At 52.7% G+C, this 123628-nt stretch overlaps 6 protein-coding genes across 17 annotated transcripts; 3 read left to right on the top strand and 3 right to left on the bottom strand.

The window, feature by feature from the left end:
• Positions 1-2963: 2963 nt before the first annotated feature.
• LOC141576263 (uncharacterized) lies at positions 2964-20214 on the bottom strand. Its single transcript, XM_074359017.1, has 11 exons — positions 19972-20214; positions 12249-12386; positions 10597-10825; positions 8932-9405; positions 8251-8535; positions 7902-8017; positions 7357-7489; positions 6988-7145; positions 6362-6501; positions 3921-4247; positions 2964-3395 (listed from the first exon to the last, which is right to left on the bottom strand). Exons 1-11 carry the CDS (start codon positions 20212-20214, stop codon positions 3203-3205), a joined length of 2436 nt encoding a protein of 811 aa, XP_074215118.1. The 3' UTR covers positions 2964-3202.
• Positions 20157-42540, top strand: HAUS7 (HAUS augmin like complex subunit 7). 5 transcript variants are annotated; one of them, XR_012504865.1, is made up of 12 exons: positions 20157-20311; positions 21113-21228; positions 24856-24923; positions 25043-25111; positions 27567-27628; positions 34661-34752; positions 35155-35313; positions 35427-35523; positions 35949-36173; positions 37243-37357; positions 40827-41246; positions 42272-42407. XR_012504865.1 is itself a non-coding variant. In XM_074359922.1 (12 exons), exons 1-11 carry the CDS (start codon positions 20213-20215, stop codon positions 37565-37567), a joined length of 1155 nt encoding a protein of 384 aa, XP_074216023.1. In that variant the 5' UTR covers positions 20157-20212; the 3' UTR covers positions 37568-37604; positions 42272-42329. The 5 variants fall into 5 exon arrangements, 4 of the variants coding, with proteins under 4 accessions (XP_074216023.1, XP_074216020.1, XP_074216022.1 ...); XM_074359922.1 differs by lacking the exon at positions 40827-41246 and adding an exon at positions 37515-37604 and having other exon boundaries at positions 42272-42329; XM_074359919.1 differs by having other exon boundaries at positions 40827-42540.
• A 150-nt stretch (positions 42541-42690) lies between these two features.
• On the top strand, positions 42691-46028 carry TREX2 (three prime repair exonuclease 2). The gene is made up of 2 exons (XM_010964109.3): positions 42691-44283; positions 44964-46028. The coding sequence occupies exon 2, from the start codon at positions 44998-45000 to the stop codon at positions 45706-45708; it is 711 nt and encodes a 236-aa protein (XP_010962411.1). The 5' UTR covers positions 42691-44283; positions 44964-44997; the 3' UTR covers positions 45709-46028.
• Positions 46029-53908: 7880 nt separating this feature from the next.
• ZFP92 (ZFP92 zinc finger protein) lies at positions 53909-66542 on the bottom strand. 3 transcript variants are annotated; one of them, XM_010964110.3, is made up of 5 exons: positions 66071-66542; positions 61750-61800; positions 61456-61582; positions 60267-60371; positions 53909-59931 (listed from the first exon to the last, which is right to left on the bottom strand). In XM_010964110.3, the coding sequence occupies exons 2-5, from the start codon at positions 61780-61782 to the stop codon at positions 58679-58681; spliced, it is 1518 nt and encodes a 505-aa protein (XP_010962412.2). In that variant the 5' UTR covers positions 61783-61800; positions 66071-66542; the 3' UTR covers positions 53909-58678. The 3 variants fall into 3 exon arrangements, with proteins under 3 accessions (XP_010962412.2, XP_074216074.1, XP_045379403.2); XM_074359973.1 differs by lacking the exon at positions 66071-66542 and adding an exon at positions 65664-66037; XM_045523447.2 differs by lacking the exons at positions 61750-61800; positions 66071-66542 and adding an exon at positions 60899-61144.
• Positions 66543-71582: 5040 nt separating this feature from the next.
• LOC123619474 (paraneoplastic antigen Ma6E) lies at positions 71583-77103 on the top strand. Its single transcript, XM_074359972.1, has 3 exons — positions 71583-71760; positions 72853-72911; positions 73712-77103. The coding sequence occupies exon 3, from the start codon at positions 73762-73764 to the stop codon at positions 75772-75774; it is 2013 nt and encodes a 670-aa protein (XP_074216073.1). The 5' UTR covers positions 71583-71760; positions 72853-72911; positions 73712-73761; the 3' UTR covers positions 75775-77103.
• A 25902-nt stretch (positions 77104-103005) lies between these two features.
• On the bottom strand, positions 103006-119801 carry ZNF275 (zinc finger protein 275). Of its 6 annotated transcripts, none has more exons than XM_074359978.1 (5): positions 119631-119801; positions 110438-110529; positions 109884-109975; positions 109020-109151; positions 103006-108777 (listed from the first exon to the last, which is right to left on the bottom strand). In XM_074359978.1, exon 5 carries the CDS (start codon positions 108746-108748, stop codon positions 107621-107623), a length of 1128 nt encoding a protein of 375 aa, XP_074216079.1. In that variant the 5' UTR covers positions 108749-108777; positions 109020-109151; positions 109884-109975; positions 110438-110529; positions 119631-119801; the 3' UTR covers positions 103006-107620. The 6 variants fall into 6 exon arrangements, with proteins under 6 accessions (XP_074216079.1, XP_074216077.1, XP_074216078.1 ...); XM_074359976.1 differs by having other exon boundaries at positions 109020-109148; XM_074359977.1 differs by lacking the exon at positions 110438-110529.
• Between the last annotated feature and the right edge of the window lie 3827 nt (positions 119802-123628).

The following is a 123628-nucleotide window of genomic DNA, read 5'->3' as shown; positions in this document are numbered from 1 at the left end:
GGCCTCTTTCTCCTGGAGGCCACGACATGGGGTATGAAGCAGTAGGAAGGTTTGGAACCGGATGTACATTAGACAGAAAGCCTGGCGAAGGAGTGGGTGGCGGGCCCTTGGGTAGGGGCACTGTGGACAGAGAGGAGTAGGCGGGTTGGAGAGGAATTTGGAGGCCAATAGGCAAGAGTCTGGGACTGTGGCTGGGAGGGGGCCGAAGTCCCTGGAAGGAGTGCACCACTGCTTCCTGCCCCTGTTCTCGGCTCCTCACACTTGCCAGCCTATGTGATCTGCTCCTTGTCTCCACTGTCCCCGCTGTCCTTACCCTCACCTGGATCCAGCGACTGATGAGTGCCTCGCTTTTTGCCACCTGAGCCTACTGTGTTGTCACCACCAACACAACAGTCACTACAGTGAACCATCAGATGCCCAGTGTTTCCGGGTTCCTGACTGGGCCACGCCTACCGCTATACCCTCCTGCCGAGCCAGCCCCCGCCTTGGAGAGCACAGTGACCACCTCCAGGCAGGCACGAGTGAGTAGAGGATACACGGTTGGGGCGTGGGTGAAGGAGGGACAGGCACAGGACAACAGGTGGCCTTGGTCCTGCCACCAGGCATTGACTGCATTGCGCATGCTCCCCTGGCCGGGGGTCTGTCTGGGGATGTCCCTGGGTGGGCTGCTGACCCGCCTCTCCCCCTGGGGGCACGTCATGCTGCCACAGCCACCTCCCTGCTAGGACTGAAGCCCCTGGTCTCCAGCTGCTGGCACCCCAGCCCTGAGCTCCCGGCCCTCTTGGGGAGTTGCCTGGGCTGAAGAGAGTGCCCTTGCCCTAGTGACAGCCCCTTTGCTGGGCAGCCCTACCCAACTATGACAGGGGGATGGAAAGGTCCAGTCCCCTTGTCCTAACTCAGGACCAGCTCAGCTCCAGAGCACCTGGAGGCCTTGGCTGGGCCTGTGTCGTCGGTCACAAGCCAGCTTCTCCCTGGGCCCACTCCTGCTCTTGTCCTCTCCTCCCCTAGGAGACTCCCAGAAAACTTCCTGCACACTCATCCTTGCCTCTGGTGGGTCAGCTTCCAGGGAGCTCACTGGCAGACACCTACTAGGGTCTCAGGAAGATCACAGAAGGATTGGCCCGCTTGCCTGGATTCAGGCCACCTGACAGCAGCCCCCAGAGCCCAGCGACTCCCTGTCTGCAGTGGAATTCACCCGGGGAACTGCCTAGGCTGCCTGCCTCCTCCATCCCCTGCCCTCCTCCACTCCTCTGCCCCAACCCCGCGGCCAGGTTGCCCTGACAAGCGGCCCTGACAAGTGGCGATGGGTCCTTAGGTGTGGCCCTTCTCCTCTGAGGCCTTCCGGCCCCATCTGCTCAATAGAGAGGTGCGAGCGGCTCTGGGGGGAGGTGGCCCAGCCTGAACTTCCTGTGCCTCCTAGGGCCTGACCTCTGCGACTGCGGGGAAGGAGGGGGCTGGTGGCTGACCAGAGTGGAGTGGGAGGGCTGGGGCCAGGCAGCCAGGCGGGGGAAGAGGGGTCGTGAGAGCTGGGAAAGCAAGGGGCCCTCCCCATCAGGGCCAGTGCCTCCAAGGCTGCTGACCTCTGACCCAGTCCAAACAGGAAGTGCCATATCTGTGGGCCCCGGGACGGGCCGGGAGGAGAAGGAATGCAGGGATGAGTCCAAAGCAAACAGGCCGCCAGCTTCCCAGGCCTCTCCCCTCCCCCTGCCAGAGTCTGGCCTGGTCTCTGCTGAGAACTCAAGGGTAGGGGGCGGGGGGCTGGCTGCAGAGTGTGACAGACGGGAAACTCACAGTTCCCAGGCCCAGACCCCAGCCCGAGGCCCTGGCAGGGCAAGGTCTCTGCAGTGGCACTTGCTGCCTTTTCTCCTTCACTCCACCCACATCCAGCAGCACTGAAGGCTGGGTGAAGGCTGGGGCCTGTTCTGCTCCACGGCATTCTCTACCCAGTCACTTGGCTGTCTCCCTGCCCCCCCCCCCCCATAAGCTCCCCACTCCCCAGGGCAGGGGCTGAGCCCGCAGTGCTTCCTGCTGGTTTCGGCCCCTGCCCCCATCCCTCTCCCTCCGCAGCACTAGGCACGGGGCACTGTCAGCTGCCAAGGCTGACCTAGTAACCCACCCTGTTCCTGGTGGTCCCTGTCACACAGGCAAGGCAATTGTTGCAGTGACCTCAGGGTGCTCTGCAGATCCTGGGTCCCCACCATGCAGAGTTGTGGGGCCTCTCTCCAGGCTCATAGCTGGCTGGTGTCTGTGGCTGCCTCCCCCACCAGGTGGACAATCAGCAACTCCAGTCAGGGGTTGGTCACCCCTGGGTCCCCAGGGCTAGGCCTGGCCTCCCGCAGATCAAGAACTTGCTCCCCAGGAGTTGTTGAGAGGATGCTGCTCCTCACCCTCCCCTGGCACCAGGCTGCACGTGGGTACATCCAGGTCCCAAATCCTTGGACCCCTGTGCCTGTCTCCGAGGAATGTGTGTAGGGCCCTGGGGACCTGTGGGCTGGTACGGGAGACTGAGGTGTGGAACCGGGATGAGAGCCCTGGGACCTGGGATAGGGGAGAGGGAGGAGCAAGGTGCCTCTGGTGTTGGTGCAGGTGTGGGAGGCTCCAGGACAAAGGGCAAGCACCAGGGGTGCTCACATCAACTTCTCTGACAGCCAAGCCCCACTCTATGCATCCACTCCATGGACAGGGTCACTTCCTGGACGAGAGAGTACTGATGCTGCCCTGAACAATGAGGGCAAGCCTGGCCTCCAGATGGCTTGGGGCTGAGCTGCAGGAGACTTCAGGACCCTGGCCAGGGCAGGTGGGGCTGTGGAGACTCTTGGAGAAGCTTCTAGAAGCAGGCCCTCTTAAACTCCTGCTGATGAAGCAGTATCCAGGATGTGGGCTCTGGGGGCTCCATGCACAAGAGAATGCCAGCGTGTACAGGCAGTTTAGATCCAGGAGGGAGGGCAGGAGGCTAGAGGAAGTGAGTGGACTTGAATGAGATGCATTTATTATGCTCAAGTCCAAACCAGCACCACATCCGGCTGGGTCATTTACTAAGTGAAGGGACCTCAGCAGTCAGTGGGATGTGGGCGCATCTGAAGCAGCAGGGTCTTCTAGATCTTTCTCCCAGTGATGCAAAGATCAAATGGAGCTGGGCTTGGGCCCTCCTCCCCTTACCAGTCCCCAAGGAACAGGGGGTGGGGAAGGTTGGATCTGGGGGCTAAGCACCCTCCGCCTCCCCCTCCTCCTCCCCCTGCTGGGGCTGGAGGACCACACTGTGGTAGGCCCGGATGCAGGAGAAGGCAGTGGGGGGGATGCGGCGCCGGTCGATAAGGTTGTTCTCCAGGTGCGTGGAGATGAGGTTGGAGTCCTGGGCCACGCGTGTGTCACAGATGGAATTCAGGGGCACGTGTCTGTGGAGTGGGGGTGGCAGGGCGGAGCAAAGGAGCCAAGACTCCAGAAAGAGGAATCAAGCATCAGGTAAGAGGAGAGAAAGAGAGGGCCTGACAGTGAGTGGGTGGTGAGACCAAGGTGCAGAGACCAGACCCAGGGTGGAGGGTCTGGAGGGTTGCTGCCACCACCTGCCACCTCTGCACTCAGGGCTCAGCCCTTGTTGCTCTGGGCCAGAGCCCTCCCATCTCCCCCCTGCCCACCCCCTGCCCAGATTCTGCTGTCTGCAGCCCTCCACCTTGGCTGCCCAGGCCTGCCAGCCACTGGGCACAGCCTCCCAACATGGCCACCAGGATGGGTAGGTGCGGGCGGTGAAGGGGTACCCCCACAGCCCCGCCCTCAGCCTCTGAGGCCCTTGGGTGACGAGCCCACCGGCTAGCCCACCTGGCCCACCTACCAGGCCAGGCCTCTGGGCCTTGGCTGCGTTTCCTCCCCGGCCAGTGGTGGGGATGGGGCTGGGGTTGGGGGAGGCAGGTGGGTGACCCTACCTGATCTTGTTGTGACTCAGGCGCAACACCTGCAGCGCCCTGAGGCCCAGGAGGCCTCGAGGGATGGCCTGCAGCTGGTTATGGTCCAGCAGCAGCTCGGCCAGGGAGGCTCGCAGGCCCAGGAAGGACACGTCGTGGATGCCATCGGCGCGCAGGCTGTTGTGAGACAGGTGTAGGCGCTCCAGGCCCGGCTTCATGTGCGCAAACACATAGCCGGGGATGCGCTCGATGCGGTTGTGGTGCAGCGTCAGGTGGCGGAGGCCCCGGGGCAGGAAGGAGGGCACGTGCACCAGTTGGTTGTGGGACAGGTCGAGGGCCTCCAGCTTCCTATGGGCCGGGGCGCATGAGCACAGGGTGAGCTCATGGCGTCTGACAGGGACCACAGCCACAGCTGGAGCCCTAAATTGGAGTCCCTGGTCCACGTCGGAGAAGAGAGTGGCCACCAGGGCTCCCAAGAGCTGACAAGGGTCAGGCCCCGTCTGGCTTCTGTGTCCTCCTCTGTCTGCTGAGGCCGGGAAGAGGGGATCTGGGGGGGGCCTCTCTTTCTCACCGCAAGGCTAATGAGGCCGGCCCTCGGTGTGGATGTGGCAGACCCGCTCCCACTCCTTTCTCTCCCTCCTAAACTCACGGCTGACAAAAGAAGCACGAGGAAAGAAGCTGTGGTCCGGGGAGAGAGCTGTCCCTGGCTGCCCCACCCAGGCTTGCCTCCGCTCTGCCCTTCCTGGCCTGCCCCACAATCTTCTGCTCTTGCCCCTACTCCCTCGTCCTCTTCCTGCCTCGCCCAGGCCGAAGACAAGCAGAAACCAGATGAGGAGGGAGAAGAAAATGAAGCTCCCGGGGATCAGGGCCGGGGGACCCTGAGGGAGGCCGGCCGTGAACCCAGGTTGCTGCATGGTGGGCGTGGGCAGGGGCTGGGCAGAGGGAACTGGGAGCAGATGGTGGTGGTGCTTCCAGAACAAGTCAGAGCCGGGAAAGTGGCTTCTCTCATTAACATCCCTACCCCTGCGAGTGGGTCAGCCCGTTGGCCTTGGGGTTCACACCGTCCTTAGTCCACAGGAGTGGGGGCTCTGGTGCCTCCCAAGCCTGCCGAGTCAGCAGCCCCCTCCCCATCCACCAGCCAGAGAAAAGTGAGGCGCCGCCCGGCTAGGCCTTGACTGGCCGCCAGCCCCCTGCCCAGGCCCCGCGGCGGGAGTGGAACGGCGGCTGGGCGGGCCCCTCCCTAGGCTGCCGTCTGCTTTCCTTTGCCCCCTTGGCAAGAGGGGGAGAGGAAAAAAGAATAATTAAACCCAAACGTCCTGGTAACTTTTTCCTGGAACACTAGGATGCAGGGCGGGAGACTCTGGTCCCTGGAATGGCAGGTCAGACTGTCAACCCCTGACTCCCCCTGCAGCCCCACCCCTACCCTGCCTCAGTGATCTTGAGACCCCATGGATTGTACCTCCCCAGCCCTCCCGCTGCTCCCAGGATCACATCCTGACTCCTTAGGCAGTGCCTGCAAGGGCCCTGTTTCCTCCTGGACCCCATCTGTCAGTGCCCCGACTCAGCTGTCCAAACCAGATCATGGGGACTCATCCTGGACCCTTCCTGTAGTGGGCTGAATAGCGGCCCCCCAAGGATATGTCTACCCAGAACCTGTGAATGTGACCTCATTTGGCAAAAAGGTCTTTGTAGACGTAAGTAAGTGAAGGATCTTGAAATGATATCATCCTGGTTTGGGGTGGGCAGTAATGCAATGACAAGAGTCTTTATAAGAGACAGAAGAGGAGAGACACAGACACAGAGGGGCAGCCACATGAAGACAAGGGCAGAGACAGGAGGGATGCAGCCACAAGCCCGGGGACACTTGGAGCCACCAGAAGCTGGAAGAGGCAGGAAGGACTCTCCCCTAGAGCCTGCAGAGGGACCATGGCCCTGGGACACCTTGATTTTGGACCTCTGGCCACCAGAACTGAGAGAAAATAAATCTCTGTTGTTTTAAGCTGCCCTCTTCATGGTGCTTTGTTACCTCTGCCCCAGGAAACTCACATATGTCTTTCCCACGGCCGCCATCTCCCCCATGTCCATTCCTGCCCCTGTTGCTTCCTAGCTAAACCTAGCACGGGGCCAGTTCTCACCACTCAGGCTGCCCCTCCATCTAAGCAATCCAAGAGGAGCTTCCTGGCCGCCTGCAGGGCAAATCCAGGCATGGCAGGGGAGGGGGTTTCTGTGGCCTTGGAGATTCTGTCTGGCGGGAGGGACAGAGGGAAACCTTGAAGGAACAAGTGGTGTCTGAGGGCCCAGGCCACCAGAAGCCAGGCCTGGGCAGCAGAGCCCCCTCTCCCAGCCCTCTCTGCCCTTGCTCCTGACTCTCTAGCTTCCCTGAGGAGCATCCTCCCTTTCTGGACTCCAAGTGCCCGAGTGGGTGAAGCTCGGGCCAGGCCAGGGTGGATGGCGGCACTCACGGAAGATCGATCCAAGCGCGGGGTGCCAGCCGGTCCTCCTGGAGCCGGTTGTTACTGAGTACAAGCACGCTGAGGCTGTGGCTACGGTTCAGTGCGCCCTCTGTCACCTCCTCGATGATGTTGGTGCCCAAGTGCAGCTCCTAGGGCCAGGGCTTGGGGTGAGGGGCCCACCCTCTACTCACTGGTGGCCTGGCTGGGTTCCTGCTCTGCCTAGTCCCGCTCCCTGCCCCCTTCTACTAGGTCTCACCCGTGGGACTTCAGATGCCACCGTCTCTGCCCCTCTCAGGGCCCTGGCCGACTGTGCAAAGGATCCCAGTGGCACAAGACAGCCTCAGGGAGCACCGCCAAGCACAGGGAGATCATGCGGCCCAGAGAGGGCACGGGCCTAGCTCAGGGACATCCAGCGGGTCCAGGACAGTCCTTGAGGCTTAATTTTGGGCTTCCAGAAGGTTAGGTCAGGTAGAGGAAAGGCTCTTTGGCGTTAAGGCCTTGTGGGTTTATCATCAACCCCCACCCCCACCTCAACCGCATGGGTAGCTCTACCTGCCTGCTGGGCCGGTGGTGGCAGATTCTCAGGTCTTTCGGCCACAGCATTGCCTCTCGTGGCCTTGGGGTTCCCAGCTCACCTGCAGGGAGGCTGGCAGGCCAGGAGGGATGGTCCGCAGCTGGTTCCGTCCCAGCCTCAGGTAGAGCAGGCTGCGCAGGGGCTGGAAGGCCCGCGGGGAGATGTCCCCTTCATGCAGCTGGTTCCCTTCCACCTCCAGCGTCAGCAGCTGGCCGAGTCCTGCAGGGCCAGATGGCAGAGGGGCGCGTGAGCTGCCTGCTGAGCTCCAGAGACCCCCTGGCTCTAGAGGCCGGTGCCACTTCCCAGAGCAGATGCTCCTTCCTCTGCCCTCCAGCCTGGCAGCCCTGGGCAGACCTTCCCCTCGCCCGCACCTTTCCTTGGCTTCCCTGGCCAGCCCCTTCAGCCCCTGCCCCCCGGAGCCTGCCCGCACCCTGAAAACTGCTGCTCTGTAGGCCCTGCAGAAGGTTGTCATTGAGTTTGAGCTCCTGCAAGGAGGCGGGCAAGGCCGGCACCGTGGACAGCGAGTTCCCATCCAGGTTCAGCCGCTTCAGCCTGGTCAGAGTCTGGAGTGGGGGGTGGGGGTGGGGGGTGGAAAGGGGGCTGGGGGCTGGGGTTTTGCTGGCTGGGGCTAGGCTCATCCTGCCCAGGGTCACCCCCATTTAGTAGCATCGTGGTTTCCTAGTTCCCTCTTGGACCAGGCCTGTCTGGGGGTTTCTGGAACTCTGCTCGGTTTCTCCTAAGAGTGCTGATCCCTTGTGGGGCTCAAGGATCTGTGTTGTTCCTTGTGTTCCCAGCTGTAGACCATGTCACTCCAAACCGTTGAAGCCCCCAGCCCCCCGGCCCCGTGCTGGGTTTCTGCACAGCGCCCAGGCAGAGTGGGGAGAGGAGTAGTGGTTGCCCGGAGCCATGGGACCTGCTGGCCCCGCTCCTGGCCCAGCCCCCTGGGAGGGGGGGGGTGGAGGGCCTGGGGCGCACCTTGAAGGCATGAGGGTGCAGGCCGCGGGCATCCAGCTTGTTCTTGCTCAAGTCCAGCCACTCCAGGTTGGGCAGTCCCAGGAACGTGTGGGCCGGGATCTTGGCAATTTCATTCTCTGTGCACACATGGGGAAGCCATTTTCCGTGCCCCTCCATCCCCCTCCCCTCTGCCACTCTGTGCTTCCCCACATGGGCCAGGGGCAGCAGGTCAGGGCCTCTTCTTACTGCCAACCTGGACCCCATGGGAGGTGAGCCATCCCCAGGCACGGTGGGGTGGCCGAGGACCCACTCAAGGGGGGCCTTTTCACCTCTGCTGCAGGAATGGCTGCAGGGAAGAGGGGCCACCCACCTGCCAAGTAGAGCGTGGTCAGGCCGGGGTCGGACAGGGCAGGGACATGCTTCATCTTGACGTTGCCACAGGCAATGGCCGCCTGGGCCCGGAGGCAGGAGGCTGGCAGGGACGGCGTGGGCTGTTCCGCAGTGCCCAGGTCTGCAAAACCATGGCTGTGTCCTCGCTTGCTTCCAGGCCTTTTCCGCCCATGACCTGTAGTCTCTGAGGTGTGGCTGCCACCTTGGCCTTGGCTTTGAACCTTCTTTTGATGCCAGCTGCCCAGGCCAGGTTGGTGGGAGGCCCCTGGGGGACGAGAGCCGAGACCCCAGCCTGGTCACGTAGCAGCAGGAGCCCACCGAGGGGCAGGGGCTTGCCTGGTCTCCCTGGACCTGCTGGTGACCCGGCCAGCTGAGCTGGAACAACAGGCCACTGGGTTTGACCCCTTTCCTTTGGCACCAAGAGCAAAGGCTAGGTCCAAATTGGGACCCTAAGCAGGGGGAAGGGGATCTACCCTTGAAGATTCCCCTCGTGCCAGGCACATGGGGGTGTTCAGCCTGGGCACGTGGAGAGCAGGGTGGGGTCTCAGTGGCTGCTGACTGGTGGAGGTTGGCACACGCCTTGGCCCCTTCAGACTTGAGTATGGCCCCATTACCCATTGCAGGCCCTATCTGGGGGCCGCCTGCCCCAGCCAGTCCTCACCTTTGGGGGGCCTCCCAGGCTTTGGGCCCCTTTCCCTGGCTTCCCAGCCTCCTGCCTTCCTGTCATGGCCCTCCTCGGTGGCCACTGCCCCTTCCTGTGCTCGGGGAGCCCTGCTGGTCTGCAAGGGCCTGAGCTTGGCAGCTTTGGGCCTCGCTGCCCCAGCCCCAGTTGCTGCTGTGGCCTGGGGATCGACCTGCACGGTGCCTGCCCTGTTGTTGGGACCCCTCTCCTGCTCCCAGGCAGCTGATGGTGTCGCCTTCCTCTGGGCCAGCCTTGGCCTGGCAGGGGCCTTCCAGCTGGGGGCTGGGAACCAGGTGGGGGCTCTGTGGGCTCCCTCCTTGGAGGTGAGCTGCGACTGTGATCCGTCCAGCTGCCTGTCCTCAGGCTTGTCCAGGCCGTCGCTCTCGGGGATGGGCCGAACTTGACCTGCAGAAGGAGCCAATGTGGGCTGGGGTGACTGGGATCCCCGCACGGCTGAAAGACAGCACCTCCATCCTGAGTGGGGGGATCAGCCGTAGGCTGGCCCACCTCCCTCCTTGCCTCTTTGCCCAGACCTCACTTCTGCCTCTTTCTTCTCTGCTCAGGAGCCTTCTGTTACTGACCAAGTGTCAGAGAGTCCCTGGTCTCTGCCCTGCTTTTTCATGGCTCCAGAGTGGGAGACGCCGAGCACCAGAAAGGGAGAACAGGGGGCTGCTCAAAGCCAGAAGCACGTGGAGTCACCCTGCTTGCCTCTCAGAACTTCTGGGGACCTTCTAGGCTCATTGTGACAGGGCACAGGCAGGTTCCTGGCTCACAAGGGTGGGTCCAGGAGCGCTTCAGTGGCCCTAGATGGAGGGGGCTGGGCCTGCTCCTGTGCCTCCCAGTCCCCGGTGCATTCTTCCTGGGCAGGAAGGGGTTGGGGAAGCCTCTGGGGAGACGAAGGGGTCCCTGCCACCTGGCACAGTTTGCTTTTGGAGGTGGAAGCCCCAGTGCCTGCAGGGAGAGGAGGCTATTGGGGTCGAGTTGAGCCCAGGGGCCACCTTGAGGGGCTGTCAGCAACGGCCAAGGAGGGGTGATAGCTCCAGGGCCTGGCCTCCTCTGCATGGTACCCTTCCTCAATCAGCACTAACTGTGGGCCTTCCCTGCAGGTCCTGCTGTCTGCAGGGGTTGGGGGATCGGCTCACCCAGGCCCACCCACTGGCCCCTCCCACTCCAACCCTGGGCCTGGGGCAGGGCCACCACGCATGCTGTTAACCGAAGGCATCTGAGACCAGGGTGACCCTGTAGCCATTCACCTGGAGGCCCTTGTGCCACCTCACCCCACCGCAGCCCCAGGCCCCGACTTCCGCTCTCCCACGCATCTCTGGGTCCCCTCAGTAGGCCTTAGGGCAGCCAGCAAACCTGGATCCGTTCTTGCAGCCCCAGCTGAGGCAGCCCCTCCTAGGGGAGCTTCTCCCCTCCCCTGCTCCCACCCTAGGCAATGAGCACGAAGCCTCTGAGTCTGCAATACCCCCTCACCCTCTGGAAAGGGTTCCCTGAGGCCTGTGGATCCCTCCCAGCCCTGACCTGAGCAACCGACGTGGGTATCGGTGGGCAACCTCAGGATGACCAGCTTTCTCTCCCTCTGGCCCAGCCCCAGGCTGTTCCCCTCCCACTAGCCTCTTCCTGCTGGTGCCACCTACTCACCATCGGGGGGCCCCGGCGGGCTGGGCGGCAGCGGCTGCAGGGTGGGCAAACCCGAGGAGGATGGCCGGGCCCTGGGCTCTCTCAGGCTCAGCCCCTGCTTGGCCAGGGCCCCTCCAGGGCAGCACCCCACCCAGAGAGCCAGGATGGGGAGCAGCACACTCTTCATGGCTGCCGCGTGCAGACCGTGCAGCCCGAGCAGGCTGCCTGGGCTGGCGGAGGGGGTGAATAGCTGGGAGAGGTGGGAGCCACGGCGGCAGGATGGAACACCAGCGGGCTGAGGGAGCGACAGCCCTGCTCCCTGAGCTGCAGTGCTGGGAGCCTCCGCCACCCACCCAGCCCTCCCTCAGGAAGGCTCCCCTCCAACAAATACCTCCCCAGGCCTTGCCCCTGACTCCGCTCAAAGTCCCCTGCTCCCACCTGAGGAGAAAGAGAGATTGATTTTTTTCTTGGACCCAAGCGCTCTCGTTTTTTTCTGTGAGGCCTGCGTTTATTCTCCACTGGCCCTGGCCCAGTGGCCCCCATGAATGGGGCTTCTGTCTCCACATACAGTGGACCTGTGAGGCCCACCACAGAGCAGGCTGCCCACCGCAAGGCTGCCAGGTCCCACCTCCATGGCCGGGAGAGGAGAGGGGCCAGGCCTTGCCAGCAGCAGGCCCCAGAGCCTCCTGGGTCCTGGGGAGAAGGGACAGGTGACAGGGCCACCCGGACAATGGCGGCGCTGGCTCCTCTGGAACCTGCCAAGCCTGTGGGCTTCCTCTGTGGGCGCCAGTTCCGAGGCCTCCCTACTCCAGAAGAAACAGAACATGTGTCAAGCAGAGACCCTAGCCCTTGGGGCCCCAGTGCCACCTGGGTATGGACCTCCTGCCTCAGATGGGGCTGGAGTAGGCAGTTCAGCTCTGGATCCTTCTACTGGCTCCCTACCTTCCCTCTAGGCCTCCACTTTCCCCTCTAAAATGGTGAGCGGGTATACATCCTGCTGACTCCCACCCCTGCTATGTCCCCACCTCACACTGGAGTGTATGTGCACCGGGACTGCTGGGTTCTTCAGGGACCACTGGCCCGGCAGTAGTAGCCTGGCGGAGGCCATCTCACAGTTCCCTCCAGGCTTCTCGGCCGAGAGTTCCAGGTCTTGGACTGACCAGTGTCATCGCTTCCCTACACCTCACGCGCGCCCTCTCTGGCCGAGGGGCACCTGTGGGTCAGGAGAGGGCTCAAGAGCAGGGCCGTGGGGTGGAGCAAGAGGCAAAGAAGGGGTGTCTGACCACAGGCCCCTGGGCCCGCCCTCAGATGGCCCCAGCCCCAGACCCAGCTGTGGGAGCCGAGGGCAGGCGGGGACTGGCAAGGAGGCCGGGTCTCACCACATGGCTCTTTGGGGCCAGCCTTGAGGAAGCTTTTCCTACAGCTCTGTCCAGCATTGACTTATGTTTGGAAGCGATCTTAAAAAATGAGTTAATTGTGGGCAAGGCTTGGGTGGACGGGAAAGGGGGAGGGGGGGAGGCGCAGGGCCAGGAAGGACTGTGGAGGAGTTTCCCATAGCCACCTGGGGTTCAAGGTCTCTGTTCGGGGCCACAGAGGAGTGTGCAAGGGCGTGGGGGTAGGGCACAGAGTCCCCCTCAAGCAGGTCTTTGTTGGAGTCCTCAGCATTGACCCACTTGGGCCCGGGGAGCAGCCTTAGTCCCGAGTATCCCGTACTGCGCCCGGGGTACAGCAGGGACAAAGGAGTCACCACCTTCCCGGAGCCTCCGTGCCAGCTCACAGTCCCACGTGAGCCACACACAGACAGCGATGGTCTGCAAAGTGAGCGTGAGCAAGTACCCTGGGAGCCAAGGATGAATCCGCCACGTGCCCGTGTGCCCGTGGGTGACACAGGATGGCCTGGGCTAATGGTTTGCCAAGCTGGGCGCGGGGGAGCGCTTAGGCACGGGAGGCTGGGCTTTGCCCAGGGATTCTGGAAGACTGAGCACAAACCCCCGCCCCCAAGACAGGGAAGGAACTGAGAGGGGGTAGGGCTGGCCTGAGGCAGATGCCAGAGGCCAGGCCTCCTGTCTCCTGCCTCCTGGTCCAGGCATCCCTGGAGGAGGGGGTAGGACCCCGCCTGAAGTGGGTCCCTAGAGACAACTGTGGTGGGACCCCCAGCTCTAACCCTCCCCCTGCCTGGGGATGGCTTCTGGAATTCTGGCCCCCAACCCATTTCCCCTGTTCGCGCCGCTCCCCAGGCGCTGACTAAACATCCTGCCATCTGGTTCCCATTAGCTGAGCTGGGGGTGAGGGGAAGCCTGCTCCCAGGTTTCTTTGGCACAGTGGCCTGGAGGAGGGAGGGACCCTCGCTCCGACCCACCTAAGCAGGAAGGGGCGAGGCCTGGCGCACTCTCAGTTCCCCAGGTCCTGTGGAGTCCAGTCATCACTGCCCTTCCCCCACTGGGGGCCAGCGGCCACCTGGCCACCTACTGTGTCCAGTTTCAGAGTGCTCGGCCATCGTGGGGACCTTGAAAGAACCCCCACAGAGCAGAGCCAGCTTGTCGTGGGCTCAGCAGAACCAGAGGTGCCCTCCCACACCCGCCCCTCTTGCACACGGAGCTTACTCGTGGACTTGGGCTGAGACAGGCAGGGCCCCTGGCCAACACTAACCCTGAGCCTGGTGTCTGGAGCACAGGGTGGGAGGGGTGTCGGGATTTTCCAGGAACCAGAGATGTAGCCTGGGGGTTGCTGGAAGGCTTTTGGGCTCCCAGCTCTGCCCTGGACAGATGGACCATTTGATGTCAGTAGCAAGCCTCCCCGCTCAGGGCCTCGGTCTCCCCATCACAATGTGGTGGATAAGGGCTCCTTAGAAAGTTCTAGAACCTGAGAACTGGAAGGGGCCTAGATAAGCGCCATTAGACGATCATGGTTGCTTCCAGCTGCACAATCCCAGGATTCTGAGGGCAAGGAAGGGACTCCTGCCCCTTCTCCTTCTGTCCTCCCCTTCCACATGGGCCACTGTCCATGCATCTTGCCCCCAAGAACACACAGCCCCTCACGAGTCAGGACTCAAACTGGCAGCCTGGAGGATGCCAAAGCCATGCCCTTCATCCCTCAAAGCGCCTTAGAACTGCATAGCTGAGAGCCCTCCTCCCATCAAGGGAGGATTGGAGAATAGATTCTTCATTCACTGAACATCCCTGAGCGCTTGCTGTGGGCTAGGCACTGTGCCCGGTGCTGTGAGCAGTACAGCAGTGAGCCATGTGGCCAGCTGCCTTGTGCTCACAGACTGGGGGGCGTGAGGAAAGGGGCTGGCCATGGCGGCTGGAGAGAGAGACACTTTTGACAGGGGATGGGATGAGGACTGTGAGAAAGTGACATTTGGGTGGAGGCGTGAGTGAAAAGGAGATAGCTACACCAAAAGAGTTCTGGTAAAGAGCCCTCCCAAAAGGAGGGATGGCCAGTGCAAAGGCCCTGAGGCAGGAAGGGTTTGGCCCAATTTGAGAACCAGCAAGGAGACCAGTGCTGTGGAGCAGGCTGAATGAGGGGTGAGGCTGGGGAAGAGTGGAAGGCCCAGCTTGATAGGGCATTGAAGGGTGGCAGGTGGACTTTGACTTTGAACTTAAAAGAAGCTGGGGACCACTGTGGACTTCTGAGCAGAGGAGTCACACATGATCTGACTTATAAAAGGACCCTTCAGGCTGCGGGGTGGAGCACAGACGTGTTGGGGGCACAAGGGCAGAAGGAGAAAGCCAGTGCGGAGGCAGCTGCACTCTCCTGGGGAGAGGTTATCTGGCTGGCCCAGGGTGGAGGCCGCAGGTGGGGGAAGTGGGCGGAGTGAGCCTGGGACAGAAGCTGGGGACTCCAGCTCCTGACCTGTCAGGTGTGAGGTTGGTGATTAGACAGCCAAGCAGTAATGTCTATAAGGCAGTTCTCTGCATGAATCTGGAGCTCAGGGCCAAGGTCTGGGTTGCCAGTTCTACCCTCCCACTGTCTGTCATTTGACAAGTACCTTGAGCCCTTACTGTGTACCAGACTTTCCATCAGGGCCCAGGGCAGAATAGTGGCTCTACAGCCAAAGACATACCCTTGGGGTGACCCCTCAAGAGCAAGGGAACAGGCCTGTTCTTACGCCTTCCACATTGTATCCGAGTAACATCACAACCAGCGTGTGTGTGTGCACCCGGGCAACTTGTGCACACGTGTGCACACAGATGCCAGTCTACCTATGGGTGGGGGCATGTGGGAGGGTCTCTCTGGCACATGTTTGGGCATCTATTGTAAATAAATAAAGGTACAGTGGCCTTTTTCCTCTTCAAATTTTGAGAAGAAAAGAGCCATACTTTCCATGCCCTCTTCCCATTGCCAGCCGTCTCTTCCCTAGAGAAAACCTATCTTGTTTTAATGCCATTAAAGCCTCAGAGGATCTGGTCCCAATTAAACAGCTTTTCTTGCCGATGCTTTTGTGAGAACTAAATACATCAAGCGATCCAGACTCATGCGTAGTGCTTCCTTGCTTGAGACCTGGTGTTCCTGAGCAAGCAAGCCACAGAGGCAGACAGACGGACACAGGCAGAGATTGAGGCAGAGACAGAGAAAGAAGGACAGAAAGGGAACACAGAACAGAACCCCCAAATGGGACAATGACGGTTGGGGATGGGGTGGGTAGTAAGGAGCACTGAGGTCAGGGGAGCAGAGCCGAGGCCTTCGGCTGCTGGGCTGTGGGCGTCCCAGGGGAGGTTGCCAACAGAAGGTGGGTTGGAGTGGGTGGAAAGCAACAAGGGTGGTTTGGGGGCTAAAAGGTCCCAGGTGGCTGATGTGGCTGGGTTGAGGGAGCAGGGCCATGGTGGGCATAGGGGCACATGGAGGCCACTTTCCCATCCTCCTTCTCTGTCTGAAATCCCAGATGGTTCCTGCCAATAACGTGGGCCCCGCTGGACGCTCTGTGGAAGCTGCCCTTGCCCCTCCAGGTGGGCATCGAGGGGCCTCAGACAGGGGACAGGCTGGGCAGAAACGGGCTCCTGTTGGGCTGGGGGCGAGGGAGCGGAAAGGCGAGGTTGGGCGCCCCCTCCCCTGCCTGGCCCTCCCGAGTGGGCACGTTCATGTTCCAGTCCTGGCGCCCGCGTCTCCAGCTCCAGACGCATGTGACTCAGCCCCGTCAGCCTTGCCAAGCCGTCTAGACCGGAGTGTCTCCCGGTGGAGGGGGCCATCCCGCCCGCCATTTCCTCTCCTGCCGCCGGGGGTGCGGCTGAGCCCTCGCGCACATGAAGCTGCGAGCGTCCCCACCTCCCCCGAGCCGCGTGCACACGCCCCGCTCGCTCGTCTACCCTTGGGCGCGCGTGCCTGGACCGCTGCAAACCCCCAGCGCGGGGGCGCCAGCGGGGAGCCCCAAAGCCCCCACGGGTCCAGCCCACCCCCATCTGTGACCATCCCTCTCCCCCGTGTCTGTTCCCACCCCAGGCCCCATCGGGGCCAGGAGTGCACTTGTGGGTACAGCCCTGTCCACGCAGCCTGGCTCCGTCAACACCCCCCCCCACCCCCAAACGCCTGGGCTTCCAAGCGACATTCGCCCTGGGAGGAGGCGACCCGCAGACCCTCGCAGATCCTAGGAGTGGGTCTGGGGCGTGACATGTTTTGTAGGAGCTTGTGGCCTGGGGGTGGGTTGTGTCCCCTTGGCTCTGAGGGCCCCTCAGCGGCAGGAGGCCGTGGAACAATAAAGGTCCCGGGTTTGACAGGGTGTGAGGGTGCCATTGCCTAGGTGTCCCATGGGCAGGGAGCCACCTGTCCCTCTCAAGGGCTGGCTCTCCAGCTGCCCCTGCCTTGGGCTGCCACGGTCCCTGCCCCAGAATAGGGATCAGAAGGGATAGGAGGAGGAGGCCAAAGTCCCAGGGCAGCTTCTCCATCCTTACGTGCCAGTAGACTCCCAATGTGGACAGACATAGGCCTAGAATGAGAGCATTCCAGAACTGGCAGTCATCAGTCAGCTCCTAGGTTGACAGTCTCCTCCATCCAGTGCTAGGACCAGAGACCACTAGATTCCCCCCAGCCTACCTATGGGGCAGGCTCACATCTGTCAGACCCACTGTGGCAGCTCTGGGGTCCTTCAGACTTATGCCACCCCAGTAGCTTGTGCTTGGCCAGGCCAGTCCCCAGGGCCTCAGGGTGGGTGAATGACAGCTACCCGAGGGAAAGTCAGTGTCATTCTCATTTCCAGAACTCTTCTGGTCTCTCTGTTCAGGTCAAAGTTTGGAGTCCCTGCAGCCTTGAGGGTCTTTCCCATTTCATTTGCAAGGGCCTCCCACTTTCATGTTCCCCACCCCTCCTCTCATCTGCGTGAAGATGGTGTGCTTTTGAGTGGGCTTCTGGCTGGCACAGATGGCATGGGCTGGCTGTAAGCCCTGGGCACCTGGGTGGGCGGGTGATCAACAGCCCATCATGGCAGCTTAGTCTGGAGCAGATGAGAGAGGTCGGAGAAGGAGAGGGGAGGGAGAGGCAGAGAGAGGGAGGGAGGAGAGGAAGGAGACAGCCCTCTCACTTGGTCTCTCCTGGAGAGCCTTGAACTCAGATCATCCTCATCCTGACCTCATGACCTTGTCTCATTTCTCCCCCAAATCCAAGGCCAAGCACTGCCATTTACTTCTCCCATGGAGCGGATAAGCTTCTCATCCCATAACTGAATCCTTCCCCTGAGATGTCCACCCACGTCCCACACGTGCGCCTGTGTGCTTGCCCTCTTCACTTGCCTTTTCTTCAGGAGTCTGCATTTGGTGCTCACCAGAGGATGTGGTGAGGAGTCCTTTGATCTCCTTTTCTTACTGGGGAATCTCAGGGTGGGGAGAGTCGGGGCTGGAGGTATCCTCTATCCCTCAAAAGCTCCCCCTTTTTGGAAAAAGGCCTTCAACCCCTGTTGGATGCAGCAGAAGCCAATCTGCCTTTTCTTCTTTGCTGGAGAGGTAAACCCTTGAACTTCAGCTTCCTTTGATTGGCTGTTGGGGGGCCGTGGTTAAGATCCCCCCTGCATCCTGGGGTCTGCTGCTAAAGGCAGCTAGAACATGCTCTTGTGGCCCTTCCTCTGACCCGATGCCCCACACAGCTCCTGCCAACAGCCCTGCTGCCCCAGGGCAGGGAGGCCATTGGGTGAAGCCACCTGGTTGGCTATATATTTCCGTGCCTGGGGCACAAAGTGAGGTGCCTCACATGGCTGGCTGCCTCAGCCACCACTGCTGCCAGCCCATCCCTGCACAGTGGGGCCAATACCTGTCAACTGTTCTCATTTTCCAACCTATTTTCCAAGCACTGACACATGGCCAAGTTTCCCCCACGATCAGGAGGTTGGCTCTTGCTACGTGCCGCGCCTGGGGTCTGCCCAGGGCCCCCCAGTCTCCACTGACATCCACCCTGCCAGCCGCATCCCCTCCTAGGCGGACCTGTCCTTCAGCCCCATATTTGGCCCCTGATGGCGCAGGCCTCCCTTACAGAACCCAGGTGCTCTGGGCAGGAATGCCCTTTAGGGAACTGGCCACTCCTTCCTCACGGGTAGCAATCCAGTGCTCCACATGCCTACCTGCCTTCCTGAGCTTGCACACATCCCAGGACAGGGGGCCCCCTCCTTTTCCAGGCAGCTGGCTACTGTTTGGACAGTGCCCTCTGAGAGAGGTACTTCCTTGTATTGAGCCTGAGTCTGCTTTTCCAGAAGCTTCTACCACTCGGCAGCCCTTTCCTCCCTCTCCCTGAGAGGCCCAGGAGTCTCTGTTCCCATCCCAGACTCTGGTCTTTCCAGCAGAGGATGCCTGGGAGGCGCCATGATTCAGGGGTGGTGTGGGCAACCATTTCTACTAGCTGAGGGCTGGCCGGCAGGTTCTTCAGGAAGGGGGACCGATCCCAGGACCCCTTGAGATGGTCTTCCCCTCTCAAGGCCCTGGCAGTCCCTCCATGCCCCACCCCATTCCACAGACAGAGCTGCTGGGTTGGGGAAGGGCCGGTTAGAGCGCTGGCTCTGCCGAGCTGGGTGGAGAAGAGGGCTTTTCTTCCAGAATACACAGGGGCTGGTTTCTTCCCGATCCTCAGGAGCAGAGGATATGGGGAGGGTGGGGGAGGCCACCTCACCGCCATGGTTTCTCCCGCCAAATTCCCCAGTCCTAGGAAAGATCCACAGAAAAACCCACAAGAATTTGAATGTCTGAGCTGGGGCTGTGATGGAAATGAAATTTTTTAAAAAAGAAAGAAAAACAAAAACAGAAAAAGAAAAAAAGATGAAAAAAAAAAAAAAAAACAACCACCACCCAAAGCCCCCTAAGAGTCCTCAGCCACTGGAAGGGCCCAAAGCAGCAGCCTCCTTGGAGCGGGAGGGGGAAGGGACCTTAAGGTGCTCTGCGAGTCTCTAGATCCCCGGGCTCTGGGGCCCAGGCTGTCCCTTCAGCTCAAATTTCGAGGCTTTGTGTCCTCAGAATAGCTTGGAATTCCAAGCCATTCAGTAGGGAATCAGGCCCTGCCCCACAAGGCCAGGCTGGGGTCCATTCCTGTTAGCTCAGTCTCCTGCCCTTCCCCTCTTCCCAAAACTGAGCTGAGTCCTCTCCTGTCACTCAGATGACCGCAGTTGCCTCCTGTCAGCTCCCTAGGTCTGCCTGCCTCTCTCTAGACACGCCTGCCCCCTCCATCCCACCCTTCAGGAGATGGCAGGGTGGGGCACAGAGGAGGGATAGACTCAAGAGCATCAAGGAGGACTGGTAGAAACTGCCTGGCGCGGCTTTCCCACTCCCTGGGCCCCAGCCACCCTCCTTCCCTGGGACGTTGGTGGGGGGGGCGCAGGCGTTCACTGAGTTTGGGAGGTGTGGGGGAGGACAGGCTGACAAATTTCATTGCTGACTCATTGAATTTGAGGGCCCTGAGAGATGCAAAGACATTTGTAAGTGGACAGGGCAGGAAGGAGAACTTTCCAGAAGTTCAAAGACAGACTAGAGGAGGAAGTAGAAGGAGCAGGGTGCAGCATAATAATAGTGAACGTTTACGTAGTTCTATTTATATACCAGGTATTGTCCTAGGTATCTCATAGGAATTGGCACCTCATTTCATCCTCATAGCAACCCAGTGAGGTAAGTGCTTCATATTAGGTGAGGACAAGGAGGCATAGAGAGGTTAGGTCACCCGCCCAAAGTCACACAGCTGGGGCCGGGTTCAAACCCACGAAGCTCCACTGTAACTACAGCTGGGAGTGGGGGAAACCAAAGACGAAGCCCCGCGCTGGGAGACCGGACGCTCAAGTCCCAGTTTCGTCCTGTCCCCAAGGCTCCCCTTTATCGTCCCGCAGAGAAACCGACCAAGTCAGGAGCGCCCTCTTCTGGAGGACGCTCCTCTTGACGCGTCCTCCGCCCGGGTCAGCGGGGGAGACGTGAGCCCGCGAGGGACCCAGCAGCCAACCTCGGCTCCGCCCCCTTCCTTGAGCTCGGCCTCCCGGGCGGGGCCGAGGCGCGGGCGGAGTCGCGGCCCAATAGGAAGGCGCAGTGGGGGAGGGGGGTTGGTCGCAGCTGTGCGCGCGCTGGTTCTGGATCCCGCTCCCGCCCCGGCGCAGGTGGGAGGAGCGCGGGGCTTGCGCTTGATTGGCAGCCGGGCCGGCCAGTCAGCACGGGGCGTGGGCGGGGTGCGACTGTGAGCGCGAAACATGGCGGGGCTAGGTGCTGGCTGCGGCGGCGGAGGCAACGAGGGTCAGGACGACGACAGCGTGTTCAAGGCGGCCGTGGAGGTGTTCACGAAGCTGAAGGTGCCGAGGGGCCGAGGAGCCACCCTAGGGCGGCGGGGGCCGGGCGGCGGGGGCGGGCAGGGCCTGATGCGGAAGTCGGCGGCGCCAGGCGCGCGGCCTCTGTGGCGGCTGCAAGGGGGAGGCTGTGGGGCTTCCATCTCTGCTCCTTGGGCGGCCCCGGGCCTTCACTCTTGCTGTCTCCACGGCCCTGGACTGGTAGTTCGGGCCCGCACCTTAGCCTCTGTGGCACGGAACTCGGCTGGACCCGGCCGGGCGCGCAAAGCGGGTGTGGAGACAGGAGGGCACAGGCCCTCGCCTCGGCGAGCTCGCGGGGTTCCGGGGGAGAGACACGCGCGGGGTCCATGGCAGATGCCGGTGGGGGCCGGAGTGAGGAGACCCGCCCCTGCTCGTCGGGTATCTGTCCCAGGTCCCTGATCCCGCCCGCCCTGTCCCGCCCTTCCCCCTTGTCCCCCTCACCCGCGCCTCCTCCCTCCGCGATCGGCCCTCTCCCTCTCCTTTCCCCGAGCATGGATCGGAACGTCACTAAAGCCCCTAGTTGCTACGAGGTCAGACTGCTGTGTGAGCCCAGAGGGGGCGTACTTAGAGGAGGCGGAGCTGAGGGGAATGGAACTCTGGGTGGGATGGAGAGCGCCGCCCGGGTGCACACGCTGCGGGAGGGGAGCATGTGTCACAAGCTTGGCGGCGGCGTGGCAGCAGTAAACGCGTGAGAGGGGCACTAAGAGCATGATGGCAGAAGTGTGTTTTTACCTTTCTCTGATGTTGGCTTTCTAAAGCTCCCTGGCTTTCCCTTTCCTTGCTTAGGAGCTCAACTGCCCCTTCCTCGAGGGTCTGTATATCACAGAACCCAAGACCATTCAGGAACTGCTGTGCAGCCCCTCGAAGTACCGCTTGGAAATCCTGGAGTGGATATATATACGGTAACATCATTGTTTCTTCCTTCCCCGAGCCCGGATGCACATGGGCACCACTCAATCGGCCTGGGGATGAAGAGGTTTGTTATTTTGATGAGGGGCTGTCCTCTATCCCAGGTCACTGTGACAGCACCTGCTTGGCTGAGAAGTGCCAGCTGTGGAGCGATGCTCGAAGTGGGGGAGAAAGTGCTCCCAGACAGTGCTTCAGCTCGTCTACTTGTTGTCTTGCTGAAGTGGAGCTTGGCTCCTGAGCTTTTTTCTTGCTGTAACTATTAGTTTCAATGCTGGCAGCGACCTGGGAAATAATGTACTTCAGTCCTTTCATTTTCCGACTGGGCAGCTGAGGGTCAGGCTGGAGTCGTGAACTGTCTCAGGTCTTACCACTGAGGAGTGCCAAGCAGGGCTGAGACCCCCTTTCCCAGTCCTTCAGGCCAAGGTGCACCTTGGTGTGTGTGCCTGGCACTGTGCAAGGGAAGCAAAGCCTGTCCAGACGGCAAGGGGAAAGGTCTATAAAGTCCCTTCGAATATCTGCTCCTTGGAAGCAGCAGCCCCTGAGCTGAGCGGTTGTCTTAAGGTCATGACTCCCAGGCCGGTCTCTGGCATGACTGTGGTTGGTCGGTCCAGAGTCTTTCATGATGCCAAGCCTCTGCCCATTCTCAGCCTGGCCTGTCTGCCCTCGCAGCTGAGGAAGGGGCCTGGGCAGGAACCTGGCCGGGGCAGCGAGGATTCAACTTGCACCCAGCTGGAGTGCCTGCTGGGCCATGGGAAGTCGGTAGGCCTGGCCCTGGGCTGGGTGTCCTGGGGATGGCTGGGAGGAAGGAGGAGGTGTTTTCACATTTGAGCCTCTGCCTTTCAGCAGCCTCTCCTGCTGCCATGTGAAGGCCTTTGACCTTTATGCTCTGGGCAGGATGAGCCTGGGACCAGGGGCGTGGCATACCGAAATTGGCATTTTTGGCAGGGTGACATGGGAGTTCTGTGGTGGATGGATTTGGAGGGAAGAGGCTGGAGGCAGGGAGACCAATGCAGAGGCTATTGCAACAACCCCGGGAAAGGATGACAGGAGCCTGTCTTAGAATGGTGGGTGGCTCAAGTGATAGGCACTGTCGGCCCTGGAGGCACCAGCCACTGGTCCAGGAACCTGGGAAGAGAGACAGTAGTGGGGATGGCTGGGGCTAGTTCAGTGATCTTGAACAGGCTCCCAGGAGGAGAGAGGCCAAAGTCATGTCTTGGAGAGGCTCTCGTTGGGAGGGAACCCAGACTTGCCTGGCCCATGTGGAAACTGGGGACCGGGTCACTCTGCTGCCAGAAGGGAGGGGGTGAGAGTCCACGGCTGCAGTCCTCAGATACTTTTAGTGCTTTTTAAAATACAAGAAACAGAATCCTTTTAAGAAGCAGCCAGGGAACGTTCAATTGCTTTTCATGATCCCAAGCTGGCAAAAGTGCCATAGGCCTTTCAAGGACCTGAAGAGGATTGAATAGAGTTCAGTTTCTCCCAATTTCATGTTGGCTTCTTTGCTTGTGGTTATTTTGGCCCTTGTTTAGGGCCACCTGTTCACCCCTCTCTGGGCAGAACCTGGAAGCCATACCCAACATTGGCCAGGTGGCCTGGTGTGGCAGCTCTTGGTGGCCCATATACCCAGCTGGCCCTCAGCATGGGCAGGGCAGGGCCACTGGGCCCCTGCATTGCTGAGTTCAAGGCACGTGGGTTTCCTTGGCTCCTGAAGAGCTGTACTTTGCTTGCAAGGCCTTGAGCACCATTAGTTTCTGCCCTGCTCCCTGCTGCTTCAGGAAAATCAACTTTAATGAAAGCCCTTTCCGAGTGAGGTCACTTAGGCTTTTGGGGATTTGTCCTTTAGTGTGTTGAAGTGGTTTGCTGCGGTCTAGCCTGATGGATCGTGGAGTGCTCTCTGCTCCCTGGTGCTTTGTGAGTGGGAGCATTGCCCAGCAACCAGCCCAGGGCCAGCCTCCTACCCCCGCTCCTTGTGCCCCAGCACTCTTTGGCTGAATGGGTGGTTGCCTTAATGAATAATGCAGACAGGCAGTGCAGCTGAGGCTGCTGGATCCCACTTCCTCTCTGCTGTAGTCCTGCAGTGTGGGGCCTGGTACCTCAGGTCCCGGGTAGCCCCAGCTCCCAGGGGTCCAGCATGGTGCTGTAAGTGTGGCCTGGGATGCAGGCGTTTGATAGCATAACCCCAGGGAAGCAGTGAGCCCTCTCCACTGAACACCTTCCATGCCCTTTCCCACCATGATGAGTCAGTCAGCCGGTCCCTAGGCCTGAGGCCTGGGTCCCCACACCACTCTAGAAAGCAGTGGAAAGAGTCTCTTTATCTTTACGTAGGAAGGCCCTGCTGTGGCTCCCTGGCAAGCAGGTGCGGCCTCAGCAGCTGGGGTGCAGTTCCCATGGCTGCGGTGCTGTGCCAGCTGGGCTCCGGGCTGAGAGTGCGGGGCTCAGACCGTGCCTCCTGGGGAAGACCTATTGGGAGGCGTGTGCCTTGTGTCACTTGTGATGCCTGCTGGTGTGTGGCAGCCCTTACTGCCTTTGGGTGTGGTCTGTGTCTGCTCCTCAGCTCAGCATCTTAAGGCAAGCTGCTTACGAGCGGCCACCATCCCATTTACCTGTGTGGGTACCGTCAAGGCTGGGGCTCCACCAGACCCAAGGGGGCGGCTGGGACTGCTGTCTCCCCACCCAGGGGACTAGAGCTATGGCCCCAGAGCCCATCATCTAGGAACCCTCAAATGGCTCAAAGCTGTGACCTGGAGTAGCATCATCTCCTGTTGACTTCTGTTTGTTTAAAAACAGAAAATGTCTCTCTGTTGAAAGAGCTCAGCATGGGCACTTATTAATGGCATATTATTCTGTGGCAAGAGGCCACGGTCGTCCATTTGTTAAGGCACACTGGCCACCTTTTTGGTGCTGGCTGCCGTGTTAGACCCCAGAAATGCAGAACAGAAAGCTGGCTCCTGGCCTCTGTGAGCCCAAAGCCTGAAAGGTAAAGCCTGGTGGAAGGGCGGTACCCAGGCCCAGCAGTGATGGAGGGGTGCCAAGGTGGCTGCAGGCACGTCCAGCCCTTCCCTGCCTCCCTAGGGAGGCGATGTCAGCCATGGGCTTTGTGGGATGTGTTGGAGCTGACTTGGTGGGCTTGGGTTGTATGGGAAGAGAACACTCCAGGCCGAGAAGGGCAAACACACAGGTGCACACGGAGGTGCGAGAGAGCGCCCCAGGAGGGCCTGCAAGGACACCGGAGCAGGAAGGGCCTTTTGGGACATCCTCCCTGACTTAAAGAAAAGACAGCCCCTAGGTTCCTTCGGAGACAGAGCTTGGAGCTCTGAGTAATTCAGATTTTTCCTCTTGGGCAGTCCTTTCATCTTTTTATTGTGAGAATTGTAATTTCAGTATTTAAATTCACATTTCTGAGGTAAACTTTCCAAGATATTTTGTTTTTTCTGTTTCTCTGATAATGTATGGAGTTAATCCACATCACATAAAGTTACTCATTTTAAAGTGAACGTTTCAGTGGCATTTAGCACTTTGCACAAATGAGTAATTCACTTTTGAGAGCATGTGTAAGGAGAGGTGGTGAGGGGGCCTTTGCGGCCCACTCAGGCCTGACTAGCTTTGCTCTTTCCTTGCAGGGTCTGCCCCTCCTGGCAGGACAAGTTCAGCTCACTGAAGGGGGCTCCAGCCGAGGTGAAGGTCCAAGGTGGGTGTTCGTCCTCGGAGTTTGGTGTCAAGTGGTGGATTTTGGGCCGTTTTGACCTGGTGCACAGTCTCCTCGCAGGTTGTGAACATCCCATGAGACGGGTTTTTTTCTCCTGGAAGGTGCGCACTCTGTGGACGTTAGTAGAGACTTCGAGAATCGGCCCTGCCCCGCACCCCCCACTGGGCGTGGTGAGTGGGAGTGCTCCTCTGCTAGGGGCACATGAAGGCCAAGGCCGCGTCGCCCTGCCAGCCCATCCACTGAGGTGCTGGCGGCACAGACAGCAGTTCTCACTGATGCCACCAGTGGCTCTCTTCACATGTCGCTGGTGTGTGCACGTGCATGCTACGTGTGGCGCTCCTGTGAGCACGCTGAGCAGGTCTCCACGGCACTTGTCTTGGAACTGCTTCTTTTTGATCCTTTCTTGGCACAAACTGTGCTTTACCTGGTCATGAACATTCGGTAAAGGGGAGCCAATTGTTGTCCTCAAGGTGGTGGCTGACCCTTCACCTTGTGTGCACACGGAGTGTTTCCAAAGGTCAAATTTTCCATGGGTCTCATTTGGCCCCGCCACTTCAGGGTGGGTGAACTGGACCCTGGAATCCTGATCCATGCCCCTGCTGGCGCTGCCAAAGTAGTTATCTGGGGACAGTTGTCCCCGAGGCTGAAATGGGCCACAACAAGGCGTCGGGCCTTGGAGCCTGTGGGCCAGCCTGGGCTGTGCAGCAGCGCTGCCCGTCTCCCCAGCACTGGTCCCCCTCCTCCTGAGGGGACCACAGCAGTCAAGGCTGGGTGAGCCTGTTCACCAGGCCGTAGCTGAGTTCTCTGACACACATGCACACACAGGTGCTAGCCCTGGCCCTCAGCCCAACCACGGCCTTGGCCTTGCCATTCCCAGCCTCAGTTTCCTCTTCTGTAAAGTTTGGAGTATCACCTAGCCCTGACCGCTTTGTGGCAGTGTGCTTAGTGGCAGAGCAGGTGGTAGACGTGAGTGCTCGTCGAAGAGTATTACTGGGAGAGACCAGGATAAGTTGGGAGATTAGAATTCAGCACTTTGCTTGACGGGTATTTCTGGAGCACCAGTACGCGCCCACTGCTGTTTCAGATGCTGGCGGTGATTGTGCTGTGCTCACGGAGCTTCCTCTGTAGCTGGGAGAGGCAGGTGCTAAACCAAGAAGGCAGCAAAATTTGTAGTGTAGCAGACAGTGAGAAGCACCATAAACAAAGCTAGGTGAAGGCAAAATTGTGCTTGGATGGCTGGGGAGAAGGGTGGTTCTGTTGACAGAAGATGGCTGGGGAGGGCCTCTCTTTAAAACAGAGACTTGCAGGAAGGGAGGAAGTGAGCCAAGCAGATATCAGAAAGAAAGAACAGTGTTCAGGGCCAGAAAACAGCAAGTGTGGGGGCCCTGAGGTAGTCTTGTGTGTGCCTAGCAGTTTTGAGGAGCAGCCAGGTGGCCAGGGTACCTGGCATGGAGTGTGGAGCAACAGGAGGAGGGGGGTGAGGTCAGAGGGGCAATGGGGCCAGACTGGCCCAGTCCTTGTGGGCCACGGAAGGACGTTGGCTTTTATTCCGAGGAGGGCTGCGGCCTGACTTAGGGTTTAACAGGGTACCTGGGGCTGCTGGGCTGAGAGCAGGAGGCTGGGCAGAGGGAGGGACACCACTGACAGGCTCCTGCAGCGATCCAGGCTTGAGATGTGGGGGCAGTGGGAGAGGGGAGCACTGACTGGATCCTGGATTTACAGCAAAGGCAGAGTTGGCGGGGCCAGCACGTACACAAGGATTTGGGGTTAAGGGATGCGGGCCGGGCAGGTGTGCCTGGGGGGTAACTGGCACTTGTGAGCCATCTCCAGGATTATTCATACTTTCACATAGACGCTCTGCTTGCTTCTAACACCAAACCTTCCAAAGCAGATGCCAGAGTTATGCCCGTTCTGCCTTTGAGGAATGTGAGGGTGGGAGATGGACCTGTGAGGGGGTAAGGACATTGCCACGGGGCTAGGTGGGGGGCATGGAGCTGGCATTGGCCCCAGGCTTTCTGGCTCCAAGGACTGGCCTTTCTCTGTGTGCCACATGGTTACTCAGAATGCTCAGGGCACCCTGGAAAACATGGCCAAGCAGACCCTATACCACAGAGGGACTCAGTTTCCTAATCTGTGAATGGAGCTAAGGCCCACCTCCTAGGCTTGTCAGCAAGATGAAAGGAGATGATGATGTGAAAGGCCTGTAGGAAACTGACGAACATGAGAGACGGTTCCTTTTGCTTTGGCCTGGCGAGGTCTCTGAAAGGGCAGCACACAGCATGTTTGGAAGATTCCCTGGGCTCTCTTGACTCCTCAGGCAGCTGACTGGCTTTTGCTAGAAGCCAGAGTTCTCTGTAAGGAAGAGCGTTGAATGCAGCGTCTTATTTCAGGTGAGGAAACTGGTGCCCAGAGAAGGGCAGTGACTAGATACAGGTCACAGAGCAAGAGGCAGTCCTGGCACCTGGGGGTGTCCTCCACCTGCTTACTTGTTTACCTGGGTCTTCCTGGCCCAGCCAGGAGCGGGAGCATCTTCACCATGGGAGCACTGGGCCCCTGCATGGGTGTGTGGTGTCCTCGCCTGTTTGGGTGGGTGTCTGCGGTAACTGGATCCTTGTGTTCTAACAGAGATGGTGAAACTAGGCCATGAGTTGATGCTGTGTGGGCCAGATGACCAGGAGCTCCTGAAGGTAAGAGAGGGCCCTCTCTGTCCCCATGGGGGTCTCAGTAAGGCTGCAGTGGGCACGCAGGGGCTTTCTTTCCCCAGGCCTTTGCTCCTCAGGTCCAGGAGGTAGCATCCCCAGTCTCTGCTTCTTAGCTCCCTGGGGCAGGAACCCATAGAATTCCCTTGGGTAGATCCCAGCCATCCCTAGGGACAAGAGGGGAGGGTGGCTGAGGAGGCCAAGGAGGACCTCTGGCTTATCATGACCAAAGGAACAGAGAACACATCCTGTCCTCGGTGGATGACATCATACACACCAACACTGTGGTAAGTACTTTACATGCCGGTAATTGTCACACCCACCCTTGGCAGTAGGTACTTGTCTTGGCTCCATTTCATGGGGAAGGTGACAGACAGCTCACTCAAGGTTACCCAGTGACAGAGCCTGGCCTCCATCGCAGGCCTCTGGCTCCTGATCCTATGCACTTTCCCCATCTGCTGCCCACTGTGGGTTTCTATACAGAGATGGCCCCAGTCCACCCCCACATCAGTCAAAGAAACCCTGCCACATACCCTTAAAATTAAAAAAAATTTGAAATAATTATTTCCACATTTTGGCTATTAGAAATAATGCTGCTGTGAATGTTCCTGTATACGTGTTTGACCAAAGACATGTTTTCAGTTCTCCAGGGTATATGGCTAGGAGTGGAATTGTTAAACTTTCTGAATTTTTTTGAATATGTTTAACTTTTTGAGGAACCACCAAACTGCTTTCCAAAGTGGCTGCACCATTTTACATTCTCACCAGCGGTGTGTGAGGAGAGTGCCAGGGTCTGACATCATGACCGACACTTGTTACTGTCCATCTTTTTGCTGCTAGCCATCGTTGTGGGTCTGAAGGGCTGTCTCACTGTGGTTTTGATTTGCATCTCCCTGATGACTAACGATGTTGAACGTCTTTTCCTGTGCTCATCGGCCATTTGTACGTCTTCTTTGGAGACATGTTTCTGTCCAATTCTTTTGCCCACTTTCTGATTGGGCTATTTGTCTTTTTATTATTGAGTTATAAGAATTCTTTATATATTCTGGATAGAAGTCACATCAGATATTTGATTTATAAATACTTTCTCCCATTTTGCAGATTGTGTTTTTACTTTCCTGATGTGTCCTTTGGAGCACAGAAGTTTTTAGTTTTGGTGAAATCCAATTTATCTGTTTTTCTTTTGTTGCTTGTGCTTTTGGTGTCATATTTAAGAATCTATCACCAAATCTAAAGTCATTAAGATTGGCACCTGTGTTTTCTTCTAAGAGTTTTATAGTTTTAGCTCTTGTAGTTAGATCTTTGATCCATTTTGAGTTAGGTTTTTTTATATGGTATAAGGGATGTACCCAACTTCATTCTTTTGCATGTGGCTGTCCAGTTTTCCCAGCACCGTTTACGAAAAGACCATTCTTCCCTCATTGGATTGTCTTGGCATCCTTGTTGAAAATCAGCTAGTGTAAATGCGAAGGTTTATTTCTGGATTCTCCATTCTGTTCCATTGATCTGTATGTCTGTCCTTAGGCCAGTACCACACTGCCTTGATTACTGTAGCTTTGTAGTAAATCATGGCATGTGAATCCTCCAACTTTGCTCTTTTTTGAAGATTGTTTTGGCTATTAGGGGTCCCTTGAATTTCCGTGTGAATTTTAGAATCAGCTTGTCAATTTCTGCAAAAAAGCCAACTGGGATTTTAATGGACATTGTGTCGAATCTGTAGATCACCTTGAGGAGTATTGTCATCAACTGTATTAAGTCTTTCTGTCCATGAACACGGGCAGTCTTTCCATTAATTTAGGTTTTCTTTAATTTCTTTCAAAGATACTTTGTAACTTTCTGTGTACAAGTCTTGTACTTCTTTTGTTAAATTTATTCCTAAGTATTTCACTCTTTATGATGCCATTGTAAATGGCAGTGTTTTCTTAATTTTATTTTTATATTGTTCATTGCTAGTGTATGGAAATACAGTTGATTTTTGCACATTGCTCTTGTATCCTGCCACCTCGTTTATTAGTTCTAGTAGTTTTTAATGCATTTCTTAGGATTTTCTGTATGCAAGATTGTGTCATCTGCAAATAGAGATAGTTTTACATCTGCCTTTCCAATTTAGATGCTTTTTATTTCTTTTTCTTGCCTAATTTCTGTGGCTAACACATCAGTACAGTGATGAATAGAAGTGGCAAGAATGGGCATCCTTATCTTGTCCCTGATCTTAGGGGGAAAGCATGGATCTTCACCACTGAGTATGATGTTAGCTGCGGGTTTTTTATAGATTCCCTTTATCAAGTTGAGGGTGCTCCTTTCTATTCCTGGATTAAGTGTTTTTATCATGAAAGAGTATTGAATTTTGTAAATGCTTTCTCTGCATCTGCTGCCATGATCATGTGGTTTTGTCTTTTTTTCTATTTTTCCTTCATTTGGTGTTCCAGGTTTCCTTCTGATATCATTTCACTTCTGTCTAAAGAACTGCCTTTAGCAATTCTTTTTTTGAAGTGGTCTGCTGTGTCCAAATTCTCTTAGATTTCATTTATTTGAGTATGTCTAGTTCTCCTTCATTCTTGATGGATATTTTCACTGGATATAGAATTCTGTGTTGGCAGTTCTTTCTTCACAGGTTCTGATGAGAAATCTGCAGTCATTTGAGTCATTTCCCTCCTGTGAGTCATGTATTATTTTTCTTCTGCTACTTAAATTTTTTTCTTTGTCATTAGTTTCCAGCAATTTAATTATGTATTTGTGCGACAGTTTCTTTGGTTTTGTCCTATTTGGATTTGCTCAGCTTCTCGAATCTGTAAGTTTGTGTCATTCGTCAAACTTTGGAGGTTTTCAGCTATTATTCCTTAAAATACTTTTTCAGTCTACGTACTTTTCTCCTCTCCATTTGGGCCTCCTATGACACACATATTAGGCCTTTTATTGTTGTACCACAGGTCCATGAGGCTCTTAATGTTTTTCAATTTTTTTTCCTCACTGTTGCTCATATTGGGTAGTTTCTGTTAATCTGTTTTCAAGTTCACTGACTCTTTCCTCTGTCTCCTCCATTCTGCTGTTGATTCGCTCCATCAGTGAGTTTTTATTTCAGTTACTCTATTTTTCTGTTTTAAGTGTCTATGTGGTTTAAAAAACACACACATTTCTGTCTCTTCGCTGCTGCTTTCTCTTCCAGCTTTGGTCTCAGTGGTGTCTATGACTGCTTAGTCAGCATTTTTCTAATGGCTGCTTTAAGTTTGTCATGTAGTTCCAGCATCTGTACCATCTTGTCATTGGTGTCTGTTGACTGTTTTCTCATTCAAGTTGGGATTTTTATGGTTTTCTTCATGTGCCAAGTAATTTTAGATTGTGTCCTAGACATTTTGACTATTACTTTGACTTCGAGTCTCGTTAGATTTTATGGAGAATGTTGCTATTTGTGTTTTAGCAGGCACTTAACCTGGTTAGGTTTAAGCTGTACATTCAGCCCACTTCTCTGGCCCGTGGTTCCAGTGTCTTCTCAGTTCCCACAGCCTTTGCGCTGCTGCATACGTGACCCAGCATTCAGCCTGGGGCCTGGGTGCTGGTCTCCCCACTGGCTTAGTGATCAGAGCCCCAGCATGCTCATCAAGGTCAGACCCAGCCCTACATGGAGGGGGGGGCGTTCTCAGACAGATTGATGAGTTTAGTTTCCCGAGTTATTCCCTCCTAGTCATCTCTAATATTATCTGGTTCTTGGGGAATGGGGCTCTCCTTTTCTGTCTTCCAGCCATGATTGCACCACAGCGGTGGGAGGACAGAGAGGAAGAAAGAGTAACAGCGTTTGGCCCATAGCTCCACTGAGTGGAGAGGACGCTTCCCTGCCCTCAGAGTGTTGGCTCCTGTAATTTTCTGTTGCCAGGCTGCCTATGTGCTGCTGCCACCCCCACATTGCCTGGGGTCTGGGGTCTGAGAGAACAGAGAAAAGAGAGAGAAAAAGGCCAGGGACTTTTCCAGTCTCTCTAAGTGCTAGGGTTTTCTCCTCCTGGAGCTCTCCGTGTGTGCCCCGTGCTCTCTCTGGGCCTGGGCTGGCCTGAGCACAGGCCTGGGGAGACCAGAGGAGAGAACGTGGTACGTCCCCACCAATCTGAATGGTGCCCTTGGATTCTGACCTCCCTGACACACCTGCTGACATTTACCTTTCAGAGGCTGCAGACACCAGCCACATGCTTTCTGTCCGCTCTGAGCAGTGGGTGTCAGTGGGTGTTCAGGAAGGTGACGTGTGCTCTCTCCATCTTACCCGGAACTGTAACCCTTCCCTTAGTTTTAATTAAAAATTTTTTTGTTGTGGTAAAATGCATGTAACATAAAATTTACCCTTTTAACCATTTTTTAAAAAAATTTCCCGCCCTGAGGGGCTCTATTCTTTGTTTTAATACTTTATTATTGTGGTAAAATAAACATAACAAAATTTACCATTGGAACCATTTTTGAGTGTATAGTCAGTGGCATTAGGTACATTCACAATATTAGGCAGCCATTACCACCATCTCCATAACGCTTTTCGTTTTCCAGAATTGAAACTACCCAATTTTTAAGCCATTTTCAAACATATAATTCAGTAGCATTTAATACATTCCTCATGTTGTGCAGCCTTCACCTCTGTCTAGTTCTGGAAGATGTTTGTCACCCTAAAAGAAGGTCCTGTGCCCATTAAGCAGTCACCTCCATTAGCTACAGGCCCTGGCGCCCACTGCTTTCCTGTTTCTATTTCATAGGAATGGAATCATACAGTATTTTCCAGGGTCATCCATGTTGAAGCATGAATCAGTACTTCAGTCTATCTCCTGGAATAAAACATAAAAGCAAAAGAACCATCATGTTGGCATTATTGAGAGCTGGGAGTCGGGATGTGGGAGAAAGCAGATTTGGGCATAAGACTGTTAGGTTCGGGAGTGTCAGTATGAGCCCCTAATGTGTTTGAACTTTCAGAACGTATGTGTGTCTACACACACACACGCACACACACACACACACACACACACACACACACACACACAATTTCCTTACTTTATCCCCTGAAAAGGCCAAGAGCAATGACACTGTAGTTGTGACACAGGCCCAGGGCAGGAAACCGCCTGCAGTTCCTTAGACGGTAAAGCTCAATTTCCCACCTGGCCCAGCACTTCCACTCATAGCTGTCTCCCCAAGAGGACCGAAAACCTGGGTCCCCACGGGAGCTTGTACATGAACAGGAAGTAGTATTCTTAGTAGCCCCAAAGTAGGAACAACTCAAATTTCCATCTGCTAGTGGATGGATAAACTAATTAGCAACAGGAAAGGAGAAAATACCGATCGGTGCGACTCTGTGAGTAGACCTGGAAAACAGGATGCGGCGTGAGAGCAGCCGGACACAGAAGGCCAGGAGCGTGTTCCCACTTGTAGTAAAGGCCCACAAGACACGAATCCAAAGCAGCAGAAGCAGATGAGTGGGCACCGGGGCTGCTGGGTGCAGGGATGGGGAGCAGCAGCTACTAATGGGGATATGGTTTCTTTTGGGGGTGATGACAGTGCTGGACTGACATAGTAGCAATGGCTGCACAGCTCTGTGACTGTCCTAACAGCCACTAATCTGAACACTTCAGAAGGGTGAATTCATGGTATGTGCATTCTATCTCAGTAAAAAGTACCAGCTCTCGGAATGAAAAAGCACACCTGGGAGGGGAGTGCTCCAGGCTAAAGAACAGTGAGGGCACAGCCCCGAAGCAGTGTGTCCTTGGCCTGTTCCCGAAACAGCCAGCAGGCTTCTTTCGCTGGAGCGGTGCTAGGGACCAAGCCTCGCAGGAGGCCTTAGGGTGTTTTCTCAGGGCAGTGGGCAGCCGCTAGACAGAGTCTGTTGAGCATCACAGAGACGGGTACTGGCTTGGGCAGCTGTGGTCGCAGAGGCCACAGTGGAGGGAAGCAGCCAGGTTAGGTGGGGCCCACCTGCTTTGCTGATGGAGGGATTGGGCTGGGGCCCAGGGGAGGGCATCCCACCCAGAGCACAGTGAGGTTTGGGGCTTCAAGGATTCACTCTGCAGGCCTTTCTGAGTGTCTTTGTTGGGTCTGGCCCTTTGCTGGGGAGAGCAGGGGACACAGATGGCATGAGATGAGGCCTTGGCCTAGTGCTGCCCCCAGGCCAGTAGAGGCCATGGATGGGCATCAGTGAGGTGGCTGTAGTCCAGACTGGCGACTCCTGAGTGTTAGAGGGGCTGAGCCCTGATGAACCACAGAGGACCTGGCCTGGAGGCTTGTAAGCAGACACAGGCCGGAACTGCCCAGTGGGGTCAGTGCCAGTCTGAGCCCTACCTCAGGTTGGCAGAGCCTCAAGCAGGGAAACCATCCTTTCCTGGGCATTGAGGGGGAGCTGGGTCTGTGCTGAGGAGGGGACAGCAGTCAGGGTGTCCCAGCCCTGGCCACTGGTCAAGGCCTTGTGACGTACTGCGTGGCACTTGCTCTCTTGATTCTGCCTGGGCTCTCCCCTGTCTAGTGTCACACCTGCCACCTCCCACTCCCGGCCTGCCCTTCAAGTGTGTCATTCGGGCTCAGTGTTGTATGGGCAGATGGGGAGAATGAGTCAACAGGAGGGCATGGAGATGTAGATGCCAGAAGCTTCCAGAGGCCAGGCCTCTCAGGTTGTATTTAGGTCCAGGGGATCAGCTGCAAGCCTCCTCCCCTTTCTGGAAGGAGGAAGGAGTGGTGCTTCCGAAGCCTTGAGCTCCTGGCCGGGCAGCTCCCTGCTGGGAATCCCAGCCGCTTCTGGGGGCGGGGGGCTAAGTCAGCTGCTACTCAGGGACCCTAACTAAAGCCTGGCCACTTGCTGCCTGTTGGGGATGAGCCCTTATTCTGTCACGAGGAGTAGGTTTGGTGCAGGCCAGCTCCACGACCCCGTCTTGCTGGGCCAAGGGCTCTGAGCCAGTCCATGATGCTGCTGGGTGGGGTCCCGGTTGCTGGGGGCCCAGTAGGGCTGAATGTGGGGCAGGGGCACCTGGCACATCTGGCTAGCGAGTGCATGTTGCTTTCCTTGCCCAGGGCCAGGCCTGCTCCCAGAAGCAGCTGTGCTTCTTGGACCAGCTGCTGGATGTGGCCCAGAGCCTGACCATTGGATGCTCCAGGGGCTCCAGGTAAAGGTTCGGGACACACCCTTTGCAGAACGGCTGGTGGGCACCCTTGGTCCTCCAGCTGGAGTTGGTAGGGCTAGGGGACCGCCACCGGGCACGTCTCCAGCTAGAGTTTCACTCCCTGCCCTGGGAGCAGCAGCTACACACTGGCCCAGGAGCTGCGGGGTGCTAGACTAGGCAGGACTCCCACCACCCTGGGGGTGCTGCCTAAGGTACCAGGCCATCGGTGTGAAGGCATGGGCCAGCCACTGGGGATGGGGAAAACAGGCACCCGGGGTGTCCCTGCCATGGGGGCGGACTCTCGGAGACTGGAGGAGATGCTGTCTCCTGGCCTCTCTGCCTGGTTTCGTTTTGCCACTTGGGTCTCTGACTGGTGATGAGCGTGGCCTGGGGCTGCCTTTGCAGTGTGAAGGAGCACTTTGAGGACACCAGGGAGAAGAATGAGGCGCTGCTGGGGGACCTCTTCTCGAGCTCCCACCTGCGGATGCTGCTGAGCCCCAAGTGTGACCCATGGCCTCTGGACATGCAGCCCCTTCTGGACAAGCAGAGCGATGACTGGCAGAGGTACATGCTCCCTTGCTTCTGTTACCTGGATGGGCGCTTCTGCATGTGGCCCACAGGTGCCCCGATGCCCGTGTTGGCACCGAGCAGAAGTGGCCCCCCTTCTCTCCCTGCAGGGCTAGCCCCACCAGTGAGTCAGAGGAAGAGAAGGTGGAGGAGCTGGCCAGGCAGCTGCAGGAGAGCGCCACCAGGCTGCAGTCGCTCAGGCTGGAGGTGAGGGCGCTGCCCCCAGCTTTGTCTCTGACAAGGTGCACCCAGCCTCAGATGCCCTGTTTTTATACTGGGTGTGTTGGGAGGTCTGAGCGAGGTGGCATGAGCGCAGAGCCAGCGCCTGCAAGGTGGAGGGTGCTCAGCCCACGTGAAGGCACAAGCAGGGAGGCTTTCCGAGGAGTCAAAAGGACTGGCCTCAGGCGGCTGTGAGCCAGGCCCCATGTGCTTTCTTGTGTGTAGCCTGGACCTGGCCTCGTTATGGGACTGAGGAGCACATTGAGGCCCACCCAGGTCTCTGGTCTTAATGTCTCCTGGTTTGTGGAAGTGAGGGGTGGCCAGTAGACCCTGCTTCCCGAAGGAGGTTAGGGACATGGTGCCCCATGACAGACAGGGTGGCCTCGAGGGACCCTCGACCTTTGGCTTTGCAGTGCTTTGCGCGGCAGAAGCCAGGGGCCGCTGTGAACAGGGCTGACAACAGTACCCTGGACCAGAAACTGCGCTTGGTCATCTCTGACTTCCATCAGCTCATCATGGCTTTCCTCCAAGTGTATGAGGATGAGCTGGGGGAGTGCTGCCAGTGCCCAGGCCCCTACCTCCACCCATGTGGCCCCATCATCCAGGCCGTGTACCAGACTCTGACTTCATGGAGCCAGGTAAGAATTGCCTCTTCTGTCCTCCTCCCTCCCACGGGCCACTGCAGCCCCCACGGAGGGACCCGAGGGCTGGGACGGGGCTGGGAGGGACTTGGCCTCAGCCTCCCTGCGAGTGAGTGGCACACTGGGCTCCAGGTTCTAGACCTCAGTATGGGACTTTGGGTGGGTTGGGGCAGGTGCCTCTCCTGGTGCCATGGAGGGGATGAGGGCTGATGGGGATGTCCCCCTGTGGGTTCCCTGCACTTCAAGAAGGTACTAACTCAGCCAAGACCCTTGGCCCAGAAGAGGTGTGTGCACTGCCTGCTCGGGGGCCTAGCAACTGTAGGAGACCCTCACCTCCAGCTTCTGTCCCTGTATTGGTCTCTGTCTTCACGGTATACCCAAATGTATCAGAATCTCTTCGTTCTTATGAATGTCCAAGAACTATGCCAGACAGATAGGTGCTTGCCTGTCTGTGCCCTTGGCCAGTTCAGACAGACAGGAAGAAGCGGTCCCACGCCACTGTGCTGACTACGTCAGTATTGACTCTCTGTGGTGTTCTATGTTTCAGATCCCCAGAGGCTGACCTAAGATGCTAGGCTGGGTTATGATTATGAGTACAGTTGCCATGCATGGAACTCTGACATTGGCTCAGGGCTTCCATGATGTTGGCCTTGGCTTTTTAACAAAAAACTCCTAGATTTCCAAACCTCTGACCAGCCTGTCCTTTGTGATTCTACCAACAGGACAAGTTAGAGCACAGTCTTCTCCCATTGGAAAGGCCCTTTTATCTTGGGACACTGATTTTCCCACCGTGCCACTGGCTTTGCTTGGCTACCAGTGTGGGATGGAGCACGTGATAGTGCCCCCTCTGGGCCAGGAGGAAGGGAGTTAGGTTGGGGAACGCTGATTGGTGACTCTCCAGCTGGGAGTCCTGCCCTCGCCCTGGGCTGTCCTTGGGGGTGAATGTCATATATTTGAGGGTCTAGGGCAGAGCACATATTCAGTGTGAGCCTGGATGTGAAGCAGGAGGTGCCTTCTGTAGGCCAGACCACCAGCATTAAGTGGCTGCATGTCCCCTCCTGCCTAGCTATTGAAAGCAGTCGTGGAGGTCACTGACACCTCGGTGAAAGCCGTGGAGATGGCAAAGCAGCAGCAGGGCGAGCCGGTCTGCTGGGGCAGGAGCAACTCTGTGATGAGTCTAGGTATGTGGTCACCACTTTCTGTGGCTGTGGCCACCCATTTGGTGGTCAGGGATGGGGCTGTCCCAGCACACCTCAGGTTAGCACCTGCCTCCTTCTGTGCTTGACCAGCACTTGGGGAGTGGTGCCTTACTTGTTTCTTCTTTTTCTAATGCATAAGGTTTTCCTTCCCTTGAAAAAATGCTTTTGACAGCCTATAAAAGAAAAACATGAATTATAGAAAATTGGAATAGTCAAAAGACGTGGAGAGGTAAGCTAAAAACATTGCATAACGGGGTGGCCCACGGATGGTCAGTGTTAATATTTTGGTCTGTTTCCCTCTATTCTTTTTCCTCTCATCTATTTTTTATTTGTTTGCATGAGTTGAGTATAATCACAGCATGTATACGCTCTTGTATTCTTCGCCTTGGACCTCATTGTAAGCATTCTCCCTTGCTGAAGTCACATTTTTAATTGTCAAACACTGTTCCTTTCAGGCATTTGCTATAATTTATTGAACATTTTCTATTACTGAGCCTGTAGGTCATTTTCAGTTGCAAGATTTACAACTATGACAAATGGAAACAACCCAGGGTCTTACCCTGGGGTAGCGTTGGGATAAATAACGGTGTAGGTAGGTGGTGGGACGGTATTTGTTGTTTGAGAACTTGGTTATGATGACCTGAGGAAATGCATATTGCGGAGTGTTAAAGCGAAATATATAGGTTAAAAATGAAATACACGGTATGATCTCACTCTTCTAAAGGGGAAAAAATGTAGACGAATCCCTTGTAGGAACTGAGCTAGAAAGTGGACCTTGGTTTTCTCCGTGTTAGAATCAGAGGTGGTTTAGTTCATTTACTGTTTCTTTATCCTGCTCTGTAGTCTTCAGCTGTTCCCCAGTGAACATGTATTACTCAGGTGGTCGCCCTTCAACTGTCACGAGCACGGTTAGACATTGTAGCCCCCATCCTTCAGTGGAGGAGGGGCTCCCGCCTTCGTGGTGGTGAGGCTGAGCAGTTTCCATCCTCCTGTATCCTCATCAGCCCTGGCCTTGCTCCTTCCAACCTTTCTGCTGTTGGATAGGGGCAAAATTGTATCTGAATTTAATTTTAAACTTTTCTTTCTGAGTAAGTTTATCTTTCCTATGGAAGTACACACTTGCACTCAGAAAAGGCTCCCCACCACCTTTTCTTCTGTGATAAGAAAAATAGCTTTTAGGGAGGAGTCTCAACTCACAGGGGTAGAATGGTGAAAAATAGGATGTTTTCCCTGTGCTGTTCAGTCCAGTTGCAATGATTTTAAAGCCAATAGTTGTGTAAACACAACCCAGTTCAGGAATTGGCAGAGGCCTCGCACCCTGGAGATGCCCACGGCCTCTTCCTGCCCACAGCTCACTGCCACTCTGACACCGTGAGACTTCTGTCCCTGTTCCACCTACCTCTCACGTGTGTTGCCATGGAGCCAGACCTTTGGCTTTTGACAGTCTGGTTGTAATGTGCCTTGGTGTGGGTCACTTGAAGTTTCTCCCATCTGGAGTGTTTTGAGCTCCTTGGATGTTTAGCTTCGTGTTTTTCATCCACACTCAGCCAGACAGTTGACTCTTCCTTCTCCTGTACCTCCCGGGGCTCCCAGTCTCGAGGTCCACCCGAGGCGATGGCTCAGGGCCTTCCCAGCTCTCCCCTGGGCATCTGCACGGCTCCAGCGAGCACGTGGCCTCTAGAGCCCCCGGACTGTGAGAGCTGTTCAGAGCCCTCTCGGACATCTCATTCTGCAGCCTCTCCTTCCGCGCCTTTTGGTTTGTCTGCTGTTCACTCTGACTCTCATCCCCCATCTTAGGCAGTGGCAATTATAGCATCTGCCTGCGAATGCTGCCCCGGTGCGCCCCCGAGGGGTGGCTTTAGCTCATGTAGCCCCTGAGCCCTCCCTTTGGGGGGCTGTCTGCATGAACTTACCAGCCTGCCCTCCCCTCACTAAGCCGGCCTTCTTGCTGCTCTTGGCTTGGCACACACACTTGGCACATGTACCCCTGACCGCCCAGGGGTCTCTCTTCTTTCTGACTGAACTGCAGCAGATTCCTCCATTTTGAAATTTCTCATAACGTTTATCCTTATCATCACTGTCACTCTGACTCTCACCCCCCTGCGTGTAATTGCGTAATTGCTGTTCAGACAATGCCTACAGCCTGTGCTGTCATTAGTATAATAATGAGCACGTCTTCACCCCTGCTCACAGGAGTGCTCACAGGACTGTGCAGGCTTCACCTTTTCCGTCACGCCCTAAGGGGGAGGGGGCGAGCCGCTGCCCCTTCCCCCTGTGCTTTGCGTGCAGAGAAGCATCCGCTTGCCCTGCAGCCTGGAGAGTCTTGAGGGCAAGTGCTGCACCCGAGCAGGGAGCTTCCTTCTGCCCCCGCACACCTCTGGCCCAGCTCTGGTCAGTGCAGCCTCCTCATTTGTTTGAGGTGTGTTCTTGTGCTATAGACACGACAGAGAAACGATCCGTGTCAGCCCCATGCCAGGGGCCAGTTAGAATGGCCTTTGCATTTCCCTGGTTCCTACCTGACAAACCAAGGTCCTTGGTTTCTATGACCTTGGGCCAACCATGTGCAAGCTGTGTGTGTCTGTGCTGCTCCATCTCTTGGTCTGAGAAGCTAGGCCACCGTTCTGGGTGCTGTAGCTGGGCTGTGTTGGTCCCATGTCCCCATGCTGGAAGTGAGGGGCTTGAGTGAGGGACCATTGTGCCTGCAGGGCCCGTACCTGGAGCCATGGCCTTGTGTGCGGGGCGGGGGGCTTTGGCGATGGAGAGCGGCTTATCCCATCATCAGCCACCAGTCACCCTCTCACCTGGGTGGACCTGAAGCCCCATTTGCCTCCCAGGCGATGAAAATATCCATTTATTTTGAAAGCAGGTTTCTGGAAGCTGGAAAGTGCATGGGAGTAATTTGATGGATGCAGTGGGTGGAGCAAGCTGCAGCTGGGAGGACGGCCCGAGGGGGCAGTAGGGGAGCCGGTCTGCCTGGTGGAACCACCATGGTCCCAGGGCTGTGTGGCCGGAAGTTCCAGGGAGGGGACAGTGGCCAGTGGGCCAGAAGTAGAGGGCATAGGCAAGGCAGGTCTGTACGGACTGGCACTCCCAGTGAGAAAATGACCGAATTGAATGGCAAATCCGGGCTCCCAACATGGCTGGAGGCCCGGTTGAAGCCCACTTCCTTCTGGCCTGCCAGGGTCCCTGGCGTGAAGGTTAGTCCCTACCTGCCCCTGCTGCCATGCCCTCCGCATGGTTCCCGGCTGGGGAGACCCTGCAGGAAACAGGCGGCTCCGCTGGAGTAGAGCAGGGCCAGTGCGCCAGCTGCCCTGGCCTCCTCTCTCCAACCTGGGCCAATACCATGGAAGAGAGAAAGACCTGGAAAAGCATGGTACTGGCTCATTCTGAGAAGAGAACTTTCCAACAAATTGAAATTAACGTACTCACTATCTTGTCCAAACGTACCTAGGAAACTATGAAGAACCAGCAAGGAGAAAAGCAAGCAAACACTCAGGAGTTAAAAATGGTTGTTAAAGAGTTCAAAAAACCCATGCAAAGAGTAGAAAACAAATGAGGCAACGAATCTTCAGAGTAGAGAAAAAAGGGACTGGTAAACAAAACGAGGACAAAGAAGAGCGAGGCCGAGGCCTGATGCAGACAAAGGAAGGACCATGAGGCAGAGGTTGCAGCTCAGTGGCAGGCCCAGGTTCCCAGGACAGAGCAGATGCCACCTACAAGCTGTGCCCCCAAGCCCAGCCTCCTGAGTCCGTAGTAGTGGGGACGTAGCACCGGGCCTGGCTTCCGGAGAGAGCGCATGGCCTCCAGATGATGATGTCCTGCGTGTTCAGAGGACCAGGGGCTTTCAGTCTGGGATCCACACCAAGAGAAGGCAAGGGAGCGCCGAGAGCACAGGACAGAGGGGAGATGGAGCTGATGAAGCAGCCGGGGTGGGGGTCCCCAGGAGCAGAGCGGGGCTGGGGGCAGCTTAGGGTTGGGAAAACCTGAGGATTTAGTGAAGGCAGAAGATACCCCCAAATCCCATCTGTGGAGAAATGTGGCCACGCCCCAGAGGGAGTGTTGATGGTGAGCGTGGAGGGTTGCTAGGGCTGGGACTGGGTGGGCCGAGTGCTGTCTCAGCTCTGTAAGGAGTCCGCCTGCTCAGGCTTTGCCCCGAGGCCCACCCCCTGATTCCTGAGCTTTGGAGTCACCCTTGGGATGGGCAGGACCACATGCCAGTTGACATCCTTGCCATGTGGGAGGGGAGAGGATGGGCCAGGAGGGAGGGAGGCAAGTTGGAGGAAGGATTAGGTGTCTGTTTAAGTTCCGTCACCACCAGCAGGAAAACCTGAAGGGAGAGCCCCAGTCCATAGGGAGGGTTCGGGGTGGGAGTGAGCGCCAGTGGCCCAGTGCTCACTATCTGAAGTTGGTACTCAGGAGGCAGGTGTGTTATGGTGGCATTTCCCTTCCCACCCGCCCCAGAGCCCAGCAGAATCCCAGCGCTGGCCTGCGGTGGGGTGCGCAGCTAGGGCCCGTGCTGATTGATCTGTGTGCATAGGTTGCCGGTCTGACTAAAATTGAAGACAGCATCAAAATCAGAACAAGCCCTGGCTCCTGGGCTCTGGGGAGAGGGCTGGGGGCGGGGACAGGCTAGTGGGCCCTGGCCTGGGGCTCGACCTGGCACCCACAGGTGCCTTCTGTTCGCGCAGGGCACCCAGTGCTCTCCAGCCCCTGCCCCCTCAGCAGCTCCTGGCTTAGCACTTTTGAGTCATAGCGGGAGTCGGGCCCCCCTGGAGGCCCCGCTGTGGAAAACCAGTGGAGGAGGAGGGCCAGGGAGGGGGCGGGTGGGGAGCTGCCTCTTCCAGGCTGGGAAGCGCTAGACTCACTTTGCCATTGGCCTTTTTCTTTTCTCTGCAGCCACCAAAATGGAAGAACTAACCCAGAAATATATGAGATTTTCAGCGACGGTCTGCACAAAGGCCCCGGGTAGCCTGGGAGCTGGCAGCTCTTTCCCCAGTTGTCAGGCAGCGGGGGCCGGGGGGTGCTGAGCCATCAGCAGTCACAGCCCTCGAGTTCTCCGGACACGGCCTCCGAGTACTCAGCGCCTGCAGCTCTTTGGGAAGGGGTAGAGGCAGGGTAGGGCAGTGTGATCTGGGAGAAAAGAAAACTCAGGTTCTAAGAAGTTACCTCCAGCCTGCTTTTTTGTTTCCATGTCTGCATGTGACCTCCTCCTTCCCTCTGCTGTCGCCCCAGTGCTCAGTCCTCCCTTCTCCACATCCCGCCTGTTCCATGTCCTGGGCCCCGCCTGGCTGGGAGCCTCCTGCCATCCTTCCCCTGCCCCTGCCTGGTCCTGAGTATGGTCAGAGCACCGCCCCCCCCGCTCCCTGGGGGCCCCCACATGAGGCCTCCTTGCAGCCCCTCAGCCAGGCACGCACCGCACCTGGATGCAGCGGGCGGCCGTGTGCTTCCTCCTCCTCCCTCCCCAGGACACTGCACCAGCCTGGGGAGCTTGTGCCGTGGCCTGACTGGTTGTCTAGGAAGCTGTTCTCTGGGCTTCCCGGAGTGACCCATCTCCCTGAGCGCTGTGCCTGTCACAGCCTCCTCCTTCCCTTCAAGCACGGGAACAGGCACAACTGGTGCGGCCCCGCCTCCCTCAGCCCAGCCGCAGGTGGAAGGGGGTGAGGGAGGGGCCTCCCTCTCTAGGCTGTGGCAGCTTTACCCGCTCTGGCCTGCTCCCTGTATCTGCACCGTCGTTTCCCCAAGTTCCCCTGTGGGTGCTCTAGACAAGGAGGCTCCCGGGAGCTGGACACCAGGTCCCCTCCCACCTGGGCTGCCAGAGCCCCTGGGCCTAGTCGCTTGCCTGGGACACTTCCCAGATGGCTGCTATGGGAAGACAGGCCAGCCCGTGGTCACCACAGTCCAGGTTCACCAACAGCTTTACAGACTAAGGTACTCTGGCGGACCTGCAGTGGGCAGGCTGCTGCCAGCACCTCAGTTGCCACCTTGTACCCCAGCAGGAGATCGGGCCTGTGAGCACCCACTGCCAAGGGCTGGCACGTCTTGTCCCGGCATGAGGTCCTGGGGATAATGCCACCTGCTTCCTGGACCAGGGAGGGCCTCCTCAGTCCCCTCCCATTTTGACTTCCTTTCACCCTTGACTGAACCCTTGGGGCTGGGGAGGCCCGAGAGCCTGGGGTCTGAGAGGCTGGGGCTGTGGGTGCCTCTGAGACCGTCCCTGTCCCCCCTACCCCCACCATGCTCCTGCCCACCTTGCCTCTTTCTCCTTGCCTGGTGATCTCTGCTAAAGGCTCCTTAGATATTATGGGTCATTATATGTGAGAAACAGACTCCATCTCCCTTTCCTGGTGGAAGATGAGCCCACAAGGTGGGTGAGGCATGGCCAGGCAACGTGTGGGCCGCACTGAGGCACCCCACCCCCTGTCACTGGGGCAACACCGAGGCCTGTGCTTGCAGCTCACTTTAGCTTCCCAAGGGGCAGCTCAGTCCCCTGTGACGGGGGAGCCGTGCCCTGGAGAAGGGGCCTCATTGCCTCCATGGGAGATGCCCCAGCCTGGGGCTGGGTGTTGAACGTATGTCAGCCAGGCCCAGCTGCGGTGCTGGGCCCAGTTAGACTCGGAGGCAAGGCTGGGTGGAGGGCTTGGGCTCCCTTCTCGTGCCTGTGATGACATGGAGCCTGTGTGCGGCCCGGGAGCCAGTTTCCAATCTATAAACACGGGGCGTGTGTCCCAGTGGCTGTGAGCGACCAAGGGGGCGGCGAGCTGGCCACACAAGTCCTGCGGCCTCAATCCTCCGTGTTGCCCAACAGGCGGCTGGGGGCGGGCCACGGCCGCAGATTAAAGGCCGCCTGGAGCAGACTGTGCAGAGACAGGTGCCCAGCAGCCCAGGAAGCCGGCCAACACCCGCCCCAGGTAAGCCGGCACGGTAGGGTTGGCAAGGACAGCTGCCAGGGGCCCGGAGGCAGGTGGAGGCTGGATTCAGGCCAGGACTTGTGTGCCAGGGAGGAAGCCAGACGAGGCCAAGCCAGGGAGGCTGGGGGTCACCGTGAGGGCTTTCTCGGGTGCCCATTTGCCTGCTTCCCAGCTGCTGACCCTGGGGTGCATTGCCAAAGGCTCCTGGCCATGGTGTGTTGGTGAGGACGCCATCCTGGGCTGCACCTCCCCTTGTCCCTGATGACATGGGCTTGGCACATTCTTCCTGTCCATGTCCATGTCCCTGGAGGCCAGAGGCAGAGGCCTCTGGGCTGGGGTCTGTGCACATCAGATCTTTTTGCTGTCAACTAGGTGGTAGTAGTGGGGATGGCCAGGGAGGGACAGAGAGTCAGAGTGGATGGGGTGACAATCCTCTAGGAGACCTCACCCTGGACAGAAAAGAAGTAACAGGCCCCGGTCACTGGGTTCCAGCTCTGGAGGCCCCTGAACAGTCTCCCTGCATATGGCTCTTAGAAGTGGCTCCTAGAGCCTGAAGTCCCATGAGGTGGCAGGGGGTGAACACAGGGGTGGGAACCTTGGCCACGAGCATGGCTGTGGGTGGCTGGGTCCAGGCACCCCCATCTCTTGGCCCTCAGGTTTTGCGCCTCTTGCCTTGGCAGCTATAGGCTTCACTGTCCCTGTGAGAACATCACTATGTCCAAGGCACCCCGGGCTGAGACCTTTGTCTTCCTGGACCTGGAAGCCACCGGGCTCCCCAGCGTGGACCCTGAGATTGCAGAGATCTCCCTGTTTGCCGTCCACCGCTCGTTGCTGGAGAATCCAGAGCTCGACGAGTCTGGCGCCCCTGTGCTGCCCCGGGTCCTGGATAAGCTCACACTGTGCATGAGCCCGGAGCGCCCCTTCACCACCAGGGCCAGCGAGATCACTGGCCTGAGCAATGAGGGCCTGGCGAGGTGCCGGAAGGCAGGCTTTGACGATGCCGTGGTGCGGACGCTGCAGGGATTCCTAAGCCGCCAGGAAGGCCCTGTCTGCCTTGTGGCCCACAACGGCTTCGATTATGACTTCCCCCTGCTGTGCATGGAGCTGCAGCGCCTGGGCGCCCACCTGCCCGGGGACACTGTCTGCCTGGATACACTGCCGGCACTGCGGGGCCTGGACCGTGCCCACAGCCACGGCACCCGGGCCCAGGGCAGCAAGGGTTACAGCCTGGGCAGCCTCTTCCGCCGCTACTTTCAGGCGGAACCGAGCGCGGCCCATTCGGCCGAGGGAGACGTGCACACCCTACTCATGGTCTTCTTGCACCGAGCCGCCGAGCTGCTTGCCTGGGCCGATGAGCAGGCCCTCAGCTGGGCCCATGTCGAGCCCATGTATGTGCCACCCGATGGCCCAAGTCTCAAGTCCTGAGCCAGGGCCTTGGTGACACTGTCACCCAGGGCAAAGAGGCCCACTCCCTGCACCACAGGCAGTGCCAGCCTCAACCGTTCAGCCAGGCCTGGAGTCCTGGAGCGGGCACCGGACCGCCACCTCGCTGCCCCTCCCCACAGCCTCTTGGCTGGGCAACCCTGGGCAGGGCATCCACCAGGCTTTCCCCAGTCTCTGGCCTAACTCTCCCCACAGCCCTGGAGCCTCCTCTCTGCCCTCCCCCAGCCTGTGTTCCCATGGACTTTGCTGCTGCTGGTTCCCACTCATCACCCTGTCTTTCAATAAATATTGACGACAGCTCACCAGCTGGCTTTCTGGTTGTCCCCTTCCGCACACCCTACCCGGAGTGGGTGAGCCAGGCCAGGGGCCAGAGCAGAGCCCCCAGGGCTACCCCCTGGTGGCCTATCTCTACGGTGAGCCTGGTGGGTGGGTGGGGGAGGTGTGGGCGCTCACAGCCTGGTCCAAGGGGCTGACAGGCTGAGGCTGTGGACCCCGAGCCACCGGCCTCCTCCCTGGCTGTTCCTGAGGGAACTCGGGCTTCTCAGCCCAGGGGGCTGAGTCCGCAGAGCTGCCCGGCTCCTTTGTCTCCCAGAGCTTCTTTCTCGCTGGTTGAGTGGCAGCAGGATGAAATGAGATGACAAGTACACAGAGCAGAATGGTGTGGGGCACACCCAGGGTGCTAGAGGAGGGCCTGGAATGTCTAGCGTGACAGGGCTGGGTACCGTGTGGGCTCCAGGCTGTGCTGCATAGCCAACTTGGAGCACTAGGACAGGCGGTGGGCTGGTGTATTGAGGGCGACACCTAGGAAGGAGTCTGTCTTGAGCTCTGTGTCCCTCGTGTTGTGGCCTGACAGGCCGGGAGGCTGCTCTGCGGAGGGCAGCTTCTCGGCAGCCGCTTCCCTCAGCTGGGCTTTGGGGAGCCAGCTCACCTGCCTCTGGGGCCCCACCTGTGTCACCAAAGGATGGGGCAAGGCAGGGGCAAGATGTCCAGGAGCCGGAGAGCGGGTGAGAAGGGGTGGGGTGGGTGGGGCCGCCATGCCCAATAGTGACTCATAGGAGCAAAGCCTTGAGCCTTGAGCCTTGAGCCAGCTGGGCCGTCCAGGAATGCTAAGTAGGTCAGAGTGACTAGAGCCACAGCGACGTGCAAGGGGGCAGAATGGTGAGGCCCAGCCACCTTGGGCCACCCTCATTGCCTGGGCCAGCGGTCTGGACCAACCTGAAGGCCATGGGGAGCAACAGAGTGTTGTAAGCAGGGTAGAGGAGAAATCAGATTTACGGTTTTACAATACTTCTCAAGCTGCGATGTGGAGAATGGACTAGAGCCCTTTTGGAGGGAGAACCGCTGGCCTGGCCCAGACAGGATGGCAGGGGTCGGGGTGGGGGTGCGCCACAGGGGCAGATCTGGGGGATGAGCTTGCAGGTGTGGTTGCATGTGGTCTGTGCACTGCTGAGCTTCCTGAGGGGGGTGGTCAGCTCGGCCCCCTGCCCCGGGAGAGCACCGCCGGGGAGAGGGCACAAGGCTGCGCCTCGGTCCAGCAGCTGGCGGCAGGCTGGAGCTGAAGGAGTGGGGACACCGTGAGAACTAAGGTGAGGCTGAGTCCCCTTTACCTGGTTGGCCAGGCTCTGGGCCACCAGCTCACTGAGCGGGAGATGCCAAGAGGGCCCCTCCAGGCCCAAACAAGCAGGTTGGTGGCTTGATCCGGGGCCACTGCCACCACTACAGCATGGTCTCGGGTTTTGTGCACTGTCACCTTTTGAGGGCCCAGGTGCTTCTCCGTCACCACTCCAGGCTGGCCTCGGGTGCCCTCCCCGAGCCTCTGCTTGGACTGGGCTGGCCAAGCTTTGTACCTTCTGTGCCAGGTAGACAGTCTGGGGCCTGCCCTGCTGCCCGAAAGCAGTGATATCCTGATAAACGGCGACGGTGGCTTTCCAGGAAAATAATAATGCAAACCTGTCTCTGTGTGTGTGTGTCTATTTCTCTCTCTCTCTCTTTGGATATATATGCACATACACAGAGACACATACAGACGTATGTAAGTTTATTATGAATTTTATTGATGTAAAGGATGTGAGCAGACAATTTGCCAGTAAAATCTGAAATATATACACAATATACATTAAAATATATGATACACTGTTTATAAATTCCATACAGCCAGTTGATTCTCACAAAATCCTTTCAGTTGACTTTTGCCAAACTCTCATATCGGTACCTGACCCAAAATTGCACCCTGTGACTGAGTGTGGTCGCTACATAAGCGCTGGTTGGCGTTTTCACTTACCTCACCGAGGAAGACGGACGTGAAACGACAAGGGCGCCTCACACGCTCATTGGTGGCATGAGCAAATTCTCTGCCGAATCAGATAATAGTTTTTGATGTTGGAAAAGTTTTTCCTTTTTTGTTTTTTGCTATTCACATTGTAATTACTAGACTCAAATCTATACAATCAAGTGAACAGTAACAGGTCAAGCTCTGGTTTTTAGGCTGTGCTGATTCCTGTGGGGCAAATACTTCCACCAGGCCAAGTTCATGTGGCACCACTGAAGAGATTCTGAGCAGCACACTGTCACATTGATTCCCAGCAAACTGATACAAGACATAAATAACCGTGAAATGTGGTGAAAGAAGACATAATTTAAGTGGAACTTTATATAATTTAATTTTTAATAATGCTGGTGTTTAACAACCCACTCTCAAAATTCCCAAACTTTCAGCATCTATCAGAATGTGAAAATACAAAAGATCGACCATACTAAATGCTGGTGAGGAAGGGGAAATCTCGAGGTCTCAGACTCTATCCCTTCACAGTGATATCTAGACTGATGTTTGACCCCAAACTGGGAAACTTGGCCTAGCCAAGTGCGCCCTGAGGGGATTCAGGATGGAGAAGAACAGGATACTGGCCCTAGAGAGCTAAGATTTGTATCAAAGGAATGATTTCAATGAGCCCAGGCTCTTGTGTCTTCCCATACATAGAGAAGCACTAAATTCATTAACTTGAGAGGTCTGGTTTTCATGATTAGCAGTAAGCTTTTGATGTGAGAGGCTGTATCCCGGAGTATAGTAACGTCCCCAAAGAAAACAATTCTAAACTTTTACGCTGTGCTTTGTTTTCAGTCGATGATCCATTTTAGCTATGGCTGGTTCCTTTTGTTCAGAATCTTCCAAGATGTTCTTGTCTTCCTGGGATCTCCAGAATGTTCATTAGGGCATGCCTGGGTCTTGAAGCTTGGTGAGCCCACCTACTGTGTAGATGGGTGGGGAGGGCCTTTGTTCTCTCAGAGGGTGTTCAATGACGTGTTATCTTGTTTCCATCCTGACCCTACTCCTTCTTTATTGTCTCCTGGTTAGCATCCCAAGGACCTCTCTTTTATTTAAAATTTATTTTCAAATTTACTTTTATTTTCCTCAACTTTATCGAGGTATATAATTGGTACACAAAAACCTGCACAGAATTAACCCAGCAGCTGGGGTCTCTTAAGTAGGACAGATCCATGACCTCCCTCTCCCCCTGGACCCTGCCACTCTGGAGTCCTCTCCGCAAAGTGGGCCAGAAAGCAAACAGCTTCACTATTGAATAAGCTCTGAACCCATCTGCCCTTCATGCCCATCTCAGGCCGTCGTCATGAGATTGCGAAGCCAGAAGGAAACCTTGGCCTGCTGGGAAGGCAGGACTTCCCAAGATCACCCACTTGAGCTCATGAACGAGCTCATGGCAAATTCACCGGCTAATCAGGGTGGCCATCTGTGTTTGTGAATTGCCTTTATCCTCAAGACAATGAAAGCTTTCTCTCTGCCTGCAGCGGGAGCTAGGGTCCCTTCCTGGAGGTTTGCATTTCAAAAAGTTGACTCTGGGGCCCTTAAAAAGAACCTTCCTGGGCTGTAAGTCTGGCAGGAGGCTTATTTAGGTTGACAAAGATTTACATACATCTCAAAGGGCCAGAGCAGGGATTCACAAAGGGGCAGTTTCTCACCCAAGTGCTCTAAAGAAAGGGATGGGAGAAAGGTCTCCTTCCAACAGCTGGGCTGCAGCTTTCCCACGGTCTCTCCACTGCCGGAAATGCTCCTGCATCGCTGAGCCGGTGCTCAGGTTCTTGGGCCAGTGAAGGGTGAGCTCCCACTGAAGGCTGCACAATGTCCCTGTGGATTCTCAGAGGCTGCCCTTTAGGACTCGGATGTCCTGTGAGTTGCCTGGACTCTCCATCACTCAGGCAACTCTCTGCTGGGCGAAGGGCTCAGTGTCCTGTGCACACCCCACACGTGGCCTCTCACAGGCCCCAGGTGGATTGTCCCCGCTCCAGACGGCTTCCCTGTCACCTATCCGCCTCTTTTCACTACCACCAAGCCAAGCAAAACTAGGATTCTTGGGAAGGGAAGTGCTCTTGGCGAGCCTGCAGGTAAGGCTTCCTGGGATGGGACCTTTTTAGGAAGGTCTAACGTGGCATTGTCACCCGAAGTGGTAAGTGGACCCCATCCACCTCGGCTGTGCTATGGGATGGGGGGCCGATGACGGTGGCTGGGAAGGAGGGCCAGCGGAACAGGCAGAAGGATGTGGGAGGAGGCAGGAAAGCTGGAGGTCCAGCAATCTGGGATCAGGCTGGCCAGTAGAAGGCTAGAAACCTCTGCTCACTCACTCACTCTGACCCTGGCGGCTCAAAGAAGTAGTGTATTTCACCTGCCCAGCAGGGCGCCTCAGGTGGAGAACCTGAACATCCCCTGGACATCCTGCTCGTGGACAAAAAGGAGAGAGAGCAAGGAATCGCTGCCCTTTCCCCTCTGTGTGCTCCTCTGGCCCTGGCCCCGTGGCAGAGGGGCGGGTGGGGAAGGGAGAGGGACCCAACTGTCGGGAGGGAAAGAGCCTCGGGTCTTGGTGACGTGCACAGACTTGGCTGTGGGGGAGCCTGGGCGCCGCCCCAACCCTCCCTGTTCCTCAGCTCTGTGATCAGCACGTTACCTCCCTGGGCCCTGGGAATGTGACCTTATTTGGAGAAAGGGTCTCTGCAGATATAATAACATTGAAAATCTGGAGATGAGGTCATCCTGGATGACCTGCATGGGCCCTAAATCCACTGACAGGTGTCCTTATAAGGGACAGACAAGGAGAGATACATACAGAGGAGGAGGCTCCTCACTCACTGCTGGGCCCAGAACCCAGCCCAGGGCCTGGCCCAGAGAACTCTCCCAGGGTGAGTCTGTTCACTGAACTGAAGAAGGCTTTTCTCACCTTTATTATAAGGAAGGAACTGAGGCACTCGGCATCTGACGGAGGAAAGTGCTGCTGGCACTACTCCCGGGCCCCAGTCCCCGGCTTGCAGGAGAGTCTGACCAGCTGAGACCCTGGACTGACTCGAAGGTTTGGTGGTTATTTTTTTTTAAGTCAAACTTTTTTTTTTAATTTCATAAAACAGGACTCAACAGTGTTTTTCTTTTGTAAAATACCTTTCAGAAAATCAAGTCTACTTTGATGTGATTTTATCTTCAGCTATGGCAAGTGTAAGGGATCATGCACCAGTGGGAAAGCCAGCTGAATTCCCTCTAGTTTGGGGGACACAGTTGGTGGAGCAGAAAGAGCTATGATGCTGGGGTCTCAGAATCTGGGCAAGAATCTGTCACTGTCCAGCAGTGAGACCTTGGACAGTTCCTTCCTGTCTCTCAGCCTCAGTTTCCTTGCTATAAACAGGGGTCAGGATGGTACCCATCTCAGTGGTGAGAGTGTGCACATGAAGGTGCAGAGCCTGGGCACCTGGGGAGGGGCCAGTTATACTGGATGAAGGCCTCCACCCCCTGCCAGTCCAGTGGAGTCCTCTTAACTAGTTACATCTTTCAAACAAGCTCACCTTCTGAGGTACTGTGAGTTAGGACTTCAACACGTCTTTTGGTGGGGGACACAATTCAATTGATAACACCGCACAATATCCATTCCAACATTTTCCCCTGGGGATAAGACTCCAATTTTTTCCAGGGCTTTAGTGGGCTCAGCCTCAGTTGACAAGTCATGACAATCCTGTGCCCTACTTTCTCAGCCTCTCTTCCAGCTATGAGTGCCCATGCAATCCACTACTGGTTGAGACCTATATAGAAGTCTCCTGGGCAAGTTTCTGGGCAAATTGTTGCTTTCTTCATAAAAGGGGAGAGACGCTGTTGTCCTTGGCCCTCCCGCCTCCTATTCCCGAATGCATATGTGATGGCTGGAACTTCAGCAGCCATCATCGTGATCATGAGGAAATGCTAAGCTAATTAGAGGGATGCTGTAAGAATCCTCAGGTGAGAAAATTAAACCTCTAATTATTTATCCACCACAGTCAGGTTTCCTATTACTTGTGGCCACTTTCCTGGTACACTATGTTTATTTGTTCCTCTGTGCCACTCCTGTAATCTGAGGTGATAACCAAGCTGTTTTCTCCTTAAGTGTTCAATCACTGCAGGGCTACTCTGCCTCTCAACTGTCCTTTCGTCTTCCCAGTTTTGTCCTTCTCTCCCCATCCCTTCTCTGCCCATCTGGCTTCCTCTCCCTCCTTTCACCTTGTCCCCACTTAATTAGCCAGACTAGGGAAGGAAAGTGTATTATGTATTAAGTGAGGAATACGTTCACTGGAAAAAGACCAAAAATTAATTGAAATCTGACTCGTTTTGGTTTGATTCTGTTTTTCTGTTAGAAGATTTTGCCAGAAAAAGTTTTAAAAAGTTTTAAAAAGTTTTTGGAATAGTGGTTAAGTTCTTATAGCCATGAACATGGGTGCTCTGCGTTGTATTGTGGTTTAGGCCATTACCAAATGTGGGCCGGGTAAACAAAGACGTCAAAGGAACAATCATATGCTCACTCCTGATCATGGATGCATCTCCCTCATCCTCACATCCCAACACATGGCCATATGTCCGATGTGTGTCTGTGGAAGGAAGGAGTGACTACCCAAGAATGCCAGGTTACCGAGGATGTTTCAACAAACAATAACCTTGAGATCAATAATTGCCTGTAGTGATAAATCTGACAAAACATGTGCCAGGTCTGGACACTGAATCCACAACCCATCACTGAGAGGAATTAGAGAAGGCCCCCCAAATGAAGAGCTATGTTCATGGACTGAAAGGCTCAATATTGTTCAGATGTCACTACTCCCCCCAAATGATTGATAGATTCAATGCGGTCCCAATCAAAAGTCCCAGCAGGCTTTTTTTTCCTCCATACAAACTGACAAAGAATTCTAAAACTCATATGGAAACGTGACACACTTAGGATAGACAAAATGATTTTGAAAAAGAACCACACCAGAGAACTCAGGCTCCCCGATTTCAAGACTTATTACAAAGTCACAGAGATCAAGTGTGACATTGGCAGAAAGGCGGACAAGCCGACTGGGGGAGAAGCAGCAGGAGCCTAGAAGCAGACTCACGTGCGTGGCCGACTGACGGGCAGCAAAGGTGCCGAGGGAAAGATTGTCTTGTCAACAGACGATTCTGGGAAAGCTGGATATGACTATAGGAAAAAAATGAACTCGGAATTCGCCTCACATCAGACACAAAAATTAACTCCAGTGGTTCATGTCAGGTAAACGTAGAAGCTAAGACTATGCAACTTTTATGAGAAGACAGAAAGGGAAATCTTAGTGACTCGAGTTTTGCAAAGATTTCTTAACTCTGAGATGAAGAGTTCAAAGTATAAAATTTAAAAATCCATCAATTGGACTTCATCGAGATAAAACCACTTGTGCTTATCAAAAAACAGATGTAAAAATGGACAGGCAAGCCAGACTCTGGAAGTAAATATTCTCAAAACATGTATCTGACAAAGGACTTGTATCTAGAACTCTCATAACTAAACAATAAGACAACCCAGTTAAAAAGTGGAAGATGTATGAACGGCTGACAAGGACATGAAAAGGTGCTCAACATCATTCATCCTCAGGGAAGTGCAAATCACAGCCATGATGAGATCCTGCTTCACGCCCACCAGGATGGCTGGAATCAAAACTATGGACAAGAACATGTGTTGGGGAGGATGTGGAAAATTGGACCCCCCTCATACCCTGCTGGGGGGAATGTAAAATGGTGCAAATGCTTCAGAAAACAGGTTTTCAGGTCCTCAAATAGTTCAACATAGAGTACATGACCTGGCCATCCCACTCTTAGCCAGAGACCCAGGAAAAAGGAAGACATCTATCCACACAAAAACCTGCACACGAATGTTCATAGCAGCTTTATTTGTCACAGCCCCCAACTGGAAACAACCCAAATGTCCACAAACAGGTCTTCAACAGGTATTGTGGTCCATCCAGACGATGGAATAGTCCTCAGCAAGAGAAAATGAAGGCTCGATATGCACACGACAACTTGGGTGAACATCAAAAGCATGCCACTGAGTGCGCGGCCGGGGAAAGAGTGCGCACTGCAGGACTCCATTTACACAGAGTTCTAGGGAACACAGACTCACTTACAGTCAGCAGTGGCTGTTGGGGTGTGGGGGAGGAGGGGGCAGGGAGGAGGGATCGCTGGCGGGACAAGGTAACTTCCGGGGGCGATGGATGTATGTTCACCATGTCCATTGCTGTGATGGTTTTAGAGGTGGATGCCCGTCAAAACTCATCCAATTGTACACTTTAAGTATGTGCAGTTTCTTGTGTGGAAATTATACCTTTATAAGGCTGTCAAGGAAGATGAAGAATCAGCAGTCTTCAAAAAGACTGAAGTCACAGACACACTGGTGGTAGCATAAGAGGAAACCAGATGGTTTAGGTAAGTACCAGGGTGAGTGGGAGTTCCCAAGAACGTCAGTTAAGGCTGCTCGTGTCAAAGTATCCTGGGTGGCGGACTGCTGTCACCCATTCCCACAGGTCAACACCCACAAGCATCAGAACGCTCTAGATGGCTACGGTGTGGAAACTTGGTGGCCATCTATGTGTAAATTCACACACTCCAACAGTTGTCATTTGCATCGACTTCTCTTCCTTGATCTTACAATATTTCTGTATTTTAAAAAATGCTCCTCTTCAGGAACCAGCTAGAGACCAAACGTCTTTGTCTGGCATCCCTGGCTCTCTGAACCCTGGTTCTAATGACTTTTTACCCCACGACTTCCCTACAGACAGTCCTCTGTCGTTCTCGGATTCCTCAATGCACCACATGCCCCCTGTTCTTCCTTCCACCCCCCAGGAGCCCCTTGACCTCTACTTCCTGTCTTGAGAGTTCACCCAGTCCTTACTCCTTCCCTGGCCTTGAGGCACTGCTTGTCACACTTTGCTACCTAACAAGGTGTAGACTTAGCATCTCTAACTGAAAGCTGGCCATGTAGTCCACCCACTTCCCCGCTGAGGAAGGGAGTGAAGGGTCCTGGCCCTTCCTGAATGGTTCACGAAGAGTTGCCTCTGTCTGGGGCATCCTTAGAAGCTAAGGATGTTCAGGGACGATGGTAACAGAATCCTCCAAGAGCCCCCTTCACAGGCCTGCTTTTTCCTTCCCTGGAAAGCACAGCCCTTACGTATTTCTTTGTTTAAGGCACGTGGCAGCTTCACAAAACAAAGCAAGTCTTGCAGGCATCTAAGCAAAGGTTCTAAGACGCCATCCAGACTGTGGTTTTCAGAGGTCCGATGTGGCACTCTGCCCTCCCAGGTCTCGGAGTCATGGTGTCCCAGCAGCCTTGGGTGGCTCGATCCCTGTGCAGCTCGACTCCCAAGTTCCCACCTCACCTTCGCAGGGGCCACAGGGCACCCAGACATACCCTCTTGGCGTGCCCCCACCATCTGGGTGTGCAACCTTCCCTGACACTTTCCACCCAGCTGCTGGCTGGTTACTTCAAACCATCAGGAGAGGCCGTCTCCGCCAGAAGGCTCATTCCAAGGTCAACACTCAGACCTTCCTTATTTGTTTGCATGCAAAGTAGATGAATTGGGTCAGGACAGTTTACTCATTACATGGAGATACTGTCATGGCATGTAAACAGCTTTAGAAAAGTGGCCAAAGTTTCAAACGGCAAATAAGGTGCTACATACGGGCTGATCCAGTCTCTTGCAGGATCGTCTCTGGGGCAGGAGGCCAGTCCAGCGGTGTGAAGGGGCTGACATCCAGGGAAGTTGCTGGGGGGAATGGAGCCTGGAAAGCAGGCAGGATGTCCCCCAGTAGTTTCAGCTTTTACACTCCAGCAGTCCATCAGAAAAGCCAGTGGTGGAGCCCGATTTCAAGGCACTGGGGAAGGAACTACACAAGCATTCTTCCGGACACTCTCTTGACTTGTATTTCATGCCATACCCATTCAGTTCCTGTTGCACACATGATCTAGAAGAAAATGACACTCAAAATTGCTTTAGAGCGAAAATCTAACAAAGAAGAGTGAAATTAGACCAAGAATCGACAAACAAAAGATACATTACTATTAGAAAAGTCACTTATCTAGGTGAGCACTGGGGGATTCCGGATCTTTTCAGGACACCCCAAAACCAGAGCACAAGTGCCAGACATCTCTCCGGCAAATGCCGTTTCTTCTGAAAACACCTGGACATTACTCCTCCCCTCCCCCATCTGGTCATCTTTGGGTGTGTGTCCCAAGGTGAAAAAAAGGAGCTCACGGTAAAGAATCAAGTTAGCTTATCCAGTAGAACCAATGGGATGACGTTATATTGGGAAGATACCACTCTTTATTAAAAGTTGGTTACTGACTAGCCTGCAGGAGCGAAGTCTTTCACTTACTAGAGCAATGGAAACAGACATCGGAGTCCACAGATCTGCGCTCTTCCCAGGTCCCATTGTGCACCAACTGCTGCCCAAACCCCCTGCAGGCCACGGCTGAGCAAAAATGAGACTGCAGCCCAAGTGCATGGCTCTGGCCACTGTCCCCTGCCCTGCGTGGGGCTGTCTCCTGCTGCCTTAGCAAAGAGTGTCTGTGCTTCAGTAAGCATGTGCTTCCCAGGGACCTCGCCATGGATCCCAAAGGCACTGTTCCTACTACTTCTCCTTCTACTGGAAAACGCAAAGTTGCAGATATTCAGGTAAGGCTGGAGCTGACTATGGCCTAGACCTGAGTGCAATGCGCTCGGGGGCAGTAGTGACTTCCCAAGTATTCATTAAGCACAGAGGACTGGGCTCAAAGACGCACGGGTCACACAGAGCAGAAGGAAGCTATAAAATAAGAGCGAGTTGCAACAACTCTAGAATTTCCCATGAGTCACAGGTGCGTAAAATCATTTCTCTCCCCCCACCTCTATATATAACTTCTATAACTATATCTAATCTCTATCTCTCTTTTGGAGTTATCCAAGCAGCTCGAGCTCCAAGCAGCAGGCGCAGAAGGAACCCTGTATTTCAGAGTCTTCCACCCTCTCTAGATGGTCTCTGACCCACCCTGTCTGTGCCCAGCAGGAGGCCTGCAGCACACCTGCCACCTGCCTGCCCGGGGGCTGTCCGGAAGACAGAGCCAGAGTCCTAGGCAGTGAGGAGGGCTCGAAGGAGCTGGAGAGCCAACCAGGACGCTGGACTGAGAACAGCAAGGGGCAAAACCCTTGGTCCCAGCTCTGGGGACGGCGTGGGTGGAGCAGGACGGAGCTTGCCAGACGTTGCCAGCCCGCACGCCCCACCCCCAGCATCAGCTGTCTGCTGGCGAGTCTCCCTTTGCTTACAGTGAAGTTTGTAAGGGCCCACGCTGTCTACCTGGGGCTCGGGGGTGGGGGGAGGCGTGAGAAGAGGGGCTGGCCTGCAGCCCGCTGCAGGGTGTTGGACCTGGAAAGGCCTCCCTTCTCCTGCCTGAGGCCTTCTCGGAGGGTTGGGGGACTCTCATTTCAGGAGTGGTTCCCTGACACTCTCATATGGCAAACATCTCTATCTTCAACTTGTATTATCCCTGCATGCAAAAACATTCGAAGCGACAGAACCTCTGATGGGTTCAGAAATGTCACATGACAGACAGAGCTGAGGCACAAAAACCACTGCGCCTCCGCTCTGGGCAAATTTCTAATGGGTCCTGCTTACCTCCTGAAGGCACCAGCCACAAGGGGCGGCTGCCAGAGGGGGAGCAGCTAAGTTTGAAGCTGGAGGCACTGAGGGTGGTGGGGACAGGCAGAGAGGGGCGTGGCCTCTGCAGACAGGGTCTGAAGGCAGCAGAGAGCCCCCAGCCCGGTGGGCATGGAGGGGACCAAAGGCAGCGGGGCAGCTGGAGGCAGGTGTTGCCAGGCTTCCACGTCTGGCCTGGAGCCCACTCCTGTGCGGGTCCAGAGCCAACGGGTTCCTCTTGGGAAGGAGAAGGCAAGAGTCCCCAGGCCTCATTCTCTCCTCAGGGCCCAGGCTAACCATCCCCTAGAACTTCCTAGAGCTCTGAGAAGATGGGGCCCAGGTGCTGCTCCTCCAAGAAGCAGCTGGGGACGCCCAAGGAAGGTGGAGGCTTTCAGGCACAAGGATGAATGGCCTGGAAAACGAATGGACCACTGCTGCACGCAATAGTAGGGGGTCACGTGCCCTCCTTCCAGGGAGACACCACTCCCTGCGGGCTGACAAGACCAGTGCAAGCAAGCAGTCCACGAGTGAGCACAGCTGCCCGAGTCCTTCTCCAGATCATTTCTTGATGAATTTTAGGTGATGTCACAGTCAAGTCACAGTCGAATTGTAGAGCCCTCAATTCTGAAGTCCCTCTGGTCTCTTCCATCTATAGGCTCTTAAAGAATTAAAGTGCTTTCAGTGTCTTCTACCTGGAAACACTCACAAATCTTGGGGTGAAGCGAACAACCCCACGAGAGGAGATGGACCACTCTTCCCCAAGTCAAGGCGCGCTCCCAGACTGGGCTCCCTCCCACCCCCAGCGGGCGGTCCCCACGCGCGTGGGGCAAGAGCACTTTCAGCAGCTCCCACGTGGAATACACGCGCAAGCGCGCGCACCAGGACCAGTCCCTGTGCCTCAATTGCATCACCAACTAGCCAATGGAAGGGGGCGGGAGGCCCCTCGGTTTGAACCTGGCCCTCCCGCGGAGCAGCCCATCAGTCTGCACTGGGGACAGCCGCGCCCTCGGAGTCTGACCAGTGTTTCTTGTCCTCGGGGCGGGGCTCTGCAGCGGGTCTTCCGAGGCCCAAGGAGGCCGGCGCCTTTTCCAAGCCGCTCCCCTCCGAGAGCTTTCTTCCACTGCGAGTTTTCGGCAACTTCCCCTTGAAGGCCTTGCTGCAGTCGCTGCCCGCGCGCGGCCCCTGGCCGCTGTGGGTGCTCCGATGCTCCTGGAGGACCGAGCTGTTGCGGAACATCTTCCCGCACTCTAGACATTCGTAGGGCCTCTCCTCACTGTGCACAGCCTGGTGCTTGAAGAGGTTGGATCGCCTGCTGAAGGTCTTCCCGCACTCACTGCACTCGTAGGGCTTCTCCCCGCTGTGCACCCGCCGGTGCTGGCTGAGGCCCGAGCGCCCCCGGAAGGTCTTCCCGCACTCCTTGCACTCAAACGGCTTCTCCCCGCTGTGGATGCGCTGGTGGTGAATGAGCTGGGAGATGCCCTTGAAGGCTTTTGGACACTGGCTGCACGTGTAGGGCTTCTCGCCACTGTGGGTGCGCTGGTGCTCGATAAGGTTGGAGCTCCTGCTGAAGGCCTTCCCGCACTCGCTGCACGCGTAGGGCCGCTCGCCACTGTGGATGCGCTGGTGCTCCAGGAGCGCGAAGCTACGCCGGAAGAGTTTCCCGCACTCGCCACACTCGTAGGGCTTCTCGCCGCTGTGGATGATTTGGTGCTTGATGAGGTTGGAGCTGCGCGTGAAGGTCTTCCCGCACTCGCCGCACGCGTAGGGCTTCTCGCCGCTGTGGATGCGCTGATGCTCCAGGAGCGCGAAGCTGCGCCGGAAGAGTTTCCCACACTCGCCACACTCGTAGGGCTTTTCACCGCTGTGGATGATCCGGTGCTTGATGAGGTTGGAGCTCCGGCTGAAGGATTTCCCGCACTGCTGACACAGGAACCGCTTGTCGGCGCCTTTGGAGCCCTGCTGCCTTAGAACGGAATCCTGCCTGCCACCATGGCTGCTTCTTGGTGTCTCTCTTCCGTCACCCCAGGAGCTGCCTTGGCCTTTCTCCCGGGGATGGTCACCCCTGCCAGAACCTGTCTCTGAACCACAAGCGTGTTTCCGTCTGTGATCAAGTGTCTCCTCTGACGGCCCAGCTACCTGGCCCTTGTTGCCACCCTGGAGACGGGCCCCTGCGAGTTCTTTTGGACAATCTTTCTGCTTTGACATCGACGTCTTGTTCTTTATCCTGTCACCTGTAAAGACAGGGAGCACCAACCAGTGTCACTGCCTGCCCCCCAACCCCAGCTCTCTCATTCCAAGGATGGAAAGAGATGCATCAGGAGTTGAGTATCATCGTCAGCAGACAGGAGGGCAGGAGGGGAAGAGGTGGGAATGTGCTGGAAATAGCAGAGCTGGTGTGAGATAGCAGCACATGCTCCCTTCACCTGGTACCTCAACACAGGACCCCCTGGGAGATTTCAATCTACCATGAGAGAGAATGTCCCACCCAAATTGGCCATGCCACCCTCCACTGGCCGCTGCTCTTTGCAAATGACTCAGGCAAGCCGGCAGAGCGCCCCTCACTCACCTGTCTGCATCCCTGTGACGGCCCCCATCCTGTGGACGTCTGCTACCCAGGGCCCCTCCCCTCGCTCTAGCTGGGAGACCAGGTGAGGCTTGGAGGATGAAAACCCTGTCCAAGGAAATGAAGCAGATGAGTCACTCCTGAACTCAGCCCAGCCTTAGTCTCTTCAGGAACAGAGAATGAAGAACTCTCTAGAGAGTGCCACTGGGAAAGTCCAGAAGGGCAGAGTCCCTCTAAGGAAGCAAGGGGCTCTGAGTGTACAGGGGCCAGGTGTGCGTGGCAAGTATTAAGTATGTGGTGGTTTGGCCCAAGAGGATAAAGGATGTTATTATTTGGCCTGAAGGAAGGGCGGCAGGCTGGTGGGAAGAGGGGGATCTGTGGGGAAACCCTAAAGGACAGAGGAAGGGCTGGAGCAGGTGCCCACAGGGTACAAGGCCCCAGGGAGCATCAGAAGCCACAGAGCTGAAGGGCTGCCTATGCCCTGAAAGCCACAACACGTGTCTCACCATCCAACAGAACAGGTGTCTCTGTTCCTTACACCAAACTCCGTGGAGGTTTCTAGACCTCCCCTGGGAACCCCAGATCTACCTGGTGAGGGTCAGAAAGAACCTAGAGGAAGGAGCCCACGCATTTACCTAAAACACTAGATGACTAGATGACTGCAGGTGAGATCTGCAGAGTCGAAAAGAAGAATTGGAGAGAATGGGTCCCCTCCAAGCCCGAAGGTGGCAGGGTGCAGTGGGGCAGCCGACTCCAGCTCATTCCCACTTCTGCAGACGGGGAAACCAAGTCCTGGGCCTCTGTGCTCTGGGCCCTTTGTGACTTGATGCAAGGGAAAATGCTGCTGGACTCTATACCGTGAGATGAATGGAACAGGCAGCCTTGGCAAAAATGAATTAAGTATAAATGAGTGCATATAAATATTCGAGGATAACTTGCATCTATCTTTCGAGTGGAAGAGGTTTAGTTTACCCGTGATTTTATATGCAAAATAAGTGTGACGGGGGCCTACACATTTTCCTAACACACCCACAGGCCCAGACCATGTAGCTCAAAACTGTGCTACTGAGGTGAAGGCAGGGCTACAACGGATTACGGGTCCCACGGACTCACAGTAACCAATGAGCAAAGAGACTCGGAAATAAACTGAGCTCAGAGACAGAGTGGGGGACTGGGTGTGGGGGGTCCTTACCCAGTGACACCAAGTGGCGGTAGTTCTCTAGCATCACCCGCTTGTAGAGCACCCTCTGTCGGAAATCCAGGAGCTTCCATTCTGTCTTGGTGAAGTACACGGACACGTCTTCAAAAGATACTGGCACCTAAAATGAGCCATTCCTGTGGCGTTCACCCCTGCGGGCCCCAGGGTGAGCTGGCGGCACTGACACGTGGATCAGGGGGTGCCCAGAGAGCTCGGCTGGGGCCAGAGGAGGTGGTAGGCGGGTCGGCTGCTGGGAGGGCATGCCCGCCATCAGGAAGCCCCACTCACCTTGGGTCTGGCCTTCAGGAGCACGGCTGCCATCACAGGGCCACGGAGACGCTAAGGGGGTGGGAAGAGCCAGGGGTGAGCTGAGTCCACCCGCTAAGTGTGACATCATCCAGATAAGGTCCCATTCCCAGATGTTGGGGGACAGGACTTTAGCTTATCTTTTGAGGGGGGGACGCAATGCAGCCCATAACACTCTGCCTAGCTGAGCTTCTGTCCCCTCTCCTTGCCATGCAGGGCCCACTGGACAAATATACACCCTCTCCCCGTGCTAGGCCCGCCGAGCCAGGCTCTCGAGAGGCTGTTTCTCATTTCCTTCTGCTCTCTCAGGCAGGAAGAGCACGTCACTGACAAAGTGGACAGAATCAGATTTCTCTGCATCCGTTCTTGATGCCAGAAGACAGGGCTGCAAAAAGAGAACTTGCTCCAAGGATGTTATCTCCGCCCACTGGAGACCACGACATGGGAGTGGGGGTGCTTCTGACACGTGGGCACCACAGCAGGAGAGGGGGTGAAGGGGTGAGGTCCCGGAGCAATTTACATATCCAGAAATTCCCTTGTCACCATGATGAGCTGTCACTTAACAGCTCCATTCAACACATGGGCAGCAGTGGCTCTGCTGTTGCCCCTCCACTCCCCTGCCAGTGCCTTAGCAGAATAAATAGACAAATGCATGTCTGGTGAAGAAGTTTATACTCATCAGAGAGAAAGAGTCCCTTAAGGCCAAATGGATGCTAAAGCCATTAGGTGAAAGGCCGAGGGAGAAAGACCATCCACGTGATGTCAAAACACCTTCTTGGCTTACTGCCGGCCACGAGAGGAAGAGGCAGACGTGGGGTGTCCCCACTGTGATGATGCCCAGGGGGGCTCTTGCCAGAGCCTGACCTGTCTCTACTACAGCCTTGGGACCCAACTTCCAGTTTATAGAGGACTTGGGGGACAGAGGGACCAGTTAAAGACACGACAAGGAAGCAACCAGCCTTATCCTGAAGGTAGGCTGTTCCCTGGTCTCCTCTGTAAATCAGTGTCACGGGGAAAAGAGGAGGCTGAGGAGGGAGACTGTTCCAGATAAAAAGAAATTTAAGGGGCCAACAGCCAAGTGGAAGGGGAATCCTCGGTGAGATGCTGGTGTGAACAAAAGAGGGGTCAAAGGCATTGGGGAGTGCTAGAAGGGTGGCAGCAGGGCCACTGCTGCCCATGTGTGGAACGGGTAGTGGCGCCGGGTCAGGGAAGAAGTGTCCTTCTCAAGAGACATGCGTTGAACTCTTTGCAGAGAAAATGGTGCCTGAAGTTACTTTAAAATATTTCAACAAAACAAAAGAAAGCGAGAAGGAGAGAGAGGGAGAGAGAGAGAAACAAGCAAATAAGGCAAACGGGAACAGGAGGCCACTGCGAACCCGGGCGGGAGGGCCCCTGGGCGTGGCTGGACTATTCTCTGCACCTGTCTGTCTGCTTGACAGTGTTCAGAGTGAGAAGGGTTTAAAATAGTCTGGTGGTTCCTTAGTCAGGAAACATAGTTATTCTATGACCCAGCAGTTTCACTCCTGGGTATATGCACTGAAAACAAGTGTTCTGGCAAAAACGTGTCCACCCGTGTTAATCAACTGCAGCACAATTCACAGTTGCCAAAAGGTGGAAACAACCTACATGTCCATCAACTGAAGAATGGATAACAAGCCACAGTCTAGACACATGACAGAATATCATTTGGCCACAAAGAGGAATGAAATACTGGTCTACGCTACCATGTGGATGAACCTGGGGACCGGATGCTAAGGGAAAAAAGCCAGGTACAGACATGAAAGGCCACATACTGTATGATTCTATTTACATGATGTAATATAATATTTCACAAGAGCTTTCTTGACCTGGTTTTGAAGTTATGATTAAAAACTCTTCTTTTTGGCCCTTCTAAGGCAGTTTGCTAAGCCCCCACCCCACCCATCTCCCTTATGAGGGCCCCTCCCTCTGGGGCCATTACCCCCATTCCCCTCTTATCGGGGTCTCCCAGTCCAGGTCCAGGTTCCAGACAACTAGGGACAGCCCCAGAGATTCAGAGAGCAGATTGGTGGGTGCCAGGGGCTGGAGTTGGGTCGAGTTGGGGCTTCATGAGGATGGGGTTTCTTTTCTGGGTGATAAAAATGTTTTGGAAATAGATCGTGGTGATGGTCGCACAACTTTGCAAATATACTTAATATTGCTGCCAAGTCATCGTTCTGATGTCCACAGGGCACCTAGGTTTCACTGGGACACACCGTCAGTCACTGGGAGACCTGCACAAGTTAAAGGTATGGGGAGCGCCGAGAATACTGTTAATAGCAAGGGTTTTCAGACAAACAGCAAATTGTTTGGAAACACATCACAAGCTTATTTTTTTCCTATCATGACTGTACTGCCAGGTCACCATCCATTTTGGACAACACAGAAAAGCTGAAAGGAAAAGGCGTTCTGTCTAATCCCCCACACCAAGACATGCTGGGGAGCAAGCCCTCAAGAGAGAAGACACTGTTGAGCGGTGACCGCCTGAGAGAAACATCACGGACAGTTTTCACCCGCAGACAGAGACCAACGTTGAAGTTCAAACCATAAGGCCCATTGGAGGCACCAGCCACGTGAATGGTCACACACAGCAGTGTCCATCCTTCAGACCTACTGCCCGACGTCAGCATAATTTCAAATCCTGGAATGACACATGACAAGCCCTCCCAAACCCTAATGCCAGGCAGCCCCCAGGTGGAAACAGGGCGACACTCCCGAGCAAGAATGCAAGGAAGACTATGGAAGGAGCCTGCAGAACTGGAGAGTGGCTTCTCCTAAGACCCCTTTGACCTCGGTGGGCCTCCAGAGCAGAGGAGAGGTTGCGGGATGATTCCAGGCCCCGAAGCTCAGGTTTCCCTGAAACAGGACACTGGGCACACAGGGCAGACAAGAGTCCATCAGATTGCCACACTTGGGGCAAGAACCTGGGGAGCCTCCTTCACCCTGGGGAACCGGGTGCCTACCCCTGGGCTGTTCCACCCCAGGGAAGGGAGCAGACTCCCATCCCGCTCGCTGAGCCTGGCCGAGGTGCGGCTGCGTCTGTGGGGAGGCCCCAGGGGGAGGTGGGGAGCAGCCTGGGGAGAGCAGTGTGGCCCCCACAAAGGGAGAAGCCTCCAGTGGGCTTCAGTGCTGATGTCTTCGGAAGACCACGAGATGGGGCTATTTCCCCAGAAAAAGAAAACAGAAAACAAACAAATAAACAACAGGGAAGGCATTTAGCCAGCCCACTCACGCTGGATCAGGAACTGGGGCTCTCTCGCCCACCAAGAGGGACACGCAGGACCACCAGAGTCGGGCTTCTCCCTTCCTGGTGGAACTTCCTCTGGGGTTTGGCAACTCAAATCCCCAGCTGCCTCCTCTCAGCTGCCACAGGCTTCCCTGTGTCACCTGTCACCTTCTGGAAAGGCCCAAGGACCCAGTGCCCAGGGAGTCCAGCCTCAGCTCAGAGCCGAGGTCTGCTCTGGGCGCTGTCACAGGTCATCCCAGGGCCCTCCGTGCTGTCTGGCCCAGCAAAACCCTCCAAGGAGCCACCCTGCCACTGGCGTCTCCAGGCCCTGCTCTGGGGCGGGAATGGAGGCTAACCTGGAGAGAAAGAGGCCACCTCCTAACGGGGTTCTCCCCCGCTCACAGCCCTTCCTGGGGTGCCCATCTCACCTCCTCCCTCTCCTCCGGCCACACTGGCCTTGGTGCTGGCCATTCCCTCTGCCAGGAAGGCTCTCTCACCTCCTTCAAGTTTTTGAGAAATGTCGCCTTCTAACCTCAGTTCTTAAACCTGCAGTCCAACCCCTCCACTCCCTTCTGCTCTGTTTTCCCCATGGCATTTACCACTGTTTACCATACAGGATAATTCTTAATTGAAAGCGCTTACTGTTTATTACCTGTGCTCTACCACTAGAATTGGACGCGGGAGCGGGGTTTGGCTGTTTTGTTCCCTAATAAATCTCCGATGCCCGTGGCGGCCTGGCCCACAGAGGTGCTTGGCAGCTATCTGTTGAATCGGAGGGCTGTCAGAACTGGCCCTGCGTGGCCATCCCGCACACTTTTCCGCTCAGCCCAGCTCACTCCCTCTCTTGCTCCTGGGGTCTTTCCATCTAACCCTTTTGGTGCCTTCTGGCGTGCTCGTCCCGCCAGCACCCCCGCACCCCCAAGGGGCCCAAATCCCCACCCCTGACAGCCGCAGGGTCTCGTACTGGGACCCTCAGGGCCCACGCCCGCGGACGCTTCGCCAGGTGCCCCTGGGCAGGAGTGCCGTGACCTCATGCAGAACCGCAAAACCCAAACTTACCAAGTGGCTGGGCGACGGGATGCTCTCTCGCCAGCCCCAGAGTCTGCAGCGAACCTCACTCGGAGGAGAGAAACTGGGAAATATGGGCTGCCTTTCCCCGGCGCCCAGGGAGGGGCAGCCCCGAGGGCCGGTTGGCAGCTCTCGTGCTCGCCACCTCCCAGGGCGTCCAGGCTGTTGCCGCCGCAGCTCCCTCACCCTCTCGCCACCTGCGGAGATGGGGCTCGCGGGCCTCGGGGCTGTCCTTCCCTCCTCCCCAACCCACCCCCCTGGCAGGCCCGAGGTCAAGGCCGCCGCCTCCGAGAAGCCTTCCAGGGCAGCGCCCCCGGAAGGCGGTGGGGCTCCCGGCTGGGTCTCGATCTCGTCCCCGGGCGCCGCTCCGGAGACGCGTTCTGCGCGGCCGTCTGTCTGTCCAGCGCCGACGAGCCGGGCCGGGGCGAGGGCGGGGCTGGGGCGGCGGTGGCGTGGGAACGGGGCGCGGGGAGGGGGGGGCACGGAGCATGCGCAGCGCGGCGGTACGGAGGCCCTGCCCGGTGCCCGCCCCGGCGCGCCCAACGGGGTTTCTGGCCTAGCTCCCTGCGTACCCCGAGGCACTTCCGCTCTCCATCTGGGCTGCCTCGAGGGCTGGGGTCGCAGGAGCCAGTTCACCGCAGTGCCCCAAGGGGACAGGAAAGGGACAACGTTGGCAGAGCACTTCCACTGAGGCTTTACTTTACGTCCATCCATTCATCCGACCATCCATCTGGGACCCACCGGATCCCTACGGGGCAGCCAGCACCCAGCCAATCCCCCCCCCCCCCGTAAGGGACCAACCAGCTTGAGCCAGGAGGGCAAAGATGAGAAAGTAGGGAGCAGTGAAGGGGGATTTGGAGGAAGGCCGTGTGCAGACAGATGGAGAAAGAGAAGAGATACCCGGTGCATTGGGACCCCGCCCCATGTGACCATCAAACTGGTCTTTAAGGTGGGCATTGGGGTCTCCATTTTCCCACAGGTCACCGTCCACATGGCAGGACTGGGGTTGAAATACAGGGCCTACTCTGCACAAATGCACCACTGACAATGATGAGTTCCTCCCAAAGTTAAGTTAAAAAGGCCGTGGAGGAAAAGCAACAAGGAAAAAACCCGCGGGACCGCCTGTCCCACCCCTCCCGGTCCCTGCTGTGCTTGAGGTGGGCACCTCCTCTGCCCCTGAGCTGTACCTTTCCTGACACAACCAGATCTCTGGCATCTTCTCTTCAAACGGCTCCAGGCCCCGGCCAGGAGAGCGCAGGCCTGCAGTGAGAAGCCCTCCCCATGCCCATGCTCCCAGGGCAGCAGCTGCCCACGCCTGGCTTCAGGGGAAAGCTGGGACACCAGCTCAGGGTGCTTCTGGCCTCAGGGAGCAGGGATCTCCGGGGTGGGGGCAAGTGCAGCACAGCTTCAGGGGTCCTTCCCTGGAGCAGAGGCGGGGAGGTCCCCTGTGGCCTTTGGTTGTGAAGGCCCTGATGACCAATCTTGTCTCTAACCAGAAGTATGGCTAGACACGCCTGGGCCTGTGCTTAACAGATGTAGTGGAGTGAATGGTGGCCCCTCAAAAGATATGTGCACCCGTAACTCCCAGAACCTGTGCATGGGAACTTTCCTGGCCAAAGGATATTTGCAGATGTGATGAAATTAAGAATCCTAACATGAGGTCCTTCTGAATTATCCAGGTGAGCCCTAAATCCAGTAATAAGTGTCCTTCTAAGAGGCAGAAGAGGAGAGACACAGACATAGAGGGGAAAGAGGCCACAGGAAGATAAAGGCAAGAGACAGGAGAGACGGGAGGGTTGATGGGAAGGATATGGCCACAAGCCCAGGAGTGCCTGGAGCCCTACGAAATCATAGAGGCAAGGAGGGGTCCTCCCCTAGAGGGCGTTTGGAGAGAGCACAGCCCTGCTGACACCTTGACTTTGGGCTTCTGGCCTCCAGAACCATGAGAGAATAAATTTCTGTTATTTTGATTTTTAAGAAATTTTTCTTGGGGGAGGAAGTAATTAGGCTTATTTATTTTTAGAGGAGGTAATGGGGATTGAACCCAGGGCCTCATGCATGCTAAGCATGTACTCTACCACTTGAGCTACACCCTCCCCCAGTTCCTGTTGTTTTAAGCTGCCTGGTTTGTGGTAACGTATTGCATCTACTCCAGAGGGAACAGCCTGAGCCAAAAGAGGGCTGGGCCTTTGCACCCACCTTCACAATTAGTAATTGGAGGTGGGCAGGGGGCAACTTTGGATAAGGCGGCTCCTTTGGCCTTGGTCAGTTCTCAGAGAGCCTTGGCATCCAACCTTCATGGAAGGAGGGAAATGAGAGCCTGAGGCTGAGACAGGGGCTTGGGGAGTACATCCCGGCATCCAGTGCAGTGTGGAATGGCTGCATGCTCTCAGCAGGTAGCAGGAGATAAATTTCCCTTCTAGAAGATTTTCGGTTTTTTTATTATGAAGATTTCGAACACATGCCCAGCCAAGGGAGAGTAATCGAACGAAAATCTGTGTATGCACCAGGCAGCTCCCACAGCGGTCTATGCAGGTCCAGCCCTCTCCCTCTCCTCTGTCTGCTTCCCCTTATTGTGACCAGGGGGGCCTGGAACCTTCTCCGAAAGAGGTGGCCTCACCTGCTGCGGTGAGGATTATGCCCCAAGGGCAACAAGCCCCGATTCGGCCACCCTGCAGCAAGTCCCTCAGACTCCCATGGGGAAGGGGCCTGGGGAAGGGGCCCAAGGGGGGAGTCCAAGCCAGCAGTGGCTACGCTGTGGCTGACAGGCTCTGGCAGCCCATCCAGGGAGGAAGGTGGTCTAGGGTGGGGTCCTCTCAGCCCCTGTCACTAATTGGGTGACAGACAGAGACCAGGCCTGACAGCGTGTGAGGTGAGCTGGTTCTCTGCCGGGAAGGTGGTGTGGATGGAGTGGAGCTGATGGGTGGAGGAGGGGGTAGTCCAAGGTGTGGTCCTGGGAGACAGCGGCCCTGGGGTGTGTAGGGGCTGGGCACGCTTGAGGCAATCAGCGCTCTAGGTCACCAGGGCTGCTCCTTGACCCTGCGCAAGGGTCAGAGCCTTGAGTGGCTCACAGGATGCAAGGTGTCATGTCACACGTGGGGCCAGTCCTCAGACCCCTGGGGCCCCGGAGGCTGGATGGGGGTCTCGTGGTGAGGCTGGTGGGGGCAACAAAACCGGACTTGGGTGCCAGTAGGGAGCAAGACCCTCCCCTCAGAGCAGGCCATTTTGATGTTTGTGGGCCTGGAGCTCGGCTGGAACTGGAGCTTCTCTGACGGCTGCAGCTGCCACTCTGACACCTGTATTTCCCAGACAGAAGACACCACTGTCCCTCTGCTGTCCCTCCTCAGTGTGGCCACCACTGTCCCAAAAATTGACTCTCCCAGTATGACCACAACTGTCCCTTTACTGCCCCGCCATGTACCCCAAAGTGCTACAAAGCCCCAGACTGCACCCAGGACCCAGCCTCTTTCTACCCTCAAGTCTTGGCTCTGGTGTCAGCCTGCCCCTTGGGGGCTGGGAAAAGTCTGTCATTGGCAACGGGGACCACTTGCCTCCTTGAACCTCTTCAGGGAAAGAGGAGCCCTGCTGCTCGGACAGAAAGTGACTCCTTCGCTGGTGCCTGACTGGGCCATTTGGTCCAGGCGCTGCCCAGATCTCTAACAGCTGCCCTAGGGATGTCATGTGTGTGGGGGCTGGGGGACTGGGACCCATCAGATCTGCCTCTGGATTTGGGGATGGGGGTTGCCATACCTCAAGCCACACTGGGGGGGGGGGGAATGGACACCTGAATGAAATGGAAGAAGGAGAATGGCTGTGGGGAGGGCAGCCAGCAGTGGTCTGAAAGAGCTATGCAGCCAGGATGGCCTGGTGGAAGGGAAGGCTCACCTTCCAGCAGCCTGAGGCCGACCTCCAGCCAGGCTGCACCTCGCCAACCAATGCCCACCTCCACTAGTGGCTGTGCCCCCCCCCCCGTCCCCCATCCCGGGTCTACACTTGGGAGGGGGAGTGGCCAGTGAAGTGTGTCTGCTCACTAACTTCAGTGCGGCTCTTTACACAGTCCTTTATTGGTTCCTCTTACTCCATCCTTCTTTTAATGTTAGTGTTTAATAGTCATGAATATTTAGAGGCTTCATGTTACTTGTTGAAAGATAGAAATGATACATTCTAAGAAAATGACAGGAAAAAAACCTTTTCAAAACCAAACCAAACCAAAAAAACAAAAACAAAAAAACAAAAAACAGAACCTCAGTGAGCTGTGAGACAATATAAAAAGGTCTAATGCATATGTATTTGGGATCCCAGGAAGGAGGAGAGAGAACAGGGAAGAAAAACAACTTGAAGAAATAATGACTGACATCTTTAAAATCTGGAGGTAGACATAAGACATAATTTACAAATTTCACAAGCTCTGTGAACCCCAAGGAGGATAAATACAAAGAAAAAGCACATGTAGACCCATTACCGTCAAACTACTGAAAACACAGGATAGAGAGAAAGTCTTGAGAGCAGTCAGAGTTAGATGAAGCACTACATATGGGAGAACATTAATAAGAAAATCCACTGAGTTCTCCTCAGAAACAATGGAAACCAGGAGACAGTGGAACAACATTTTAAAGTGCTGAAGAACAACAGAAAAATAACTTTCAACTCAGAACTCTGTAGTCAGGGAAAAGATCCTCCCAGAATGAAGGTAAAATAAGGACCTTTTGGGATAGATGAAAGCTAAGACAATTCACCAAGAGACCTGCACTAAAAGAAATGCTAAAGGAGGTCTTTCAATCTGAAGAAACACAAGAGAGAAACTTTGAACTTTGGTAGAGATGAAGAACACCAGAAATGGTAAATGTGTGGGTAAACATTAAAGAAGAGGTATTTGCTCTTAATTTTTTTATAATACAGATGACTATTTAAAGTAAAAGTTATAATAGTATATTGTAGGTTTTATAATATATTTAGACATGTGGCAACTACAGCATAAAGGATGGGGTAGAGGGGAAATGAATCTATGTGGCAGAGAGGTTCTTACATTCATGTGAAGATAAAAGGTAATAATGATAAAAGGTTAATTAACCAGGAATGCATCCAATTCAGGTCTACTTGCACCTAACAGACCTTAAAATATATGAAATGAAAATAGATAAAATAAAGAGAGAGATGTTTCCACAAGTATAGTTGATTTTAACACTTCTGCCTCAGCAATTGATACTAGACAAGAAATCAGTAAATATACGGAATAGCTTTATGACATTATCCATCACAGTAGAAAACAAAGTATAAGAAAAACTGGACCAATTAGCTACAGTGGGTTCTCCATCTGCAACCCCTCCAACCCCGTTGCCTTGTACGGAAGCCACTTTACCGGTAGGAGGCCAGTGGGCGTGTCTTTTGCTTTGGAGGCGCCAAGCCTTAGGACCTCAAGTCCTTACTGCTCACGGCCTATTGTTACAGTAACAAACCACCTGCTCACGTGCTCTTCTGATCCAATCATCTTCCTTGCCGAGAGACGTCTAGAACTTTCTCACTCATCTTCCTGGGACTTCCGGGAGGGCTGGGGAAACCCACGAGGTCGCAGCACAGAGTGCCTGGGAGAGTCCGCTGCTCAGTTCCTGGCCACAGTGCTGAGACTACCTCTTCAGACCCTTCTGAGCGGGACCCCGGAGTTGTCCACAGAGTCAGAGAAAGTAAGCGGACCGGCAGGGGCTTGACCTGGGCCTGGACTCTGCAGTTACCAGGCGCCCTCGGCGGGGGCCCATTAGCTGCCTCGGCAGGGAGTGGAAGTGGGGGGAGGGCTAACGTCTCAAGTGGGGATGCAGAGGCGGAGGGCCCCCACCTAAAGGGAGGGCTACTGCCCGAAGTGGGGCTGAGGGAAGGGTTCTCCAGTGTGGGGGTCCGAGGGGAAGGCTGCTGGCTAGGAGGGTGGCTGGTGAGGAGTGTTCTGTTGGGGGGCAGAGGGTGGGGTTAATGGCTAAGCATGTGGGGGCTCGGAGGGGAGGGCTCCCTGCTGAGCGGGTGCACCGGCTTTGGGGGCTGGAGCAGAGGACTCCTGGCTGTGGGGGTGGGGAAGATGGGAGAGGAGGGCTCCCCATGCCGGGATAGGAGAGGAGGGCGAACCTCTGCCACGTGTGTGGGGGCCGGGGGTGGGGGGAGCTACTGGCTGGAGGGCAGAGACCGGGAGGACTCCCGGGTGTGGAGGTGGAAGCATAGGGGGCGCTCCTGCTGTGCGTGGTGGGGGGTGGGGGGGTCGGGGAGGACGCCCGTGGCAAGAAGCAGGGCTCCAGTTCCCGGGTCTGGGTGAAGGGGAGGCAAGAGGGGCGGGCTCCCAGTCTGCATCTGGGGCCAGAAGAGGGGAGAGCTCCTGGCAGAGGGTGCTCCTGGGAGGATTCCTGGGTGTGAGGAGGTGAGAGAGGAAGTCTGGTCTCTCAGCATCTGGAGGCGCACTGCTACAAGGGCCAAGAGTGGAGTGCTACCCGCTGTGGGGGAGGGGTGAAGTGGGAAGGGGCAGGAGAGGAGCCGCCTGGCTGCATGGGGTGTGGATGATGGTGAGGGGGAGGTGCTGGGGCGGCTCTGATCTGGTGCAGGCTGTTGGCCATGGCACTTGGATTGGGGGAGTGGCTCAGAAAGGAGCCCTGGGCCTGCGCATTAGGTATCTGAGAGGCTCCAGGGCGCCTCCGTCTGGGGTGGCATAGGGATTGCAGTGATGGTAGGGGCAAGGCCTTGGTCTCCGTGTACAAAATACAGATTTCTTATGAAGTCGGCTTTCTACATTCCTCCAGACTGACCGTACCTGGGGTTGTAAAAATCCATCAACTTAAAAGGATTGGAATTTTACAAGGTAAGTTCTCCCATCATAGGGGAATTTTACTTGACATTAATAATGATAATATATCTTTAAATATTTGGAAACCGTGTATCAAAGAAGAAATCACAAAGGGACTTAGAACATATTTCAAACTGAATAATAAAAAGCACAACTTACCAAAATTAGTGGGAGGCAGCTAAAGAGCGACAGAAAGAAAATCGAAGTGCTTACGCTAGAAAAGAAAGGGCATAAAATCAGGGACCTAACAGTCTATTTAGAGGAGCTAGAGAAAGAAGTATGAAGGAAACAAAATGAATTGTCGGCAGAAATAGTACAGCTAAGAGAGGAAATCGGGGATAGAAAGCAAATTGTGGACACTGTGAACAAGGCCGCATGCGGTGGTTCTTGTTTTTAAATAGCAACAACAACAACAACAACAAAAAAAAAAATGAGAAAGCCCTAAAGAATCAAGGAAAAAGAGAAAGAACGCTAATCACCAATATGAGGAATGAAGGAGGGCTAACGCTGCAGATCAGACTGATATTAAAAGGAGAATATAGGGATATTATCAAAAAATGTATGCTAAAAATTTGAAAACTTGAAAATTCATTGTGAAACATGCAGCTTCCTAAAATCAATGCCAGAAAAGTAGAAAACATGACTAGCCTTCTATCTTGTAAATAAATTTATCAAAAAATTTTCTTAAAATCCAACAAACAAAACAGGATTGGGGTGGTGCTCCAATCTGCTGCTGTGAAGGGCATGGGACTCTTGGTGGGCAGTGGGGTGGGCTGTGTGGCACAAACATGCTTCTCTCCCCTTTGTACCCACAGGCTGATTTCCACACTTCAGTCTGTGCACCCCTGTTCCATCACTTGCCCTCATGCTCCGCTCCTCAAAAATGGCGATGGCACTGGCGATGCTGCAGGATTGGTGCGGCTGGATGGGCGTGAATGCTCAGCGCTCTCTGCTCATCCTGGGCATCCCGGAGGACTGTGAGGACCAGGATTTCCAGGAGGCCGTGCGGGCTGCCCTGTGGCACCTGGGCAGGTACCGAGTGCTGGGCAAGGTCTTCAGAAAGGAGCTGGGGTCCCGGGTTGCCTTGGTCGAGTGTGCTGAGTATTTAAACCGAAGCTTGATTCCTCGACAAATACCAGGCACGGGGGGACCCTGGCCTGTGGTCTTCCTGCCACAGGCCCCTGATTCTGAGTCACAGGATAGACCCAATTTCCCTGCCCAGCCCCAGAGACCAGCATTGGTTGGCAGGGCAGGTGAGGCAGGAGCTGCAGGTGAGGCAGGAGCTGAGGGTGAGGCAGGAGCTGAAGACGCGGCAGGAACGCCAGGTGAGGAAGAGGTTGCACAGGAAGTAGAGGCTGCAGAGGAGGAGGGGGCTACAGGTGAGGAAGGGGCTGCAAGTGAGGCGGGAGCCGCAGGTGAGGAAGGGGCTGCAGGTGAGGCGGGAGCCGCAGGTGAGGAAGGGGCTGCAGGTGAGGCGGGAGCCGCAGGTGAGGAAGGGGCTGCAGGTGAGGTGGGAGCCGCAGGTGAGGAAGGGGCTGCAGGTGAGGCGGGAGCTGCAGATGAAGCAGGCGTGTCAGATGAGGAGGGAGCCGCAGGTGACACAGGAGTTGCAGGCGTGGCAGGATCCTTGAGTGTGGCGGGAGCGGGAGGTGAGGCAGGAGCCCCAGGTGAGGAAGCAGCTGCGGGGGCAGCAGCAGCAGCCATAGTCGAGGCGAGAGCCGGGAACCGGCCATGGAGGCAGGTCTTGCAGCCTGTGCTGGAAAACATGGGCTCTCAGGGCCTGAGACCCTTCTCTGGGCTGGAAGAGCCTGGCCCCAGGGAGGAGTCCTTTGAGAGCTGGCTGGACCACGCCAACGACATGCTGTACCTGTGGCGCCACGTGTCTGAGAGGGAGAGGAGGAGGAGGCTGGTGGAGAGCCTGGGCGGCCCCGCGCTGGATCTCCTGTGTGGCCTCCTGGTGGAAGATCCCGACATGGCCGCACACGACTGCCTGGCCGCGCTGGTGCAGGCGTTTGGGAACAAGGACACCCGGGTGACCGCACGGCTGAAGTTCATGACTTGCGCCCAGCGGCCCCAGGAGACTCTCTTTGCCTACATGATGCGCCTGGAAGGCCTGCTGCAGTCGGCCCTGGAGAAGGGGGCCATCCACCCGGCCATCGCAGACCAGGTGCGCGCCCGGCAGGTGCTGATGCGGGCCCGCCCGAGTGCTGCACTCCAGAACAGGCTGAGGAGGATGAGGCTGGAGAGGAGACCCCCGGGCTTCGTGGGGATGCTGCGGCTCATCCGGGAGACCGAGGCACCGGAGGCTGGCCCAGCGGGCAGCGAGCAGCTCCAAGTGGAAGAAGAGGCCCGCGTGAACCCTGGAGACCTGGCAGGTGCCCCAGCTGTCCCGGCCCAGGAATATGGTGCCAAGGCCTCCTCAGCCCAGGAGGTCGTCACCGGGGGCACCACTGCAGATGGAGCCAAGGCCTCCCCAGCAGGTGAAGGGACCGCCCAGGGTGCCCTTTCCAAGGAAGGTAGCACTGAGGCCACCCCAGCCTGTGAAGGGGCCAGCGAGGCGGCTCCTGGCACTGGCGAGGCTGGTGAGGCTGACCCTGAAACTCACGTTGCCACTGGGGCAGCCCCTGCCCCTGGGGAGACCAGCAAGTCCTCCCCTGCCACTCAGGGAGACGAAAATCCTCCCATCCCTGCCTGCACGGGCAGTGCTTCCCGGGAGGCCCCAGGAGGTCCTGGCTGTGAGCCAGAGAACCTCACCCAGGCAGGAGACCAGGAGGCTGAGGGGCCCCCCGAGGAGGGGCTCAAGCCCATCCCAGAGGACCCGGGAAATGAGGACAGGGCTGTGGAGATGAGCCCTCCCAAGTCCTCCTCGGGTCAATAGGCTCAGCAGGCCCAGGGCCCCCCTGGCCTGGAGGCAGGTAGAGGCCAGGCCAGGCAGCCACCTCGCCCCAGGTAGGGAGCAGGGTGGAGGGAAGGGCCAGCCCAGCCCAAAGCAACTCCCTGGGCCCCCCATCACCTGCAAGAGACCCCACCCACCACCATGAGTCCTTCCATGTTAGACACCAAACGGGGCGGGGAGAGGTGCCCCTCCCCCACCATGGCAACACCACACCAGCCTCAGCCCCAAGCCCTGCCAACTGGGGCAGCCGGCCCAGGAGGATCCCTGAGTGCCCAGCCCCGGCCTTGGTGAGGGCCACCTGAAGACGTCTGCCCCCACACTGCCCTGGGAGATGTCAGGGGCCATGTCAAGGTGCCTGGGCCTCCGAGAGGGGCCCCTAGTCACCGTCCCCTGGGGCAGGCTGCTCCCTGTACTAGGAAGCCCATAGGAAGCCTGTGTCTCTGTGGCCCCATAGTGATCTCCTCACCACCCCCACACCAGCCCCCGTTCCCGTGCAGAGCCCTGAGGTGCCCGTGGACCCAGGCCGGGTGTCCCTCCTACCCGGGCCGCCACCTCTGGGCCCGGCCACGTGCCCTGAGCTCAGGGCACCAAGGCTCTGCTCGCTCTGGCCCAGTGTCGTGAGCTCCACGTCCGCTGTGTCGGAGTAGATTTAGGCCAACCGCTGCTTGTTCTTGTGGAGATGTGTGTGTGTTCTTCTCTGAGCAGTACCCCCAGCCCAGCCCGGAGACCCCAGCCCGGTCCCAGGAGACGGCGGGAAGGACAGATGGACGACGCCCACCTGGTGGCCTTGGGAAGGAAGAACTGGGCCGGGGAAGGTCGGGGGCTGCGGAGGGTCCTCGGGGACCGTGCTGTGATCTGCCATCGCTGCTCCTCGTGACCCCTTGTCCTGGGCTTGGGGGAGCGTTCCCCGCCGTGTTCTCCAGTGTCCTGGACTGTCCTGTGGGGGCCAGAGGGCAGGGCCAGGCCCCAGCACGTGGGCCAGAGGTGGAGGGGTGCCCTGGGGGCAGCGGTCATTGCTGGGGTCCACCGTCCTGGCCAGAGGCTGACCGTGGGGCCCTCAGGAAGGGAGACTACGCGGGGAGGGCCACAGCATGGTGGGGGGCAGCTGAGACACCTGGTGAGGGACCCCGGGAGGAGGAGGGGGCTGAGATCTGTGGGCTTTAGTGGCCGTTAGAAGTTCCTGTCTGTGTGGTCATTCCCTCTCTTCAGTAGTTTCAGTCAATGTTTCTCTTTAATAAATTTCGTTGAAAGTTTCAGCTGAGTCTGGCCTCTGCTGTGGGCGTTTGAAGGAAGGGTCTACTGGGGATGGGGGTGGAGGGCCAGAATATGATTCCTGCTCCACGCCCTTGGGAGAGTTCTCCAACGAGGGGGTGGGGTGGGCACTTTGACTGGCAGACCAGAATGTGTTGAGGGTATTTTTATCCATTTTATAGGTCAATTATAAAGTTTGGTGTCCACCTGTTCTGTTGGGATGCTTTGTGTCCTGGGTCTTTTGAAGGTGGGTGGGGTGATTCTGGTTTTCTCCTTCACAGTGGGGAAGGTGCTACTGGCATCTAGTCCCTGGGCTCTGGACTGCTAAATGTGTGTGAGGGCCCCATGGCCTGGGGCCCTGAAACAAGGAGCTGTCATGCCCAGGAGGTCTCTAGCCTCCTTGGTGAGAAAGTCAGCATTAGACTGATAGATTTTTGAAAAACCCCAAATGTATTTTAATTTGAGTAATCTTAAAATGTGAAAATCTCACCACAGAACAGTGATAGGACTTATGGAGCAACTGAAAATCTAGCCTAGACATTTGGGTTCCTGGGAGAATGGGCCCAAACATATCCACACCACCTTCACCTGCTAATAGATCTGCTCTCGAGAAGAAAAAAAGACCAGGCTAGCAAGATGCACTGGAGCAGAAGCCCCAGTCTTGGGGGAGGGGAAGGGTGCTGTATGAAGGGGTGCTGTTCAGGGATGGGGGAATCGGGTTTCAGGCTACAGGCAGTGGGACAATGTTAGACCATTTCAGTAAGCCCAGTGGACACTTTCCACTCCTTCTGTCCCAGAAAGTTACCACTTTATGAGGCTGAACCCACTTCCTACAAGAGGAGCAGAAAATGCCAGACTCCCAACTTCTCTTGCAGCCAGGGTAGGGGCATAGGACGCAGGCCTGGCGATCAGATGCACCTGCTGCCAGAGCCAGGGAGAAGCAGGGGCCACACAGATCCCACTCGGATGGGCAGGTGACAGGGGCCATGAGACCTGTTTCTCCAGGAGCATTGGCAGCCTTGGTTCTCACGGCAGCATTTGAGTCCCAGATGGCTGGTGCAAGCCTCAGTGTCTGTGCTCAGCCATGGGAGGGAGGGAAGGAGCCACACGGGTGCCTTGTGACGTGATTCAGGCCCTTGTTCCTCTCTGCAGAGCCTGGCTCTCCAGCCCTCCCCAAATGCCTATGGGACACCTGTCACCCTTCCGTTAATTCCCTTTTTTATTCCATTGGCCACAGTGAGATGTGATTGCTAAAGACTCCAAGTGGTACAGGGGTCTCCCATGAAATTCACTGAAAGGACCCCTAGCACCACAGGAGCAGAGCCCTGTACTGCACTCCTGCCAGGTGGTCGGGAGTTGGAAGGCCAAGGTTAACGCTTCCAGGCCGGATCTGGGGGAAAGCAGGCAGGGAAGATTAAGGTGTGGGAAGGTTCAGGGGAAAGCTTTGGTGAGTGTGTGTGTGTGTGTGTGTGTGTGTGTGTGTGTGTGTGTGTGTGGTGTGTACACGTGTGGTGTGTATGTAGGTGTGTGTGGTATCTGTGAATGTGCAAGTGAGTGTAGGGTGCAGAGTGGCTTGTTCCAGCCCACATCACCTTCTCGGACGGGGGCCTGATACTTACAGGGGCTTCCCTCTTCTCTATGAATTAGAAGAACACATCAGCTGACTCCAGCCAACTGAGGGGGCCATGCAGACTGGCTGTCCCCAGTGTCCTGCTCTGTCTTCATTTCCCAAAGCTTCTGGTACTTTACTTGTGTCCCAGATGTGGTGGCCAGAGATTTTTCCACAGGCCTTGACAGTGCCTTTCACATTTCCTTTTCAGTCTCCCTCCTGTGCCCTCTGTCTGGCCCACAGTCCCAGGCCACATTGGCCTAGCCCTGTCCTGGCCCTTCGTGTCATCTGGGGCAGTGAGCAGATTCCTTCAGACTGCAGAGTCCTGCCCTCCACTCCCCAGCCCTTTCCAGTGGGTGGGGCTCATGTCGGCCAAGGGGTGGCAGCTCGCTGAATGGATGGCCCTCAGGCAGGTACTGCTGGGGTCCCATCTCTGTCAGTGCCCATCTTGGTCCCAGCCCAATCTCTGTCTGCACAGAGGCAGACTATTCAGCAAACAGCCACTGAGACCACCCTGTGGAGAGGCTGCCAGCAGCGGTGGTTAGGGGGCACTGGGGAAGTCACCTTGAGCCGTTTACCCACAGGGGCTTGCCTGGGAGCCTCAGCCTTGCTCTGTGGACACATTTCAGTGGCCAGGCTGGGATTTGGGGGACAATCAGGGCTCCAGGGACTCTGCTCGTAGCCAGATCCCCAGGGAGCCAGTGACTTCTGGGTGAACAGGGATCTGGGCTCTGGGGGCCGCCTGGAGGGAGTTTGGTAAGCCTGTGCTCTCATAGCTATTTTGCAGGCCCCAAAGTCCAGTCTTTCTGAAGGTTCGGAGCTGGAGAGGCAGCTTCTATCATCATTGTGTAAGTTGCCAGTCTTTCCATCTGGTGCATTCCAAGATCCTGGGGGACTTGGGAGCCTTGCCAAGGGGACTGCATCAGGATCTTGTGCTCAAGCTGGCTTCAGCACTGCTGCAGGGGTGGTGCCTCCCTGCTGTGCTCTCCAAGAGGCTGGGCCCCAGTGGTTTCCCCTAGTAATCCTCTCGCCCAGCCCTGCCCTCCAGTGCCCATGGAGACGGGTAACTTCAGGGCTGGGGTGGGTGTGGGGAAGGCTCAGGGACCCAAGGGCACATCTGCACCTCTGAAGCATGGGGTGCATGATTCCAGGCGCACATAAAGGGGTGGTGGGGAGGAGCGGAGGAAGCAGTGAGGCATCCCCAGGTGGGAGACAGCCCTTGTCAAGTGTACGGTGTCCACTGGGCTAAGCTGCAGCTAGTTCTCCGAGAATCCCTTGCTTTTTATGGTCCCAGGTGAAGGTTAACCACAGGAGAAATTTGTGTGAGATTTGGAAGGGAGAAATGAAGCAGGGGTCATGTTTTGTTTTTGTTTTTAATGCTCAGAAATTTGCTGGCTCAGAAGTTCGCTGTAGCACAGCTTCATTGATCTGCTGTCTTTTATTATTAATATTACTATTATTGTTATTATTTTTAATGGAGGTACTGGGGATTGAACCCAGGACCTGGTGCATGCTAAGCACGTGCTCTACCACTGAGCTGCACACCCTCCCCACTCTGCTGTCTTGACTGACCTGCTGCCACCACCAAGTCGCCTCCTTTCACTTCAAGTTCTGGGCTGGCTGCGAGTGTGGCTCTGTGTGGACAGTGCCTGCCTCTGGCAGGTCACCTGCATCGACCAGGTCTGAGGTGCTGGGACACATGTTGCTTCTCATTCATCCTGACCCCACCCCTCCACTTCCTGGCTGTCTCTCCTTCCCTTGAGCCAGCCCTGCCGACTTTATGCACAGAAGCAGCAGTTCCCCCAACTGCAAGGAGGGTAACCCCCATGACACATCATCTGTATCCCTCAGGGAGTCAGTTCTGCTTTTGAAGGAACCTTAACTGACAGGGCACCGGGGCGGCCTGGAGAGCAGATCCGGATCCCAGAGTGCCTTCCCTGCATCAGGCTCCTGCCACTCCACCTGAAGGGACCTCCCCACCTGGGGCCGCCCTGCCCTGGCTGCTCCCAGCATGGGGCTGCTGGCTGCTTGCTGTCCCTTGTCTGCTCTGCCCTCCTTGCCTTTGCCTTTCAGGGGTTACTTCAGGTCACTTTCTCTCTAATGTCATCCCAGGCAGCTGAGAAGGTCTGCAATTTAAATGCCCTGGGTCATGGTTTAAGGAACACCTTGGACTTGGGACTGCCCAAGAGACTCAACTTGTTCATCAAAGGGGCTGGAGCTCATTAGTCACGTCCAGCCACTTTGGGAGATGGGGCATCTCCTTCCATGCTCCATCTCCAGCTCCTCCCAAGGCCCCTGAGAAGCAGCCAGCTGAGGGCTGGTGCTCAGCCATGACACATCTCCGAAAGCCCTACTGTGACATTTAATGTACACATTGAATGTGACCTCACAAGTATGATGGCTGGCAGCGAGCAGCACTTGGTGACAGAAATTCTCTCCCAGCCTGGGCCTCTTCCAGGTTCAGACCCCTCTGTGACTGGCTCAGCCTGGGAGCTGGTAGAGCTGGGTGCTCTGTGTGCTTGTCTGAAATTTAGCTGCCTGTGAAAGATACTGACTTAAGAAAGGAAATTCCTTCAAGGCCTTGGGCTCTTTCCTTCACCAGTTGTATAGAAAAATGATGGGCTGGCCTGGCTTCAAAGAGAAAAACAACATTGAAAAAGGCTACAACCCCAGACCACAAATTAGGAATCTCTCCAGCCAAATGCAGCTATGTCTGGACAGGGATAGGGAGCCAGCTGGGCTGGCAGTGCCTTCTCAGAGCTGGAGCAGGAACCAGACTGCTCCAAAGTCAAGGGTCACAGGCCAGAAGTTCTGCTTAGATTAATGAAACTTCAGGACACAGGCCACTGGAGCAGTCAGATGATATGCAAATAGGAGATGGTGTGGACATATTGGCGAAGCCAAGGGTACCCACAGCCCAGTGTGGGTCCTATACAGAAAATAGAAACAGCAACAATTACAAAAATAAAAGGGGAGGAAAGGAAGAGAAGCAAATAGGAGATGAAAAGCACATCACAAGGGGGAATTACACAAGAAATACGGGAAGACTAGACACACACACAAATCTCCATAGATGCCAAGAAGTTTCAGAAAACACGATTTCTCAAAACAAGAAAATCTGAAGAAGAGATCTAGAGTTTAAAGAAGACATTAGAAGAAAGCAGAAGGAAATGAAAGGAAGGTAGCAGAAATCAGAGAAGGATGGGAAGAGAAAAATAAAAATAGTACTGAGATGAAATCTACACAGAGCAATAACAATTTGAGTAAACAGGACCAAGGAGACCACGTACCTAATGGCCATTTGGGTACACAGAAGCAAGGTTTGAAGAAGTCACACAATACAAAGCAGATAACAATCTGGGAGATGGAAAAGGAGGTGCAACACATATATAATTGGTTTCCTGAAAAAGCGAACAATCAAGAGAAGAAAATCTTTCTGGTAAATGTCACGTTGCCCTTAGACTTCTCCGAATCAGTTCTCAGTGCCAGAAGCCAGTGGGGGAAAGTTTTCCAAACTTCTGAGGAAAAGACAATTTACTCTGAGAATATTCCATCTGTCCAACTTGCCCTTCAAGTCTAAAAGCAGAAAGTAAAAATTCCCAGTGGACAGTCAAGGCTAGCCAACTGAAAGATGAATTGAAATAAAGAACTTGGAAATGGAAGAACAGTCCTGAGCACTGAATCCGTTTCCATGCAGAACTCATCTCATACTCCATTACTGTTGGAACTGTGCATTCAGACATGTCCTGCTACAGGACCAAATGCAGATCTTAGAAACCTTGACAATGTAAAAGTAATCATCTAATCAAACCAGAGGTGGACGACTGAAGGGGTGGGAGGAAGAGTGTGGAATGATGTCTTCATCTGGTAGAGCAGAGAGTCATTGGATACTGTGTTGGACTATGTAATTCAACATAATATTTCAAATATTTCAAAAAGCTTAGCCTTTTTTCAGAGTTTCATTCCTTAAATTTGTGGGATGCATTTAGGAACTAATACTCTTTATAAAGAAACATTTATTATAAGTTCACCAAATCTTTTCATTTTCTTGCAATTTCTTTTTCTTTGTTCATAAATAAAATGAGTATAATACAAGCACACCTCAGAGTTATCTCGGGTTCAGTTCCGCGTAAAGTGAGTATCTTGATAAAGTGAGTCTGCTCAGTTATTTATTTGAACAGTAGTTACTGTACCCCTCTCACGTGCAGTTGTCAGTCGAGCGAGGATGGCTCCCCCTTGGTGGAGCCTGATAGACTGGAGATGGGTGTGCGCTCATGGTGGAGAAGATGGAAGAGTCAAGGATGATGTGGAGGTTTTCAGCCCAGCACCTGGGTGGGGTTACTTATCAGCAGGTGTGTCCATCTGGGGGCAGGGGATGTGCTCCTAACCTAGGCAGTTCTCAGCCGTGAGGGGGAAGGGCCCTGGCAGAGGGGGATGAAGAAGCCATTGAGCTGGAAGCCAAACTATACAGGCACAGGCCACCCCCAACCCCCATGGGCTGCCTCTGTGGGGTCCTCACTCAGGGTGCCCTGCTGGAAACTGCCTCCCCCACCATGCTGGCATCTGTGGCCACAGGCTGGTAGGAACCCTCTTCCAAGGCTTCTTTCCGGGTCAAGGTGACTTTCATGGCTGGCCTGGGAAGCCAGCTCTGAGAGCATGTGTGGTTCATGTGGGGAAAGAAACAGACTCGAGACCCAACGAGCTACCCTTGTATCTGTCTGCCCTTGGTGCAGGGTGTGTGTGTGTGTGAGTGTGAGTTTGAATATGTGAGGGAGCTTCCTATGGATGGAGTCAGGCACCTGGATGGGAAATGAGCATGTCCCAGAGCCCAGTGGGGGCCTCCCCTGGCACCATGCCTCCCCAGCTCTGGGGCTGCATTGGGCGATAGGGACTGGGCAGGAGGCCAGAAACATCGAGAAGTATTGCTCCCCTCTTTAGAGCCTCCCAGTAAGAGATGGGAGAGGGTGCTGCAAGCCCCTTCCTCTTCCAAACAACAGCTGCAGAAGCTTGTCTTGAATGGAAACTTCCCGACGTGTGCAGAGGGATGCTAGTGCTCTTTCCCTCTCTGTCTGCCTCTGTCTCTCCCCACCCCCCGTGTCGCACACACAAACATGAAGCCGAGAAGTCCCTGAGGAGAGCTGAGACCCCACTGGGTACAAGGTAACCCTGTGTGCCTTCCAGTCAAAGCCAAGAATGATCTAGCTCTTCCTGTTCTCGGAACTGTGCTGTTTCCTAGGCAACGAGTTTTGTGTAATCATGGTCAAGGCAACGTACGTTTCTGCTCAGAATCAAGGTCACAGTATAATACTGATTCACCACGGCAACAGCAGGCTACTCATCTGACACAGGAGATGGGATTTGCAAGGAAAATCACATGCAGGGTGCTGGTTCCCAGCCTGCTGAGCTAAGCCTCCTTGACGGAGGGGCAAGGTGATCCTGTGCCATGAAATAGGCTTTACCCCGATGCAATCTGGAACCCATGTCTCTAAAAGGAGCAGAGTCCCTTGTAAGCTTCACAAAAGACAACAGTCTGCAAATCCACACACAGTCACCCTGGCCTTTTTAGACAAGCTCCATGCTGCTCACAGTCAAACTCACTGTGGGACCGAGGCGGTCGTCCGCCCTTTATGGGTCTCAGACCAAAGAGCTCTGATGAACGAAGGTTCTAGAACAAAATTATGTGGCTTAAGATTTGATCGTGTTTCTAATTTCTAGGCCCAAGGCCAATGGTCAGTCACCTCCTAGCTCAGCCTTTCATCTCTGGCTCTCTGAAATCAGAGAGAGGCGGCAGTGCCCCCACTGTTTTGCTAAGCATGGGTCTTGGGCCGTCATGCATTCTGGGGGTCTGAGCATGGCTCTGGAGCCACAGAGCCCTGCAGGCCTGTGGGCCAAGGCCTTTGTGAAGGCGAACATCACCTAGCTCTGTCTGGATATGCCCCCCCCCCACCCCATCCCTGGCTCCAGTGAAGATATGGCTGTTGGCCTCTGGGAGCAAAGGGTGGAAAGAGAACATGAGCAGGAAGGAGGGCAAGCGGACCGCATTGGCATGAGCCTGGCCACCGTGAGGGAGGACTTGGGGTCTGGGGTGGATGCTCACGTGTGGTCCATGTTGGGGGGCTGGTGGGGGGAGGGGCAGACATCATGCACTGTTATGTCATTGTTGGGTAATGGAGTCCCACAGCAGCAACATTTTGTTTTTAAAAGCTACCAGGACAAAAGGAAACATGAGGTGTACCACCAGGGTCCCGGGCGGCTCTCCCAACCATCGTGGCCAGTGAGAACGCTCAGTTAACCCTGTTGGGTCAGTGAGTCCTCAAAAATATACGTCTGTGATACCCCACAAATGTCAAGGCAGGCATCCCTCAGCCCTGATTCAAGTTAGGATGCGTGGGTTAAGGGGGAGGGCAGCCATTTCTCTGGTGCCTAAAGCAGGAGACGTTTCTGAAATTCAGAATCCTGAAGAGGGCCTGTGACAGGGGCCTCCTTGAGGCTCCTGGGCCCCTGGGTCCTGCCTGAGGCCTTGAAGGCCAGTTTCAAGTCCCCTTTCCAGGCAGAAGAAGGTGATAAAATAGCCAGCAGACACATTTTGCTAAAGGAATCAACCACCCTCCCCACCCCCGACCTGGCAAGCCTGCATCCCCCACTGGCCGCCGGGGCCCTTGCTTTCCCAGACAGGGTTGTCTTCCTGCATTTCGGACCCCAGACTGAGCCCGTCCTGCCACAGGCACCCTCCCCAGGGGTCTCCTGCTGGCCTCAGTTACAGCCTGTGACCTCACGGGCCACTTCTATCTCACCCACTGGCCCAAGATCCTCCCTTGGCACCTCTCAAAGCCCAATTGACCCTTCTTCCCCTTGAAGGCACCATTTCCACAAGCTCTGCCTGTGACGTCTATTTCAGAGCCCTGAGGCCTCGAGGATGAGACCTGGCCCTCAGTTAGTGAGCACAGCTCCAAGGGCAGGGGCTGGGAGGGGGGCCAGTGGTGACAAGATCTGTCCTCGATCAGTGACTCAGCTGATGGAAACATGTGTTCTAACTTAGAGTCTCATGACTCCAGTCAGGGGCGCCCAGGAAGGAAAGGGCCAGAGCCACATGGTCCGGTGATTAAAGCCAGCTTGACGGGCGATGCTCTCAACTCCACCGCTTTGGTTACCAACTTTCCGAAACTTACATTCCACGGATCTCACGGTTCAAGGAGATGCCAGAAGCACTTTGCAGCAGATGCCGTGCCAGGCTCTTTTCCACACTTCACCTCATTTCATCTTTATAAACCCTCCCTTCAAGTTTTTAGCCAATGGGTGTTGAGGCCTGGCTCGCAGCAGGTTGGGTCCTGGGCATGTGAGAGCCCAGGGGATGGAGTCATGGCAGTGGACAGAGTCATGGCAGTGGACGTTGATGGAAGATCCCACCCCCATGTTAGAAAAGAATGAACTGGGAGAAGTGCTCCAAAGTGAATAAACAGGATAGAGATTAATGGGAGTGGGGCTCAGGGAAGGCGCTCTGAGCAGGTGACCTTGAATCTAAGACCTGAAGGGCAAGCAGCAGGGTGCAGGAGGGTGGTCCATGGGAGTGGGACACATGTGCCAAGGCCTCGTGCAGCACATGTGACCAGAACTGTTGAATACGACAGGAAACTGAGACTCCCTTCATCAGAGCCATCATTTCATAACCCCACTTCTTTCCTGGCTGGATACCCATTTCCCTTTCATGACCACGAGCTCCATGAGGGTGGGGAACATGTGGCCCCCAGGCACCCCCAGCTCCTAGCCCTTTCCCTGCATACAGCACGGGTTGTTCTAGAACACTGACCTTTGTGGAGAACCCACCTGCCTTGGCCAGCCCAAGCCAGGAGTTCTGGGCACAGACATGGACCTCAGAGTTCGGTGAGGGAGAAGGCGAGCCCCCTGCCACACCACCCTCCCACCTGGAGCCCTGTGAGTGGGCCACCAGGGCTCCAGAGGTCCATTTGGAAATCTTGGCTGCAGTTGATCCCACCAGCCTCGCCTCCTGACTCTTGCCAGCCCCCTGGGCCTCTCCCTACTCCCTCCTGTGACTGCCTTCCACCCTCTCTTTCAGTCTCCTCCCCAGCCCTCCCACTGTGCCTGCTACTGTGACTCTCACACTTCCTCTCTACCTCCTGCTTCAATTGCAGCGTGAGTGTCTCCAGGGGCCACCACCTCACAATCCTCCTGCCCTGATGGCAGAAAGTGCATCACTGTCCACACCCACTTTTGCCCAGTCCCTTCCAGGCTCCCTTTCTTCACCACCTGGGATTCCAGGGCTTTGCCCCTCCTACCTCTTTGGCACCACTGCCTCCCACGTGGCTGCTTGTTCATCCCATGTATTGAGCACCAGCTGTGTCTCAGGCACTCTGCTAGGAACTGAGACACACCCAGAAGCCCAAGTCAGCCAGCTCCTGGCCCTCATATTCAGCTAGGGACCAAATCATGATTGGCAAGTGTATTAGTCAGCTATGGCTGCATAACAAATTACCACAAACTAAGTGGCTTTTTATCAACACCCACGTATTAGCTCACAGTCCTACGAGTCAGAAGGCATGACAGGCCTGGGTCCTCTGTTCAGGGTCTCACAGGCTGCAGTCAAGATGTCACCAGGCTGCCTTCTAGTCTGGAGGCTCATTAAGGTCATTAGCCATGTTCAGCTCCTTGGGGCTATAGGAACGAGGTCCCTGCTTGCTTGCTGGCTGTCAGCTGGGATTCTGTTCTCAGCTGCCAGAGGCTGCCTGCATTCATGCCATGTGGCCTCCACCTTCAAAGCCAGCAGGAGCATTTCCTTTTCATTGAATCCCTTTCGTGCTTTGAATTGCTGACTTCTTTGCCTCTGGCAGTTAGATCCTGATTTAAAGAGCTCCTGGGATTAAGTCAGGTCCACTGGGGATAATTGCTCTTTCTTAAAGTCACCCATGCTGTAGAACATAACCCAGTCATAGGCGTGATGGCCCATCACATTTGCTGGCTGGGGCAGGACACAGCTTATGCAATCTGGAGGGGCCTCTCTAAGAAAAAGAATATAAAATTACAAATACAGTCTTGCTAGGCACCCTTAACCCTACCCTGGGACCTGAGAAGAAGCCTTTGCCAAGAAGGTGATAACATCGGGGGAGCCAGAGGTCCAAAATCAGTTTTGTTGGGTCCAACTCTGGGTGTCAGGAAGGCCATGCTCCCTCAGGAGGCTCCAGGGGAAAATCCACTTTTCCGACCTTGTCCAGCTTCTAGAGCATTCCTTGGCCTGTGGCTCTTTCTCTCTGCTTCCGTCACTTGTGTCATTCAGCCCCCCCTCTTCCAAGGTGACACAAGGTCCTGAACTCAGGCACATCGCAAAGTGCCTTTTGCCATATAAAGTCACATTCACAGGTTCCAGACATGAGAACATGGACATCTTTTGCAAGGAGTGGGGCTGCCACAGATCCACTGGCCTTGGCCACAGGGACCCTGACCACTACAGGAGGCAGAGAAGCCTTAGGAGCACAGCCAGGGGAGACCCTGCCCCCTCTGGAAAATTCTGCTCTCTGCCGAGATTTACAGCTCAATCTGAATGGAATGTAAGAATCGGGAAGCAGGCCTAGAAGATTTAATCCTTGTAACAGCTGAGTCCCTTGTACCTAGAATTTAATTATGCCCATCTGAGAACAGGGAAGGGCTGGAAAGGCCCTGGCCCTGCTGGGATCCAGAGAGCTCAGAATCACCGCCTGTGGAGGGAAAGGCCACTGTAGTCACCTAAAAGGGACGCACTTGATAGATTGATGGGTCCATCAGGAACCACTCGATGGTTCAGACATGCAGGGGCAGGGGCCTTCCCATAACTGCCTTGTTTCCTGCTGTAGTTGCCTTTCTGGCTTCCTCTGGGCTATTGAGCATCAAGCAATGTCTACTTTGCTGTGGAAGCTTTCACTGGCTCGAGGTTTGCTGGTCTTCTTTCCCACCTCTGTCTCTCTTGTCATTCGGCTGGTTCGACTTTATCACGTGTCACCCTCTTCATTCTCACTGTGCTCACAGGTCCCCTCTCTCCTCTGGACCACGGTGATGTCCTCCTCTGGCTCGCCCAGCCTCCAGGTCAGTCTCCAGGTCAGTCTTCTCCATACCGTCTTCCATCCAGCAGCAGAGAGATCCTTGACATGTGCCAGTCGCATCTTGCCCACACTTGCTTAAAGCCGCTCAACAGCCCCTTGCAGCCCCTAGCAGAGAGGCCAAGGCTGGCAGCAGAACCAGCCCCAGCTCCTCAATGATCCCCCCGTCCTTCTTGCACACTAAAGACACCAGAGCAAACACTACACCTTGGACGGACACACCCTGCCCTGCTTAACTCTCTCGTATGTCTCTTTTGTCTGTTCACGGACTTCCTTTTCCTCAGGATCAAGCCCAATTCTACTTCTTCTCCGCAACCTGCCCATAGGTGTCCCCTGGGCCCCAGGCTGGACGTCATCTTCCCTCCCTACTCTACTCCCACTGGACTCCGTAGCTCTAAAAAGCACGCTGCACTCTGCCCTGTGTGCTACTGCTTTGTGCACTCACAGGGCTATGACTTTCATGGGGCTGCCATAACAAAGTGCCACAAACTGGGGGGCTTCAAGCAATGGAAACAGACTCTCTCACAATTTTGGAGGTAGAAGTCTGGGATCCAGGTGTGGGCAAGGTTGGTCTCCTCTGTTCCAGGCCTCTCTTCCAGTTTCCAGCAGTGGCCAGTAACCCCTGGTGTTCTTGGCTTGTGGCTGCACCCTTTCAATTTCTGCTCCTACCTTCATGTGGCTTCTCCTCTGTGTCTGTGTCTTCTCTTCTGTCTCATAGATGGACCCTAGTCATTGGATTTAGTGTCCAGCCTAATCCAGAATGATCACATACTGAGATACTTCACTTTTTTTTAAGTTGAAGTATAGTCAGTTACAATGCTTTAATTTCTGAAGTATAGCACAATGTCCCAGTCATGCATATGCATACATATATTCATTTCATTTTCATATTCTTTTTCATTGAAGGTTATTACAAGATGTTGCATGTAGTTCCCTGTGCTATACAGACGGAAATTTTAAAATCTATTTTTGTATGTAGTAGTTAATATTTGCAAATCTCAAACTCCCAAATTTATCCCTTCCCACCCCCTTTCCCCCAATAATCATAAGATTTCTTACTATGTCTGTGAGTCTGTTTCTGTTTTGTAGATGAGTTCATTATTGTCTTTGTTTTTCTTTTTTTAGATTCCACATATTAAGTGACATCATATGATATTTGTCTTTCTCTTTCTGACTTACTTCACTTAGAATGATGATCTCCAGGTCCATCCATGTTGCTGCAAATGGCATTGTTTTATTCTTTTTTATGGCTGAGTAGTATTCCATTGTATAAATATACCACAACTTCTTTATCCAGTCATCTGTTGATGGACATTTAGGTTGCAAAAAACTAAAAATAGACTTACCATATGATCTAGCAATCCCATTCTTGGGCATATATCCAGAGGGAACTCTAATTCAAAAAGATACATGCACCCCAGTCTTCATAGCAGCACTATATGCAATAGCCAAGACATGGAGACCCTTCACTTAATCATATCTGTAAAGACCCTTTTTCTAAATAAACTTACATTCACAGGTTCCATGTCTACATGTCTTTTAGAGGGTTACCTTTCAACTCTCTACAACAGGTATATGTTTTCTATTGTTGCATAACAAATGACCAAAAACTTAGCAGCTTAAAACAGTATACATTTATTAACCCCCAGTCCCTGGGTTAGGTACCTGGGCTTAGCTGGTCCTCTGCTCAAGATCCCACCAGGCTGTAATTAAGGTGTTGGTTGGCTGCATTCTCATATGGATGGGTGGGGGTCAATGCTTCTGTAAAGAGCCCTCAGGCAATGATGGATGGGAGTTGGAGGATAAATACCTCAGCTCCCTTGCATCTCAGGCTTGAGATTCACTTGCCCCCAGTGGTGACTTGCTTGATAATACACCTAGTGCTGATAGCCTTCCTTCCCTGCCTCACTTCCCCATTCTCCTACTGGTCTTCCTGGGTTCACTTCTCAAATAAAGTACTTTCACTTAACTCTTCATTTCAAGGTCTGCTCTGGGAAATTCAATCTAAGATATAAGCCATGTGGCTGTCTGGGAGAAGAGTGTTCCAGGCCAGGGAAACAGTACAAAGGCCCTGTGGTAAGAACAGCAAGGAGGCCAATGAGGCCCGAGTGGAGTGTGCATGCAGTTCTCTCTCCTCGGCTTGTAGACACCATCTTCTCCCTGTGTCTTCTCATCATCTTCCTTCCATGCCTGGCTATGTCTCCAAATTTCCCTTTTTAATATGGACACCAGTCCTGTGAGAGTGGGGCCCACCCTAATGATCTCACTTGAACCTTGATCACTTCTGTGAAGACCCCGTCTCCACATACAGTCACATGCTGAAGTATTGAGGATTAGGCCTTCAACATATGAATTTTGTGTGTGTGTAGGGGGGACACTTCAATCCCTAACAAAGAGATAGAACAAGAAACTGCCCCTAAAGCATAGCACAGGGAGACAAAGAGACATGGGTGATGATCAGTCAAGATCCTCCAAGACTGAATAGGATATCCAATTGGAAAGAACAGTAAGCATGAGAGATCAAATATTATAGGAGTTAATAGTTGAAAAATTTCTGGATTGGACTCAAGATATGAGTTCTCAAATTTCAAGAGCTCACCATGAGCCAAGTAAGGTTTTTTTTATTTTCCCAGAAAAGAAAACACATCCTCAAATTCATTGTGGTGAAAGCATAGAACATCAAAGACGAAGATAAAAATCTTAACATTCACTCAAGAGGAAAGACAGATTGATGGTAAGCTATGCATGATATGACAACAAAGAGACTCCAGGTCCTGATGGAGGAAAGCTGTCTACCTGGCATTCTACACCCAGGTCTACTCTCATTCAAAGGAAGGGCCAGATGTACCAAGTTTAAGGGATTGTGCTACCTACACACAAATCTGAAAAAACGACTGTGCAGCTACTGTTATTGCTTACTCAGCAACCTTCTGTTGGAAACGGTCAGACTGAGCTAACATGCACATTTGGCTCTTTAACTGTCTCCTTTCCTTATGCCAGGAATTTTCATACCATTCATGAGGTTCAAAAGGAAACTGGGTTCTTGAAAAGTTGTTGAGTGGCATGGCCAATCTTGGACTGCTGACTTGAGACTCCTTATTACAAGCATCCGAACATAATCTTTACTTATACAATAACTAAAGGGTGTACTCTTGCAGGAATAAAACATCCTGGAAGAAAGAAATTGTATGGAGAAGCAATAGTGGACAAATAAATTGGCAAAGGATGTTGAAAAATCTAAATTAGTATTGGGGAGGGGTGTTGAAAATTCACACAACACTAAGGATGAAGTGGGGGCAGGCAGGGATATTAAAATGCATGGAAGCGCTTATCTTGCTTGGAAGGAGGCTGGAGATGGTGATTGACCTTAATCTTTCTTAAAACGGTATAAATTGACATGCCCATTAAAATGTGAGAATAATCACTAAATGAATAGACACAAAATGTATAAATTCCACATTAGTAAAGGAAAGTTAAGTCAAAAAGTTAAGTAAATAATCCAATTCACAGCAAGAAAGAAAAAATAGAAAGAACATATAAAATAAGACAGAAAGCCCAAATATTTCAAGAATCAAAATAAGGGTAAGTAGGTTAAATCATTGATTAAAATAGATTCTCATATTGGATGGATGAAACAAATAAGAGATACACTTAACATAAGGTGATTAAGAAAGGCTGAGAATAAAGGAAAAATAAAAGCTAAACCAACTCAATACTAACCAAAGGAAAAGAAATATTATCGTGTTAATTATCCTACAAAATAGAATTTAAGGCAAACAGAGTTAGAAGAAGCATTTTATATTGATAAACAAAACAATCTACTTTGAACATTACAAAATTTATTAACCTGTGTGTAAGTAATAATAGCAGACACTTACCGTTCAAAGTACCCTATGCGATGAAATCACTTAGTGCTTACAAAAATCCTGTGAGGAAGGTACTTTTGTGATGCTTATTTTACAGATGAAGAAACAGAGGCACAAACAAATTAAGTCATTCATAAAGGATCCTGGATTTGATACTTGCAGTTCAATACAGATTTTATGCTTTTAACTGCTGTGCTATCCTTCCTTTTCTAACAGTGTTGTCTGTCTGTCTGTCTGTCTCTCTATCGATCTATCTATCTCTGAAACTGACAAAAGCAATCATTGGAAGAAATGGCCAAATCTACAAACATAGTAGGAGATTTAAACACAACTGTCCCAGCAATTTAGACACTAAACGGACAAAATAGAAGCAACACTATAGAAGATTTAAAGATAAGAATAAGCTAACATAAAAATATATATTAGACACATGTAAATGTGCACACAGACATTCATACCAAAGCTTGTGCCCCACAGAGAAGTCTTTTCAGGCACACAGAGAATATTTAGAAAACTCAACCATGCCTTAGGCCAAATTTGAGCACCAAATGAGTGAGGACAGTAATGAATTATAAGCCACCAAAAGATGGAAACCTTGAGTCCAGACCAATAATAAAGAGATAAATAGATGAATAAACAAATGGGGGAGGAGAGAGGCTTTTAGTACCAAAAATAGAAAGAGAGGATGAGAATGATACAGTATATGAGGAAAAATGCTAATAATAGGTGTATTTGGATTGTTTTTATTCTAGTCTTGATCCTTTTCTGTAAGTTTGAAATTGTTTCCAAATAAAAATATAAAACATTTAATTTATAACAACATCAAGATTATAAAATATTTTGATGTAGCAAAGGTGACAGATTGTCACTTGCATAAATTTTAACTATGTACCTCTAAAAGATGGACTCTTTATTAATATAACTACAATACTATTATCACACTGAAAATGAACAAGTTTTTCACTATTGTCAAATATCCAGTCTCTGTTCAAATTCTCCCCCATCAGTTTTTTTTATACGTTATTTGTTTGCTTGAATCAGGAACCAGTTGAGGTCCATATGGGGAATGATATATTTTCTTGTTTATTTATTTTAAATTTTTATTTATTTATTTATTTAAATTAAAAAATTTAAAAATTGAAGTACTGTCACTTACAATGTGTCAATTTCTGGTGTACAGCACAATGTCCCAGTCATGCATATACATATATATATTTGTTTTCATATTCTTTTATTGGGAATATGTTTTTAAGTGTTTTTTAATCTGCAGGTTCTTCTTCTGTCTCTTTTTTTCCTTGCAATTTATTTGTTGAGAAAATTGTTGTTTGTACTGAAGAGTTCCCACAGTCTGTGTTGATGACTGTATCCCTGTGGGTAGTTTAAGTTCCTCTGAGCTTCATATTTCCTGTAAATTGTTAGTTGGATCTAGAGGGCTGACTAGATTTGGGTTCAAATATTTTATTTTGCAGAAGTACTTCATATGTGGAGTTGGGAGAGTTTAAGACACCTCTCTCAGTAATTGGCAGATCAAGCAGACAAAAATATCAAAAAGGATCTGGATTTGAAACATTGGCAGTTTTATCTAATGAACACGGACACAACACTGCATCCAACAGCAGACTACACATTCTTCTGTGCACACATGGGAACTTTACAAAAACTGACCACATACTGGGACTAAAGCAAGTCTTAACATGTTGTAAAGGATCAAAATTATTCATGGCATGATCTCTAACCATGGTATAATTAAGCTAGAAACCCATGAGAAAGGAAAAAAAGAACAAAACAGCAGCCCCCTGGCATTTGTAAGCTGCCTGGCCCTCACAGCCAGACCAGGCTGTTCTCTCACTGGATGGAAGCCATCTCATGGAACACCAAGCTCAGACAAGGTTACTCTGAGACCCTGATAAAGTTAGATGAAGCAAGGCCATTTCAGGATTGCTTCTAAGCCCAGATAAAACCAACATCAATGTGCAACCTGCAGATACCAAACATCCCCTGCTTCCTTGACTTTCCCAATCACAGCTTTAGCCTTGCTGTAGTCGACAGAAAGATTTATTGTAGAGATTTATTGTAGAGAAGATTTATTGACATCTTCAGTCACAGAACTACCTTTGCTTTCTGACAGCATTTAAAGCAAACTCTCGATTCTTTGGATTCTCCCTAAAATCACTCCACTAAAACCCAATAGGTTCTTTCTAATACTGTTTCTGAGACACCCCACAGCTCCCCATGATGTGCCTCTCCCTCCCTGCAGAGAGGAACAGGCCCAACTTGTTCACCTACAGCTGTGTTCCTGGGCACACTGACACTCACAACAAAGAGGTAACTAGGAAAATCCCCACATGTTTAAAAATGAAGAAATATACATTTAAATAATCCAGGGTTCAAAGACAACATCATGATGGAAATTAGAAAATATTTTATTGAGTGATTAAAAATTACTACACCTCTGAATCAGTCAGTGGTCTGTCAGGAAACAGAGGCACAAGCAAACAGAGTCATTTGAGCATAGTTCTATAAAGGGATTGGGGTGGCTTTGTAATGTGTCATCTTGGGTAGCCAGAACTACATTCCCCAGAATTCCTTTTCCTATATGTTACATAAGAGAGGCTGATGGGAGATTTGGGAAAAAACACATATTGCTGACAACGTTCTCCTAACTAGAAGATGGAAGGGACAAAATAACAAGAAAAAGACAAATAACACAACAGAAAAATGGGCCAAGGTTCTGAACAGACTTTTTTTTCACAAGATAAGAAAACCAAATGGTTCACAAGCATATGAACTTCATTTGTCATTACACTCCCACCAGATTGCTGGGAACCAAAAGGTCTGATGATTCTAAAAGTTGGCAAACTTGTGGAACAATGGAAACTTTCACATATTGCTGATGGGAGTGTGTGTTGGAAAACAGGTTGGTGTTTTGTAAAAACATTGAAGGCATATATCTCCTATGACCCAACATTTCACTGCCAAGTATACAAACTCGGGAAACTTTGGATGTTGGTACCGGGAAACAAGTGTAAATCATCATGGGATCAACAGCCCCTGTGAGATATGTAGACATCCTAAACCCCAGACCCTGTGAATATGACCTTATTTGGAAAAAGGGTCTTTGCAGATGTGATTAAGGATCATCGTGGGTTAGCTGGGTGGGTCCTAAATCCAATGACAAGTGTCCTTGTAAGAGCAAGGCAGAGGGAGATTTGAGATAAAGGAGGAGAAGGTCATGTGACCAGAGAGGCAGACATTGGAGGGAGTGATTCTCTCCTAGGACCTTCAGAGGGAGCAGGGACCTGCTGACACCTTGATCTTAGACCTCTGACTCCAGAACTGTGACACAATAGATTTCTGTTGTAGTCAACCACCAAGTTTGTGGCACTTTGTTAAGGCAGTCACAAGAAACTAAGACGATGATTCATCACAGCGTTTGGGTGCTGAGAACAAACCAAATATCCAGCAGAGGTAGAATGGATATATACACTATGGTAAAGTTATATGGTGGAATACTCTAGCAAGATAAAACCAAATAAACTCTATATTATACTACAGCATGGATGAATTTTAAAGACATAGTGCTGAGAAAAATAAGCAAGGCCCAGAAGAATAGATAAATCACATGGATCAGAGACAAGTGGACTAGATTTTCTATTAAATAGCTCCCACAAAATTGTAAGAAAAATGCCAACAATTCAATAGAAAAATGGGCAAAAGGTATGAATGCAGCTCACAGGAAAGAAATACAGTGAGATACCTTTTTTCCAATTATCAATTTGGGAACAGTAGGAAATTTTGGCACTCTCTTGCATTGCTGATGGGAGTCAGAGCTGGCATGACGTCTATGAAGGTACTTTGGCGAAATCTATCAAAATTACAAATGCATATACCTTTTCCCCAGAGATTCCACATCTAAGAATTGATTCTACACATATATTTGCGTATGTGTGAAATGATAAGGGAATACTAGGTAGACATTAAAGAGAATGAAGAAAGTATGTACTGATGTGGAGCCATCTCCGGCACACTGTGTTAACTTTTAAAGGGAAGGCAAAGGAGAGTGTGAACAGTCTGCTGGCATTCGTGTAATACAAGACTCTGTGTGTGTGCACACGTACATGTACATGTGTAGAATATCAATGGATAGTTGTTGAAGCTGGGTGATGGGTACATGAGGTTGATCATACTATTTGCTGTTTTGTGTATGTCAGAAAAGTTCCATAATAAGAAGTCAAAAATAGAATAATGGAAATAAAAAGAATATCTCTAGAAGGATACACAAGAAACAACACTGGTTGCCTCTACAGGCCCTGGAACATAGGAACTGTGTTTGAATGGAGTAAGAGACCTTTAACAAGGATTGTTTAAAAACAACAAGTTTATTTTTCTCATGTATTGAGATGTTTGAAAGTGAGAAGTAACTGGCTTTGGTTAGTTACTGAAGAAGGTTGAAAGAAAGGTCTTTATGATTCTCTTGGCATTTTCCTTATTGTACCAAGATAACTGCTGAAGCTCCAGCCATCAAATATATGTTCCAGGTTTGGAGAAAGAGAAAGGGGCAGAAGATGACCAAAAGGAAGAAGCTCCCACTAATTCAGCTCACTGTAAAGAACTTTCTGGAAGCTCCACCCAATGACTTCCACTCTCATTTCATTGGCCACTCCCATCTGCAAGGGAGGCTGGGAAATGTAGTTTTGAAACTTGACCCATTGCTATCCCTAAGAAACTCAGGGTCTTGTTACAAAACACATCCTGGGAAGGGTCAAAATGAATGGATAAGAAAATATGCCAGGAAAATACTAACAGAAAAAAAGCAGGAAGAGCAATACTTTTACCATATGAAATAGAACCCAAAGCAAAAGGCTTCCAAAGGGACAAATACAAATAGTCCTATAAATAAAAGACACAAGTCCAGAGAAGTTATGATGGGCATAAACCTTTGTGTTCAACATAGCTAATATATGACGCTAAAAACTGCTAAAAGTTCAAAAAGAAATTGACATAATCAGAGTGGAAGAGGCTTGCTGTACTTCTGTCAGGAACTGACAGACCAAGGAAACAAAAAAATAAGTAAGAATATAGAGGATTTGAATTCAGTTCTCTGTGCTATGTATTTGGACCTTGTTGTTTATCTAGTTTATGTACAGTAGTTGGTATCTGCAAATCCTATAATAAAAAAGGATATCAAAAAGAATATATATGTGTATAACTGAATCACTATGCTGTACACTGGAAATTAATACAACATTTTAAACTGACTATACTTCAATAAAAAAAAGAATATAGAGGATTTAAATAACACAAGTTATGAACTTCACCTAACAGATATACAGTGTATATACAACTGCACCCGACAATCAGGTAACACAGATACCTCTCAGAGGAATATGAAGCATTATCCAAAACTGACTACGTGTTTGGTCAGAAACAAAATTCCAACAAGTCCAAAAGCAGAAAAAAAATCCTAGTCATTGATTCCAAAGCATTAAAACTAGAAATTACCAACCAAAGGAAACCCTTGATATTGAAATTAATGATTAATGAAAGAAATAAACAACCAAAGCTCAGAATAGTTGAAAGATCAAAACAAAAAATGCACAAACTCATGGCAGTTTTGATTGGGAGAAAAGAGTGTGAAGTAATAAATAAATATCATAAGAAACAGGGTGGGTTGAAACTTCAGGTGCAGAGACATTTTTTCTAAAAATTGTAAGAGATTATTACATGCAGCTTAATATGAATGCATTGGAAAATCTAGATGAAATAGGTTATTGTCTATAAAATATGAATTTAAAAAATGGTCAAGAAGTATAAAATCAAAATCAACCATTATCCACAGAAGAAACTGGAACGAAAGCTCTGTGTAGACCAATCTTTCTTATGAATCCAAACACAAAGATACTAAATCATATCCTTTATCATGCAATGATAAATTCCTATTGACAGAGTTATTAATGTAATTCACTTCATTGCTGGTTAAAGGGGAAGCATAAATATTTTATCTCAGTTGATGTAGGAAAAGCATTTGATAAAATTCAACACCTTTTTATGCCATTCTTGCCACACTTCTGTACAGGACTCATCTTGATCAATGTGAGATGAAAAAGAAATACGGCATATAAATATTAGAAGAGAAAAACCCAAATTATTCAGAGATGTTATACTCATATGTCTAAAGAATCTAAAAGAAGTACCCGGAAAGTCATTAGAGCTCATATGAGAGCTTTTCACAAGCTCTGTCTTCCCAGTCATTAGCAATGAACAAATGTAGTATTTTAAAAAACCCTGAGCCCAAGAGCAACACAAACTATAAAATGCTTTTGACTAAAATGTACTAAAACATGAAAGACTGATGTGAAGAAAAATATAAAAACTCACTGTAGGACATAAAAGCAGGCCCGAGTAGATGGTGAGCTGGATCATGTTCTTGGAGAGAAATGCTCAACTTTGGAAGATGAAAGTTCCCTTGAAATTAATCTATAACATCAATTGCAACCCTACTAAAAAAAAAAAATCTCAAGAGAATTTTCTTGGAAACTGATGAGCTGATTCTTAAATCCATTCTGAAGAGAAATGCACAAGATTGGCTTAAAATTTAAAAGAAAAACTGATTAGATAAGGATCCTTTTGAGGGGGGATTAGGAGGGGCCTAGAAAGTGGCTAAAAGGGCCTTTATTTCATCCCTATTTGTTTACTATTTTAAAATGAGATTATATCCATATTTCACTTGTGTAATTAAAATTAAATTTCAAAGAATATAAAATAGAGAATGTTTATACATTTAAAATTATAATACAACATAGGATAATAATCTCACTCAGTGGTTTGGTGTACCAGCATGGCATTCATAGCACCTGGGTAAAGGACCTTTAAGAATGGAATTTGGTATTCAGTTGTTGATTCCATTTAGGTTATGTTTTCAGAAAAAAATCCTATGGGGAATTCTCAGTTTGCAAAAATAAAATAAAGCAGAACCTTCAGAAAGAATATCTCCAAAGTTGTATACAATCGTGTCTTTGGTAAGTCATCTCTGATCCTGAAATAGTAACGAATGTGAACATATGAAGAAGAAGAATCATGTTTCAGAGAAAAACGAGGTTCTCAAAACCCAGTTTGATCTCAACTAAACAAACTTCAAACCAGACTTTACAAAATGCTTAAATTGCTGAAAAATTTAAGAGCAATCTCGTCACGAGACTGCTATAGACACCGATGGTTCTCAGCAACTAAAGACAAAGGGTTTTGGAGATTTGACCAAACTGTTAATCCTCGGTACAAGTGCCCTTCTGGTAAACATGCTACTGAAACCTTTCTTCTGAAATCCAGCAGGCTGCTCGAAAGCATCCGACGTCATGCTGAGAGTGTGGGTCCTTCCAGAAGTCCAACCCTGAAAGTTGGAGGATGAAAGTGGATAGCAGAATTGCAATAACAGTTACATTTGGAGATACAGTTCAGAATTACTGAATCTCAGAAATTCATTCCCTGATAGTGTGATCTGGGATTTGGCCTTGGCCACCTGACACTGACCAAATGCATCTTCCATGCCCTTCTGTGGTCAGCTTGGTGCTGTGAGGCTCCTTGAGGTTCAGAGTCAACAGTCCCCACCCCCCACCATTAGGCACTTTTGAGTCAAGGCTGAAGCTGCACTTTTTCCCTCATCCTCTGGGAACCTGCCACCCACCTGCCATCTCTAACCAGACATTGAAGTGGCTGTCTTGGAACACAAAGAGGCCTGGGACAAACTTGGGTCTGGCCGCATTTCCTGCTCCGTGGGGCCCTGGCACCCAGCCTCCTGCCCTCACCGCACCCGGCTCCCCCGGGGCCCTCCTCCACCTTCTTGAGGGTCCTTGGCCACACCTCACCCTGGCTGAGCCTCCCCAAGTTTCCCTGTCTGTAAAGGGGCCCATCGGGGCCCAGTGCAGGGTGGATGTGGGCAGAGGAGGGGTCGCCCTGCCCCCAGCTCCCCAGGCCCTGTCAGGCAGCTTGTATCAGCCTCCAGCCCCCACCTGGACGTGCTGCAGGACCCTCTGAGCGCACCAGTCCCCCAGCTCTGCGTATTTGCCTGCCAGCTCCTCGTCCTTCTCCCCGAACTGGTCCACCAGGTTGAGCAGCATCATGGGCACCGCCATGGAATCCATGGCCGGGGCCCAGGGAGCTCTTGGGGATGTAAAATCAAAGGCCCTGAGGATGGAGGGAGGGGGATTTATTTGCTAATGTTGTGCATGTGTGTTTGGCTCTGTAGTGTTTTTTGTTTGTATTTTTAAAAACTCAAGTGTAACGGTATCCACTAAAGTGCACAAATCCTAGGAGTCCAGCTTGGTAAACATAGGTCTCACTTGTGATAACATTTTGGTTACAGGTCTGTCTTGCTTTGGTGCCCTGTCCTTGAGGGCAGGGATCATGTCATTCTCTTTTGGAGTTTGGCACAGAGCAGGTACTCAATCAATGCATGTTGAATGAAGGTCAAAGAAGGGGTGAGGACTGAGGGAGCAAAGGGTTTTTCTAACCTGTCTTGCTGAAGAAATCAGGGGACCATGTTTTTTATTACATAGTCTACAAGTATTTTAATTAAAGCAATAACATGTGCTCAGTGGGAAAAAGTCAAACAGCCCCCCAGTGTATATGTCAAGCTCACAGATGCATGAATCCAGTGAAGCCCAAATCCCCTCACCTCCATTCACGGTGGGCAGGGCCCTCTTGCCCACATGTTTCTCTTTTCTTCTCTCTCATCACCAGTGTGATGATTTCAGTCCTGTCCTGCCAGGCCACCTCAGATTCACATCATGGGGCACTTCAAGGTGAGGCTTGTGGCAGCCCAGGCAGTCGGTTTTTGGAATGAAATGCATTTTAGCCCAGTATTCTGATGATGACCTGGGCCAGTGGGGCTCAGCGTCTTTTGGAGGAGCTGGTGAGGGTGGATCTGGATGCAGTTCTGGAAGCTTCAGGCTAGTGGGCTAGGAGATTGTCGGGAAGGGCAAGGTAAAGTGGAGACACACCCCCTTGCTACCTCAATGCCTGCTATGGACTGAATGTGTGTGTCCTCCGCAAACTCATATATTGAAATCCTAAGCCCTAATGAGATGGGATTAGTGGGTGGGGCTCTTAGGTCCTGAGGGTGGAGCCCCTATGAATGGCATTAGTGCCCTTATAAAAGATGCCCAAGAGACCTCCCCAACACTTCCTACTGGGGAGGACACAGCTAAATGACAGTCATCTGGGAAGCAGGAAGCAGGTCCTCAGCAGGTCCCAGCTCTGCCGGGACCATGATCTTGGGCTTCTCACTCTCCAGAACTCTGAGCGATAAATGTCTACATTATGGTATTTTTGTCACAGCGGCCCGAATGGACTAGGACAATGCCAGTGGTCCCCCAAGGTGGGCTGCGGGGTGGACAGAAGTGGGTTGGAGCAGAGGGATGTGGGTGGGAGCCAGAGCCCAGATGCTGGCCCATGGGGTGGGGGTCTGGGAACTGTTAACTCTCAGGTAAGCAAAGTACTAACATGGGGCCTCGGAGGAGGGTGGTGTTGGTAGAAGCTCCAGGGCCCCAGAAGGCAGGGGCACTAGGAGAGGAGCAGAAGGGAACATCATCCCCTGCTGGAGGCCCATAGGGCCCAAAGAGAAATGCCCCAGGCCGTCCCTGCTCACCTGGGCCATTGTTAGTGGATCACAGATCATGGTATCACACCACCTCCTCCAAGCTGCATTTGGGGTAGAATGACTGACAGCGTGATGAGGATGGGACCCTGGGGGAAGAGGACTAGGCCTCGCCTGGGTGCTTCCAGGGAGACCAAGTTGGTGGGGGAAGTTATGCTCCTTTCCAAAATGTGGCTCCCTCCTGTTGGGACACATCTAGCCCTTGGCCTTCTAGGACTGGGCAGCTTCACGGCTGGACTTCACGGCTGAGCTCTGTTCGTTTGCAGTTGGGAAGCTCAGGAAGACAGCAGCCTGTCCTCATTACCTGCCTTTTTCTGAGGCAACAGTCACTAGAGAGAGGACCAGCCTCTGGCCAGCAAGACGACTGACCTCCCCACTCCCATCCCTACACAGCCCAGAGAGGCTGGCTGATTCTCAAGTCCCAGAAGCCATTTCTGTCACCCCATTTCTGATCCCCAGGGGAGAAGCTCAGCATCCAGCCGGTCTCCTGCTCCCACCTGGAATTCAGACTCAGGGGAGAGCCCTTGCTGGGGTGAGGGAAGGCAGCTGGCTGAATGACTGGCCCCTCCTGGCAAAGGACAGCTCAAAGTTCCAAGAAAACCAGCCCTCTCTCATCAGGGTACTTCCTTCTCCCCTCCAGGCATCCAGCAAGGGGTTGGGGGCAAGACAGCTGAAGCCCAGAGCATGGAGAAAAGAGCAAGGGAAGAAATGATCAAGTAAGCTTTGACAAAGGAAGTCAAGGAAGACCAATGCCATTTCACATATATTTATTGAAATCTACTTGATGCAAGGCACTGTGCTAGATCTGGTAGGGGAATCAGACGTGAAGGGCCACCTCTGTCTTCTAAGAGCTCACAATCTACCAGGTTGGGGAGGCCGGGGAGAGTGAAGCTCTAGTGCAAGGCCGATTATATTAAGTGCCATAAAACAGACAAGTTAAGGAGATCAGGGAGGAACAAGAAAAGAGCGCCAACAACCAAAATACAAACTGGGGTAGGACACAGTTGTTCTCAGATACGCAAGTTGAAGGCCATGTTTAAAGAGACTCTTTACACTTTTGAAGAGAAACACCCAAACAGATGCAATAAGAACTACAGAATGTGACTAGTCATACAGGAGTTACCAATTCCCCCATCTGACAGATTTGCCAAAAGTAGGGGGATACTTCCAACGTCAGGAACAAGGTGGGCGGTGACTTAACTCATTTCCCAGGGCAAACACAGGGTCAGTCTGGGAATGATGCCCAGACAGATAAGCACTGGTCAAACTCACGGAGACTAGAAGGCATAGATGTGTACCCATGTTAGTGAACCGAATACAGTACCACATTTAAAACAGGTGTTTACGGCAGTCAGGTGGGACTTGGGCCAGGCACGAGGGCCACACAGGCCATGAGGAAAGCCAGCCATGTGACTCTTCTCAAGAAGCAGCCAAATGGCAAGATGCAGACCCCCTAAAGCTGGTTCAAGTCAAGGGAGTCTATGCTGGGGACACAAGTGGACCAAGGAGGGCAATCGCCAGAAATCCCAGAACATGATAGGGCCAGGAGGCCCTCAAGCCAGTGCTGCCTATGTGGGCACCTCCTCTAAACCCCAGGTGGCTCCCTCTTTCTTCCAGCACCAACTAGAAACTTCTCTCTGTTTCCTTGTTTGCCCTTCACAGACGGAGATCCCGGAAGGCCTGGCCCAATCGTCTCCAGCTCTGTCGACTGGTTGCTGCCCATGAGTCAGGTGCTCAGTTCTGGTTGAATTAACGTGGCCTGTGCGGGTTAGGGGTCAGATGGCACACGACTGGGCCGAAGCCTCGGGCACGTGGGACACAACGCCACGCGAGAAAGATGCCACCGCCAGTGGCTGGGGCTGGTTCTGGAAATGCAAGAGTGAGTCTGACCCAACTAATCAGCACGGTCCATCTTACTAAGCAGCAGAAGTAGTAAACCGTCACTTTCTTTTGAAAATTTCAGCAAGGATTGAAAGCTTTAATAAAAGCAATGAGGGGTTTCTCTCAGAGTAGAAGAAAAGGACATATTTCTAATGAGAGCTGGCATTCTGTCACCCACCTGCTCTGTTTGCCTTGCGAAAGGAATAAATGTGATCAGAAAGAAAAATGAAATGAGGTAGACACACGAATGCACAGACAAGCACACACGACAGGAAGTTTGATCACATTTTGCATCTGACGCAGCAGTACACCTAAAGAATCCAAGGAAATCCACCCGCAAGTGACCAGAGACAAAAACTGAACTCGGCGCAACTACAGGACACACGTTAAAGCCACAGACTGCTTGCGTTTGTAGAGCGCACACACTTCACCTGCAAACACAGTGACGGAAAAGATGTGTTCATGCTAGAGGATGGTTTGTTTGAGAGGAAATCTCAGAACTGAGAATGGAGAAAAGGAAAGGAGAGATGCTGTGTCCTGGCTGGGGACAAATGGAGCAGTGATGACGATGCCGCTAAGTTCCGAGATAATACTGCATCTGGATCCTTCATAAAACCCAGGCCAGAATTAGCAGAGTACTTCCAGGTCAAGGTGCCAGACTTGCCCCCCTGTGGATGTCAACATTCCTTACCAAATGACAGTTGTAGCACATTCATCATAACAGCTTTAAGAGAAAACTCATGAGAGAAGGAAGTAGTGATTTTGGACACACATTCACAACTACTGCAAGAACTGAAGCCCCCGGAGCAAAAAGAATCATTAGGTAACAAGTGCTGTCGGTTTCTCTCCAGCCTGGGGGGCAGGATGGAGACATCGCAGAGAGCCCCTGATGTGGCCTGGGAACCATTCCAGAATACCTTCTGGCTCAGGTCACAAGGGTCACCGTGGGACCCTGCTTCCCAGCCTTGGGGGGCCCATCCTCGGCAGGCCGTCTGGTGCACCTTCTAGCTTGGGCACACTTGCTGGGAAGTTACGCCATAGCCCCAGTGTGGCCGGCTTCTACCTGCAGCCTCTGCAGGCCACCGGAGGGGCCAGGTTCCTGGCTAGCCCATGCTGCTGTCCTGCTGCAGGTACCAGCCCAGCTCCAGGATGAGTAACTTCTAGTTTGATGCCACATGGGCTGTCATCAGAAGGGCATCATTGCCCTCCAAACCCTTGTTTTATGGCCTTCCTGGGCATGTCTGTGGCAAGTCACAGCCCAGGCCTGGGGTGGCTGCAGGAGGTGATGTCAGAACACATGGGTGAGTTCCCCCTAGATGCCAAAAGTGGAAGCTGCCAAACCGACCTTTCTAATTCCAGAGTCACTTGTTAGGAGGAGGTGCCATCCACGTGACAGCATCAGTTGGGTGAGTCTTCCCGTGTCCGAGATGTCTCTTGGCTGGATCTGCTGCTCAGGCACTGAATCCACGCCGAGCATAGCCAAGGCTCCCAGGAGCTGTAAAGTCGGCCAGCTGCTACCAGGACCAAGTTTGGACCCTCAACCTCCCATAGATCTAGGTGAGGCCCAGCCCTGCTGGTGATGGCTAGGGCTCTACTAAGGAACAGTCAGAGTGTTCTGGCCAATCCGAGATGGAAATTCTTCTTGAGTGCCTGAGTGGCCAGGTTAGATAGTCAAGTACTGCCCACAGACATGCAGGGTCCGCATATTGGATGAGGAGTGAGCCTGCTTCTCTGGCCCATTTCCATCCAGCCTGCCCACCTGGCGCATCCATCTTCCGGTGGGGCAGGGCTTTCAACTTTTCATTTATAATTAAAATTCTAGAAGAAAATAGCATCATCTCTAACTACTGAAGCAATGGAAGTTACGACTTAACCGACAACAACGAATGCTTGGATATGTAAAAATTAAAAGCTTGCAGAACAAACATGTAATAAAACTGCTACAAAGAGCAAAGCAATCAAACTGGAAAAGAGATCATCGTGATCGATATAGAAAGAACTGCTGTATGAAGTCAATATATCCAAAGGTAACTTGATAACTGGTCAAAGGAGATGAATGTACGATTTGCATGCAAGAAAACGGAAACAGTATTTTAAGTCCTCGCGGGAGAGAAAGATGAGACTAGGAGTCAGGAGGCCTGGGTCCATCCCACGTTCTGGTACTGAGTCACAGAACGACAGCAGTAACTACGATGATGACGGCAAAGGACCTTCACTGAGTGTGTACCTCCGTGCCAGGCGTGGCATCGCAGTCCTCACAATAACCTTAGGAGGTAGTCCTATGATCGCCCCTGTTTTACAGAGGAGGAAAGGTTATGGTCCCCTTACACTTGAGTCCTTGAGAGTCCCTGTTATCGTGGGGATGCTCTCTCCACTACTTTATCTTGAACAAAATGGTGCTGCTTGAGGACCAGACCCCTTAGCCTGAAACCAACCCCAGTCAGTGCTAGTTTTGGATCTGCATGGGAGTCACCAGACTGAATTGGTTTAAGACAAAAGGACACAAAAGAAATTTAACTCAGATTCAGTACTTAATCTGAAGAGTATGACTTCACCGTGACAAGTTTTTGATGCTTTAAAAAAGTCTTTTAAAGGTCACTTTAAAAACAGAACAGCTTTAAGTGCTTGTGCTGTAGACCTCTAGGACGAACTGAAAAGCACCACCAATCACACTAATATTACGTGGACGTGTACTTATGGCTTGGGAGGCAATTTCTAGTGAGAGCCTTGTGCACGGATTGTCACAGCACTATGTGGCACACAGCTTGGGTGGATGGAAGCTTTGCGACTGTCTGATGACTCAAGGGGCTTTGAGGTTGGAGAAAATGGTGGGGTTAGAAGTACATGTGAGGAATTAGAATAAAATGATCTCAGGGCGTGGAGCTGGGGCAAAGAGGAACATTTTCTAAATTAATATATTATTCTATATAATATGTGATTTACAATATGTATGTATAACTAAATTAATAAATTAAATAGTATAAGACATTTGATTATTCTATTTACAACCCTAAAATTTATAAATTCAAGTAGGCCAAAAACCTTTGGGGTGATCTTGTCTTCGGGAAAGTTGGGATCACATTACATCAAGGCCATCACAGAATAGCTCTACATCTCAGTTTCCCTGAGCAGGGAGCTTGGGGTGGGGGGGACCAACGAGCCCTGTCTCCACCCCCACATCCAGGTTTCTCTTTTCTCATTCTCAGATTCAAGGCCTGTGGATTTAAATACCTTGGAGGTACTTGATGCCAGCTGAACCAGCCCAAAGAAATCAAAATGGTAGAAGCTACTGTCCATAGGCAAAATGGGAAACACGTACACCTATAAATTGCTGGTGGCAGTAGAAATTGGTTTCAACCTTTCTGACGATCAAATATAGGAGCGCTACAAAACTGTTCATCTCCTTTGACTCTGACCTTCACACCCGGGGGCCGCAGCCCCGGCAGGACCCCGCTGCGGGCCGTGGGGCACCCGGCCTCCTCTACTAGCGGTGGGTTGGCTGGTGCTTCTGCAGCGCCGAGCGCCTCTTGAACACGCGGCCGCACTCGCTGCACTCGCAGCGCCTCGCTCCGCTGTGGGTCCTCCGATGGCGACTCAGGCCAGAGCTCCTCCGGAAGGCTTTTCCGCACTTGTCGCACTCGTAGGGCTTCAGTCCGCTGTGGATCCGCCGGTGTTTGATCAGGTCGGAGGGCCCCCGGAAGGCCTTGCCACAGTCGCCGCACGCATAGGGCCGCTCCCCTGTGTGGATGCGCTGGTGCTCCAGGAGGCTGGAGCTCTGTCGGAAGGCCTTCCCGCACTGGCCGCACTCGTATGGCTTCTCGCCCGTGTGGATCCGCCGGTGCTTGGTGAGCTCCGAGCTCCTCCGGAAGAGCTTGCCGCAGTGGGGACACCCGTAGGGCTTGGCCCCGCTGTGGATGCGCTGGTGCTCGGCCAGGCCGTTGACCCCTCGGAAGGACTTGCCACAGTCATCACAGTCGAAGGGTAGGTGGCCAGTGTGCATTCGCTGGTGCTTGAGAAGTTCCTGGCGATCCAGGAAATCCCTGCTACAAGTCTTGCAGGCAAAGGGCTTTTCCGACAACGTGTGAAGCTTCTGATGTCGGAAGAGGTGGGTGTTCACTTTGAAGGACCGCCCACATTCCTCACAGTCATAGGGCTTCTCCCTGCTGTGGACACGCAGATGCTGACTGAGGCCGGCGTTCTTCTTAAACCTTTTCCCACATTCTTCACACTCAAAGGGCTTCGCCTCCCTCTCCATTTGCTCCCTCTTCTCCACCGCATCGTCAAGGGCGCGGCTGGGGCCGGGCCGGGGCTCCGCTGCCACGTGGGTCTTCCGGTGCTCGTTGAACTCAGAGACCCCCTTGAAGACCTTCCCGCAATCGCCACACTCCCAGCCCTTCTCCTCACTGTGAATTCTCTGGTGCTGCACTAGGAGAACCTTAAGCCGAAAGGCATCCCCACACTCTTTACATGCAAAGTGATGTTCTACAGGCATATTCTGGGGGCTCCCTCCCCTCCCCTCTGAGTCCCCGTTCTGTTTGACCTCAGGGCTGGGCTCAGTGGCCCTCAGGGAGCTCGTGGATGCCATCTCCTGTGACTGGGCGTCTTCACCCATCGCCTGCTGTTGGGTCACCCAGATGCTTTCTGAAATGAAAACCACAGAGGAGGAAGAAAGGAGGTTACTCTCCTTGGTCAAGGATCACTCTCCTCCTGAGACAGCTGCTGAGCCCGTGCCTGGAGGCCAGGGTGCACAGTGGCTGGTACCCACCTGACCAGAAGCACAGAGCATAGATGGAAGGGACAGAAGGGCCTGAATCCAGGTGACTGAGGAGCCCCCACACCCCCTCCCGAAAGCCTCAGTTGGGCCTCCCCCACCACATCCTCACCTTTCTTCAGTTTTCTTTTTCACTCTCCAGAAGGCTTAGCTCAATCCACGTTATGGGAGGGGTCTGACACCAACAGCCCGTGTCCTCACATCAGGTAAGAGACCAATGCAGGGTTCAAAACCGAAACTCCTGCTTAGGGAGAAGGAAAGACATTTTGGTGGCAGCCAGAGCTGACATCAGAATGGGGCAGGCCCTCTGAAGGGGAAAACCTTCCTTTCAGTCCTCAAAGGCTGGGCTGGCCACATCCTCAGGCAAGTCATTCATCCATGTCAAAGGCCTTTCCCAAGGGGCAGCTCCCTCCAGGGGCTGGACAAAGCAGGCTCTGGGCCCCACCACCCGGGTGGGGTGCTGGGGGTCTTCCTGAGGAGCTAATTCTTCCTTCCCCCCTCCCCCCTCCTCGGGGTTCTTCCACAACTGTCAAGGCTGCCACCTGGTCATCTTTCCTCCTAAGAAGCCTCCCACCTCACACACACAGCCCCTGATGGTGCAAAGGCTCTTGCTATGTCAACCCCTCTCAACAGGAAACCACCAAAAAGTTGCCAGTCAACTTGTATAATTTGTCACTTAAAAAAAGTAATCTAAATTATAGTGGCCCGTTTGTTCTAATTTATTTCCCAATCAAAGACTGGCGAGGCTTCTTTCCAAGCCATCAGGAGTTGGGAGAGAGACCTGTTACTTTGAGACGCTGGGTGTCATAGACCCTTTGTATTTCCTCACAGCCCGTCCCCAGCAAGCACAAGCCCCTGGAAGGTGTACGGCTGTGCCTGGTGCCCCTCATCTCACTCTCTGCTTCGTAGGAGCAGGAAGCGGCTGGCCAGGCTGGTGGAAGGGCTAGGGGCATCCTTACCCATGGAGGTCACGTACCTTCAATATGCCAGTGCCCTCTGCTCAGGGTCCAGTCTCAACCACTCCCTTTTTGTGAGGTATTAGGCCACATCACCAAATGTCACCGAATCCTGAAAGAATTCCCAGGGATAATCTGTCCTTCCATCCATTTGAGAATGAGGCAAGGGTAGTGCCGTAACCCCAGGGACAAGAGGTGAGAGTCTGGAGAGTGGGTGTGCATTGCTAACATGGATGTATCACTGCAAGCCTCAAGAAGTCCTGGAAAGAAAACCTGACCGTGTGCCAGGAGACCTGGGCTGTGGCCCTGGATCCCACTGTCCTCCCAAGGGACCTCAGTTCAATCACTTTCCTGGATTGACACTCAGCTCCCCCATCACTACAATGGGAATTACAAGCCAGCAGGCATCCCCTCCTTGGCAGACTCTGGGGAGAAAAGCAGAGAGAGAAAGGGCAGGCAGCAGCTGGGGTTCAGGCCCTGTTGTGTGTCGTGCTGGGGCAAGAGTCAGAGGCTGAGGCCAGAATCAGGGAGCAGTGACAGATTCCCAAGCCAGGCAGAGGGAAGCACAGCTCACCTGGGCTTCCAGCATCTCAAGAGGGCCTGCCAGGACTTGGGTTCCTGGGAATCCATCTCAGGAAAGGGCAAGACCCTGGGGGACAGGCAGAGCTAAGGAAAGTGAAAAGAGCTGTGAGTGCTAGAAGCCCTGCCTCTGGGTCCCCTGGGGTGAAACTGGCGATTTCCCTTTCCCTGGTTTTAGATCTTGTAGCGCCTTCCCTTGCACAGAGGCTGAGTGACAAGCCAGAGCACGGGTATGCCTGAAAAAACAGATCCTAAACAGTGGGGAAAGTGGGCTGGCACAGAACTGATACAGGCAGGCCAGAAAGAACCTGGACAGGACAAATGAATGTTAGCCCAGGCACATACTGAGGACAAACATAGACCTAGAGCCAATGGCAGGGGGACTGGCTCCCAGAGGCAGGTCGGCCACAGGCCTCCAAGCAGTAGGCCTCCAATACATCAATGCTCATACTGCACAGGAAGGAAGCATCCCCCAAAAGAACATTGGAATAAATAACTAGGAAGTGAGAGAGCCTTTTCAACTTTGTAGGGACCATAAAAAACTGGATTGGGCCACTGGAGAGAAGAGAGGTAAGAAAGAGCAGGAGCCCCTCCCCACCCCACTGAAACAACTCGCCAGGTGACAACAAGATGGCTGCAGGCAAGAACATTTCTGTAACATAGCTAACAAAATGAAAAGTTGAACAAAATTGCTGGAAAAAGAAGCCTCAAAAAAAAAAAAAAAAAAGATCTTCAAATAGTAAGTTGTGAAATAAAAGAACCACACATGCAAGTGAACTTTTTCTGTCGGATCCCACCACTGGTGTGCATGCATCACAAGCCTCCCACTCAGTAAGTTCACAGACACAGGAACACCATTTCTGTTCTGATGTCAGGTCAAATTGTTTCACAGTTAAACGAAAAGGAAGCATTTTTACACCAGCTCAAGGAGTATAAAACCCAGATACTCCAGAAAGACTTTTACATAAAGTAAGATGTTATATTAAAAGGGATAGACAGAGACGCCCACTTTTGGCCATGATGGAGTAAAAGGAACAGATTTAATCTCCTGCCATAAATAAGTAGGAAACTGGAAAAAACAGATGTGAAACAATACTTTTTAGATATCGGACAGCAGGCAGCACTGGATCAGATTTGTGAGAAAACAGAAACAAATGAGGTGAGTTTGATCATTGGCCCAGATCTCTTCCTGGAGGAAATTTCCAGATTGAGAGTGTAGGGAAGGGGGCCCGAAACAGAGCTTGGTGGTTTCATCATTAACACAGACCAGCGTTCAGGGAAGCTGAAGCAGCTGGAGGTTGCAGAGCAGAGGTCCAAAAAGGAGGGAGGTATGCAGAAGAGTTCCAAAAAATCTGTGTAAGGCTCCCTTTGAGTCGTTCTTGACTACCAAGCCATGCATGCATAGAGTGAAACTCCCAAAGAATAAGAAAATAATGACCAGGAAGCTGTAAGCTAAACAATTCCTAGGACACACAAAGGTAGGGAGATGTTCAGGGTCCAATCAACCAGAGTAGAGAAGCTTCAGTGATCACCTGGGGTATTTAGTAGAGAATCAAGGGGCCATCCCTTAGTAGTTGGACTGATGTATCCCTGGAGCCACAGCTACCCTGGACCTGCTCTAGAAAAGCTTAAAAATAGCCCTCAGAAGGATGAAACTGTTCTATAAATAACTACCTCCCAAAACAAAGTCCAACACTTTTCACAGTGAAACAACAAAACCCAGACACTCAACAACATAATCTCTATAATGTCCACCATCCAATAAAAAGTTACATAAATGCCAAGAAACAGGAAAATGTGACTCATGGCAAGGAAATATCAATAGAAACACTCAGAAATGATCGCTGATAGAACTTACAAACAAGGATAACATCTAGTTTAACTATGTATAAGTATTGAAAGGAAAACAGGAATACAATGAGAGAAATGGATGATGTAAACAAGAACCAAATGGGACTTATTGAGGTAAAAGCTGTAACATTTAAAATGATAATTTCTCCGGATGTGATTAACAGCAGATTAGACACAGCCCTCCCATCCCCCCCCCCAAAAAGTTTAGAAAACTTGAAGACAGTAATCGAAACTATTCCAAATAAATATCAGAAAGAAAAAAATATTAAAAGAACAGAGTCACAGTGATTTGGGGATAACAGAAAGTATTCTAACATACATGTAACTGGAATCTGAGAAGATGAGGAAGAGGAGGAGGGGGATAAAAGTATAACTGAAGAAATAACGAATAAAATTTATTTTCCAAGTTTGATGAAACCTAGGTCCAAGAAGCTCAGTCAATCCCTAGCAAGACTAAACAAACAAACCAAACTCCCCAAACCCAAACATGTATACCGAGACACATCATAATCAAATTGCAGAAAACTAGTGATAAAAGAGAAAATCTTAAAGCAACAAGAGGAAAAAAAGATGTTATAGACAGAGGAACAAAGATAAGAATAACTGCTGACTTCTTATCAGAAAGTGTACAAGTCAGAAAATAACTGAATGGCATTTTTAAAGTGCTAAAGGAAAAAAAAACCCTGTCAATCTAGAAGTCTATATTCAGGAAAGGTATCCTTCAAAAATGAAGGCAAAATAAAAAACTTTTTTAGACAAAGAACAGCTGAGAGAATTTGTCACCAGCAGACCTGTACTACAAGGCATATTAAAGAAAGTTCTTCAGGTGAAGGGAAATGATATCAGATGGAAACTTGGGTCATAGGGAATGAAGAACATGAGGAATGTAACTATGTGGGGAAATATAAAATGCTTTTACTTCCTTCATTTTTACATCTTTAAGAGAAAACTGAGCATTTAAAGCAAAAATAATAAGGCAGTGTGGAGTTTATAACATATGTAGAAATAAAACATACGATTTTGTGTTTTAGGAAGCCCTCCAAGACTCTCATGTATGCCAGTAGTGGAGGTAAAATACAATTCTTAAAAAAAAAAAATCCAAAAGAAGAAAGGTAAAAACAAAGGGAAAAGAACATATGGGACAAACAGAAACAAATAGCAAGAGGCAAACTTAAATCCAACCATATGGATAATTAAGTTAAATATAAATGGACTAAACACGCCAATTAAAACACAGAGATCATCAGACTATATTTAAAAAAACAAGACTCAACTGTATGCTGTCTACAAGAAACTTTAAATATAAAGACTTTAAATGTAAAGACATAGATAGGTTAAAAGTAAACGGATGGAAAACATACTATACCCAACAGGAAGGATCTCAATAATCCTAATGTCAGAAAAACAAGAGGGAGACCTTTGTGAGGAATCCTAGAACTCAGAATAGGAAGAAAATTGAAGAACTCAAGTATAAAATCAATAGGTAAGAGGAAACAAGAAACAACAACAACAAAAAAGAGACATAAGTAACTGAAAATGATAATAAAAACCAACAGGTAGCCTATGCAGGATGACAGACAGCAGATTACAAAATTTGAATCCTTCAAAGAAGATTGTAGACAGACAGCAACTATTTATTTAAAAATCTAAAGAAGGTAGGGGGAGGGGAGAGAACAGTATATATTTGCATTTTAGAAGAAAAAAGGAATAAACTGAGAGTGACTCATAGCTAAATTGAGCACATCTAGACCGCAATGTGTGCCACCCTGGGGTAGAGTCCAGGTCTAGAAAGGTCTTTGGCTTTCTGTTTCTGTAAGGAAGTTTTAGTAACCAAGCTGCATTTCTCTGGTGATCAGAAAGGAAAAAACAATTTGAAAAGGTTTGGGTAGACTTTAGATAAGAGAGATGCCCAGCACGTGAGAGGACAGGGCTGAGGCCAAGGAGACAAGAGGGAACGGTCCTTGAAACTGGGCAACATCCTGAGGTGCCCACAAAGACGAGGCAGGCAGAGTGGAGCAGTGCTAGCAGGAATGTGTGGGCAGACCCAGAAAGCTTAGAGGCAGGTCCATGGGGTTGTGACTTCCAGGGCTCACCCCGCCACCCCCGCCCCAGCTATCAGCACCATGGACAGGTGTGAGCAGAAGGCCTCCTTTGGCCCCAATGTCCACGGAAACCCCACTTGCATCTTTAACAGACTGCCCAGCACAGGTGCTTCCCCAGCATGTGAGGGAAGTCCCAGGTGCCCAGCAGCCAAGCCATCTATACCCCACTGTCACCTGGGCGGGGCACCCTCTGGGCAGTTGGATTTTTCCTGGTATATCTGATGTCTGGTTTGACTCAGGCTTCCAATACAAAATGACCTGCTCATAGGTTACTTATACAATTCGTTTTTAAAAATTCACGTCCAATGGACATTGAGGTTTTGTTGCCCAGTGGAATGGAGAGAACACCTGACATGCACCTTCTAAGAAGGACAGTCCATGACAAACCTCATCTCACTGCCCTCAGGCCAGACACCTTAGCCCCCGACAAGGTCCTGGCTGAGCCCATCAGGCCTATTTCCTGCACCCCACATCTCAGTCATTCCTTCCAGACACTTGGTCTTCATTCTGTCCTAAACATGCAAGGTGACAGCCCTCAGGGCCTCTGAACCTGCCACAAGTGGGTGGCTCCTTTGGAGAATTCAGAATTTGGCCTCCCAGCCCCATCAGGGTTACTTGTAACACTCTTCACTACCTAAAATTTATCCTCTGGAATTGCACATTTTTATCTGATTTTCCCTGGGAGAAATGTCACCTCTCACATGACAGGGGCCTTCTCTTTCCTGGTCAACTTGCATCCCCAGCTAGCTCCAGGGGGCATGTGATTAACTTTGGGGGAGGGCTGTGTTCAATGCAGCGAACTTCCATTTACAGAGTACCTGCTGCATGCTTGCCACGGTGCTTCTCTCTTTACTTAATTTAATGTAACTATTGCAACCTATAGTCATTCCCACTTCCAATTTACAGAGAAGGAAGTCATGGATCTGAGAGGTTAAGTAACTTGCGTAAGGTCTAGCTCCCAAGATTTGAGACATTTTGAACCACTCCAGAGAAGAGAGCAGTAATGTCTAACTCCAGGCCATATCCAGAGGGCAGGCAGCCACTGAATGCCCTTGAAGCCTAATGGTCTATATGGGTTTAGGGGACTGGCTTTCCATCCTCCTGTGAACACGCCATCACAGACCCTCCCTGCGCAGTAGAGACACACGTCATTCTCTCTCACTCGCTCACAGTTTTTCCAAGCCACCCACGTTTAATTGAGCAAGACCTTCCAAAGTGTTTCATGTAATTGAGCAGATCCTACCGAAGTGTTTTACTTAACTGGCATGATTAACTGTTGAAGTCCTGGAACCACAACCCCCAAGTGAACTGTTAACTACCCTTTCCTGTGTAACAGCAGGAGTGGCCCTTCCTGTACCAGGTTTGCCTAGGGGACTCAACCAAAGCGCACTTCAGATCACCCCCCCACAGTGACAGAGCCCATGGACACACAGAGACCACTTAGAAGGCGTTCATAAAAATGGGAGGGAAAACGTGAGCCTTGCTTTCACAAAAGGAGGCTAAATTCTGCGCAATTAACAAAGTATATTGGGTAAAAGTTTTAGGAGATATAAAGGAAGATCATTAAAAAAGATAATACACATTAATCTCACTGCAGTTAAAAATAAAATCTTTATCAATCCCGAAGACGGTCTGATAATTTAGAAGCCATGTTGCCCAACTGCTCTACTTTAAAACGGTGGAACTAGTCTGGAAAAGAAGCTGGACTCTGTGAGCAAAGTGACAAAGACAGGTGCCCACTGCCTTCCAAAAGTGGACCTTGGGGGCTCAAGGTCAAAGCAATTCCAGGGAGAATGTGAAAAGCATTGTCATGCACCCAATGGATACAGAGGGTAAGGCTGACCTTGAATGTAAGGCACTTTCATTCACCATGGAAAGGCATGCCTCAACTCCTTTACGCAACCGGGAAAGGGAAGTTAGGAGAAAGACTATGGGAAAACAAATCTCTGCCTCTTAATATAAACAATATCTTCCTTCCTTAAGTGGGATCTGAAGTGTCATCTAATGATTATGTACTCCCAGAGACCAGAGACCCTATCAAGGTTGACTGCGGAGTCCACCCTGGACCTAGCCAAGTGCCATGGACACTGCAGCTGCTCCATGGACACAGGGAAACAGTGGCAATGCTAACCCACTGCCTGAAAATCTGAAAAATCCTGTTTCCTACAACATAAGAGTTTGTGTGAGTGAACGAACCTTCTTGATATGTGCTTTAGAGGGCAATGTAAACTTTAACCAAGTTCTTTAAATTGAATTTTCCATAGGGAATCAGAAACATTGACAACCAAAACATTCATTCCTTTTGACTTGAAAGAACAGAAGTTAAGAGTTGAATTCAATGGAGACAAAAGCCAACCGATGTTACAAAAAGAGGTGAATAATCAGGTGTCTTCAGGTCACCTTTGAGCCCAGGACCCCTCCTTAGAATGTATGGCTACTAGGAAAGGTCATTTCTGAACCTAAAAAATCAGTGTTTGACTGATTCTGCAGCACAGATAGCCAAGCAGCCTCCTCAGCTGAGCAGCGGGGGCAGGGGACAGGGAGCAGGGGCACCCAAGCCAGAGCTGGCGGTGTCCAGAAACTTCAAAGGGATGCCAGAAGCACCTGGACTCCCTGGAGCATCTAAGTAAGGACCTGAGCAGAATGTCCTCCGACCCCAGAAGACAAAGGGTGGCTCATGGTGTTCATTTCAGTTCTGTGCCAGAGCATAAATGTCCTGGAGGGTGTCTTTATAGGTCACATGGGAAACCGCACTCTCCATTAGCTAATTCAGATGGGTGCCTTCAGCTCCCTCTCCCATTCAAACGATCACCTGGACTCTCAATTCTCCTTCCTGTGTATCTGTTCTCTCTTGAGTTGTGTTACTTAGATTGAGAGAACTGTCTCTTGGCAAAGATGGTTCGATGACACTGGCATATATGAAAACATAAGTGCTTCCAGAACAAAAACGACACTTCTCACCCTCTTGCATCCCCACCCATGGGATCTGGTAACAGCACGGCCAGCTTGAAGGCCAACAGACATGGTCTGTAAACACCCAGGCTTACCCAAAAGAGACACACAGGATGGCATCGCGTCTCAGAACAATCTGAGTGATTAACCAGGTAGGTAAGGTCCCACTTGTTGGACTGAAATAATCTGGGGGCACAGAAGCAGACTTGGGTACACCTTCTGGGAACATCTTTTTGGGTTGTGAGACTGAACACACCCACACACTGCTGAGACCCCAATCCACCAGAGTCAGGCAGCGCTGGGCTTCGCCTTCAGGGGCTCCCAACACATCCCACCAGGATGTGGCTGCGAAGGCCTCATTTGGGCCCACCCTGTGCTGTGCAAATGCACTGCTACTAGAAGTGAATCCTAAAGGGCCAAAAGAGAGGGTGTTTCCCCAGGAATGTCTGCTTCTCTCAGGATGTTTGCGTCTGTGTGTGTCTTTTTCTGTGTGCGTGGGTAGGAGGCATCTGTCTCCGTCTTCCCCAGTTTTCCTCTTTCACGATGCCTGGGCACCTGTCCCTCTCTGTTTAGGTTTCCATTTTCTTTCCCTTCTATAAAAAACCAGAAGGTAGACCAGAAGGGGATTTTTAGTGTTTGTTGTACTTAATTGAGGGAAGGTTTATGTTCCCATTTCCCCAAGAAGATGCATGGTATCTCACTGAAAATCAAAATAAATTGCAAGGATAGCTTCCTTTAAGTTACACCGTCCTGGATATGAAAATTTCTAAATGGGGGTGGGAATGCTGTGCAAGTCCCAAGGGGCCCCGGGCCAGTTGCAGAGCCTGGGCAGGTTAGGGCTAGGGCTGAATCAGTGGATTAGAACCCTGGCTTGGGGTTTGCTAAGAACTCAAGGGGCAGAGTAGCAGGTGTGGATGGGGCCAAGAAATCTGCATTTTCAACCAGCACTTGGTAGACAGGATTCTGGCCCATGAGCCTCCTGAATGGGATCCTAATCTCTGTGCTGTCAGGTTTCTCAGAAGAGAATTCACACTTTTGGGTGATTTTCTAAGGGGTCTCTTAACCAAAGAATGTTGAAAATCACTGTTCAATAGGATTCTAAATATAGATCCTGAGCCGTTTTGGGGACATGGATTGGACTGTGCCAGGCATTGTGCAAGCAGCTTTTACTTAAAGGCCCAGTTGGGGAGGGAGGATGGGGGATGGGGTGAGGCGGCATTAGTACCCAGAGTGGGTGCTGTTCTAGCAATCCCATCTGAAAGCCTTTGGTAAAAGAAAAATGTCAGGTCTGAGGTTGAAGAGGAAATATTTCACTGACCAAGGAGTCTGGAGGGGTGGCAGTCCCGGCTGGGCCAACGCTGGCTGGAGGGTGTCAGTTGGAACAGGGTGGGACCTCCGGGAAGAGGGCCAGGATTTGGGGGGGGGGTGTTTGAAAGGGACCATGGGCTTTGGGCGGCAGACGAGTGTGTGTGGGGGGAGGATGGAGAAAGACATGTAATTAATCACCCAAATATAGACTAGAGGAGGCAGCAAAGGAGTTTAAGTGGGGGGGGGGGCACTGGAGCGGGAGATGGTGGCCCCAGAAGGGCGACAGAAAAATAGCCCTGTTCACCCAGGGCCTTGAGCTCATCTTCAATTAGCAAGGGCTGCCCCTCCCCCTCCTTCACAGCACTTGGGCCCTAGTCTACCCGCCCCATCCTCCCCGCCAAGCTGAGGCTCGACCCTGACTCAAAAGGAAAGGAGGACTCCTCCAACCAGCAGGAACCGTCCCCTGTTCACCCATCCCGCGTCCCAGACTGCTGCTCAGCCCCTCCCCCAGACTGGGGAAAAGCCCTTTAACACCCCCCCTCAACGCCCAGTCCCCCCGGCCTCCATTGCACTTGGGGTGGGAGGGTCCCCTACTTCCCATACCGATCGGTTCCCATTCCCCAGGGCTATCCTAAAAGCAGCATTGGCCTGAGCACGTCTAGTGATTTCCGCCCCCCACCGTCGCCCCACGCCCGCCGCGGGAAGGCCTTCGGCCTCCTCATACTCGCCATCTAACCGTTCCCCGCTTCAGCTGGCCCCAGGGCCAAGTAGCTTCCCGCGGGAACGGAGACACTCCACCAGTAAGGCTTGGTCGCCCCTGCCCCCCACCCCTACCGCACTCTGGAACACCCACCCGGGCCCTGCACACTTTCCTGGGCTGCACCCCCTGCACATCTTCCCGTGGCCCAAACGATCACTCCGGCCCCACACACCCTCCCGCGCCCCGCGCAATCCTCTCTTGGCCCGCACACTCACCCTGGCCCGGCGGCGGCCGACGCAAGGCCCTCAGCGGATCAGCGCTGGCGCGGCCAGGCCCGGCGTGGCAGGAAGCGCCACGGACCCGCCAGCGCCCGGCAGAGCCCAGCAGCCCCCAGCAGCCCCGCGGCGCGCTTCCGGAGCCGCGGGCGCAGCCGTGGGTAGTGGGAGAGCGAGGCCCCGCCCCGACTCCGGTCCCGCCCGGCCCGCCGGCCCCGATTGGCTTGGAGAGGGGGCGAGGCGGGGCGGGGGCGGGGCTGAGCTCTGGTGAAGAGGGTCCGGCCAGACCCCGGAGAGCCGCGCACGCGGGCCAGATGCTTGGGTGGAGGCGGGAGGAGTGGGCGGAATGTATTAATGAATGAATGAATGAACGAGCGAATGAACCGACCAGCCCATGAAGCAGGGAACGAAGGAATGGAAAGGACCCCTCTCCCTTGGGCGCCTTCTGGTCGGGAATATGGGTGGGGGGAATGACAACGGAGGGCGAAGCAGAGCAGAGCCAGCTTCCACTGGAGGGGTCAAAGAGCCTTACTCAGTCACCAAAGGTATTGTGAGTCCTTGCTGTGCCAGGCACTGAGAATAAAGCTGTGAGCAAAACAGCTGCATCCCTGCCCTCAGGGGGCGCGCATTGGGCGCCTAAGAGCTCCAGTGAGTATGTGTGCGTGTGTGCGCGCGCGCGCGCGCGCGCTCGTGCAGGGATAAAGGTGGAGGGGAAACGCACTTGACTTAATTTCAAAATAGCAGGTCGTATACTATGAAGAGAAAACAGAATTCTTGGACCGCGGGTGCTGCAGTAGTGACCGCCAGTTCCAGATGAATTTGCTGCCAGTCAACAAAAATCTAAGCAGCTGCCCCTTGCAGTGTGCTAAGCCCATCAATGCTTTCTTGAAGATTCCTGTTTCCTAAGGATTTCCCTAGGATGAAAAGGAAAATGCTGGAGTGCAGTAAGTCAAGGGAAACACAGCCACACTGTAGGGGTGAAGCTAGACACTGAAATTGAATCTGAAGGACATGGTCTAATTTTTTCTTCATTAGAAAAAAATAAACATTTAATGCTTTATTAGTGATAATGATTATAACCAACTTCTTAAATATTCTTGTAACAGTTCTATCCGTTAGATGCTAACAACTCTTTTTCCTATTTACCCTCCACGTTTTATTATGAAAACTTTGCAACGTACAGATCAATTGAAAGATTTACCCATGAACCAATTACCAGTATTCTACAATTAGCATTATGCTATACTTGCTTGATTGCATGGTTATCCTTATTTTACTGATCCATTTCAAAGTAAGTTGCAGAAATACAAGTACCCTTCACTTCTTAACACTTCAGCATGCATGGCATTAGCTAGAGATCAATACCTGTTTACTGTTCTTTTTGTTTTTTGGAGGTAAAATTTACATACAGTGAAATGCAGAAATCTTAAGTGCCCAATGCAGTGTGTTTTGACAAATGCATACTCTAAGCTCTTGTCAAGATACAGAACACTATCAACACCCCGGAAATTTTCCCTGTGTCCATTCCCAGTCTCCACCACAATTCCACACAGAGGTAACTACTGTTCTAAATTTTTTCTACTATAAATTACTTTCGCCTATTTGAGAACTTAGTATGAATGGAATCATGTAGTGTGTACTATTCTGTGTCTGGATTCTTTCATTCAGTATGATATGATGGTTTGGAGATTTATGTATGTTGAATTGTTACTTCTTTCCTTTTATTACTGAGTAGGATTCCATTGTCTGGATATATTTGAGTTGGTTTATTCATTCACCACCTTATCATCTGGGCTGTTTTCATTTTGGAGTGTTATAAATAAAGCTACTGTGAACATTCATGTACAAGTTGGTGTAGACATATGCTTTCATTTGACTTGGCTAACTACCTAGAAAGGGAATTACCATGTTATAGGAGAGTTCTTTCATAAGAAACTGCCAGAATATTCTCCAAAGCGGTTGTACAACTTGTATTCCCACCAGATATGTATGAGAGTTCCTTTTCTTTCCAATCTTCCTCTGCATTTGGGGTTGTCAGCCTTTGTTTTTAGCCCTTTAAGTGGGTGTGAAGTGGTAATTCATTGTGATTTTAATTATCATCTCCCTGATGACTAGTCACGCTGAGTATGATGTTTTTATGTGCATACTGGCCATTTCTATATCTTCCTTTGTGAGAGTGTTCAAATAGCTTTCCACTTTTATGGGGTTGTTTGTCCTTTTATTATTTACTTGTAAGTATATTTAAAAAAACCTGCCTACTTGAGGTATATTTGGCAAAGATAACCTGGACATGTTTAAACTGTACTATCTGATAAGGTTTGCTATATATATATACCACAAACACCACAATCAAAGCAATACATTTATCCATTACTCTCAGTTTCCTCGTGCCCCTTTGTTGTCCCTTCTGTGTCTTCTTGCTCCACTCCTCAAGCAACCACTGATCTGCTTTCTGTTACTATGTTACTATAGAGTAGTTTGCATTTTCTAGAATTTTATGTAAATGGAATCATATAATAAATATTCTCTCATATCTGGTTCTTTTCATTCAACAAAATTATTCTGCGATTCATCCATATTGTTGCATGTATCAACAGTTCACTTGTGTCTGTTGCTGAATAATAGTCCGTTTCATGGAGGTAGCACAATGGGTTTATCCATTCATTGGTTGATGGACATTTGGGTTGTTTCCAGTTTGAGGCAACTATAAATAAAGCTCTATGAACATTCATGTGCAAGACTTTAAATGGACATGTATTTCCTTTTATCTTGGGTAAATAGCAAGGGGTAGTACAGCTAGAATATGTTAGAGGTGTGTTTAACTTTTAAAAACCACCAAACTGTTTTCCAAAATGGTTGTACCATTTTACATCCCCAGCAACAGTGTAGGAGAGCTCCAGTTGTTCCACATCCTTGTCAGTCAGTACTTGTTACAGCCAGTCTTCTTTTTAATTTTAGCCATGCTAATATGTATGTAGTGTAATCCATGATTTTAATCTGAATTTCCCTGACTAGTGATGTTGAGCATATTTTCACATCTTCATTAGCCATTTGTTAATCTTCTTTGGTGAAGTGTCCACTTAAACCTTTTGCCCATTTTGTTATTATCAGGTTGTTTGTCTTCTTATTAAGTTGTAAAATCTCTTTATATATTCTGAATACAAGTCTTCTGTCAGATAGATGCTTTGCAAACATTTTCTCTCAGTCTGTAGCTTGCCTTTTGAAGAGCAGAAATTCTTATGTTTGACGAAGTGAAATTGATCAGTCTGCTCTTGTATGACTTTTGGTGTCATATCTAAGACATCTTTGTCTAGCCCAAGGTCACAAAGATCTTGTTTTCTTTTAAAAGTTTTATGGTTTTAAGTTTTATATTTACTTAAGTTTCTAATCCATTTTGAGTCAATTTTTGTATGTTTTGTGAGATATGGGTTAAAGTTCATTTTTGTGCCTATGGCTATCCAATCATTCCAGCATCATTTGTTGAAAAGATCATCTTTCTCTACGGTATTTGTTTGCCTATATCAAAGATCAGTTGTCCATCAGTTTGTGGATTCAGAACTGCCTATGCTGTTCTGCTGATGTATTTTCTATCTTTATGCCAATAATGTGAAGTTTTGATTAGTGTAGTTTTATAATGATCTTTGGAGTCAGATAGGGTAAGTTCTGTAACTTTGTTCTTTTCAGTGTTGTTTTAACTAGTCTAAGTTTTTTGCACTCCCATATAAATTTTAGAATCATCTTCATTTCCAGAAAAAAAGCTTGCTGGGATTTTGACTGAGGCTGGATTAAATTCTGTAGATTACTTTGGAGAGAACTGACATCTTACTAATACTGAGTCTTTTGAGCTTTGAACTAAGTCTGGTACACTGATCTTATATCCTACAAACTGCTAAACTTACATATTAGTTCTAGGAACTTTTCTGTAGACTCCATTGCATTTTCTAAATAGATAATCTTGTCATCTGTGAACACAGACAGTTTAGTTCTTCCTTTCCAAC

The sequence above is a fragment of the Camelus bactrianus genome, chromosome X, assembly GCF_048773025.1.
Source record: "Camelus bactrianus isolate YW-2024 breed Bactrian camel chromosome X, ASM4877302v1, whole genome shotgun sequence".
Classification (NCBI taxonomy): domain Eukaryota; kingdom Metazoa; phylum Chordata; class Mammalia; order Artiodactyla; family Camelidae; genus Camelus; species Camelus bactrianus.
This window is presented reverse-complemented; position numbering and strand designations above follow the sequence as displayed.

Bases quoted from the DNA above. Each gene is read 5' to 3' on its own strand.
- HAUS7 (XM_074359919.1), top strand. From the start codon at position 20,213: ATGGCGGGGCTAGGTGCTGGCTGCGGCGGCGGAGGCAACGAGGGTCAG. The intron at 34,753-35,154 runs GTAAAGGTTCGG...CTGCCTTTGCAG, and splicing joins GGATGCTCCAGGGGCTCCAG to TGTGAAGGAGCACTTTGAGG. The intron at 35,314-35,426 runs GTACATGCTCCC...CTCTCCCTGCAG, and splicing joins CAGAGCGATGACTGGCAGAG to GGCTAGCCCCACCAGTGAGT.
- LOC141576263 (XM_074359017.1), bottom strand. From the start codon at position 20,214: ATGTTTCGCGCTCACAGTCGCACCCCGCCCACGCCCCGTGCTGACTGG. The intron at 9,406-10,596 runs GTGAGTAGGTGG...GCTGTCTTTCAG, and splicing joins CCCGCCGGGGCCCCCCGATG to CCGTGCGGGGATCCCAGTCA. The intron at 7,490-7,901 runs GTGCGCCCCAGG...CCCCCACTCCAG, and splicing joins TGCACCCTCATGCCTTCAAG to ACTCTGACCAGGCTGAAGCG.
- TREX2 (XM_010964109.3), top strand. From the start codon at position 44,998: ATGTCCAAGGCACCCCGGGCTGAGACCTTTGTCTTCCTGGACCTGGAA.
- ZFP92 (XM_010964110.3), bottom strand. From the start codon at position 61,782: ATGGCAGCCGTGCTCCTGAAGGCCAGACCCAAG. The intron at 60,372-61,455 runs GTAAGGACCCCC...TTCCTTGGACAG, and splicing joins CCGCCACTTGGTGTCACTGG to GGTTTTCATCCTCCAAGCCT. The intron at 59,932-60,266 runs GTGAGTGAGGGG...CTGTCTTTACAG, and splicing joins CGTCACAGGGATGCAGACAG to GTGACAGGATAAAGAACAAG.
- LOC123619474 (XM_074359972.1), top strand. From the start codon at position 73,762: ATGCTCCGCTCCTCAAAAATGGCGATGGCACTGGCGATGCTGCAGGAT.
- ZNF275 (XM_074359975.1), bottom strand. From the start codon at position 108,748: ATGGGTGAAGACGCCCAGTCACAGGAGATGGCATCCACGAGCTCCCTG.